We start from the raw sequence: 140,920 nt of genomic DNA on the forward strand, positions 1-140,920 counted from the left end.
TTTTGAGATTCCAGTCCAATATCTATGCGTGAAACTATGAGTGCCTCCTCGTCGCTACGCTCCTGCGGGGGCAAAAATAGTTGAAGGTAATATCATGACTTTATCTGGCATCAAGTGACTTTCCCCTGATGTGTGAGAGCATTGGTTTCCAAAACCTAGACAACACATACCTGACCATTATTCCCTAATTGAATCACTATGTGGCACTATCCGACGGAATTGGATTTCCAAAATGGCAATGCTTTTTTTGCATTCAATGCTTTCCAATTACTAATTGGTGTTTTTCTTTCAGGATAAAAAGATGTTAAGAATTTTAACTTTTTTCCTTTGTCTACAAAATGTGGCTTCATTTTATGTTCCTGGAGTTGCACCACATGAATTTGCCGAAGGAGAAGAAATTTACCCAAAGGTAACTATTAAAGGGCAAAACCACCTACTTTCTTAACCAACTTCTTTTTGAAACGAAAACTTATTAAAACAGACTGAAATCTAATTTAGTAATTTTTAGTTTATTAAACTTTCAAGAATCTTCTGTATTCTAATTAGGGTTTGGCGCTTTTTGAAGGACAGCGAGGTATCGGGTAGAGGCACTCTTTTTCAAATTTGATTTCTTGGGTGTGTTGCTTTTTAGAATGTGACATTAAAGATGAAAAACATTGAACTATTTCATAGGATTTCTATACAAAACATTGTTAGTGATAATGTTTTATAATCCATGAGAAACCACAACAAAATGATTTAATGCATTTTTAGGCTGTCAAGATGACCAGTATCAAAACACAGCTTCCTTATGATTATTACACACTTGCTTTCTGTGAGCCAACAAAAAAACATTATGTACCTGAAAATTTAGGTAAGTTAGTATTAATCTTTACTCAAATGTTTAACCTATATCCAGCCTATGCTCATAGAGGTTTTGAAAAGGTTGTTGGAATTACAAGGCTCTATAAATTAACCTCAGTCAGTCAGTCAGTCAGTCCTTGAATGTGAATGTTTAGGCGTGAAATTTTGGTTACTAGACGTGTTTTTACAAAGTCAATATTTTTTTATAAGCACATTACCTATTACTTAGTTATTACATAGCTTTTCTTGAGATTGGCTTATTCATTCTTTATAATATTTTGAACAAAGGTGCGTAACTATAAACCTGACGTAGGCCAATTTTCGAAAAAAGAATTTTGGGGGCAAATTCCAGCCAAAAAAACGTTAAAAAAGGGTTTTTTGGACTTTGTTAAAAACTGGATTATTAATTTTTCCTATTTTTTTGCATGAAATTAGGTACCATCATTGGTAAAAGATAGCCAGATAGCTGAAGCAAATTTTTACAAAAAAAATTTTTAGCCTAAAAAATTGATTATTTATCCATAAGAATCAATATTTATAAGCTTAGATCAATATTTTCCTAACCAAATTACTCAAATTTTATTAGATGAGATAGATATTCTCTCCCTCCCAACCCCCTTGCTTAATACCACCCCAACGGGCACGGCCCCGACAATCAATGATGAAAACGAACGACAAAATTTAATTTGTCACTATTTGTGTTCTGAATGATTGTTTAACGGTTACGCTCACATAGATATCAATTATATGTGTTAATAAATGCATAAGCAGGTAGGCCTATAAAAGTATCATTTGCTTTATTATATAATCAGATATAATTTCAAACTTCTTACACTAGGTTTTGAATTACAATATTCATCTCATAATTATTTTGTTGTATAATTTTCATCTTCTTGCACTAGGTGAGATTTTGAGAGGTGATCGAATTGTAAATACACCATACAAGGTAAGGTGGATGTTCCTTTCTCTGGTGTGACCCGATTTAAATTTTAAGATAAATTTGATTTGCTAATATCTACGACAAATTATTTTATAAATTTTTAATCTTTTATCTTTAGGCCAAAAAAAAAAGTAGTCTTGTTTCCGGAAATCGGCCGGGTGAACTTTTTTTTGGAAAAAATATATCTCACCCGGCCGCAAATAGAAAAAAACAGCGAGCTCGTCGCAATAAAAAAGATACATAAAGAGTTTATTTTCCATTTTACGATTTTACGATCCATTTAACGATTGTATTCAAAGATTTATAAAGAGTTTATTTTCCATTTTACGATTTTACGATCCATTTAACGATTGTATTCAAAGATTTACGTATGTCACTTGTGTTTTGAAAAAGAAAATCTTCTGTCACAAATGTTTTCTACTTTCCTGTTTTATGTTGTTGTATAGAATTACCTTAGAGTACAGCTTCTTCTTAAAATTTCGTTTTTTCAAGTAAAGAGACATCGAACCTGGATTATTTTTTCGTACACGTCAATTAGAGTTTTTCTAGGTAAATTGAAAAAAAAAAATATTTTCCGGCCGCCCGGGTGAGATTTTTTTTCCTCACCCGCATTTCCGGAAACAAAACTACTTTTTTTTTTGGCCTTAGCTTGAAGCAGGGAAACCACTACCATGCACATTTCTATGTCCTTCCAAGAAGCTTTCAGGATCTCAATCAAAAGCTTTCATGGAGAGAATCAAAGAAGACTATTCAATCCACATGTGAGTTTGCTCTTCAACATTCATTCTATGTAATTAAGTTTAATGTGATATTACCTAATCAACCTAGGCTTTTAGAGGCGGTTTAAAACTAGGGGGGGGGCTTTTCCTGTACCACCCCTTAACTTTTGATCTAGTGGGTCTTTTTGGATGAAATTTGGTACACAAGATCCTTGTTACATAAAGTAACTTTTGACAAAACATTTTTTTTGATGACGTTACTCATCATGTCCAAAGTGAGCAAAAACCTTAAATTTCCTTTGTTCTCATAAATAGCTATTGTATTCTAACAAAGGCTTTAGAAAAAAGTTGCCTGAGTTTAAAATGCTTATTTTATCCTAAATATTCAATAAATTATGATTTAAACGATAATATATTTGACATAAAAAATAAATTTGTATTGGAAGAGTGTCAATTTGACACCTTGCTGTCAGAAATATCATCATGCTCAAGGTGTGAAAATTTTTAGGTGTCAAATTTTTTTTATTTTGAAGATAAATAAAAGTTAGGAATTACAGAAAATTTCATGGCAAAAGCTCTATTATTTTTGGAGCTATTCCCAATAACTTGACCTCGGAACAGAAACAGCCCCCCCCTATTTATAAACTTTTTTTTGTTTTTAGGATCATTGATAATCTGCCTGCAGCTGACTTGAGGGAAGGAATCAAGGTATGAGGTGCAAAAAGATTGTAAACAGACATTTCATATCTTTAGATTGTATTTCACCAAACTAACCAACTCTTCCCTTTAAGGACCGTGTATGGTGTTTGCATGAAAAACTACAACAATTCCTCTTTACTTAACTCTTTTTTCAGCCACAACATGGATACAAACTTGGTTTTTATACAACAGATAATGTAAGCTTTGATATCATATTTTGATTTTTGAATTCAGCCCTCACCTTTGCGATCATAAGCTTTTTGTTCATTTGTTGTTCACTTATGATTGAATCTTTAACTTTCAGATTTTTTGTACAAAGCCATAAACCATCAAATCTGAAATCTGATGGAGCTTGATCTTCAAATAATAAAAAATGAGAAATTTCAACCAAGAATTAGCTTTAAAAAGTTTTTTATTATATTTGTTTCTGTCACATCTTAATGACTGTATATTTTTATAAATATTTTTGTTTCCGGTCTAGGCTGCCATTATAGTTTTTTTTCGTTTTTTGACACTTTATTTTGAGTGCTTTCAGAAAATCAAAAGAAATCCATGTGACCTTAGCTGCAACTTAAAATATTTTCTGTCAAAGACTTTCAGACTTGGCAAAAATAGCCAAAACTTCAACCAGCCCTCAAGCTGCCATTATGGGTTTTTGGGACCCAAAAATTTGGGATTCAGAGTTTTTAACTATTGTCTACCAAATATCCAAAAATGAAGGCAAACTAGATTAACATACATACTAACAAGATTTCCAAAACTGCCTGGTTCTTAAAGAATACAGCTCTTAATGGGTTCGTGGACTCGTTTATATGTTCTATGTTTAGTGTTCTGTAGATTAATCAGACAAGTCAATAAATTATCCCACCTTTTATAAACTAAACTTTTTTTGGTTATAACTATATTATAGAAAGCTATATTGAACAATCACCTTCGAATGACTATCAAATATAACAATGACACTGAGAAGTAAGTATTTGTTTTCTTTCATACAAAAATGTTAAAGTATCAGCACCCCAATGAGTTTTCAAGTTTTCCTTGTTCAAAACCTCTCAAATTACCTAAGAAAAGTAGACTAGGATGAGGTATTTTCTTACAGTTCTTCAAAAGTAATGTTTTCTTCTTTGTAGGAGTGTATTTCGAGTGGTTGGTTTCCAGGTCGAAGCATCAAGGTAAGCATGTTTTTTTTAATCACTTCAAGGTGTAGTGAGTTTGATTTATTCACTTTTGATGAAATATTTCTTATATCTCGAAAATATCTTATTTGCAGTATCTCAAATATAAAGAAAGCTAAAGCCAACACGTGTGCATTCCCAAGCAATGCAGAAAGTAAACCACTCATCATCAACCAAGGTAATACTGAAGATTCTACTTTGGTTGAGAACTCTTCTATTTATTTTGATTTTAGAATTTAAACTTTGCTGTTAAATATATTTTGATTCTTTTAGAAAGATGGTCTTTGTAAGTTGAAATACTCTGGCACAAAATATAGTCCGGGAGCCAAATCCTATATCTCCTTAAATAAGCACTTTTGCTTATTGGCAATTTTACCCCCCTGGTTTGTCCAACTGCACCCTGTATGTGAGAGTTTCAAGTCAGCATTTTAATTTTCTAGTGTATATTACACAAAGATCAAGTTAAAACTATTCTCGAAGATATTTTAAGCGAGATAAGTATTGAAAATTGCACAAATTATGCAAAAATTCAATAAAATGGGCATTTTTACCCCCTCAAGCGTCGAAAATAATACTAAATACAGTTACAATAATACTAAATAATGTTTCTGGTGTATCGCATCAAATTATAACATAACACAAAGTTTGTGCCTCATTAAAAGTTGTTTTGGTAGGTCCCAGTCTTATAAAGTGTCAAAATTCAGTGAAAATACCCAAACTTTCCCTATTTTCCCCCAGGTAAACCCCCAACAATAATTTTTCGGAAAACCTTTTTGCCAATGATGATCACCAATCTATCTTGAAACTTTTGGCAAAGTTTCAAAGCAATTGGTCAATTTATTCATGAGATTAGCAAATTATATCAAACATGGAAAGATATTTTCCTTAAGAAATCCTTACAAAGGGTAAAAAGTACCCACTAAACTCGGGCACAGTATGAAAAATTGACCAGGAGTTAGCTTTGGGGACCGACCATTTCATAAACTTGGATAGTTAAGGATTCCAAAAATGTATAGTTTATCCTGTAGAATCTTGGGTTAAGCAAAATGCCATTTTTCAGGTTTTGCTCCCGGACTAATAACATACCAAAATCATGCTCCTGGGGTATTAGTACTAGTAATCGTATGGTTTGGAGTGCAATTAACGATTAATCACGAGTAACAAAGGAGAAAATAGTAATTTGCACGAGTCCGAAGGACGAGTGCAAATTACGGTATTTTCTCCTTTTTTACGAGTGATTAATCGTTAATTGCACGACAAAACATACGATTCCGAGGTAATCGTCAGTAAATAGTTTTAAAAAGAATCTTTTTCTAACTTTTATATTTTTGTAAACATTCGAAAACCTCCTTTTTTTCTTTTGTTTAAAAAGAAAACATTGCAGTGTAATTTTTCTTTGTTTTCAATTAAAAGAAGCTATTGTAACGTAAAATTTCTTTGTTCTTTTTTATATTGAAGAAAAAAAATGTCTTTGTTTTTTATTATATAGTAAAAAAAAGTCTCTGACACAGGACTTGGGAGAGAAAAGAATAAGGGGACAAAAGTGTCCCCCCGCCGAATAGTGCAAAAAGTGGTAATAGTGCAATTCATGATATGCACCATTGCAATGTCTTCCGTTCCACCCAGTAGCTGATTGGTTGAAAGTGACGTATAGTCAGTTATTACGTCACTTTCAACCAATGAGCTACTGGGTGGAACGGAAGACATTGCAATGGTGCATATCATGAATTAACGATTAATCGCACTCCTCTAAACCAATCAGATTCGAGTAATTTTGCACGGCTGACGATTATATTAATAATGACTATCGTTTTACTTTTTTTCAGGTGAAAATGAAGTGCAATTCTCATATGAAGTACATTGGGAAGTAAGTGATTTATTGAAAAAAGCAGTTTTACATTTTTGTCTTGTGAAAGTTCTGATAAAATGGCAGTTTTCCTGGGGTAGAAACATTTTGCGAAAAGTAGTGGTAGTCATTAAGGGGCAGACTTATTATTCTCCTTTTGCTTTTTCAGGAAAGTGAGATTCGTTGGTCAACACGATGGGACACTTACCTTCAGATGAGCAATGTACAAGTTCATTGGTTTGCTATCATTAACTCTATTGTCATCGTTCTTTTCTTAACTGGTATGTCGTAAGGCTCATTCATCTTTTCTAATATATTTATTTTCATTGTTTCTTGAAAGTCAATTTTATATGTTTGTATTTATATTTTGTTTACTCAGGTCTTTTGGCTATGATCATCATTCGAACGTTACGGAGGGATATCGCAAACTATAACAAAGACGATGATTTAGTAAGCATCTAACTTCCTAAGTATTCATTCCTATTTTTTGAAGTTTTGAATTTCAATTTACTTTCATTTTAAATTTTGCTCACAATAAGAGACGTGTGTTATTTTAATTTTACTTCTCTTTTGTAGGAAGAGGCCTTGGAAGAGACTGGATGGAAATTAGTCCACGGTGATGTCTTCCGTCCACCACGCTATCCCATGATTTTATCAGCTCTCATTGGTTCTGGTGTTCAAGTCTTTTGCATGGTCCTTATCACTATTGGTATATTTCTTTTCTTTCTCCAAAAAAGCAACATCTTTAGAAGAACTGTTTAGCTTTTACTCATAGTTTTTACAATGATTATTGATCAAATACTATCCCTCAATATAAATCTTCTGAATTCGTTCTTGGCTGTCTGTGTATTGAACTTGATTTTGTAGTAAATTTATTGATTATCGGAATAATACATAACAGTCTCTTAAACTGGAACCTATATGACTCGAATGTCTCCTTAACTGGGACAAGTTTTATCGTCCCATCAGTTAGCCCTTAACACCCTATAAACCTTGCTCTATATCACAAATTTGTTTTCCCCGTGTGTGCTCGAGTTATGGAGTCTTCACTGTACTTTGTATTTCTAACACTATTTTTTTGTTACTTTAGTATTTGCCATGTTGGGTATGTTATCACCAGCGAGTCGTGGAAGCCTGGCGACTGCCATCATCTTCCTCTACGTCTTCATGGGGTAAGTGGTCCATAACTTAACCCAAGGGAAACTGATGCATAAATGGTGCCGGGTGGATGCAACCAATAATGGTTCTTTTCCAAACTTTTTAAATATCCTCAAAGTCACAAAAGTTCATCTTGTCATTGTAAGGGCTCAAAAATCTCGAGAGTAGTAATTCAATGCAATTTCTTGAATATGGACGAACATTTGAAATTCAATGATACAAACATTCTTTTTGTTCTTCACTTTAGAACTTTTGCTGGATATTATTCTGCACGTTTGTATAAAACATTGAAGGGACTTCACTGGAAACGCGCTGCTTTTACTGTGAGTATTTTATTTTGAACTCCCCTTTATCATCATATGTCGATGGAAGTTCTCCTATACACATGGACCTTTATTGGTTTTGAAACTGTTTATTATTTACTGTGTGTGTCATTGGTACAATACAGCAATAGAAGTGTACAGCAATCTAAAGACACTCGTACTGATTAACCGATCTTTTCCACCTATAGACTGGTTTATTGTTCCCTGGAATCGTCTTCTCCATCGCGTTCTTCCTGAACTTCTTCTTATGGGGAAAACAATCATCGGGTGCTGTAAGTTCACTATAACTCCTCAAAGCAAAGAATGCAAAAACATATTGAGTGCGTTTTATATATTTTTCTTTCACTATACACCTTTTAACTGAGTTTTCAGTGGGGACTTTTCATGTGAATCTCAAATCAGTCTCAAGTCTACTATGAAAATAATATTAAACGGTTATTCAAAAAAAGAATGAAAGTCGTCACTTTTCTTGGCCATTCAATGGATAATGTGTAACCCCTTTCTATTCCACGGTTGACTAATGATTTATTTTGTTCTTTCAGATACCATTTACCACGATGATTGCTTTATTTTGCTTGTGGTTCGGCATTTCCATCCCTCTTGTTTATCTTGGCTACTTCTTTGGATACAGAAAAGCTGTAAGTTCGCCCAGAAAGAAGACTTTTGATAAATTTCTTTCTCTTGTAATAGTAGCTCGATCTTGATTGTTGGATGATTTTATCTTTTTCAGCCATACACACATTCCGTACGAACCAATCAAATTCCAAGACAAGTGCCCGATCAAGTTTGGTACATGCACCCTTTTATTGGGTAAGTTGAATCCTATGTTCTTGAAGACGAATTTTCGTGCGCTTCGGTTACCTTGTTTGGACCAAAGATTAGCACTTACTCTGTAAACAACAACAAATTTACTGCCTTCACTGCAACACATAATTAATATTATTTAATTGTTGCTTTTCCTTTCTTCTCCGTAGAGTTCTGATGGCTGGCATTTTACCGTTCGGAGCTGTCTTCATTGAACTGTTCTTTATTTTAACGGTAAGTTTTTTTTTGGACCTACCCCGGTGGGGTGGGGGTCCTATAAATTAACCTTTGTCCGTTCGTCCGTTCGTTCGTTCGTTCGTTCGTTCGTTCGTTCGTTCGTTCGTTCGTTCGTTCGTTCGTTCGTTCGTTCGTTCGTTCGTTCGTTCGTTCGTTCGTTCGTTCGTTCGTTCGTTCGTTCGTTCGTTCGTTCGTTCGTTCGTTCGTTCGTTATTAGCTTTCCTCGTGATTGGCTCATTAGTTTTTCTGATTTTTTGCACAAAGATGTGTAACTATAAACCCTCGAATGTGACGGAGCCCGATTTTCGGAAAAAAAAATTTTGGATAAATTTGGGCCAAAAAACGGCTAAAAACGGGTTTTTTGGACTTTGTGAAAAATTGGATCATTAATTTTTTCTGATTTTTTGAATAAAAGTAGGGTACCATCATAGATAAAAGATGGCTCAAGCAGATTTTTTCAAAAAAATTTTGTTGGCTTAAAAAACGCATGTTTATCTATAAGAATCACTATTAAGAAGCATACATCAATGTTCTTAGTTAAATTACTCAATTTTTTTATGAGATAGATGTTTTATTTGCTCATGACGGCTTACTTTTGAAGAATGTGTGTGTTTAGACATGATTTTGGTTGCTTGGCGTGTTTTTATAGAATAAGTTGCCAAATTCGATATTTTTTATAAGCACATTATCAATTACTTAGGTATTAGCTTTTCTCGAGATTAGCTCTTTGATTCTTTATGATTTTTTGCACAAAGATGCATAACTATAAACCCTCGAATGTGACGGAGCCCGTTTTTCGAAAAAAAAAATTTTAGGCAAATTTTGGGCTAAAAAACGGCTAAAAAACGGGTTTTTGGACTTTGTGAAAAATTGGATCATTAACTTTTTCGGATTTTTTTCATGAAAGTAGGGTACCATTATAGGTAAAAGATGGCTCAAGCAGATTTTTTCAAAAAAATTTTGTTGGCTCAAAAAACGCATGTTTATCTATAAGAATCACTATTAATAAGCATACATCAATGTTCTTAGGCAAATTACTCAATTTTTTGATGAGATAGATGTTTTTTTTTGCTCACGAAGTCTTTTTTTGCTCACGAAGTCTTGAATATGAAAGAATATTTCAAGAGCATGAAATTTTGGTTTCTAAACGTTTTTTTTATAAGAAACAAACGACTAATTTTAATAGATCGTCACTATTTGTGTTCTGAATGATTGTTTAATGGTCACGCTCACGTAGATATCAATTATATATGTGTTAAATGCATAACCAGGTAGGTCCATAAAAGTATCACTTGTTTTCCATTTTAACCAGTTATTTCTTATGTGTTTCATTGTTTCAATGTTCATTGATTAGTTTGATAACCAGGTAGGTCCATAAAAGTATCACTTGTTCCTTTTTAAATGACCAATGTTCATCAGATTTTCTGTTTAGGGGTTAATTACTTTAAGAGAAGATTTTTCTTCCCGCCAAAATTAGTTTTATCTTTCATCCGCCAAAAATGAATACTCGTCAGATTTCTCCATTCGCCAATTGGGATTTGGAGGGTGAAAGCGACGAGTTTGAGAGAAACTTATTTAACCTTATAACATTGACGATGAGGTGTAAAAAAAATTCTTCCATTATTGAAGTATTGGTATAATGGTATCAATTTTTCTCGTTTTAGGCGATTTGGGAGAATCAATTTTATTATTTGTTTGGTTTCTTGTTTTTGGTATTTGTCATTCTTGGAATCTGTTGCTCAGAAATTGCCATCGTCATGGTGTACTTCCAACTCTGTGGTGAGGTAAGTGATCTTTTCTTTGGTTTGGAAAGATTCTTAGCTGGTCTTTTTCTTTAAAAAATATGCCTTCTTTTTGAGAGAAATGGACGAGATACAATAAAAGAAATTGAAAAAGAAAAGGCCAGGGAATATTTTATTGAACATAAGCCGTAAAGGACTTTTACCCTCTAGGTGTGAAAGTTAATGACTGCTTTCTTTTGAGAAATTTTCATGTGTGAAACCTCTTAAACTACATCAATAAAATAGCTCTGTCCTTTACACACAGGATTACCACTGGTGGTGGAGATCGTTCATGATGTCTGGCGCATGTGCTGTTTATGTTTTCTTATACGCCATCTTCTATTTCGTCACCAAGGTAAACTTTATTCTATTCCTCAATGTAGAAAACATGGAATTATCGAATTATTTCCTTGATAACCTCGGGCTCGTTAAACTTCGATTTATACATTGATTTCCCAAAAAGCAAATATAAATGAAAGATATGGCCACAATCTTATGTTTCACAACGATACCTCATCTCGATTCAATGGGTAGATTATCTTTTGAAATTTATTTAAGAACGAGGCTGAAATAATGTGAGGTTTTTCTTTAAAAGCAGATGCTGCTATAATGATTTTGTTTTACTCTTTCTTTTTTCAGTTGGAGATAGTGAGCGTTGTATCAGGTTTGATATATTTCGGTTATTCCGCCATCATGGTGTTCGCCTTCTGGATCATCACTGGAACGATCGGCTTCTTCGCTACTTATGCTTTCGTTCGAACAATCTACTCTGCTGTCAAAATCGATTGAGCCCGATTCAATGATATTTTCATCAATTACTGACATAGTCATCTTATTTTTTAAATTAACTTCTATTTTTTCACCATATCTGACATGTTATGTTTATAAATGAATTTCTCCAATAAGTAGATCAAAATAATCACAGTCGACTTTTCCAAAGCTCGAACGGTGGCTCCTGGGAAAACCGTCTTTTGTGGTTCTCTTTAACAATTAAGATTACTGGTTTGCTCTTAACCTGACTCGTGCACTTGCGAGTCTAATAATGGACGAGACAACAGAAATTGTGGTGTGAACATCGGCTTTTTCCCTTTGTTCCTAATTTTGAATAGGAAATGGCAATATGTTAAACATAGGAAGAATATCTTCCAGTTTTTACAAAGTTGGACCCAATACTGACCTTCAAAAAGAGTGGTGCTGAAGCTTGGTTTCGTTAAGGCTCTTTTTGCTGTTGTTGTGTTTCTGAGTGAATGATGTTTGTGAGGAGATTTATGGTAAAAGAATATTTTCAATAACAATGACTTTTTATTAGGGTGTAGGAATTTTTCATACTATTTTAGCCGCATTGTTTTTTGTAGAAGTATATACTGTAGGTTTTACTCTGTAATTTATTATATTTATGCACAACCCGTTTAACAACACAGAGAAAAGAAACCTAAAACAATGTCCCAAACATTTATTTTGGAAATTCTCATCCCTGAATATAGTTTTAACAAGCTACATGCTGAATGGATCTACCTGCAGGCTAATGTAATAAGAAAACAGAAAAGTAAAATGGCAACAATAGTGAGAAAAAAGCAAAATAATAACAAATCAGAAAAAAACACCAAGCCAATGGCGAGAATTGCTCATTTTCCCTAAAACTGACAAAAGAGAACTTCCCGAACAAGAAATCCGATTTTTACTGCCAAAAATAAAAAACAGCGTCAGCCACTTTTTAAGGCTACAAAAACGTCAAAAAGTTTTCGCTCATGTCGCGCGAAAGTGGAGACCAAAATGTGACGGAGCCGGATTTTTGAGAAGACAATTTTCGGCAAATCTGGGCCCAAAACTGCCTAAAAATAGGGTTTTTTGGCACGAGTTGCGACGAATGTCATTTTTGTCGTAGCTCGGGCTTTCCGACCCTTTCTAAAGGCCGGTCTCCACTTTCGCGCGACATAAGACTTAAAACTTTTTGACGTTTTTATCAAGTTAAATGAAGTTTCCGACGGACGAAGGGAGTTGGAAACGGATTTCCTTACGGTTTGGGAACGAGTTTGTCATGTGTAGCGTGTGTCAATAAAAATGGTAGCATTTTTCATTATCGCCCTCGGCTCACTTGAACATCTGTGCAGTTTTCATCATCAAAAAGGCATCATCTATCACAACAAAATGTCTATTACAGAACAGATTAATACAGCGATCAAAGATGCATTGGCTCAATCTTTAGGGACGATCGTTGAAGAAACTACGAAAGAAGTCAAAAGATCCATGCAAGACGATGTAACAGATACAATCGTCAAAAAAGTAAGACAAGAACAAGTGCCGACTTTCAAGAAAAAATTTAACTCTGATCAGTACAAGCATACTAAAGTCATGGAAAAGATTATGTCAAGAATCAACAGCAATTTAGAAGCAAACGACATTACAAAGGCCAAAGAGAGCACCTCAGAAGGTATGAAAGAAATTTATAAAAGACAAAAGTTGATACAAATAGCAGATAGGGAAGAGGATGGCTGGGAGGTTATTAAATGCTATCAGTCAGATAATTTAGCATCTGATTCTGAGGATGAAAAGAGACTAAATAAATCGAGAAGACAAGCCAAACAAAACAAAAAGGAAGCAAGAAGTAGGAGGCTCAATTACAGAAAAAAGTTTGATCAAAATGGCTCAAGAGATTCCTCAAGAGATTACACGTCAAACTCATTTTATTCTACTAGATACCCACCCAAAGACAGATCATGTTATTACTGTGGGAAGGAAGGACACTTTCAGTACAACTGCCCAGTCAAAAGATCAGACCTCAATAAAGGACACTAGGGATTACGATTTTAAAGAAAAATGTAACGAAATTTCAGTATTTGGTCGTCTAAAGACATGTTCAATTTTTTGGAAAAATAATTTACACGTTTCAAATTTTATTCAAAAGATTATCGACGAAGGCTATTTGATTCCATTTAAGAGTGTTCCACCTGCATTTTTTGCCAAAAATAACAAGTCCAGTCTCGATAATTCAAATTTCGTCCAAGACGCAATCAAATCGCTATTGTCAAAAGGATGTATTTCTGAAGTTTCCGATATCCCCAAGTGTTGTAATCCATTAACAGTTGCAGAAAGAGATTCCAAGTTACGTTTGGTACTAGACTTGCGTCACGTTAACCAATTTGTTGATAACCAAAAATTCAAATACGAAGATCTGAAAACTTTTGCAGAGCTTTTCGATCAAGACGATTTCTTTATCACTTTCGACTTAACCTCTGGATACCACCACGTTGATATTCATCCTGAACATAAAAAAATATTTAGGTTTTCACTGGCTCTTTCCTGACGGACAAACTAAGTATTTCATATTTAATGTTTTGCCATTCGGACTAAGCTCGGCATGCTACATTTTTACAAAAATATTGAGACCGTTTATTAAAAAATGGAGATCAGAAGGGATTAAAAGTATAATTTTTATAGACGATGGTATTTGTGGGGGAAGAGGTTTGCAGTTCGTTGAATCCATAGCCCTTAGAATTTTAGAAGACTTAAAGAACGGGGGATGGCTTGTCAACTTCGAAAAAAGTTCATTGATTCCAACGCAAATAGGAAAGTGGCTAGGGACTATCATAAATACAAGAACTATGACCTTTCACGTACCAAAAGAAAAAATCGATAAACTTTTGAGAAGGATTAAACTAGTTCTAAAACAAACCTTTTGCTCAGCCAAGCAACTTTCACGAATTGCAGGTCAACTAGCAGCGATGCATCTTGCTCTCGGTCCAATCGTAAGGCTTTTTACTCGATACATTTATCAACTGATCGAATCACGCGTATCATGGTATCATCCAATTTCACTGTCTCAAGGTGCCCTCAACGAATTAAAATTTTGGCTCAAAAACATTGATTCCAAAAACGGTTTCTCTTTCAAGCCACATCCAACCACATCAAAAATGGTCTTCACAGATGCAAGCAATTTCGGCTATGGAGGTTTTATCGCTGAGCGTCTAAACAAAGTCATCTGTGTAGGAAAGTTCAGCAAATTCGAAAAAGCAACCAGTTCCACAGCCAGAGAACTTTCAGCGGTAGATTACGTCTTGAAAAGTTTCGGTCCAAAACTTGCAAACGAAAGTATCCAAATTAACATTGATAATCAAAACGCGTGTCACATCCTTTCTGTTGGAAGTACCAAACCACACTTACAATCTTTAGCTCTTGAAATCTTTTACCACTGTATGAAATTCAACATTTCTATGCAACCTACATGGGTCCCTAGAGAGAAAAAAATAAAATTGCAGATCACTATAGTAAATACAATGATACAGACGATTGGTCAATAGACAATAAGAGTTTTATTACCGTTTCAAAAAGATATGGACCTTTCACAGTTGATCGATTTGCTGACAATTGTAACAGAAAAACAAAGAGATTTAATTCAAAATTCTATTGTCCTGAAACTGAATCAGTGAATTGTTTTACAAACGATTGGAATGGTGAAAATAATTATCTTTGTCCACCAACCAACCTGATTGGCTCAACGATAAGACATCTTAAAGTTTGTAATGCTTCTGGGACTCTTATCGTACCAGTTTGGCCATCAGCTTACTACTGGCCAATCATTTTTCCACGACAAATCATCGCAAGTTTCGTAAAAGACATTTTTATTTTTGAACCTTTTTATACTTCAATCTGTAAGGACTCTGTATTTAATGGCTATGCAAAATTTAAGACAATGGCTTTAAAGATCAAATTTTAAGAAGGAAAGAACGTCAAATTTAATTTCTATTTTATCTTCAAGTTTTTCAGTATGTTTAAACAGGTAAAAAGTAACTTAACATTTCATTTGAGATGCATACAGGCATTTTATTTATCTAATAAGTAGACACCCCTGAACGGAGGGCTTTCTTAGCCGACAAAGTAGACACTCCAGGACGGAGGGCTTTTTAAGCCAACAAAGTAGACACTCCTGTACCCTGTACGGAGGGCTTTTTTAGCCAGTAAAGTAGATACTTCTGTGAAGGAAGGGCTTATCTAGCCGATAAAGTGGATACTCCTAAAGGGAGGGCTTTCAGCCAGAAGATCATTTTTATTTTTCTTCGATTGAAATTCCTTTTCAGTAATTAAGGAAAATCGAAAATATTTTAGAACCAAAGTAACCAGTCTTCTGCGTTTGGTTTTCTCCAGCAAATTAATATTTTAGGCTCAATATGGTCAACCGTTGCAAACGTGAAAGACGACAGTATTAGAGAGCTCGCTGTATCTCTTCCCGACGTAGTTATTGCAGCAAGAGCAAAGTCAACCACATCGAAATACCAACGAGCATGGTCAAACTGGTTGGATTGGTGTAAAGATAAAGAAGAAATCATGCCATTTCCAGCAAACCCCTTTTACGTAGCAATCTACCTGAACTTCGTATTGAAAACTTCGAAGAAGAGTGGTACATTAACAACAGCCTTCTACGGCATCAGATGGGGTCATCACGTCAACGGACTATACTCTCCTACCGACCACCCATTCGTGAGTATGACATACGAAGGTACGTTACGACTTTGTGAAAAGAAGCCGAAGAATCCTAAAGAACCTATAACGCCAGAAATCCTCAAACACTTAATTAAGACTTTCGATTCAGAATCATTAATGAGCTTACGTTTTCTTTTGATTTGCTCCTTGGGCTTTTTTGGCTTCTGCAGAATAGATGAACTATTAACCGTACAGTTGAAGGACGTAACAATAAAATCAGCCCACCTCGAAATTTTTCTAGAAATCTCCAAAAGTGATCAGCATCGTGATGGTAATACAATTTACGTTTCAAGAAATGAGAACACCAAATTTTGCCCCGTGAACTTAGCAGAAAGATTTTTATCGCTTTCAAACGTATCCTTAACATCCAACCCTGAATGTTTTTTAGTTCCAAGATTGATTAAAATCAAACAAGGTCACAAGATCCATTTATCCGAAGGAATTTCTTACACGAGAGCAAGGGAAATATTTAAAGAGAAAATGGAGGAGGCTGAAATTAAAGGCAATTTTGGTTTACATAGTCTTAGATCAGGTGGTGCATCTGCTGCCGCTCAAAACAACGTCAACGAAAGACTGATTTCAAAACATGGTCGTTGGGCGTCCGACAGGGCTAGAAATTCATACATAAAAGACTCTATCGAGTACAGGTTAACAATTAGTCGCCAATTGGGAATCTAATTAACTTTGAAGTATCTTTAAATTATCATCGCGTCGATATGTGATTAAAAATTTTTTTTTTTTCTATATCTATTTTTCTTCGACAATCAACTTTCTTTTTAACCCTCGAGATACACTGTTCACGCCAGCCAAAGACCAAATGCTCAGAGAAAACAAATATGTGTATTTCAATGTGTTTTGAACCCTTTGAGTAAGATAAGTAGGAGTGGAAAATAGGAAGGAAATGAAGTTTCCGACGGACGAAGGGAGTTGGAAACGGATTTCCTTACGGTTTGGGAACGAGTTTGTCATGTGTAGCGTGTGTCAATAAAAATGGTAGCATTTTTCATTATCGCCCTCGGCTCACTTGAACATCTGTGCAGTTTTCATCATCAAAAAAAAAAAAAAAAAAATTTAATCTAATGCAAGCTTTAAACATTATTTTTCCGGTATCACTGGTCAATCGAGACTTCAAAAGAAGAAAGAACGATGGTTAGAGCGTGTCAATCGGGTCGAACGGAAAGTTTAGTGGCGCTAAGGAAAAGACAACAAACAAACGACAAAGATAAACGTTTTTGAATTGTATTAATATTTTTAGTTTATTGCTGGCTTTCGGATAAACGGTAGCTCAAAGGTTCTCCCTGTCAAAATACTCATACTTGGTATGTACTTCCGTAGTTCGGGAAGAGACTGAGGGTTTAGTCCATGAGGAATTGGGGCCCATCTAGCCTTCGGGGCCCCTATTCAGCCCTATCCGAAAGTTAGTCTGATTCGTCAACCTTGAGAACACGACAAAGAGAAGTACGTCTCACAATGTTGCAACCAGGCTAACACCTAGGTAGGAAGTAAGATATGTAATATACTGTACACTGTTCACGCCAGCCAAAGACCAAATGCTCAGAGAAAACAAATATGTGTATTTCAATGTGTTTTGAACCCTTTGAGTAAGATAAGTAGGAGTGGAAAATAGGAAGGAAATCCAAAGCGTTTCTGGCATCATATGAGATGTTGAGGTCTGAGTCGGGGAAAGCCGTGATCCATGCCGCCCTGTTTGTTCACCTAGTCCTAGTAAAAAATGGGAGGGAAAATCCTTTAGTACCTGATCAGCTCTTTTACGCTTGTCTTTATCAAAGATGGTGTTTTTTTTTGACACTGCGGCCACTGATTTCAAAGCACCAGGGAAAAATCTATGAGGTAAACTAGATCCTTAGAAGCATCTCCATCGTTTCAATTTTTCGAAAATTTTTGTCAAGGCTAAATGAAGTCAGGTAAATGTTAATTTAGCGTCAAACATCTCCCCTCCCGATAAAGCATTCGAAACTCCAGATTACATGAACAAATGGATGGGGCGGCGGAAGTAAGCATTTAAATTAATTTTGAAGTTTGTATTTCTTGAGCATAAAATTAAAATGCATGTACAAAAACTTTCTATACATTTTGATTTCTAACAACATCTAAAAATTGAGTTTCAGGGACCTCCATCAATGAGACCTTGAAACGTTGTACGTGTGGAAATTCGACTGAAATGTTTGTCTTCGAAGACTTTCTTAAAAAATTGAATTAAAAGCCATGAAATAAAAATTTCTCTACTAATGTAATATTACATCTAAAAAATTGACAAAAAATTTATGATACAATACGCGCATTTACACAAAAACATCAAAATAGATTTCTCTACTGAGTATAATTTAACTTAAATATTTTCAATTTTCTCCCCTTTATTTTCTGTTAAAATCATTTTAAGTCAAGACCCTAACTCTGGTTGAAAAAGACTAAATTCGAAGTAAAATGTCGCAGATAAAGACTTTACAAAAATGTTTCAAAGAAAACTAAGAATCTTACGAAGAATCGTCAATTTTAAGGTTCTGACAATAAAGGGTGGACTTAATATTCTCGTACTCATTGACTTTTCGGAAGAAGTTTTCCGTTTCATTTCAATAAGTGCATTATAATAGATTGTTTGTCATTATTTCAACAGCCCTATTTGATTGACAGTCCATGGATTGCATCCAGTGTACTTTTACTGACAGAGGCGTGACTTTGCGTGTAACTTGACATGGTTAGACCTGACGTTGCCTGCGTTGAAGAGGGCTTTTTGCCGGCCACTCGTTGAACCTTCGGAGAAGAATATTGTCCTGGTCTCTGGTGCGCCACCTAATGAAAACAAAAAAGTTATTCAGATCGAAAAGTTTCACACTCGAATGAGTAAATCCATACTGACTGTTAGAGCCTTATACCATGGAAAACTGACTTGCAAGAATTATGAAAAGAGGCTTTGAGGAGTTTGATGAATCCATTAAACAAAAGGATGGCAAATTGTTCTGGTCTTTCCTTTACACATAAGTGTCAGCCGTCATAAAACATTGTCGATGACATGGGGAGGATGGGTGAATTGGAACAAGGGTTGTGAAAGGGAAGGAATTACAAAAAATGTCTTACTTTGGAGGTACTGGTAATCTGTAAATTGTTATCTGGGCGCGTCAGGATATTATTATTAGCTTTTCTATCATACTGTGATGAGATAGGACGAGAACGCATGTTGGAAGGGCTGGATTTGTAAGTCTACAAAAGGAAAAGAGAGAAGGGTCAATTTTATTAGAAATGTGTGTGGACGGAAAAGGTGGAATGTATGAGGTTGTGAACAGTAATCATGTATGGATGTCTGATGGTGATGGATCATTAAATGTTGAAAGTGCATTGAATTCAAGGTTTTAGAGGAAGACCATAAATACCTGTTGATCGGCCGGTGTACGTGCATTCTTTGTTGGTGCAGATTTGGTGGTTCGAACAGCTTTATGACTCGGCGAGGAGGACGAAGCTTTAGCAAGAGCGGCTTGTGAGCGGACCGCACCAACCTTTGGTGAACCCACCCCGCCTGAAGCTGAGGCAGGTTTTTCTTCACTTTCCAGCGTTCGTCGCTGCCTTCGAATGTCCAACTTCTTTTGCATGATGCTCTGAAAATAGACAAGAGTTGTGTGAATTATTTACTTTATGGAGATTCGAAACTTGCTCAAACTCAACTCATCTTTTCTAAAAGCAAAATCGAAATCATCAAAAAGCCAAGATGAATAGAATTAAGTTTCTTGTCTTCACTTTTATTAGTAAATTATTCTGGCAAACTCAAAATTTCTCATAGTTTTAGAAACAACATAATCATACATACATCGTATAGTTTGGTTCGATATTCAGCGACAGACAGTTGAACATCGTCATCAACTGGTGGGACTACGTCATACGTCAGACTATGCTCTTCTGCAGGGTTATGGAATTTCGCTAGGTACGGATGTGCTAAAGCTTCTTCCGCTGTCATTCGTTTGTCCGGATTAAATTGTAAAAGTGATTGAACCATATCAAGTGCATCATTGGGTGCATCCGGGAAAAGGTCCGGTAGATTTTTACGCGATCTCATGGTTGCTTTGTCGAGTAGTGAGGTGCTGTATGATGATTTGATACTATCGATGTCTAAAGGGAGATAAATGTTGCATTATAATCTCTATTAAAAACTATTGATCAATGGAATTGAGAGTATTTCAGTCTTTGAGCTCAGTGCTACATACACTATACAACATGTAAACTTTCTAAGTTTATAAACTACCAGATACAAATGATATCAAAGGAAATACCAACCTTGTCTACTTGGGGTTGGTATAACGGCCATAATTCGTTCGATTTGGTTGAGAGTTGAGGATCCAGGGAAGAGGGGTTTCCCGAGCAACATTTCACCCAGGATACACCCCATCGACCACATGTCCACTCCTTTCGTATATCTAGACGATAATAAGAGAAATTATAATATTTTGGTGATATTTGATTGCTCTTCCCAACTATCATGGTGGGCCCTTTCAATATCAGCAATTTTTACCTATTTCTGCTGATTTCTGCAACCTTCTAAACACATTTTGAAGCAAACTCATCAGTCTTATTAGTTCAAAACAATTGCATTTTTACAACATTTTATACATAAATATTTCCAAAAAGGGTCTTGTTAGTTAGTTAGTTAACCTCATAGGTTTCAGTCAAGATAGTAAACTAATGACTTTGGGTGAAATAGATCCCCTTACTTTGGTGAAGCTAGGAGGATTTCGGGTGCTCGGTACCAACGTGTTGCAACGTAATCTGTCAAACTTGGATCCCCATGTTCCAGGGTTAAACATTGTACAGAACGCGCAAGTCCAAAGTCGCATACCTTTAACAGAATAAAATGTTAATAAAGTGTGTAGGAAAGGATGTGCGAGTTTCAATCACTTAAATAGACAAGGCGAAGAACCTAGGCAGCCTAAAACTTGGGGTGAAGCGTGAGAAACCTAGGGGCATTTTTGTTGTGCTAAGTATAGCACTAATCGGAAGGGGGTCACGCCCCAATGTTATTTTCATTTTTAAAGAAATGGAAACGTTTCAGATATTTCTTCCGAAAAGAATTTCAAGGAACTTTAGGGAAATCCGTCACAAAAAGTGTAATTCTTACACTCTTGTTTTTAAGAAATATTTACAGATCATGGAATTTTTGCAGAAGTTTGCAACAAGGAAGAGTTGGGTTTGAATTGAATGGAATAAAAAAATTTGCTCTTACTTTAATAAAACATTCTCTATCCAGTAAAACGTTGCTTGGCTGAAAGTAAATAAATAAATAAACAGTACGGTTTATTTCCACTCAATCGACTATTCAGTACATTTTTGTATGTGAGAAAAATACTTGCAAAATTGATCAATTGACGTCATATTTTATTGATAGTTTGTTGAATCAGATAAATAATTGAAAAATCATTTTTTTATTATACACATTTAAAAGAAACCGACAGGAAAAATGCGAAAAGACCTTAGAAAAAAGTATACCTTCAGATCCCTGTGGATTACATTGCCAGAGTGAATGAAATTGATTGCTTTCATTAGCTAGAAAAAATGAGCATAAAACATGAACATAAACATGAACATAAACCCATCATTTTGAAACATGACTTGTATAAGATTGAGATCCCATTAATAACATGTCCTTCCCTTATATTTTGGAAACGTTCAGATGAGATTTACATACCTGATACATAATGTACCGTTTGTGCACATCTTTCAGAATGTTGCCTTTCTTGATAACATTATGCAAGTCAGTGTCTGAGAAATGAAAAATTAAAAATATCAAAAACCAAATTTCATACAGGGCCAAATTTATCAAAACAAAAAATATACATGGTCGATTGATAAAATTATTGATAATCAATGAAAGCACTTACCCATAAATTCGAACACCAAGTAAATGTCTTTATCATTGTCAGCTTTTATCACATTCAACAGTTTAATAACATTGTCATGACTTCCAAATTCCTAAACAGAACAACAATGTTTTAATATTGAGTAGCAATATCGAGCAAATCTTCTAGACATCCAAGTAAATGTAATGTAATGTAATGCATGTAATGAAGTTTGATATATACCACAATTCGATCGTAATGATGGTTTTGAAAAAAGATTCAACAACAAATTAAAAATACTACTAACTACATATGTTTCAAAATGCAGAAAAGCTACTAATTATGAAATAGAAATAGAAATTAACTTACCTGCAAGAAGCATATCTCTCTAAATGTTCTCTGTGAAAAGAAAACAATGACAGAACTGTGAAATAGGATTGAAACAAAATAAAGCTGGTGCCAATTACTTGGATACCTTCAGAATTAACAGCCTAATAAAATACAGAATATGCAGAAGATGAAAAGTAAAACGAACCTGTGCATCCGTTTGATTTCGAAAAGCATCAAAAATCTTTTTTAATGCAACTATTTCACCAGTTTTTCTGTCAATACCTTTCCAAACAATACCATACGCCTGAAAAAGAATTGTAACAAATTGGTGAACATCAACGACCAGACAGACTGAGATTACCAGGAAGGATTGAGATTGAATGCCTGAAGTAGTTGTATGGATTTTCTTACAGATATAGACATTTGACGTCATACCTTCCTGGTAAATTCTAAACAAGTTCTTTATGGGGTTATTTGTGTATACAAGTTAATGTGCTTTGAATGTAAAAAATACATTATTACAAACAAAATAAAAAATGCTATCAGTCAACAAACAAGATAAAGGTAATTTCAGGAAATTATTAGATTTATCAAAAAATGAATCCAATACTATCAGGTCCGCTGGAGGATTTAAAAAAATGTGAAAACATGATGGCCATTTTTTCACAACTTAAAGTTTAAAATTTTGCCAATAATCTTAGTGGTTTCAAGAGAGGAAACATACAGTGAATTCCCCCTTTCAAATCAAAGGGATACAAAATTGTTTGGGTACATCAAGATGTGTAATTTTACATTATTATATGGCTGAGGTAATTTTTTTTTTAATTTTGAGACTCGGATATTATGCCATGCAGAAGACAAGACAGAAAATTTTTTAATGAGGCGCACTAATTTGCTAAATATATTTGACACTATGACAGGAATTAGAGAATTTATTGTTGCAGCTAAATAAAGCTCAGTTTTACTTTTGCCAAATATCCAAGGTTTATTGCTAAGAAATTAAAAATTGCAATGTTTATTAAGCATTTGCTTACATGACTTAATTGTACTAGCAGCTGTGAGGATAGGCTGAACAACCTGCTGTAAATCAACCAAATATATGAGATAGATGCGAATAAATATCAATTACAATTGTTACCTTTGTTCTATTTGCAAAACATTGACAAAATTGGAAATCAACACAAGTGTCCTTAGTATGTTCACGATTTGTTCAAAGTTCATAGCTTTTAACGTTAAAGGGAAATCCACCCAGATGGCTCTTTTGTTTTCTTAGTTAGCAGCTAAAAAACTCTGTGAATGGGCATTTTAAAATTGTGAATAGCATTTTAGATGTCCAATTTAATTTGGTATTTCTGTATTAAAACCTTATTGTTATCATATTATTTGTTTAATCTGTGTACTCTTTACTTGAGAAATTGATTGACAGATTAAAATTTGTCAACCTTTAAGGCTGTTTGCTGGTGTTTTTGTGGGTGTGGCTTTATTTAATGGGATCAATCCTGGAACAGCGCATACCGGGTGCGCCACAAAAAAGTTTCTCTCTTTAAAACTAATTTTCTCAAAATCTAAAACTTTCAAAAGAGCCATTCCTATTTCATTGGAAAGAAGAAAGATAGACTTAAACTTTCATGGGTCATTTATTAAATTTGATTCATTAGATCAAAAGTTATGCTCAATTGGATAAGAAAATGTTAAAAATCGACCTATCAATTTTTTATTTTAAATCTGGCAATCGCAATAGCCTTTACATGATTAAGAGCATTTCTCAGTAAATAAACACATAAATTTTGAAACTGAAGGGTCGAAAGGGTTTAAAACTGTTTAAAATCTTCATCAAAATCAATTTAATTTACTTTTACCGAAATTTTCCTCAGATTTTTGGTTCTCGACTGGATGAAGTCTAAGTAAGACTGGATCTACCTTAAAACCAGGGGGGGTGAAGCAGTTAGTACAAGACATCATGCCAATTAGTACCGTGGTGGTGTGCCATATGAATTGGATAAAATCACTTAGTACTCAGATGTACTAACTGCAAAAAAGGGTGGTCCCCTGCTAAAAATTTGCCAAATTTTGGTACTAACTGTGTAAAAAATAGGATTTTGTGAGAAAATTAAAAAAAAAGACCATATTTTACCAAAAAAATTTTTTGGGAAGTAGATTTTTTTTTCAAATTTTCGAAATATTTTTTTAAAATCTTAAAAACAATTTGCTGGTTGCAATAGAAATTTGATTTTCTAAAATGTTGTTTTTTCCTATTGAAAGCTATGGAAAATTGAATCATTTTTAAGATATTTTATTTTATTAGATTTTATTGAATTTATGAAGGTCAAAAGCCTTTTTCAAGGCTAAATTCAGTTAGTACTAACTGTACTAAGTGTACCAAGGTGGTGGTGTTACTAACTTCTTCCGAGAAAGCAGTTAGTAGGCATGATGTCTTGTACTAACTGCTTCACCCCCCCCCCCCCCTGTCGAAACCCATATTTGATGTATTTTTATGAATTTTACCAGATTTTTTGGCCTTTTTTGACAAATGTTCTTCCTTTCATTGAAATTCAACCTTCCTTTATATAACAAAAGGTCATTTAGACAGCTTATTATCATTTTTAATGACTGAAACGAAAGTACTGATGTATCATGTAATTATGCTTCTGTTTAATTTGATAAGTCGATTTTCAACGTTTTTGAGCACATCCCGAAAGTAAGTTTTTCATTCAATTGAGCATAACTTTTGATCTAGTGAATCGAATTTAATAAATGACCCATCAAAATTTATGTTTATCTTTCTTCTTTCCAATGAAATAGGAATGGCTCTTTTAAAATTTTTAGATTTCTTGAAAATTAGTTTCAAAGAGAGAAAATTTTTTGTGGCGCACCTGGTATGTTTGTTAAATGGTAGCATTTTGATTTAGCTACAACAGATAATCTTTATGGAATTTGTTTGAATGTTTACAAGATTCTTGACAGAAAATCTTCTGTTCGATTATCAAATAATGACAGTTCCTTTATTAAATTTTGTACCATCTGTCATCAATTGATGTTTGAGAGTGCACATTACAGTTTTCATTACTATAGTTAATATTTATAGAAGATCCGCATTCTGGTTTTCTATTACCGTCAACTGCTCTAACTTGGGACTATCTGACAAAACATGGGATGGCAATTCAGCCACCATTTCACTGAACCTCCAAAGTCATTTGATTTGAGTTAATGAACCGCGTATTAAAAAATACACGATTTCTCTTCCGCACCGAGTAGGCTTTTAAATTGAAATATGAAATAAATTCTATAGTTAAACACGCGCCAGTGTACACGCGCTCACTCGCGCTCTACAACACAGATATCTGCATCTAAAATCTAGCGTCGTATTTTCAGATCTGTTAGCTTTACACGGGGGTGATTTCTGTGCGATTATTGAGCGATTCAAGTTTACCATAGCTTAACTTTGTACCATCCCCGCCTGAAGTAAATAGCCGCTGGTCATTCTGAAGCTTACCGTAAGTTGGTCTAATGTTGACATCCCTCTTCTAATTTTGTCACCCTTCTTTAGAGATAGGAATGATAGGATGGTCCGAAATCGCTGATTAAACTAATTTTCTTTGCTTAGCAATCAGTTGAGGAGTCATCATTGATCCCAACTTTTCTATCATTCCTATCTCTAAAAAAGGATGTTGAAATTAGACTAACTTACGGTACTTTTAACTTGGTCAGGGTAAAACTTGAAGGCTATACCAACTTGCATCAGTGGAGGCTAACATGTTACCCGACTTCACGGTAGGCTTTATAGGCTTTTTAAGTATTTTTACATTTCTTTAGTTGTTTTTCATTAAATCAAAACAGGTGTTTAGCAAAGTTTAGGGTCATTTCAGACTCCAAAATTTTGTAAGAGAGCGCTGCGCTGGGCCCTGAACTCCCACTTGTTAGGCCTTAAAATTCCCCCAAACCTCCTGCTCAAAGTCATTCTTGCACTACGCTCACAAAATTACTGGTCTACAATGTAGTTAGAGTTATTTTTTTAACCAGCTTACTCAGAAGGTCTTACTGATAAACATTTAAAGGACCAGATATTGTCTGGAAATCACCTTACTGTCAAAAGTAACACAACAAAAATATACCGTAACTTGGTCTAATGTCGACACCCCTCCTCTAATTCTGACACCCTATTTATCAGCTGAAATTGATTGAAAGGTTGAAACTGTTTTTCCTTGCTTAGTGGGTCAGAGAGGAATAATCCTTTTTCAATCAGCAATGCAGTGATTCAAGCTTTCATATAATTCCTGTCTCTAAACTAAAGAAGGGTGTCGGAATTAGACGAGGGATGTCGATATTAGACCAACTTACGGTAATGATCAGTCAGAAAGAAAAAGAAATAACTTAGTGAAAACAAACGAGAAAAAAGTTTGGTGTCCTAAAATTCAATACAAGATCAAAGATAAACAAAGCTAGAAAAAAAAGGTAAATATGAAGGCTTCAGCAGAGAAAAACGTACCCCTTTTCCAAGTCTTTTCTTTATTTCATACCTCACCAAAATGTGTTGATCGATATCTGTGTTCATCTCTGTGTTATCTTCACTTGCAATTAGACTGTGATTTCTCCATTACCATCAAATCATTACAAATTGCGAGATTTTATGACATCTTGTCTGTCTAATATTTTGCAAAGTGATGTCAGACATTTTGAATCAAGCACAAATCAAAACATGCGCGTGCGCAGTAGAGATTTAGAATATCGGGAATGTAAATAAATGCCCCGTTGTCATGACAGTGAAATATTAATTTCGTTTCAGTGTAGTAGTTCAAGCCATTGAGTTTCAAGCCCGAAGGGCTAGAGGTCAATCTCTAACCTTTCTCAGGGAAGAAAAATTGAAGCCTTAAAATATGCGCCGTATTTTTGATGACGGATTGAATCTAGCAATTCCTTTGTCTTCGAGTGATATATTTTTCGAAATTAAGCGGTAAATTTTAGTTTCAATCTGTCATTTGTGTAAAAACCAGGCGGGTCGCTCAAGGCCGCGCAACTTTGGTAGGATTTGTTGGCTTCAAATCCTACCAAAGAGATTGACCTCTAGCCCTTCGGGCTTGAAACTCAATGGTTCAAGCTCGACTAAATTTTGAGAAAAGAACAGGATTAAAAATTAAAATTAATTCATATGATTCAAATTCAGCATAATTAAATATTTCCTCTATAAATAAAAAGGCTGAGGAACACTCCATGACTTGAGGACCCTTCTTGAGCGCTTTAAAAACGGCGGGGGGGCTGATGAGAAATACAGGAAATACATGTTTCTTTATATAAGCATAACGACGATAACGAGTATTATGCTAAACAACCTGAGAGTTGAGGGAGGGTATTTATTATCTTTTTATTTCATTGGTCAAATTATGGAAAATTTCGATCCCCCCCCCCATATTTTTTTTTTCTTTTTTTTTTTCCTTCTCTTTAATCACCAGTAAACCGGTATATCTAAAAAACACGTTACAACTTTTGTTTTGATGAAATATATTATAATGAACATAAAAAAAAAAAAAAAACTAGTTTTCTCTGGAAAATAGGTAAGCGGAGAAGAATTACGTAGGGCTTGCTCAAATGGGTTACAAGAAATACGATGATTCCCCGGGGCAGACTGTGTTTCCGCTACGGGGCCTATCCGTATGGAAAAGTAGTCTGACCAAGGGAATGATCGCTCCTCCCAATAACCCGCGACTGCAAAGATGGAATCGCCTTCGAGGGGATGAACTCGTGGTGAAAAAACCTATCTAGAGAACTTGAAAGTGGCGATTCCCTGAGTTAAGAAAAGATCTCAGGTAAGTTATGGCATGTCTCAAAAACCTGAAAATTACCATAATTTTTGAAGGCCATTAGCCGGCAGAAAATGAGGAAACCAATGATTTACAACGAAGGATACCATGATGAAGTTTCGCTGTAGGGTTGTTACCTAATTGTTTACGCCCTTATTTTCGCGAAAAACCGCAAAAACCAAAAAGTGCTGACGTCAGCAAAACTGAATAACTCCAGTTTGGCCAAAGATAGAAACATGAAACTTTGACTGAAGTTAGACATCATTTAAAGGATCATTTGGCAAAATAAAAATTTTGAAAATTTGCTGACATCAGCACTTCATTGCAAAATTTCGTATTTTGCTGATTTCTGCTGACGATAGCAAAATTTCGAATTTTTTTTTTTTGCAAAATGACCCTTTTAATAATATTCAACGTTGGTCCAAATTTCATGTTTCTACCATTAGCCAAACTGGAGATATTTAAAAAACAAGTTTTGCTGACGTCAGCAGTTTTCTTTTTTTCTTTTTTCAACGATCAGAAAGCAAGCCAATCAAAGATATTGCGCGAGAAAGACATGCCTATCAAATTGCGTATATGTACGGCATTCGGGATGTCTCAAGGACGTATATGTACGGCATTCGGGTTCAAAAGGTTAAGGCTTAATATTTTCAGTTTCAGTTAAGCTTTTTTTCTAAAATTTTCACAGTTTATTCCATACATGAATGGAACTATTTTCAAAAGAGATTTGTTTTCAAAAACTTGATTAAGACGTTGTTAAATCAAAATGGTCATTTTGTAACTACACCTCCGTTTTGGGGGCCCCAAACCTGTATTTTGACAACCAGGGGTATACCGTAAAAATTTTATCAAACAAATTTATGGTGAGCATTGTTATCAATAATGTTTTTGTGTGAAAAAGATCGAAATAGAATGAGAATTCCGGTTATTTCAACGTTTTTCAAGATTTTAAGTTCTGGCGAGAAAGTCGATTTTGAGCTATCTCTTTAACTTAATCGAATATTTCAATTTGGGAGGGGTTGGCAGACTTGCAGGCTATATTCTGAGCCTTATTGGACTATTTTCTGAGATCCTAAGGTCGTAAGTCTTAATTCTAGTGTTAACACTCAGAGTTAAAACTCTACCCTTAAAACCTACTTTAGAGCACTTACAAATCGATTGCGGTTTCAAAACTTCCCAGTGGATTTCCCTTTTTTCTCAAATATTACGACCATGATTGTGTACAAGGAAAAAAATGTAATGAAAATCTGCGAAAACGGCGATTTCTGGCATTTTCGACCAGAAAATATTTTTTCTCAAAAATCAGACTCGGCCAAGTTTTGCTTTCTGCAAAAAATCAGAAAAAACTAATGATGAAATCTTGAGAAAATGCCAAAAATTCGGTTTTCCGGCATTTTCGGCCGGAAAAGAATTTTTTTCGAAAATCGGGCTCCGTCACATTTGAGGGTTTATAGTTACACATCTTTGTGCAAAAAATCAGAAAAAACTAATGAGCCAATCTCGAGAAAAGTTGGTAACGAACGAACGAACAGAGGTTAATTTATATGACCTCCACCGGGGTAGGTCCAGAAAAACGAAAGTAAATGGTAGACAAAAAGTAATGAGTGAAGGCAAAACGAGATTAGCGTACCACTATGAAAGAAACCGCCTCCGGAGGTCGAAAAGGGCAATTTTTGGTAGATTTGTGAACTATAGGCACTACAATAAATGTAAACGAAAGTTTGTTTGTTTTCCATTTTTTCTTCATTTTAATTTATAATTCAAAACTAAAATGTGTGTCTTTACCAGTCAACCTCTTGTAAACCGCAGCAAATGTATCGAGCTAAAACAAAAAGACATAGCATGTTTTTAACATATTCACACTGACAAATTCATTTGGTTCCGAAAATGTGGATTTAATGACTCAGAACGATTGCCTGTCACCATAAAATGTAAGACTGGGGCGGCAATACGATTCATCATCGGGCAAAGACTGCAAGAATTATCTCGCAAAACCAACCCCTCCCCTGGTTGAAGAACAAAGCATAAGACTCAGAGCGATTGCCTGTCACCATAAAATGTAAGACTGGGGCGGCAATACAATTCATCATCGGGCAAAGACTGCAAGAAGTTTCTCGTAAGACCCCTCCCTAGTTAAAAACAAAGCAAAGGACTCAGAACGATTGCCTGTCACCATAAAATGTAAGACTGGGGCGGCAATACGATTCATCATCGGGCAAAGACTACAAGAAGTTTCTTGTAAGACCCCTCCCTAGTTAAAAACAAAGCAAAGACTCAGAGCGATTGCCTGTCACCATAAAATGTAAGACTGGGGCGGCAATACGATTCATCATCGGGCAAAGACTGCAAGAATTATCTCGCAAAACCAACCCCTCCCCTGGTTGAAGAACAAAGCAAAAGACTCAGAGCGATTGCCTGTCACCATAAAATGTAAGACTGGGGCGGCAATACAATTCATCATCGGGCAAAGACTACAAGAAGTTTCTTGTAAGACCCCTCCCTAGTTAAAAACAAAGCAAAGGACTCAGAACGATTGCCTGTCACCATAAAATGTAAGACTGGGGCGGCAATACGATTCATCATCGGGCAAAGACTGCAAGAATTATCTCGCAAAACCAACCCCTCCCCTGGTTGAAGAACAAAGCAAAAGACTCAGAGCGATTGCCTGTCACCATAAAATGTAAGACTGGGGCGGCAATACGATTCATCATCGGGCAAAGACTGCAAGAATTATCTCGCAAAACCAACCCCTCCCCTGGTTGAAGAACAAAGCAAAAGACTCAGAGCGATTGCCTGTCACCATAAAATGTAAGACTGGGGCGGCAATACAATTCATCATCGGGCAAAGACTACAAGAAGTTTCTTGTAAGACCCCTCCCTAGTTAAAAACAAAGCAAAGGACTCAGAACGATTGCCTGTCACCATAAAATGTAAGACTGGGGCGACAATACAATTCATCATCGGGCAAAGACTGCAAGAAGTTTCTCGTAAGACCCCTCCCTAGTTAAAAACAAAGCAAAGGACTCAGAACGATTGCCTGTCACCATAAAATGTAAGACTGGGGCGGCAATACAATTCATCATCGGGCAAAGACTACAAGAAGTTTCTTGTAAGACCCCTCCCTAGTTAAAAACAAAGCAAAGGACTCAGAACGATTGCCTGTCACCATAAATAAAGTCTGGGTGGCAATAGAATTTATCATAGCAAGAAAAAAGATCTTGCAATGAAATCTGATTCATTGTATCAACCTTGCAATTGTCAGAACGATTGCCTGTCACCATAAAATGTAAGACTGGGGCGGCAAAAGAATTCATCATTATTGAAAGGCATGACAAGATTTTAGTGTTTTACAATTTCCTCTCTTTTACCTGATTTTTGACGTAATCTTTGTTCGTAATTTATAAGAACAGAAATCTTGTCTGTAGTCTAAAGTTCTGTATTTAAACAACTTTTGATAAGAACATTTTAATTCAAACTTCTAATTTCGATGATTTTTCCAGTTCATAACTATGTAAATATTTCAGTTTTCTATGAAGATGTTGGAGTAAGCTTTCATTGACAAAATGTTGGGAAAAAGATGTTTTAACGACTTTAAATGCTCTTGCACATCTCTGACTTACTTAAAATTTTCTTATAAAAATGCCAGCTGCACAGAAAGAGGAGTTAATCTTGTTTACTTGAAAGAACATAGAAAACATATCACACAAGCTACGATATAAATTTTGAAAAAGAGGGCTTTTTTAAATGGCCATAGAAAGTGATTGAAAAAAATCTCTTGAAGTGAGATAGCTCATTTTAATCTCCCTGGAATAATTTTTCCAAAAATTAAAAAAAAAACAATACCTAAAATCAGACCAGACGTCCCCTTTAAATGTCCAAAATGTTTTCAGCTGTAAAATAGAGAAGTCTTTTTTTGCCCTAGGTAACCTCATTTTAATATATTGCAGTGTATTGTTCTAACCCTAAGTTTTTATTATCTGGCACCCCACAGTATTGTGTACTTCAGAATTTATTGCCTCTCACCACAAGTTTAAAGCTATCTGACTGGGGCGGCAATATAATTCATCACCAGTAACACCTGAGCAATACCGGAGACGAATTGTTGGGCAGCTTCATCTACAGCACTTTGACTTAATTATTTAAGAAGTTACCACCCAAATCTAAAACATTTCTATCACATATTTACCTTGTGTTCAACATTAGTTTGTTGGGCTTTTTCTAAAACAACTTTGACCAATCTGGAGGCATCCAACTTGACACGTACGCTTTTACCGACAATTTCTGATGGGTAAACTAAATCTTCAAGGATTGAATCATGTACCGCAGTCAAAGTGCGACTAAATGCAAGAAAGTGAATTTTATGCTATATCAATAGCAAGGAAAAATGAACCAGTAAACTTTCAATTTATAATTCAATCCCTGATTCTTTTGTTGACAATTTAGACGAGACCAAGTTAATCTATTCCCCAACAACACCTGTTTTTTTCCAAAATCGGAAAAAACTAATTTTGAAATTGCAAAGCTGAAGAACGGACTTGAAGTTTTTTGCAGATATTTAAAAAAAGTTAGAAAAGTGAACAAATTTATGGAAATGACTCACTCAATGATAAAGACGAAAAAACAAAATGTCAAATCGTTTAGGTCGTGACCCATATTTTTCTGAAGGTCTTCCCATAGAACAAATTAAATTTGTCATGAAAGTTTTTTTCAATCCAATTTCAGCTAAATTCTGTACACTAATATACAAACTAAATTTTTCTAAAACAGTACTAAACACGAAGATTTATCTTTACCTTCTTGGCCTCATTTGTTTCTGAGATCTGGTTTTTCTTGTTGGTTTTGGAAGAATACGTCTCTAAAAAAGAAATAATTGAATGCATTAAGTGTTACCACATGTAACAATTTCAACTTATTTATTAAGGTTAAGAAAGGAATTAAATTTTGCTTGCATGACTCAAGATTTGATTTGTCCTTTCTTCCTTGCTTAAAGCAAAAATCCCACTCTTTGAGTAGAAATCATATCAAAAATAGAACTTCAGCTCTAGTTTTACTATTCTTAGTGGGGGATAACTAATTTCAACCTTTAGGAGAGCTTTTAGATCACAAGTCAAGAGTAAAACCTAAAGCTGTATATCGTGTAGACAAAAAAGCCTAAATTAGTGCCTGAAAAGTTGCAGATAATCAAATTGTTTTAATTTTTATGAAAACTTACTTGAGCAACAACTACAACATGTTTTCCAGAGAATTTCTTTTCCAATTCACGGACTAATCGAACCTATAATAGAACAATGGAAAACTTAATAAAACATTGCCTGATAATAATTAGCAGTGTTGTAACCAAAAGCTGGACATGACTTTGAGCTGAAACTTACAAAACACTTCCAGAGAAAAGATAATGTAACAACACGCTTATAGAATTTGTAATATGATGTACAAAATCATAGGCAGTTGAACAATTTATGTTGCATGCTACTTATTCTGAGGAGAAATACCGAAGCTTCTCAACAGCGATTAAAACATGCTTTAAAAAAATATTTTGCCTAAGATAAGATTATGTTTAGTAGTTATTACAAAGTTTCTAGAGTGTTCAAGACTCCCTTTTATGAAAATATGACATTTGAATTTGCAACGTGACCTGTCAACAATCTAGAGAACACTGTTGTAACCGGGACAAATTCTCTTACAGAGTCATGGCCTCTTTTAAATCTCATTTACAGTAAAATCTCAAAGACACCTCCAATTAATGAACAGTTCTATTTTCCCCTGCCATTTTTAGTCAAATCCTCATAAAAAAGTTCAAATGCAGAAACTCAATTAGTAAACAGTCTTGCACGAAATGACCAAAAACCTAGTTTTTCCTCCCTAATTAGCGGACATTGATGGTCAAACTGGCTAGAGACTTAAGAAAATTAGACAAGACTGGACAAGATTGATTTTTCCAAACTATTTCTCAAACACTTCAAATCTTCATTTGACAAATTGCTTATAGACGTTGGAGTGCTCCCTTTATCCAGTCGATAATTTTGATTTTGTCATAAAACGATAAAAGAACTTCAGACCAAAATTTTTACTTACTTAACCCTTTTAATAGTACTTAGTAGTAAAAAAAATGATAGTCTGAAAATCAATATTTTCACTAAATCTCTGTGGTGTCACACTATTCAACACCTACCCAGATCATATCTGCAGAATGATGTTAGTTATTAATGTACAATTGACTCCTAATGGTGAATCAACAATTTTTTTAAATTTTGGCTAGAACTTATTTTAGCGCAAATATGTTCTATTTAGACTTACTTGAAGCTTTTTTGTGAACTCAAGAAGTTATTTACGCGTGCGTTTGGTTTGGGAACGCGAAAATTTGCAAAGACAAAATAAATCTGGAGCACCAAAAATGCTTTTTTAAACACTTTTTTCCACCGAAAAACAAATAACTTTTACAGACTTACCTTCCCCAAACATTGAAGAAGCCTCTACTAATTAAAGTAAATGAGATAAGATAAGATAAAACCTTAAAATCAACCAGAATTTACAACCTTTCGGGTGTTTTCATCCTGTTATGGACGTGGAGCATGCAGGTCTGGAGTGCTATTTCTGGCTATTGATACCTTGCTCAACCCCGACTAAGCAGTGTTTTAGATTGAGAATTATTTTTGGTTCCAGTTCCCATGGTCTTTTTTTCATCCAATCAGATTGCGTGATTTCACTTTCGCTTTCTCTAGTCCAATAAGACTGCGGTATTTTGAGTCATGTGACATCTCTATTGAAAAACCCGCGCAGAATAAAATAGAAATACAGGGGGTCACACTACTGGCTACAGGAACTGAAAGTAAGCAATTAAGGCCAATATTTTTGGTTTTTCTGAAGGACAAAAGGTATAGGAAGCTTCACTGAAGGAGGGATAAGGCTGGGACTATCTATTCAAAAGATATGGACAAAAAAGGCACTTTTTTGGGTGATAATTAAGATTTTACTTAGAAACTTTAATTCTCTTACCGCGGCTCGGCCCCCCCTGATATTAGCAAGGGAACTATGTTGGCCACCCCTACTGAAAATTTCAGATCAAAACAAACAAGGAATTAATTCCTGTAACTCGAAGAAAATTGGAAAAAGCTGGTTTTTGACTGTTTCTTATCCTAAAGTTCTATTTTTGTTAAAAACTATGCAATTTATGCTTGGATTTCTAGAAAGCTTACCCATTCATTGTCAATATATTTTTTATTTGAAAGTAATCTCCTCATGGAATAAAAAGATATAGTCAAATCTTGTAGGGTCATTTTTCAAAAAAAATTTGCCAATATTGATTTTCGCATTTCGCAATTTTACCCTACGCAAACGCACGTGTTTAGGCAAAATACTAAAATTTTTAATTTTAGTGAGAAACTTATTTTGGTGAATGACCTAAAAAATTAATTATGATGGGAACTAAATTTGGCAAATTTTGAATTCACTCGTCAATTTCGCCAGAATAAGTTCCCTCAAGGTGACATCTGTAGGACTCAGCTAAAAGACGTGAATGAATTTCATTGCCATCATCTAACAAGCAAGATGTAAAACGAGCAACCAATGATACTTCTCCTTCAAAATATTGAGCTGTAACTCCAAAGTAAAGATAGCACTGGATAGCATAGGTTAGGCGATGGGAATTTGATGTTCTGTTTACCGTCGACCGCTCGCATGCTCTTGAGCCGCTGCTGAAAAAAGTTCATCATTTCTTAAAAACTCATTATTTTTTCTTTTCCTGTGCTAAGCTATCCAAAACACTCAAAGTGAATCAAAAATAACATCTTCGCTAACAAAATGTGCGCCTCGAGTAAAAAACATGGTTCCAATCACGTCCGCGAATGGGGCAGGCATTTTTTTAAGCAGTGGACGGCGTCATGGGGGTTTTAGAAATTTGCATTTTAGATGCGTCTTGAACGGGTTTCAGTTTTCGCGCATGTCATTTTGATTCCGAAAGTGAAAGCAGCTCTATTTCATGGTGGAATTCAACTTCGTTGGAGATTGGAAGCACCAGGTAGGAATAATGAAGTTTTGCCGCATCAAATATTTTTTGAAACTAGACGGTAAACAGAAGATCAAATTCCCCTCGCCTTAGCAAACAGTTTTCAGATCAATATCTTTTCTGTTTCCAACACAAATTGAACAAAATACCCTGAGATCGGGTAACTTGCATTAGAGGAGGCTAACATGCACAGTCCTCAAATGAATGAACTGGCTGGTCATTAAAATACAAAGTTAAATCAAAACAAAAATGGTAGAGTCGTAGATCATTTGTTTTGAATTTTGCTGCTTTGATTGGTCAGTTATTAACCTGAAATCAGATTGTGATTGTTTTCTGCACACCACGCTGAAGCTCTAAAGGGATGTGTGAAAACATAACAATCTGACAAATATTCAATCTCAAAATCATAAGGACTATGTTTTTCTAAAAGACTAAATGACATCAAAGTTGCGTGATTATGCTTGTGAATAGGGCACTGTATTAGTATTTGACTTTTTAATGCACAACAAGATTTATCTATTTTCCTCAGATATATAATTTTCAAGCGCCTTCAGAGCTTTACAGGACCCTGCCGACGCACACCGGACCGCAAAAGTCCGGTGTAAAATGAGAATTTTTTTACCACTAGACAATCTCTACAGCGGACTTAAGGAAGTCGGATGTCCGGTGTCGATAAGGCGGCAATCACAAATGTCTTCATTTCGCGTCCTCGTTGGGTCTAAAAAGTGAGTCGGTCGGTCGGTCGTAAAAAATTTCGGGTTTCCATTTTTCCATCCATTTTTGGAGTCCTGTAGGAAACTGCCAGCCGGCCAGCATCCAAAACAACCGCGTGTAATGGGTGGTTTAAAATTATGACCTTTGAACACTGTGACCTCCGACCCCAAAATGGCGCATGTAGTGATAAACAAAGTCAAAATGCTGCGAATGCGCTAGAAATCGCTCGCAAAAAATCGGCAATAATAAAATTTTTGAACGAAGGAAAGGTCATTGACAGAAAAAGTCAGACACATTTACCGACTCGCCGACTCAATTCTACTCAATTTTTGAGAGTCGGTCGGGCGACGCGAAAGGAAGATATTTGTGATTGCCACCTAAAGGATATTTTTTTCCACCGGACAATCAAAACACTGGACATGACCAGTCCGGTGCGTCCAGTGTTTCTTAATTTTTTGTTTAATAAATGTCCGGCGTCCAAAATTCCCTGTATGCAACACCGGACTGACACCAGAATTCATCCAGAATTATCAACAAAACAACCAAAACTTCCAAATCAGTACCTGGATCTTTTGAAATTGCTTCAGTAATGGAACAGGTACAAAGATGATGAGACATTTCTTTTTGTCCCCAACGTCCAATTCTTTGGCACCAGTAATATATAACTCTCGGAGTTGTGTTTTGAGGTCAGAATTGACCTCCAAGTCAAGAAGAGCTTCTCCAATGGATTTCTCTAACTCATCTGGTGTACCATTGTTTGGTTTCACGACTTTGCCGAACATGACTGGGTCTAAAACGAGCGAAATAGCGGGACTTTAGTAAATTTTACCAACAAATTACTCTGTCGTATTCTAGCAAAATGAGTAAAACACTGATGGCATCTTCTTTTAATCTTTGAAAATCTGGTAATTCAATATTTTAGGAAAGTTAGTTGAACCATTGATTTGCGAAATACGGCCAAGAATAAGTGATAAATGGCTTCCAAAAAGTTGTACCTTGGCAATAAGCCTTCCACTTAGTATCGACTTTAAAAAGACATTTTGAATGTCCTTGTAGAAAGTTGAGCGAGTCTGGTTTGTCTCGATTACAGCTTTTTAGGTAGGTTCGAAAGTTTGGCAAAGCGAGACAAAAACAATAATAAATATGGCTACCATGCTCCTCACGCGTGTCTATATCGTATCAAAAAAAATTATTTTTCAATTCTCTTATGAATCGAACCTTCTTCAATAAGATTTTCGACCTTCTTTGTTCTTCCTTTATGGCTCGTAGTAAAGGAGGTGGATTTTATGCTGTTAAGCGTGGCAGGAATATTGGAATTTACATGACATGGTAAGGAATTTTCTATTGGTTATCCTACTACAGTCTTAGATTAAGAAGGAGGTAGGCTACGTCCATATCTTCCTTCGTTTTTTCAAAAACTCCTACTCTTTGAGAGTAAGGCCTAAAAGCCTGGAGCTGTCTATTGTGTAGAATAAGAAGGAGGGAGATCAGAGATAAATAAGTGTTTGGTTAATACCGTGAGATCGGGTAACTTGCATCAGTGGAGGAGGCTAACATGCATAGGGCCATTCCAGAATTTGTCTATAACAGAGGGCGGCGAACGACACAGGATTTCCGAGGGCAAAAGTTTTCACCAAAATTCAAAATTTCTAAGGCGAGAGAAGAAAATGTATGAATTTCCTAGGCAATTGAATTAGAAAAGGCAAAAAAGAGTGGAATTTCCGATGCATTTTGCAAAAGTATATGGATTTTTATCGGAATTTCTGACCACCACTGGAAAAGAAAAGTTATTTCCAAGGCTAGAAAAAATTTAAAAATGCACGTCGTCCGACGGGGGGTAACAAAAATTTTCTGGAATGGCCCATAATAGCCCTCAAATGAATGACCTGTCTGTTCATTAAAATACAAAAGTTAACATCAAAACAAAAATATTAGAGCAGAGCCGCGAGCGGAGCTGCGTACCGTAAGTTGGTCTAATGTCGACATCCGTCTTCTAATAGGATGATAGGAACAATAGAAACTGAGGAAGGTCGGAATAGCTGATTGACTTTTTTGACTAGCGAGCGCGATGAGAGGAAAAATCTTTAGTCTATCAGTGATTTCGACCTTCTTATTATTCCTATCTATAAAGAAGGATGTCGAAATTAGAAGACGGATGTCGACATTAGACCAACTTACGGTAGTTCATTTGTTTTAAAATTTTGCTGCTTTGATTGGTCAGTCATTTGATCCGGCTATGCATGTTTCTCTCCACTGATTCAAGTTACCTTACTTCACGGTAAGATTGTCTGATTTTGTATGTGAAGTTTGGCTATTCAATATATTTTTCAACCATAACAGGTATATACCGTAAGTTGGTCTAATATCGACATCCCTCGTCTAATTTCGACACCATTCTTTAGAGACAGGAATAATATGAAAGCTTGAATCACTGATTGAAAAAGGATTATTCCTCCCTGACTACTAAGCAAAGAAAAACAGTTTCAACCTTTCTATCAATTTCAGCTGATAAAAAGGGTGTCAGAATTAGAGGAGGGGTGTCGACATTAGACCAAGTTACGGTAGCCTATTGACCTTACTTTTTCTCATCAATAACCCTCTGGAGATTAAGAACAGTCAGGGAACTCCCTCAATTGCGGTATACTTCAATTACAGTATACTGCAATAATTGCAGTAGTTTTCATTTGTGGTTAGCCTACAAAGGCTTAGGCAGCCATCGAAAAATTGTTCTGCTCCCGCGCGCGTCATCGTATTGGTTGTAAAAAATACATGTGGGCGGGCAGGCGGTTGGTCAGAAAGATTTCAGGGTTTTTGAAAAACTTCTTCTGATCAGTCTTTTTTGTGTGATTTCTTCCTACTTCTCTGCATTGGAAAGTCAATGGAAAATATGATGCAGGTCGGTTGACATGAACACTCGGGTAACTTAATGCATGTCCCAGAATTGCATTAATTTTTCCGCCCCAGTTCCAGTCCCTAAACCATAACAAACTATACATTTTCGCAAGCGTATTTGGATGTAGAATACCGTATTCGGTGTAACTTAAATTCCTTCTCAGTATAATTAGAGATATGTTAAAAAAACCTGATTATGACGTCATGATTAATGACGTCATAAATACAAAAAGTTGAATATCTCGAGAAATATAAATCAAAACTTTATGAAATTTGGACCAGTGATAAAGTACATTGAGATGTTTCAAAAACTTTTAAAAGTATTTCCCAAAATTAATGACGTCAGCAAAAATTGCAAGAATTCGAATTTTTGCGATAAAATGCTGACATCAGCAAATTTTCAAATTTTTTAAAAATAATTCTCCTCCTCTTGATGAGTTCTATCATTGGTCAAAATTTCATAAAGCTTTGAGTATTAGTTCTTGAGATATTCAATTTTTAAAAATTATGACGTCATAAATAGTGACGTCATAATCATGTTTTCTTAAAAAAACTCAAATTCTGTTGAGAAAGAATTTAAGTTACACCAAATACGGTATTCTACATCCAAATACGCTTCCAAAAATGTATAGTTTGTTATGGTTTAGGGACTGGAACTGGGGCGGAAAAATTAATGCAATTCTGGGACATGCATTAAGTTACCCGAGCAGAAAAATATTTTAATGGCCGCCTTATGACGGGTACATATAGTGCTGAGTCGACAAAGATAAACAAAGATCAACTGTAAAAAAACTTATAAGAAGAAAGCTTGTCTTTTTAAAAAGAATCTGATCTGAGTACTTGCTACAAAAAATAAGAGGGTGATGGAAGCAATAAAATTATAAAAAAATAAGAAATACAGAGGCCCCATAGTGCCATTCAAATTCACATTCATTATTCTAAAAATAGGAAACCAACAAATTGACTATGAAATTAAAAAAGGCAAGCCAGGTTTTCGGAGGCAAAAATCCAAAATTTTGTGGCTTGAACTTAGCTCGATCATCAATGTTGGGCTAAGATAATGTTTTGCTATTTCCAGACGGTACTAATCGATAAATTCGATTATCGAAGTAATCGAACGACCACTTATCGATTAACAATCAAATGTCAAGTACCAAAATTTCAAAAAAATTGTGAGTATTCGATCAATTTCTTAACAACCCTTCGAACACTCGATAACCGTTTGAAGACTTTATATGTTATTGATTACTTTCGATAACTTTGACAACTTTGATAACCAATTACTATGATATATCTTTAAGAAAAACCAAAAAAAATGACCTAAATTTTCGCCCTGGGTTTCCTCAAGTAACTCATATTGCGCGTTCTGATTGGTCGGAGAAAACGAAAGTGGTTTTCGCGCATGAATCGAGTGTTTTAATTAGCCGAAATAAACTTGGTTTCAGATTATTATGACACGGTGCTACTGGAAACATATTTGATAAAATCGAAGGCTGGAAGGTACTCAATACAATCGAAGGTATTCAATATGATTGAAGGTTATCAAAAAGTAATCGAAATGATTGAACAAATCGAAAAATGGTCGAAGAAAATGCCATAACCTGGAGTCGAGTGAGTATTCGATCACCGATAAAATCGATAGGTGGTCACTGACTACCTTCGATTATTATCGATCATTATTGATTACTTCGATCACAATCGAACGTTCGATTAGTACCGTCTGTTTATTTTGGCCCAAACATGACCCCGAAATGTTCAGGGTATGTTTGGGCAAAATTGTAGGTTGTGAGTCATCTTATATTATTTTTTGAACTTTTGATTATTTTTCCTATTTCTATAAATTAATCCAAAGGCTACATATGTACATTTTCCTAGATACTAAAAAATAAAATAAAAAATAGCACTAGCCGGTACCAGGCGTTGCACGCCGGTTAAGCTGTAGCTGAACGCACTAAAAGTCCTTTGGGTGTTGAAGCTGGCTTAAAAAAACGATCAAATAAAAAATAGAAATCTCTAGAACATTTAACTCTAACCTTCCCCGCGTGTCTTATCTTTTAACCATATTTGGATCGTGTCCCCCGTGACATAATTTTTTGTTTAGGTCAAAAGTTATCAGAAAGAGCATCGTTTACTGTACCAGTGTCGTTTGAAACGACTCAGCAGGTAGTTATTTTTCTCGCTTCGCTCGCGTTAAATATGCCGTCCAGTTTAAATGACAATTTTTCAGGAAAAAGTGGGAAGGTCAGAAAGAATATTGCAACTCTTTGTTTTTATCAGATCGAAAAAAAAGAAGACAATTCTAAGTTGCTTTTTTAAACCCTTGTCATAACTTTTCGAATTTAAACATAAAAAATGACGTACACACTTTTTAACAGTAACAACGACTTGAATATTTTTATAAGAAGAAAGAAGTTAACTAATTTTTTCTTATGCTTTATATCACCCTTTGAAGTTTTGAATGCTGTTGTTGTCCACAAACTTTTTGATTTTTGGCCCAGCTAGCTTTAGCGTACTGGGCCTTTCATTAGCATTCTGCCCGGTGTCAGTGTGTAACAATTTACTAGGCGATACGCGTTTTCATATATGGCGTTTTCAAGCACAGGCTAATTCAGATTGTGAAGGATTTGATTGGCTGTTAGAACATGATTGACAGAATAAAAAACAATTGAAATCGTCTTTATTGGTTAAAAACATAAAAGGAGAAAATTTAATTAACTATTAAAACTATAAGAACATAACAGATGTAGTGTGTTTTAAGAAAAACAATGTAACAAACCGTAACAAACCTTCTTCTCTTTAGGAAGATGTTCTTTTAAAAAGTTGTTTTTACATTTCTCTATCATGTGAACAGTTCAGTTGTTCACGTGTTAGGAAAAAAACATCTCTGTATATAAGATTTAAATATTATGAATTATTTCTTATTGTTGTAAATAAGAGATAGCCGAATGGTTTAAGGCGTCTATGGCTTGTATTAGCGACTCCAGGTTCAACTCCCCTCTGCTACTCAAGTCTTGTTCAGTTCATACTTTTATTCGCTGGGCCTTCATGCCCTCTGGGCTTCTTGTTATGTTTTGATTTACTTTTGAAATATTCTTTTCTATGAAATGAAATTGTTTTGTTTTGGAAAGAATTCGAATGACATTAATAAATACGATCGTTAAATACATTCGAAAACATTTAAAACAAAAGAAGAGAGAAAAAGGCAAGTCTTGGCACAAATTGAAATTACTAAATGTAGATGGGCCTTAAATTTCAAAACAAAGGCTGTATAAAGTCTAAACCAAGCTCTATCCGATCTTTTGCAAATGGCGCGAATCCAAAAGAACAAATTTGTGGAGCAAGGGACTAAAAGTCATAATTTTAAAACACAAACAAAGCGAAAACGAAAGTGGTGACACACAGACACACAAAGCACCGCTATTAATATATAGAATCTAAAAACACTGATAAAAAACAACATAACTAATTATATATATTTTAAGATTATCCAGAGACATCTTGGACAATCTTGCCTGAGGGTAACACCAATGATTCATGTTCACATACTTGACTGACTTTAGGCTCAAAATATTTGTATATTGCTGTTTGGATGACATCAGGTAGAATGGCTACCTGATGTCATCCAAACAGCAATATACAAATATTTTGAGATTCGTTGTTGTAGCATTTTTTTTTCTTTCACTGTCAATTTTTTGTTTTGCCATTGAAATAAGGAGGATTTGAAAAATTATCAAAGATGCTTATGAATGCTGAGAAAGCACTTTATCGTTTATTTCACTCTCAGGCAAAAGAATGCGCTCCAAAACTTCTAAAGGGATTTATGAAAAAATATGAAAAACTGGTGCTTTTTAATGAAATTTAAACATATATATTCGAAAACTATGAAAAATTACCTAAATTTTGAGCCATAGATGAAAAAATTTGACCTGACCCAACCTGAACCAACCTTGAAAACTAATTTGAAGAACAGCTTCCAAAGAAAAAGATCAATGAGAGAACACCCATTTATATGTGTGGGAATTTTTTTTACTTTACGTGTAATTAAAGCCTAACAAATCAAAGCGCTATCTTGGGAATCAAAATGACAAATTTTGGTTGGTTGATTTTGGCTGCTGCACAAATATTTTGTTTCAAGCTTTCAAGTTTTAATTATATATAACTGTCTTTGGAACTTGATTGAGGTAACTCTCTTCTTTGATGCTGCAAATAAATCCTGTAGATGACTGATGTTGTTTTTATTGATAGCTTGATTTCCTAGTTTGACTAACTGACAAGTAGTCATTATCTTTTGTTGGCAAAGGAAGGTCGACGTTTGAAAATACTTTATCATGCAGACTGAAGACACTTCTCCTATGGACAAAAAACATGTTGTAAGAGACATTGTAAGGCTACATATCGGTGTCAGACACAAAGAACTTACTTAAAAATAATAGAGATGCTCAAAATTGAGACACAGGTAAATTCCAAAAGAAATAACCATCATTGCTCTGAAAATGATCATAAAATAAATTGGGGGTTGAAAAAAATTAAAAGATGTTAAATCTCTCTAATGTAGCTAAACATAAATCTTGCAATCCAAGCCACAATAATCTTCCAACGTGAATATCACTGAGTCAATAAACACAACAATTTATTTAGATATTATATGAACTTTTTAAAACACTTTAAACTTTAGAGTTAAGGAAAAATCACCTACAATTAAAATAATTCTTTCCTTTTTTAGGGCAGAATGTGAAAGTCAAGTAAAGGGTTTTCATGGCGCAAGGTACAAAAAGTTTGGCTCAGAACAAGAAGCACAAAGTTTCATAGATGAGGTGACGAATTAAACTAAAACCTCTTTTTATCAGGGAGGCTCTTGATATTTTTTAAATTATAACTGACTACTTGATAATTGAGTTGCTATTAGTGGGGTTACAGGTTTTGAACTTGTTTTGAAGGTTGTGGAGAGGAACAAGGGGTTATTTAAAGCTCAAAGGAATTCTTTATTTTAAATAGATTTAAAAAGATATGTCATATTAAATTACTCCTTTTCAAAGGTTTCATCCAGCAATTCTTCACTTGGTGTTAGAAGAACACAGACTTTTAAAGCAAAGTCACAAAACACTGGTAAGAATTTTCTCCTCCATACATCTGTTGATAGTTCTGTTGGTATGCTCAAGAGAAACATTGTAGCAAAGGTTTGGCATGCTATCTTCTCAAAAATATTAGAAAGTTATATCTTGATGGGTTAAAATCAACCTTCTTCCCAAATATAATTTTCGCTGTCGAAGAATTCTTATTCAGTTGCTCTTCATAACTTTCTGTTTACGATAGCGGCTTCCTGTCACTTTCAAAACTTTTCAAAGTCTTCCAAAGTCACACTCGAATGTCCAGCCACGATGGCCAGCCACGATGGCTAAATAGATCTTATTTATAATTCTTCTAAGCCATTTACTTAATTGTGGTTAAAAATTGCAATACAATGTTATCTTCTTTCTCCTTTCTTTCATAGAATGAAAATCGTATCATTATTTCGGCAGCTATCTTTTTTCCTTTAGAGTTTTTTATATGTATAGTGATTCGCTGGATTGGGACATGCAGCGTGCAACACTGCGCATACGGCTATAGATAATGCTTCTTTCAAATTCAATTTGTGTTCTACACCATTATATGTAATGTCTTTACAATAGTACATAATATTATGAATTGAAAGAAAAATAATCACAATCAAATTTTATTTTTTAGCCTTTCCAGGATCTGTTACAGCTCTATCTAAAAGAACCAAATGTAGGTACTCAAAAAATTTGCATTCCCTATAAGGATACCCTTATTAAGCTCGACCAATATATATAAAAATAAAAATTAGAAAATATTTAGATGTTGGAATATTTGAATATTTAGTTGGGATTTCTTCGTTCATGACTATACAATAAGTAGCTAATTTTAAAGCTATTTTCTCCTTTCAGTGATAGAAGCTAGAAGTTTGTCAACACAAGCCTCGTCCAGCTCCACATCCTCCAAGCCCGTTGTTTATACAGATGGTTGCTGCCGTGGTAACGGTAGAAGTGGAGCCATCGGTGGAATCGGTGTTTATTGGGGACCAGATCATCCTAGGTACGCAATAATGTGATAATATTTTGGTTGAATGTATCCAGGAGTTGATTCTTTGCGTTTGTTTTGTTACCATATCGTGTTTTGTGTTGACATTTAAAAATAAACTATTTCCTTTTCTTAGGGGTTTCCTTTTTTGATTTTTTTCAGGAATATAAGTGAACCGTTACTAGTAGACGAGCCAACTAACCAGAAAGCTGAACTGGAGGTTAGATGAGTACTGACATTATTTAATTCACGAATAGACCTTGTTCTCCACGTCAATGTGTAGAAATCATTATTTCAATGGATATGGCGATGTCAATATTTTTTATAGGGGTCAGTAGCGTAGACAGGCGTGAAGGAACAATTGCTTAGGAGAGCAGATTTTTACGACGAAGCACTTACCTACCACTTACTTGTGGTATAAAAACATAGTTACTGTGCTGTTTAAATCTCCTCTCCTAAACAAATATTCCTTCATCCCTGTCTACGCTACTAGGGGTAATTAATTGTTTGATTGCATGATAAATTGCGTGGTGGATTTTAATCGTAGCTGTTTAGAACATGCGGATCTTCACACTCCCCTGTATGTATGAGAAAGGAGTTGTCAGCCCAAGTCCGCCATAACTTTTCAGGCTTTAAGCTTTTAGGGGGTTAACAAAGTTTAAGTTAAAACATGTAGTATATCTGATATTGGTTACAGAATGTGGTATCTTCTAACATAAATGTCAATGCAATGAGTCGGGGGTTTTTATAGGGAGATTAGGGAGGCTTTTCACACTATGGCTGTTATATAATATTCCATTACTTTGTATCCTTCTTTTGCAATATCCAGGCCGCCATCAGAGCGATTGATTGTGCGATAGGAATGGGTCTGGATGATCTTGAATTACGAACAGATAGTACATACACCATCAAATGTAAGAAAATCTCATCATATTTATGACAGTGAAAGTCCTTATGAATTGCTTCAAACTCATCAAAACTCAATCTCAAATTGTTGCTGCTAAATTGTACCACGTTGATCTCGACATCATAAGGTAGTATGAAACACCTTAAGATATTGATAATTTGATAAGCTGTAGACCTTTGGTTTAACAAATGGTATAGACTTCTTCAAAAGTACAAAGGTTTTGTATCTCTTCTTTCCAGCAATGACGGAATGGATTCCACGTTGGGAGCGGAACGGATGGAAAACTTCCAAAGGAACTGATGTTCTGAACAAAGAACAAATGATCCGGTTGAACGATTTATGTAAACGGATTGATATAAAATGGGTGAGGAGTTTTGCATAAAAACAATTATTCTACAAAAATTCAAAATTCCAAAGGGGTTTAAACCTGCATTTCCAGCCACACAGGGATGGACCTCATCAACAGGGGGTATACGGTTTTTTTCTGGAAAAGCCCAAGTTGAAAAATTGAAAGAACCAGGACTCTTGGCATGATGCTTGGGTTCAGTTGCACACCCTTTCGATTTCCTTTTTTTTAATCAAAAAGCCCTGACCAGGACTTATTAGGACCTCCTATTAGCTAACTTTGAAGCAGATTCACACTATTTTTATGGTTCGTTTGCTGACTTTAATACACCGTTCATTTAGACGCACGTTCGCGGACACAAAGGTATCCATGGCAACGAAGAAGCAGATCGATTGGCCAATGAAGGAGCAATGAAAACTTGAAAACGAAGCGTGGTTGTAAAACGGCGACTAACGAACGTGGGATTTTCCTTAGTGTCACTCATGGTGTAATGTTGGAAATTCTGTCAAATTCCAAATAAATAAATGAAGAAGGACTCGCCTACTTTCAGTTATGTTACCTGACAGCTTCAAATGACAATGTTAAAGACAATTTAAACAGTATTACTTGTAAAAGGACATTACAGTGTGCCCGAAAGAAAATGGGACGGATTTTATAAATTTAGTATCTTTATTTATTTAAATTTTGTTCGACTTACCTACCTAGAAACACTGTAGTTTTTGTTAATGTTTACCATTTGCAATACGGTGTTTTGTCCTCGTTGTGGACAATTGTATATCATCCACAAATGCTCTGCTGAGAAAGAAAAACTTTTAAATAACAATAATATAGGAACTTTAGCATCATCGTTTCATACTCATGAAATTTTCCATCATTAGAGAATTTTTTTATCCCTTTTTGGTAATTTTAAAGTTTTTGCCTCGTTTTGGTGAAAAACTCGTCCCCAGGCCCCAAAGATCTAAATTTTACAGATAGAAATTATACCCTCAAAAAACTTTAAATTTGGCAGGGATTTAGCCTATTTAATGTGACGAATGGTCGATTTTAAAACTTTTTTGGTGATTTTTGAAATTCTGCAAATTCTGCAAATTGACCAAATTTAATCCCCGTTGAAATTAATCGTAGCTTTCACTAAATGCCCCCACAGAAAGGTCATCTCATGCACTTATAAAGCTTTTAATGCTTTAAAAATTAAAGCATAAAAAATACACTCATTTTGTTTTATAAGCATAACGTTTATAAGCATACTAAAGCTCAAATTTCCAGAAAAATTAAGCATATGCTAAGCATACCTTGAGGCTCAGCCAAAGAAATTTTTAGAATTATAATTTCCAAAACTTCAGAAAATAACAGAAGAAATCATATGGTAAACATTCGAAAACAATGTAAAATGTCTTCATTTCTCTCAAGATTAAAGATAGGGGAAAATGCGCGAAAATTTTTACCACCCTTCATAATTTTTTTACCAAGCATAGGGTTAAGCATAGTCGAGGCTCAAAATTGAGCTTTACTTAAGCATAGTGAGCTTCAGCCGAAATTTACCGTATGCTTATAAAACAAAATGAGTGTAATCAGGAATAATTGATTGATTTAATTATTTATTGATTGATTGAAAAAAAAATTATATTCCATTAACAAAATACTTGAAGAATTCATGCAGCTTAACAATTAAATAAAATTCAAAGAAAAGCTGGAAAAGCTTCTCAAAAACATATTTCGAAAATCATGGTATCATTATCTTACTGACTTTCACATCTCCTTGTTTGTTTGTTTTTTCTTACAACAATATATGTCATGATCATTCACTAAATAGACCTTTTCCGATAATGCTGCAGACATCTTAGATTGTAGGCAAAATATATAGCGGTGAATAAATCAACAAGGTAACCAATCAGAATTAGCTTGTTTATTTTTCATTGGCTGCTATATATTTCAACAATTCTCTATTGCTACTTTGCCTAATAAACAATAGTAAGATGATAAGATGATACTGCGTATAAAATTTATCAAAAAGTTCTGCGCCATCTGAAATAGACCAATCCTAGTTAAGGCCCGGGCTCCACTTGCTTACGCTGTGATTGCAGGCAAAAGAAAAATAAAGGAATGTCATTGTGGTCCATTCAGACGTACCAGTCAAAAAGTTGAAATTTGCCTAATTTTTTTTCAAGTGCATAGTACTTTTTCATGATGCGATCTTTTCTCCAAGCTGAAAGGATTGAAGCCATTAAGATATGATTGCAGCGCAGACAATGAAGAGACGGGCCTTCAGGAAACTAGACTTTTTGAGCTTTTAGCTATATACTCTCACTTTATGGTGTTCCTGTATGACTGTCTGTGTGCCTAGTCTAACCACCGTTAAATGCCTTAACTTGGAAAGTTAGAATTGGAGCTATTTCACCAAACCCTAGAGCGTAAGTTATTTAGGCTATGGGGCCATCCATATAGTACGTACGCAGTGAAGGGGGAGAGGGGGGTTTAGCAAAAGCTTACATCTATTGTTTAAATGACATCATTTCTATTGTTCTCTGCGTACAAGGGGGGCGGGGGTATCAAATTTTTGGAAAATCTTTGCGTACGTACTATATGGACGGCCCCTATCACAACTGCATGAAAAAGTGGAACGTGCGCATGCAAAGTTAAACGAATGTAAACAAACTTTTTTCAGGTTTTTAAAATAGATTTACCACACTGAACAAACAGTGAAAACACTCTAAGTGAGGTAAATCTATTTTGAAGACCAAAAAAAAAAATCATTGATTGACATTCAACACATTCAACCACTTTTGGATTCAACTTTACTTATGTGTACATTCAACTTTTTTGTACTTTGCTGGTATCTTGCTTTACCAAGTTAAGAAGGACTTTCTCGAGTTACGACCATATGATGGTCTTTAAAGTTCAAGAAGCTCTATAAACAATAAAGCTAGTTATTAATATAATAACAGAGAAAGATAAATTACAGTTTGAACAAAAATATCAAATGTACATTTGAAAACTTGAGCAAACTTCTTTAAAGATTCCAGAAAAAGAATTGAAATCATTGCTGAAATGAACTTCTGACTAAATTACAGTATTTAGTATTCAGTTTCAAAGACAAGAAACAAAATTTGACATACAAAACACTTTTTCCAGTCAATGAATCAGCTCATCATCATAACCAGTCTGCCATTTTGTTTGTTTTGATGATTTGCACGCAAGTAATATTGTAATTCGTGTTATATCATACACGGTTATAATTTGCATTTATAACACTCGCTTCAGCTTTTCAAAGCTAAATCAAAACTAATAGATTGTAATATGTAATAATGGTAATAGCATATAACGTAATATGAAAATATGCAAAACCGAACATTTACGGAAGAGACTAACTACGGGGATGCTTGCGCGACAAAACACAAAAAAACAACAAAATTTCGAGATTCCAGTCCAATATCTATGCGTGAAACTATGAGTGCCTCCTCGTCGCTACGCTCCTGCGGGGGCAATAACCGTATAGTATAAATAGAAACAAGCTAGATGTTGAATGGACCTACCTGATGATGAAATTTAAATAGCAATAAGGAGAAAAATGAGAAAACAATCAGTCAGAAAATATAGCGTTTAGCAAAAATGCATAACGCATTAAAAATTTCATCATTGATTGTTGATAGGGGGAGGGGAGGGGAGTAGGGGAAAAAATAGGAAGTTTCGGCTTCAAATATCAGTTTCATTGACAATTGAATCATGCTTGATGGTGGGCATTGCTATTAATAATGTTTTTGTTTGTAAAACAAAGAAATATAAAGAAAAAGTCCAATGAAAACCTGCAAATAGGCGATTTCCGGCATATTTCCGTCATTTTCGGTCGGAAATTTACGTTTATTCAAAATCGCGCCATGTCACATGGTAACTGGCAAGAGAAAATATAAAGAACAGCTCGAGAATTTCAAGAAAAATCGTTTTTCCGGCGATTCTCGGCTGTTCCAGCGAGTTTTAGAACATTACGGCTTCAAAAATCAGTTTTTTTGACAATTGAATCATGCTTGACGATGGTGGGCATTGTTATCAATAATGTTTTTGTGTCAAAAAACAAAGAAATATTAGGGGAAAGTTCTCAAAATTCGGACTCGGCCATGTTTTGAACATTGCTAATACGCATCTTTGTGCAAGAAATTAAAAAAAAACTAATGATGAAATCTCGAGAAAATGCCAAAAAAAAGTTTTTCAAGCATATTTCCGGTATTTTCGGCCGGAAAAATCGGGCTCCGTCCTATTTTGGGCATCACCATTTAGCATCTTTGTGCCAAAATCGGAAAAAACTAATGAGCCAATCTTGAGAAAAGCTTGTAACAGACGAACGGACAAAGGTTAATTTATAGGACCTCTACCCCACTGTGGTAGGTCCAAAAATTAAAAAAATCAAATTTATAAGAATAAAAAGAAGCAACAAGATAATTTCGAATACTGTATTACCACTAACGACATTTATTTTCCAGTTTTATCATTATTCAAGTATATACAAAATTAACTGAAGGGAAAAAGTTAAAAATTTGACGACAAACATAGAATTATATTACAGTAAACAATATTTATAAATGTACCCAATAAATTAATATCATATTTGCACCGTGAAAAGAATCTCTACAATTTTCTACAAGTCACTAGAATCTGATCTACATGTTGATTGATCTACATGTTGTGAACATATTGTTTTGAGAATTGAGCCCAGCTCATGTTGTTGTTATTTAGACGTTACCCAAACGAGAAGGCTTGGTTTCCAGACGTTCCACACCATAAGGAAAGAAAGCGTAAGACGTCTTGACAATCTGCACTGTGTGACACCTGGAATTTGAAATTGATCAAATTGAGAAGTTCTTAGAGATCATACTTTTTGAGAAGTTCTTAGAGTCTATGGCTTTGAGTGTGCTTTTTTGGCTGCCATGAGGAAATGTAGGAAAACCATGTTTGTTTGCGTGATAGACAAATCTCCTACAGAGTGGTTTCCAGAAAGAGTAAAAGCGAATGAACATTAGGAGGAAGTCATGAATGATGATAGACATACTTTCATCGAATCAAAAATATTCCTCAAGTCTAAGTTTCGTAAAAGTTGGGAATGAAGACCCCTTTCACCCACTCCTCTCGCTAAGATCAACCTTCTCAATGGTTTTTCCAGAAAAAATGATAGATGAAGGAGAATCTTCCATACAATTCCCTCTATAATATCATTTATTAATAAACTATATTTACCTTGGTTGCCATGGCAAACTTGTTCCAGTCCTCTTTGTTGGCAGCTTTGCCCGTTTTGTTGAATTCCATTTTATTTCGAAGAACGGGATAACCTGAATAGTCAGATTAGAAAATGGAAATGTTTAAGGCGTTATATGACTTTTCAAACTCCCTACTGAATTACATAAACCAAGATTTCTTCTCTTTCGGGCTGTAAAGTATCTTGGTTGTTATTTTCCAAGTTTAGACGTACAAAAAAAATCCATCTAAAACCCATTATAAAATACGATTGAAAACGATGTGTGACAATAAAATTCTCATCGATCAAAGTTGCATCTAGTCTGATAACAGATCGCCCACTCTGCAAATACCACGCTCTGCTCTAAACCCTTGGCGAATGTGACGATCTGATCTGGTTGTTTAGCCAAAAAAAAACCGCGTAACCGAAAACGACTGGGTTCTAGTGTTAATGTTTTTAATTTGCGCTTGATTTTGGTGCCATTGTTTCATTTAATATTCATCCGAAATCTGGATGAAAAAGATCAAAGCGGTGCGCCAATCTCGGCAGATTATTTTACGGAACCTTGGCCTTTAGTGTGAATACGTGCTATTCACGGAGTATCATAATTTGCTCGGAGATTAAGTTACATCATTTTAAGATGTTCGGAGAAACGTTAACACTGACACAAACTGAATGAAAGAGAAACCTTACCTGTGACAACGCATGGCAAACAGACCACGTCACTCTCCGGTGAAGTTAAAGAAGCTTCGTATACATTTCGTTCGTCAAAACTTAAAGTTTGCTCTACACGTTGATCCATGGAAACAGCCAACACCCATTCTTTGACCTCTTCTCGTTGCTCCTCCTGTTATATTATAGATCAGAATTTTCTGTATGAATAATTTCAATCTTTTCACCCGTCATCCTTTAACAAATTCGAAGATTAGTCTTCTTTCGGCGCACAAGCTCATTAAGCATTTTTTATCACTTTATTGGTCTGTAACATTGATTTACAGGCTTTATTTTACATTGAAATACAGTTCCTGAAAATATTTCTGTGAAAAGTCTTGAAATCAAAAGTGACAATAATCTCCCTCATTTCTGAGTGGGTAAAAGGTTACAGACGAAACGGTGCTGAAAAATACCCCGTTTGGCACAGGCTAAAAATGTCAGAGTGAGATATCTTAAAGGGGCTTTATTATCTAGATTTTTGGAAGCGTTAATTGGAAAGGGTTCACGTTTATGTCGCTTGTAAAATGAAAATATTGCAAAAATAAAGAACGTACATTGAGATATTGTGTTTCAGGGAGAGGAACCTCTAACGGAATATCTGTGTCCATGATATCTGTGTTGTCAATCGCATCAAGGTTACCATCTTCGATGCCCTGTGGAGAAAATAACGTTAGACATTAAGTAAAAAAGTTCATGCTTATTTGTTAGACCTAAGTTTTGCTTCGGTTTTTACTTCACTCTTGAAGATAATTTGGTAGAAAGGAGTCTCTTATGCTACCAAAGCAGCATCAAAAGAATTTATAAAGATTTGTGCTCACTCAGCGCGGAAAGGAGAGTTTGTCAATATTGGTTAGACAGAAGGAAAGAATTTTTTTTGTTTATTCAGCACGAAATCGAGCACAAAATAACAATAGCAGACACCGGCCTGATATGAAACATGTGTCTGATATGAAACGGGAACACTCATGAAAAACCAAAACCTTTTTTCGCAGCGCTGCTTTGTCCTATGTATATGACCTATAACAAATCAAGTGATCAAATACGGCGCCAGTGGAATTTGGAGGGCTAGGCCAAACTAATCTTTCTTCTTTCATTTTCTCCTATTATCACAGTCTAGCATGCTATGTTTAGAGACTGTTTTTGTTTAAAAATACCGCAAGTTTATAAACATTTAAAGATATTTCACTGAAGTTTCTTGGTAAATAACATTTGAAGTACCTCACTCAAGTCCAGATATCTGTTGAGGAAGACGAAAGCCATGTTTTCCCATCCAACACCCTAAAATATGTTAAAAGAAAAAAATGCTATGGGGTGGACATAAGTAAATTTGTTGTTAAAGCTTCCATATAAACCATCAAAGTCAATTTTTTTCACCTTTTGGTATTTTAGGGCCAAAAAACAACAAATAAAATTGTTCTTGCACCTAAAGATAACAAACAGAAGGACGACTGGGTATACTAATTTGATTATAGATCCCCAAAACACAAAAGGTAAGTGGGTAGACTGTCTTTTCAGAGGAAAGCAAATCCCAAAAATCGAAAACAAGAAAAACTGTCTTGCTGTGTGTACAAGTCACATGGAAACAAAAGTGAAACAAATCCAATGTTATTAATTATTCATATCCACAGGTAGGGTAGTATAAAGAAGAGGGCAATTGCAAGTTTTGGTAAAAAAAGCACAGAAGGTTGAAGACACCATAAGGTATACGAAGCAGGGTGAGAACAGAAGTCGTTGTTATCCAATCACAACGTTGAGGATTTGGAAATTAAGTTCAGCATAAGGTCATCAAGTATCTCCTCTTCATTCATAATCATGTAAGTCATTCATTATTCGTTGAGTGGCTTCGAAAGCTTTGATGATTCCATAAGAAGTAATTAAGGTGTTAAGTTTTCCAAAAATAGCTCAACATTCTATCCAAAGGTAATTCCAAGGGAACTTTCACTAATTATTTAATAACTGACTCATCGTAGCCTACACGCATGATTATTTGGTACAGTCGGTATGAACTGGCTGCTTTTTTCATCTTTCACCACTTTTTCACATTATTTCTAAATTTAGTAAATTAAGTGTTTCTTTTTCTTTCATATTTTATGGCAACATTATTGTAAAATGATCGTTGAAATTTTAGATTCTTCAAAGCAACAGTGAACAACGAGTGGATAGGAGGAGAGATGTCATTGGTCATCCAAGGCACGTGTTTCTTACTCAACATCATGGCCTTCATTTTGCTCATCCTCATTTGCGTCATCATACACAAAGCCGGTCTCCGTGACAACCAGTACTACTTGATCCGCTTCCTCACCATCGCTGATACATTGTTCTCGTTGAATGTTATCTTATTTGTGATACTGGTCTTCGTAATGAAGATAGAGGTCGAAATTCTCACCAAATTGTTGGGAGGTACAGGCTACTGGGTCCATTGGTTCTCCCTAACTATCACTATCTTCCTCACACTTGATCGCCTGATAGCCGTCAAACACGCTATCTATTACCAAACCTATGTTACTAAAAGAAGGATCAACAAATTGCTACTGCTTTCCGCCTTTCTCTTAGCAGCTACAGTGTCAAGCATTTATATTTTTGATGATTCGAAACGAGAAATAAACACTGTGTGGCATTCCAAATATAATGTTGTTATCTGTACCACGTGTATTCGTCTCTTGACCGGTGTTTGTATCATCGTTTTCGGTAAGATCACACGAGACGTGCGTAATAGAAATGAAGCTAGACTAGCAGCAAGATATAGCTCAGTAATGAAGAGAGAGGAGTTGCAGAAATCAAAAAAGTTGAGACGTAGCATCAAGGATATCATCCATTTGAACTTTTGGACATGCATGTTCATCATACCTTCTTCCATCAGCTCCATATTGATGTTGATGGACATCGGAGAACATAAAGAATTATGGATTTTCTCCATTTTTGCTTTCACAGCGTTATCTGTATCGAATCCCATTATATACATTTTCAGCTTCAACAAGATCAGAAAATTCATCTTCAAACGAAGACGAACAAACACTTCACAATGAACGAACAATTCCTTTCAACATCGTTTTAGATTCAATTTCTTTTCATTGTAAATATCTTATTTATGTTGGTCAATAGTTTGTTACATACATTGTAAACTAATACAATTTCTGATTTATTGAAGAGCCCCCCCCCCCCTCACCCTAAGGCCAATCTCACCCATTAAAATCCAGAAAAAAACTTAAAATGAGAAATCGCATTTGACATACCTTGCAGTGAATGCCAGCTTCATAAAAAGCTTTATCGCACGGTATAAGATCACAATATCTCAATAAGGAAACTGAAATCTTGGCATGTAGAACCTCCTGAAAATGAAAAAAAAGTGGAAAAATTATTTCTGAAGATTTAACCAAGTATAACTGATTGAAATAGTATAGGAATGCTAGTATCCTTAGAATGATGATTTTAATTTCGGTAGAATCAGGTTTTATGATGATGTTAATTTTCGGTACAAAATCCTTCAAACATAACTTTAAAATGTTTTTGAAAAAAAGTCGTCCCTTTCATCTAAAAATTTATGGAAATGGAGTCGTTTTTGAAATTCAGTCAAATCAAGACGTCATCTGCTACCTTGTAAGATTTTGCCGATTTTCGATGGCTAGATCATGAGATATTCAGGTTTTATAATCAATGATGCACAATGAGTCGCCACATTTTACTTCATTCTTTCTGAGTCAGCAAAATTTTAAAACTTGAGTTTTGAACTGAAAATGACGTCATCATAAAATGCCCCAAAAAGGGTCCGAAATTTTTCGAATTGATTGCAGGTTAAATTTTGGTTTTGAGACCCATAAGGAACATTTCTTCAGAATCTCAGCAATATATATATTTTTTTTCAAAGTTAGGGCCTTTTTAGACTATGCTATAGTCTAAGACGAGTTTCATCTAAGAGGAACAAACGTGAAGACGGGAATTTTTTACGGGAGTAGCTGTTGTCTTAAACACAGACTCTATCCGCCGCGAAACATATTACGTTTTATAGTATACAAACTATGTTATATCATAATATTATATTGTACGGACGATAGCATCGTCTAGGCCTTTTTAAGCTCATTCTACTATAAGTAGAAAATATCACGATAAAAAGTTTCAATTACGGAGGATAATTCCAATTTCTTTTCTATTTACGATCAAATTTGATTTACGTGACTGTAGTTTGATGTATTTGATTCAAAACATACGATTCTAATAGGAATGCTAATTCAAATAAAAGAATTCTCCTTAAGATTTAAGCCTAAATTCGTGCAGGATGGATTACAAACCAATTGGCTGTTTTTGGTGATAGCAGACCGGATGGCGTAATAGTGAGCCACGAGAAGCATCCTGTTGAAGATATCCATGACTGCAGGGTTGGTCGGCTTCTTGTTGAACCCATCACACTGTTATTGAATGAAAAAAGGAAAATACGTGGTGATATGTAAATAGTACCTATTTTTACGATTGATCTATTTGAGAGAACAACCCACTCTCTTGTTGAAACGTCCGGATATTACAAGAAAAGGGAAGGAAAGTAAACAGGACGATAATGAAAATGTATTCATAAGAAGTGATAACAAGAAAGGAAACATTTGCAAATATTCCCAAGAAAGTGAAAACGTTCCTTTGTCGCAAGTCCCACAAGTAAATCCTTTTGTCACCAAAGATGCTACTTTTGGATTAAGGCGAAAACTCCATCCCGTGAAGGGAAAATTTTTCATCATAGCTATAGCGTTGAAAAGTAATTTTTTTGCTGTTTAAGGGTAAAAAACTCTTCTCGCTTCTAAAATACTTTCTACGTAAAATGCTTTAAGAGGTTTCACAGGAACCAAAGGCTATCGCGCTGCATGAATGAACTTGTAGAACTCCTTATAGGGGCATATCTTTGGTAACGAAGCACTTACCAGATCATAAAGCATTGTTCTGAGATCTGCCCATACTTTATATGCATTCTCACCACTTAATCCTTGCTTGGCGAATAAATCTTCAACTAAACGTTTGTAGATGTTGAAATTCTAAAAGAGAAACAATGATTATTGACGTGAGAAAAAATTCATCGTTTTCAATTAAAGCTTTATGAATCTCCAATGGAGAATAGCAGTAGGGGGCCATTCTTTAGGGCCCGTGACAACAATTTCCGGAGTGTAATTTTTTTTGATCATTCGAAAGAAGAATGTATTTATAAAACTTTTTTGAGAGGGAGTAAATTAATTAGGTCCAGCATTTTTTTATGGGGAAAAGACTGACGTCACAAGCAAAAACCCTTGGGACCCGAAATTTGACGAAACCAATTATACCATTGGAAAGCTCTCGAAAAACGACATAGAGGACATGGTCAATTTTGTGTTTTAGCGACTTTGAAACTTCGTTCAAAAAATTTCAAAAAAAATTCCATTCCGGAAATTGTTGTCACGGGCCCTAAAGAATGGCCCCCTACTATACATCATATTTTCATTACTTTCTTGACGTAGACAAACCTGTGGATTGGCAGGTGCGCCATGTTCGACGAACAAACGCAAGGCTTTCACTTGATCACCATCTTTGATCAAATTCGCTGCATACAAAGCCACATACTTTGATAAAACTTCGAAACTCTGAAGAAAAATAAACATTGGGAAAAGTTGAGTAAAAAACATCATTGATATGATATTCCTATTCCTTGCGTTTTTAACCAAATAATCAAATCACAGTATTATGTTTAAAGGTCGGACAGGGTTAGGAAGCAAAACAAAAGCTCCTGGTTCTACTAGGGTAAAACTCGCCACACTTTACAGCTAGCCAGATGAAGAAGAAACAATAATACTTGGAATAGGGTAGATCGTCAACTACCATTTTTAGCATGATGTCAAAAAATTCAAAGTGTAATATTTTTTGTGAAAATTTAATCTATTGTAAGACATTTTGCGCAATTTTTAACCTCCTAGGTCAAAAATCCAGCATTCCCCAGGGGGGTCTTTGATTCGCACTAAAGCGAAAAATGAGTAAAATGGCACTTTTTGCCCATTTATAAGACTATGAAAGCCCAGTAAAGGGTCAAAATGGTTTCTAAATGGTGTCTTGTACTAATATTCAACATAAAAAGACAAAATAACCCCAGCGAGATTGCTCAATGTTTCAATTTCAAGCTGAAAAGGCTGATTTTCTCCGATTCTGGGTAGCAAAATACATGAAAGCAGCATTTTTGAGGACCCACAACTTTTAAACTTTTTAAGGTACACACTTGAAATTTTCAGTAATTAAACACTTCAGAGAAAGCTCCAGGAAAAATCAAACTTAAGTTTTCAAAAACTTCCTATAAATCCATAATGGCGCCCTAGAAATTGAGTTTTCATGCTAAATGCCAATATTTCAAGCTAAAACTTGGTTTTCTTGGGTTAAAATCTCAAAAATGGTTTCAAATGGTGTCCTGAAATCTTTGGGTGTTGAAAGTATTCTGGAAAAACTCTGGGAGAATCAAAATGGTTTAGGTTAGAAATCTACCAAAGTCCGCCATTATGGAATTGCTTTTCCACTTAAAACGCGATATTTAGAGTTGAAAGTCTAATTTTCTCAGGCTAAAATCTCAAAAATGGTTTCAAATGGTGTCCTGAAATTTTTTGGTGTTGAAAGTATTCTGAAAATACTCTGGGAGAAACAAAATGTTTTGGGTCAGAAATTTGCCCAAGTCTGCCATTATGGTATTGCATTTCCCACTAAAACGCGATATTTAGAGTTAAAGTCTGATTTTCTCAGGCTAAAATCTCAAAAATGGTTTCAAATAGGGTCCTGAAATTTTTTGGTGTTGAAAGTATTCTGGATATACTCTGGGAAAACCAAAATGGTTTGGGTCAGAAATTTGCCAAAGTCTGCCAATATGGTATTGCTTTTCCTACTAAAACGTGATATTTATTGTTAAAGTCTAATTTTCTCAGGCTTAAATCTAAAAAATGGTTTCAAATAGGGTCCTGAAATCTTTAGGTGTCGAAAGTATTCTTGGAACAATCAAGGAAAATCACAGTGGTTTACAATGGACATATATATGCCAGTCTGCCATTATGAATTTTATTTCTTTAGGAAGAACACTCAAGCTTACTCAAAACATTGTGTTTTAGAATGAAATACAATTCCATAATAGCAGACTTTGGCAAATTTCTGACCCAAACCATTTTGGTTTTCCCAGAGTATTTCCAGAATACTTTCAACACCAAAAGATTTCAGGACACCATTGGAAACCATTTTTGAGATTTTAGCCTGAGAAAATTAGACTAACTCTAAATATCCCGTTTTAGTTGGAAATGCAATGCCATAGTGGCAGACTAGGGCAAATTTCTGACCCAAACCATTTAGATTCTCCCAGAGTATTTTCAGAATACTTTCAACACCAAAAAATTTCAGGACACCATTTGAAACCATTTTTGAGATTTTAGCCTGAGAAAATTAGACTTTAACTCTAAATATCGCGTTTTAGTTGGAAATGCAATGCCATAATGGCAGACTAGGGCAAATTTCTGACCCAAACCATTTAGATTCTCCCAGAGTATTTTCAGAATACTTTCAACACCAAAAAATTTCAGGACACCATTTGAAACCATTTTTGAGATTTTAGCCTGAGAAAATTAGACTTTCAACTCTAAATATCGCGTTTTAAGTGGAAAAGCAATTCCATAATGGCGGATTTGGTAGATTTCTAACCCAAACCATTTTGATTCTCCAAGAGTTTTTCCAGAATACTTTCAACACCCAAAGATTTCAGGACACCATTTGAAACCATTTTTGAGATTTTAGCCCAAGAAAACCAAGTTTTAGCTTGAAATATTGGCATTTAGCATGAAAACTCAATTTCTAGGGCGCCATTATGGATTTATAGGAAGTTTTTGAAAACTTAAGTTTGATTTTTCCTGGAGCTTTCTCCGAAGTGTTTAATTACTGAAAATTTCAAGTGTGTACCTTAAAAAGTTTAAAAGTTGTGGGTCCTCAAAAATGCTGCTTTCATGTATTTTGCTACCCAGAATCGGAGAAAATCAGCCTTTTTAGCTTGAAATTGAAACATTGAGCAATCTCGCTGGGGTTATTTTGTCTTTTTATGTTGAATATTAGTACAAGACACCATTTAGAAACCATTTTGACCCTTTACTGGGCTTTCATAGTCTTATAAATGGGCAAAAAGTGCCATTTTACTCATTTTTCGCTTTAGTGCGAATCAAAGACCACCCTGGGGAATGCTGGATTTTTGACCTAGGAGGTTAAAAATTGCGCAAAATGTCTTACAATAGATTAAATTTTCACAAAAAAATATTACACTTTGAATTTTTTGACTTTGCCATTTGACGATCTACCCTACTTGGAAAATCGAACATCATTGTAATGGTAAGATGAGTAGGGGTAATACCTGTTGCTCAGCTTCTTGGATACATTTATCCCACAAGCCTTGCTCCACATACATGTCAAGTGCTGCGATCACATCCACGTTGATCAGCTACAGAAAAAAAGAGGGGAAAAGAAATTTTAAAAAAGGGAGGCAAGAGAAGTCATACGCAAAACATATCAATAATGTGCTATCTTTTGGAATTTTTTTTTCACGATATCAAATTATATTTGGTCTTTGATGAAATCGTTTTTCTGGCAACCATGATATTGAATATTATGATGTAACAGATGGTGACAATTGCATAACATGTTAAAAGATATGAAGTGAAGAGACCTCGTCAGTCTTATTCTTCTTCTTGAGATATTTCACATATTCTTCTTCTACGTGTTCTTCGTACCTTTTGAAAAGAAGAGGAAATTGTTCAAATGAAAATCTTATGAAAGACAAAACGAATAAAAAAATTTACAATTTATTCATGATATGTTACCCATTTTACGAAATATTCATCTCAAAGCAAGGTGTGTCATTCAAATATCTCAAAAGTGATAAATCGAGAACATTTTACCAGTGATTAAGCGAAGGGGACGTTGGCAGATTTGGAAAAGAATTTCTTCAGTTTTAAAAGTTCTATTTTGAGCGATTTCGCCTGTACGAACAAAATAGTTTTTACTTTGGAGCGTAATCCCTTGCGATGCTTCTTGCTTGCGTCCATAAATCTCCTTTAACACATGCACTTATTGCTTCACGGTATAATTTGACTGCTTGATACAAATCTGATGCCTGGGTGAAAAAAATTGGAAAAAAAATTCATAATTGTAGAGGTGGAAAAGACGTTATTTCAATCCTATCATCGATATACTCATCGAGAATAATTTTCATAACCCTATCTAAGCTATAGAAGATAGCTATTTCTCAAGAAAGAATTACGAATGTTTTTTTTTTTCCATTCGAGAAGAGAAAATGAAAAAAAACATCGCAAAACTCACAGTTTCGTAAGCTTGCATTTCCAATAAGCGTTTACAGACTTCGTGGGCAACACTGAGCGCGCGATCTTTTGAGAATTTGATGGCCAGTTCAAGAGCTTTGGTATAGACTTCTTCAATGACTGCACTATTCCCTGCCATGTCTTGTGTAATGCGCATGTACAGATCGATTGCACGGTTATACTCGGCCCTAGTCTCCCAATCACGAGCTTGTGCGATGATACCTTCTGCACCTCTGAAATGAGAAAGGGAATCATTTTATTTTAAAGGTTTGAAAATCGAGCAGAGCAGGTTGCGTAATAAATAATTCTTTATTTGACCATTTCATACAAAGTGTTTCTATCTGTACCACGGTGGAGCTCTCAATCATTTGAATCTCTTTAACTCTATTGACTCTCTTTCCAACAACCATCGCTCGGAAATGAATTAACGTGTACTTACTTATCACCACCACTCTGAGTAGCAATGCGATCGTATTCGTCTTGTAAGGCTGCCAACTACGAAAAGTAAAGGATCGTTTATTATTGATTGATACAACAGGCATAGACTACGTATTTTACAAAGAAATCTGTTACTGTAATCTTTGAATGCATTTGAGTATACCTGGTGTGGAACATATTCTTTTGCTATACGAAGTACATCAGGCCAGCGTTGACACTCCTGAAAATAAAATAGTCAAATTTATGAGATGCGTTTGCCGAATGAAAGAAATGCTTAACAGATGGCTTAAAATGATTAAGTTTAAACATCATCAGTTCATTGCTTACCTTGTAAAATTTGATGGCTAATTCTGGACGTTGTGCTCTCAACAAGAAGCTTTCACCTTCCGTATAATCTTTCTTTTCGAAAGACAAACGGGCTTGACCAATCAGGACGTCGACAAGACTTTCTGGGTCGTAACTCTCTGCCACTCTTCTTGCTTCGTCCCAATCTGATTGGTGGATATACCTAATCAACAAAGATTTCAAATCATCGTTTATTTTCTACTAAGATAATGATTTGCAATCATAAAATTAGAAAACTCACTCAATGCAATGACTTCCCGATTAAAAAAACACGAGCTTTTTACAAATTCATCCCGGTTTTCGCTCGCGTTTTGCTTTAGACTGTTTAGAGGTTTAATGTCCATGTCGATTCCAATCTATATATTTTGTTCCCTTCAAAGATACAAGACCTACATAAGAACAGCTTCTTTTGGTTTTTCAGCTTTGATGAATTCGTCTTCGGCATCATTGAAGCGACCTTCATCTTCCAAAAACATGGCTTTCTTTAAGTGGATTTCCATCACCTTCTCCCGCTTAAGCGTTCGCGCGAGATCAAAAGCAAAGTCGAACGATCTAAGGTGGAAGAGATTTGAAAATTAGTTCAAATGATCCTCTTAGCAGCTATCGAGATAAATAACTTACACTAATGACACAACTATCCTTAATTAAAAGGCTCTAAAGAAGTTGATTTAGTACAAGTTTTACCAGGTGGCACGACGTCAAAAAAATGTCGTCGCATCGGTCCATAATTAGGAATTTGACGTCATTCTATTCAACTAAACTGTGTTTCTCTGGAGCTGGGTTTTATAGGACCATTGATCTTATGGAACATATACTCACGTTGTGTCAATAGCATAATCAATACATGCTTCCAACAAACCAAGTTTTTGCAACAACTTGATGGCAGAATCGCCACCAAGACTTTTCGCCCATAAATAAGCCACTTGTTTGCCCGAGCCTGGTGTACCACTTTGTTTGGCGATCTGAAAATATGCGAAGTATTCAAGTCCAAATAATTTCTAGAAGAGCAATTCAAATGCCATTGACTTCTGTTTTGGGGGCCAGGACGCCACGAGATAGTAAGATAAAGATGAACTAGTAAGATTGATTAGCACTTTGGAAATGTTAGTCAACCGAAACGGACGACTTATTGTTGTTGGCATTTGTTAACCAAATAACCCTTCAATCTTGACTAATGGATGACGATAGCGGGCAATCAAACTTGATACTAATAAAGATGAAATATTACCCTGTACGCATCTTCCCATAATTCATTGCTTCGATACATGTTGACACAGGCTTTCCAATCGCCCACTTCCAAATAGTGATGTTCGGCTGTACTCAATTGCCCTTCTGATTCCAATTCCTGGAACGCGAAATTGATGATATAATGAAATATACGCAATGAAATCTCCAGTCGAGTTTTATCCTTTCACGATCTTATTTTAAATACTTCAAGGGAATCGTGAGATGTATGAAATGCAAAATTGTTTGATTATGACTGATTATGATCTTCATTTAAAAGCAGATGTTACGGAAATTCCAATTACAGATTCAATCCATTTGACTTAAGAACTTTTGTGACATAGAAGGGATAATGAAGACAATTACGGTGGAGTTTATTGAGATTCCACTGAATACGCGCGAAGAACACAAATTTGTTCGAGTTAAGAAAATTTTGAGCTATAGAGGTTTAAGTTAAAGAATCCACTCTAGTACGGTTTCTACTACGAATCTGAGTGTGTTTATTTTACCTTAGCAAGGTGTAGATGAGTATCTGTGATCAAGTCTCCGTGGTATTCTTTCACCAGTTTAATCATTTGGTCGTACTGAAAATAAAAAGCGAATTATATTAGTTTCTATTGGGAAGCACAAATACTTCAATCAATAACCAGCCAGACAACTATTACGGAGTCACAAATGAGGCTTTTAAGATAATTAATAAGATTAAACTTTGCCATTTTTCTACATTTTCGGTCCGATATATAAGCAACGTTTAAGTCAATGCCTATATCATCCAAAAAAGTCTTTAAAATGTCTGCTCTTACCATCTTTGCTCGTTTATACATATTGATAGCAAGGTCACCTTCTTCGATCATGATATATAACCTGTGTAAAAAATAATGATACTTTCTTTTGAATATTTCGAATCAGTTAGAAGAATACAAAAGAAGCCTCAAGCCAATCAGATTATAGATTCCTTGTATATTTTATCAGTGTAAAGGAAGCACAAATTACTTGGAGTTATGAATACTTCGAGTTATAGAGGTTAGAGTTATGGAGACTCAACTGTAGATTCGAAGATTCGAATAGATTGATTTCGTTTAGAATTGCGTTGTTGTATAGCCCTAAAATCTTCTGTTTTAATGCATGACTTTGAACTCATAAATTAACAAGATCGTTATTCTTGTATCTTTGTCAATCAAGTCTTTAATACAACCAAAAGTATGTGGAAACAGTTGACTTACTTTTCAGCTTCTTTGAATCTCCCTTGTGCTTCTAACTGTTCAGCCTGTGCAATGTATAGTTTGGAGACGTCATCGGAATCCATGCAACGTACTGCGAGCTGTGAAAGTAAAAGAGATTTACAAGAAGGTTAGGCGTGGCTTGATGAGTATTGTACTGGGGTGTACTCTGGCAAAAGTAGGTGACAATTTTTTTACCTTACCAAGTCTCTTTGAATAAATTTGTCGTCGTTTATTGTCGTTTGTCGTGTTTGTTATCGTTATTTGTCGTTCTTTCTCGTTTTTAATAGTCTCTACACAGTGGTCTCCAATTGGAGCTTACACTGTTAACATTAAAATGATGGCAACATTATACCTTGTAAGCGGCTTCGTATTTATTGACTTTGGTGTACATTTCCACAGCTGTACGTGGCATGTTACCTCGAACATAAAATCGTTCGGCCATCTAAAAATATTCACAGGGAAAAATATTATACTTTCGCGGGCAAAAACTTTCGCGGGCAGAAACTTTCGCGTTTTTTGCGATTTTGATCATTTTTCGCGGAAGTTTCTGCCAGGTAAGAATTTGAACCTGAAAAACACGAAAGTTTTTTTCGAGAAAAATAAACTTTCCTACTCAGTTTTGCACTGTTTGCTAAATTTTTGCGTGTTTTATGAGTTTTTGTTACCAAAAAAGGTAAATTTTATATGGATTCGCGAAAGTAATATCTGTGAAATTTCGGCTAAAACCAAAATTCGCGAAACTTCCTGCCCGCGAAACTTTCTGCCCTTAAAGTAACTAGTATGGGACTTTGCAGGAAATTCTCCCTTGTGAGAGGAAATGTTTTGGTTTTTGAATAATTATGAATAACCATAGGGCCATTTCAAGAAATTGTCAACCATGATTGGAGACCGATTAGGAACCGCCCTCAATGGGTGTTATCAAATGTTGCATGAGTCGTAATGGCGGTATCCATTCAAAAATTATCGTGACTTAACTATCCCTTACTTTGAAATGGCCGCCTATCACTTTTCGTGGAAAATCTTACATAAACTCGTAGAAAATGATTTCTCATACAGCACAAGTGAGTAAAAAAGAAAAGTTAGTAAGAAAGAAAAGTTAGTAAGGCAGAAAACTTTCCAGGAAAGAGCCTGACCATTTACCTGGTATTCACCAACTTGAGCATAATGTTCTGCCAAGATTTTGTAATATCTGCAAAAAATAGAAGCAAATGAGATTTCGGTTATGTAAAAATTTTATCGGTTCTTATTCGTAGGCTACCTTTTAGAAAAGACCTTTTTGCGTGGCTTGAATAAAGCTACCGATCCTCCTACGGAACTAAAGATACACATTGTCCGAAGGCATTCTAACACAAAAAATGGGTGGCAGATAAGATGTCTTACTTTTCAACAACATCTTCATCTTGCAACTCGACGATTTGAACAGCTTTGTTCCATTGTCGTGCTTGGATGGCAGCGTCGATGGCTTTTTGTGAAGAACTGAAAAGAGAGAAGATGGAATATTGCGTATTAGCGTATTGCATGTTCGGGTTTAAACCTTGGTGAGGGTCTCACCTACGCACGTGAAAAAATATTTCGTTATTTATGCAAATAGAGCCGTTCGATGCTACCTGCATGAGACATGTAAAGAGGTTCTCTCACCCAGCTTCAATGAAATGGTTGATAGCAGCGTCCAATTGTTTATGGAGCACTAAATGGTTTCCCCATTCTTCTTCAAGTTTGACAACTTCTCGTGGGAAGGAGGAGCGTGCTAACTCCACCGCTCGTCGATATGCTTTCCCTTTACGATACGCATCTAGTGCACGCTGGTCGGAACCGACTCTTTGGAACAGTTCGCCAGCCTGTAAAAAACATACTTGAATATTATAGAACTGAACGTAACTTGTTTATGGGTTACGAAGGCGTGAACAAAGGAGTCTTATGATTGAGACTTCTCAAAGGGGAAATCCTTCCGGAGAAAAAGACATTCAATTATTTGTAGAAATAAGAGGGTTCCTTTTCTTGAGATCTATGGTTTTGATGATTTAGCATTTTATTTTGACTTCAAAGAATAAAATTAAAGCAGCTTTTTAATAGAACATAACCAAAATCATTTCATGTCAATTAATAACATTAAACCATTAAAAATGAATTCCTTCATGACACACAGCACACAGCAAGCAATTTCTAAGAAAATCATGCGAAAACACATGATCATCAAGAAAATAATAATACTTTATATTTTACCTTTTCATAAAAGGATCCTTTCAGTAGAGCAGCAGCTATTCGTTCCAGAAGACCTTGGTCATTGGCAAGACTCTACAATCAAAGGTAAGAAGTTAATAATTTTAAACCTACAATCACCTTCGAAATATATTGAGATTTTAGTGTATTTTAACGTTTTTCAGAATTTAAAGTTCGGGCGAGAATTGCTATTTTAGCACTTCCACTTTCTTCCATTGAATATTTCGATTTTAGAGGGGTTTGGTGGCTTCTAAGCTATATTCCAAGCCTCATTCGAGCAAATTTGATCTTTTAAATCCTGAGATCCTAAGGTCGTAAGTCTTAAGTCTCACGTTAAAACTTAGAGTTAAAACTTTTTATTTTCAACTGTAGTTTAAGGCGCTTAAAAATCAATTGTGGTGTTCAAAATTACACCGGGAACTCCCCTTTGTCTCAAATATTTAGTGGATGATTCTAAGTTTGATCATCAAGATCCGGCTATCTATCTCTTTCATTTTATTGAACATTTGTTTATTAGTGAGAATTATGACAAGTTTGACTGAAATAGATTATTTGAGTGGTTAACAAGAATCTTGCGTTTGAAAAGGATTACCTGTACTCTGAGCGCCAGTCTTGCAGCACGTACGGGAAGGTTGGCTTTCATATACATATTGATGGCTTCCATGTATTCTCCATTGTTCTCTTTGACCTGCATTCAACAAAAGAAAAGATCGCCATTAAAAATAATATAAACAAAGAGAAACAGAGAGGATATATGTTTGTTAGACTTATAAAAAGAAAAAGTCATAAACTTTTGACTATATGACATTTTTCCAACCAATCATTTAAAAGATCCGCTCTGTTAACTAAATTTAAGGTTTTAACCTCTCCAGCTTTTTCTTCTTGGCCTGACTTCATCAAATATTGCAAGTAATAGCTTCTAAGGTTCTCTAGTTCTGGATGTCTTTTGGCTTCGGCGATGGCCAAAGATTCATCCCACTTGTGAACTTCTTGGTACATCTCCATCGCTTCATCAACTTGTCCTTGTTCCAAGTAAATACTTTCTGCAAGTTTGAATTGTTTCTCAAAAATGGCCAGTTTGGCGCGAATAGTCGGATGATACATAGGATCTCCATAACTTGGGTTCAGTTCATCGATCAAGTCGTTGATTCCACGTAAATAGCGAGCTTTAGAAACATCTCCTAGTGCAGCAAAACACCTACAAAGCAAAAATATATTTTGAAAAGTTTAAGAACCCCATTACAGAATCCTCTTAAAAGAGCCTTTGTAGAAAAAATGTTTCGGACTATGCATTGAATCATGATTGTTGGATCATATTTATGTCTTACCTTTCGGCGATGAAAAGCTCTTTATTCTCCATGGCAACCTTGCTGAGAGTCTTCCACATAGCTTCTGTTTCAGGTGACATCTCCAATCCTTCCAGAAACGAAACAGCCCTGAACAAAATACAATTTTATATCAGATTTCTGAGCAAAAAAAAGTAATACAACGAAGAAAAGACGACAGGTAAAATCTCTCAGTTGAAGCATTTTGAGAAGAAAATCTCAATAAAAAATAACCCTTATCTTAATAAGTTTGTTTATGTTAAAAAATTTGCTGCAGCATTAGAAGATCAATGTCTTAAAATCTAATTAAAATAACCAATAAGACAAACCTAGCATAATCACCATCTTCCATAGCAGTTCCAAACTCGATTAGCCCTTCGTCTAATGTGTAATTGATCGATTGTACACCTTCTTGTACGATCACGTTTGTTTTACCCTCGATCTTCTCAAGGTCTGTGATGTCACCCTAAACATGCAAGGAAAGTTTAACTTAACATTCCAAACCAGTGTCTTTTCAACTTTGATTTGAAATTCGAATAACAAATCCAGAATAAGGGTGCCTCGATCGTAGGCTAAACCGTGTAAAACAAGGGTCACAAAGTCAATTAATGTAATTTTTTATCATGAGAAAATAATATAAAATCGATTTGCCAAGTCTTCATATTTGATTGAAGCTTTCATTGATCAAGGGTCTGGAATTGCAAATTTGTGAGTTGCTCCCAGATTTCTTGTTTCGTGTAACCCCACAAAAAGAAATCACACACTGTAAGCTCAGGCGAACTTAGGGGTCACTCAACATCTCCTCGATTGTTGACCACCTTTCTTGGAAACTGGCCACGAAGAGGACGAAGAGACTTCGATCGTTAATAAATTGATAAAAGAAAGATTTCTTTATGATATCTTTATGATGATTTAATACCCTCATTTTTCGCCATTTTTTTTACTTTTTTGAAAAGTAATATTTTAGCATTTAGGCCATAGCTTTTTACCTAGTTGACCAAATTTAACAAACGACCCCTCAAATTACAAGTCATTATTACAAGTCATTAGAAAGAATCAAAAGACATAAAAAATAGTTTTTAAATAGTTTATTTTTGATCGCCGTTAAGCCTTTGAGAGGAAATGAACAAAATGGTCTCTTACTTTGATGGGAACGATAGTCACTCGTTCAGGTGATTCAATATTGTACCAAACACAAAGATCGCTTCTGCTTTGAGCTACCACAACATCACTCAAAGGCACCCATTGCACATAAGAGCAATATGTAGAAATAGTGGTTTTTGTTTCACTTTGAATATCTGCCAATAATAACTAAAAGTTGAGAGGTAAGTGTACTATAATTAGAAGTTGAAACCAGAAATCACTTCACACTTTAAAACAACTGTCCTAATTTGAGGAAGAGTATCGGAAATTATCTAAATTACTTACCCTCAGTTTTTTGTCTCGGAATAAGAGCTTCTTTCCAGTCTCATTCATCTATAAACAGAGAAAATTCAAGATTTGTCAACCACTCAAACTCTTGAGATTTGCATCTAAATATAAATATATTATCTTGGAAATTCATAACTTAGAGACAATAAGAGATGAGAGTGGAGTACCTCTAACCAGTCAATTTTGACATCATGTGAAATATTGGCTACAACCATCCCTGACATCAAGTCCACTGAAAATTAAAGAAATTTAAAGTAAAAAAAAACTAAAATCCTAAGGCTAATTTACAACTGAGCTTAGCATAATAGCCCAAATATTTCAAATCTGTATTCACCCGATAGAAATGAGAAATGCTGCTAATAATGCCAAAATAGTCGATTTTTTACAAAACGTTTACTTACTGACACATATAGTTTTCAGGTCAATCAAATAACCCAATTTTTTATTGTCTTCTTGATCTTTCAGCTTTCTTTCATTCAAACGTACGCTGAAAAAGTTAAGTCAAGAAATACTGCTATTGAGAATCATACTGACTAGCGTCCAGTCTAGTTCTTACAGAGGGATGGCTGGTAAGAAAGAATGGAGTTTCAATTCTTTCCGGTAAAAATACCAAGGCAGGAATGTGAGGCAGCAGGGTAAATTATTCTGAAATATCTAAAGAAATTTGTTTAATGGAATAGACTATTCAAAAATCAATTCTAAATATCATAACCCTAGAATACATTTCACAATCGTTTCATATCTGCATTTGAAAAATCATTACCTTATAAGATGAGGGTTCATGAATTCTGTTCTGACTGTAGCTAACACTTCATTTTGACCATACTCGATCAAAGATAATTCTCCTGCATTGAATACCATACAAACCTAATTGATTAAAACAATAACAAAGTAACACATAGAAGTCCTGAAACTCGTAATGCTAACAAGGTATGATTTTAGCAGTGGCAAGCTAAGGAACCTTTGAAAGATTTAAAATTGTTTTGAAGTAATCTACTTTCTTTGTTTTACTTTTTCCAAAAGAAAAATGTATTGAATTTTAAACAAACTTACTGTTTCGTTTTCAAAGAAGAACTTCTCATTTCCACCTGAATTATGCCATGGAAGCTGAATCATAAAAACAAAACAGTATAATTATCAAAATCAAGTTCTGTTATTTTTTATGTTCCATAATGTCACTTGAAAGATCTTATGATATTAATTTCAAAAATAGTTCTTGAGGAAGGAACTTACCTCACTAAGCTTGTTTTCGTTTAGATCTCCCACAAGCAATGTTTCTGAAGTGTGTCCAACAAGAAATCTGTCCTTCCCCATTATTTTCACTTCATCAATCTAAAAACATCAGCAAGGGATAATAATGGGCCAAGAAATATAACTTTAAAATATGATATTACAGATTCTTGAGAAAAAGTTGATTAGGCAGAAATATTGATGATAGATTTTCTACTTATAAAAATTATTTATATACAAACCTCGTATCCATAATGTGATTTTAAAACAACTCTGGCTCCTGATGCCAAATTTTTGACAATAACCTAGAAATCAACAGTTAGCATTAATAATAACAAAGTTTCTTTGTATTTGTAATGTTAGTGAAAATAACTAAATATTTTTTTATAATTGTGCATTTCATTCAAAAAAGGCCATTCCTTATGGCCAGGGCCTGCGCTTGAATCGCATCTGTTCAGAACATTTCTTTTTTTGACCTCAATTGCGACCAGCTAGCACTGTGGCTAAAAAAAAACAAGGATAGTGACCAACTAGTCAGTCGAGAAATTCTGAAGGCTAGAGAACCGAAACGAGATGATTTGCTCTTTAGAGAGCAGAACGTAAGCTTTCCTTTGCTAACATTAAGAATGTCTCCTCACAGCGGCGAATGAAGAACATTAAATTCATTTTTATGTTGAAAAAGGCCAGTTGGCAGAAATTTTCATAAGAAAGATGATGTGTTATTTTCAACTATGTTATATGTTCCACACTCTCGCACAGACAGAGAAAATTGGTTTTCCTCTGGACAATTTTTTAGATATTTTTTACAAAATACAGATTCTTATTTAATTTTTTCTTAACCTTTCCAGCGCGCAACATTTTTTCCAAATTTTCAAATTGGCATAAAAGGTTTTAACTTGAGAGTTAGGCAATGGTTTTTGTACCATTGAAAAGATATTTTTGTACTCTTTCTAACAGCATCCGGTGTATGCCCTTTTAAATCAAGTGGTCAGGACTTGGTATTTTGGCAGATTTAAATCGTGTGTACCGGGTCTGAAAGGGTTGAAGGGTTAATATCTTCAAAAGTATAACAAAAAATCCTTCATTTTACCTGGCTCAACCCAACATAAGTCATTTCAAATTTATTCTTGAAAATAGATCTTCTCAAACAGCAATCAAACAGTTCAACTCCACCACAGAGTGTGCCCTGAAGTCAGAAATAATATTATTCAGTAAGATGTAGCTACTGTATTATGATATATTTGTAAATACCATTTAAAAAAATTCTTTATATTTGCATGTAGAATAGTAATTGAAACTTTTCATCCATATGTAAGTCAAACTGTCTTTATGTATTAAAACCTATATTCCAGCAGGATAAAAAATAAGAGGGAATTATCTAACTTACAGCACAAAGCCTTGAACCATCTCTTTTCCAAGAAAGTGAGCTGATGGTGTATAAATTATTGATCTCTTTTGGTTTAGATTCTTCCCAGGCTCCTCTTCGGGGACTCCAATTGAAAACACGTAATCTATCATAACTTCCAACCACCACTGACTGACCACTTGGACTTGCTATTGCAACTGTGAACTCTTTTTCCTCATCATCTTTTGAATAGTCGAAGTTTTGTAATACCCGCCCTAAAGAGAGTTTAGGGAAATGAAATATTAGGATTAATCATTTGTTAAATAAAAATGATTTTCTCGTGAAACATAAGCTCAAAAAACAAAACCTTCTTTTCCATATGCAACAATTCTTTTATCACATCCTGCTGCAATGATTGATGAGCCCCAACACAAGGCATACGGTGGACAACCATGTTTCACAACTTGCCCCTATGGAAAAAATCGAACCAATCTTGAGATTTGAATATTAGGATAGCATATAATTCTTTGTATTATTCTTTGTGTAATGCACTTCAAAAAAAAAGAAATTTGCAAATTATTCTTTGGAATGATTGTTTGTCTGAAGTGCAATTGACTCTTCTAGTAACAGTCGGACTTCTCAAAAAGAAATATACCTAATATTAGTTTAGTTTGTCTACTTTAAATGTTTTAACATTTAATATGTAAAATACCTGGGTCAAACCTGTCCCAGTATCTTCAAACATATATCTGACAATGGCTCCATCTGCATGCCCTGACAAAACACCTTTCCCATCAGGACTAAAAAGAGAACAGATGGCAAAGATAATTTAACCTGAAACAGTTATTGGATTTGTCCAGTCAAGAAAATTTTTATATTAAATGAAACTTTTTCAAAAAAATTTTTAGTTTATTATCTGTTGTGAAAATGCTTAAATATGAATTGTTAAAGTAGTTTCTTGAAAGCTGTACTCAATTATGTCTTCATTTACAAGCTTCAAAGACTTAACATAATAGTAAATTGCTTTCATTTTATAGTTTGAAAATCATTTATGTAATTAAAACAGAATGCCAACCTGACACACAAAGATATACAATGGATACCAGTTCCATAGACAGTTTGTGATTTGTTGGTTTTTAGACTTGCCATCCTGACCTAAAAAAAAATGGAAATTTTAAAACATTACAGAAAGATGAAGAAAATAATCATTCTCAAACTCAATCATTTGAAGTGTGATCTAAAATTTTAGGTGTTTGTATGCTTTATATCGTCAATATATATTTCCAGGTTAAAAAGTAGATCTCCCTTTCCTAACAATACCATCTCTTAAATGTAACCATCTTGAAAGCTGAGACTTTTAGGACCACCTTTTGATATTTAAAATTCACGAGTATAGTAAAATTAATTATATGTTTTCAAAAAAATAAATTAACTGTTCAGCTAAGAAATGGCCACTTATGGGGTGACATTAGGCTGGTTTTAAAAACACTTTTTTTGCAATTCATTTTGTCAGCCCTATAGATTTAGGAGGTATGGTCAAACAGACAACTATTTTACTTCATCAATTTATAAAATTTGAATCCTAAAAGAGATATCATCCATCATTATATCATGATATAATAAAAGTCAAAATGTCATAAGTCACAAACCTTTCCATCAGCAAGACCAAAAATAATATATTGATTTTCTGGGGGCCAAACCAAACATGTAACAGCACTCTAATGTAAAAATTGATTCTCATTAAATTATATTATTATAGCAGATGTGTAAAGTAAAATCATTCATTTAACACAGTATAGGATAATACAATACTGTGGTATCAAATGTTAAAAAATTTTCTCTTGTAATGAAATAATAATCAATTTAAAAAGATACTTTACCTGTTGGAGAAACTTGTTGCATATAACTTTTCTTTCGCCCCTAAAATAAAATCAAAAATTAATTAATATATATAAATAACATTTTCATATTATGTTCGATCTTCAAATATAAGTAAATAATATCTGACTGTAGATGTTTCAGTTTTTAGAAAGATCAATGTTCTTAGTCTTACCATTCGTCACCAATCTTGTATACAAAAACAATGTTATCTGTTTGTCCAACAGCTATCTTGGTGGAATCAGGAGAAAATGCTAGTCCTTTTACTTGGTAACCTTTCTTCCCAGTCTAAAAGAACAATCATTTAGAAAGGTAACTTTGGTGTGGATAGTAAGAAAGATTTGAAATCAATAAATGAAGAAGATTCATTATTTCATCCAAGGCTTATGCTTATGTGACTACTAAAATAATTTAATCTTTTCATCAACATGAAAAATATGAGCAATCTGATTGGCTGATAGAGCAGCAAATCATCCGAAGAGTTATACAAAAGAATGTTTTTAACATTTTAATGACCTTTGGATTTTTTATAAATGTTTTGGTGTTAATTTCATCAAAATAGAGGAAGAACAAAATGCATGAAGAGAAAAAAAAACATAGAAAAAGACACAAATGGAGAGAGAAAAGTTTGGTCGTATTTTTCAAGTTAATGCTAAACCAATTATCAAACTTACTCGCACAATATTGGATATATTTTTCTTGTTCAAAGTTTTTGATAGTTTCCTGGCATACGGGCTCAAAAATATGAGGAAAAAGTTTAACTTAATATAATACATCCCATATTGTAATCGATATCATGTGATAACTTTTATTTGTTCTATCACAAAGGGATTTTTTGACTTAGATAGAGCTTACTTTAGCATCACCAGGTTTTGTTCCAAATTTGTCCCTTTTTTCTCCATGTTCATCAAAAAGAACAACTACACGATCAGTTGATACTATTGCCATTTTGGTATTGTTAGGAGCCCATGCCATTGCTGTGATCTTAGCAGCTCCATCCTTCATAAAAATTACAATTTAAAGGTATAACAATAAATCATACTAGAAAGGATTAAACAGTCTTGCCTCTGGGTGAAATGAAAAAGATAAAGTTCAGCAATGGTTATATTTTGAGTTCTTTAATATTTCATTCCTAAATAGTTTTTTATATGAAGAGAAAAGTTACAACACTGTAAAAAAGAAAGTTTTCATACCTGGGGAGCCAGTGTAGTTTTTAAGTGTTTAAGCTGCATATTGTTTTTTATTTTTTATGTCTAAATAAAATAAATACAAATGATAAAAGAATCAGCTGCTTGGACAGCGTGATACAATTAGTAAATTTAGTATAATCAGAATGTATGGGAACATCACTTCTCTCTTTTAGGCTGACCCTTAAAATATTTTTGTTTCTGGACGAAAAAAATAAACACCCGGTCGGCTGCAAAAACTTTTTTTGCTAAATTTTTCAAAACTCAAATTTTGGAAGCACTCAAGGGAGCACTCAAAGTTTCTTAAAGTTACGAAGAAAGCGAGTGGATAAATTGAGTTTCAGAAACGTTCGCAAAAGTAACAAAAAAGCGAGTGGATAAACTGAGGTTTAGAGACGTTTGTTAAAGTGACGAAAAAAGTGAGTGGATAAACTGAGGTTTAAAGATGTTTGTTAAAGTTACAAAAAACCAAGTGGATAAACTGAGTTTTAAGAGTCTAGGTAATTTTCTAGTTGGTGAGTTGGTGAGTTGGGGAGTTGGGTAGTTGTAAGTTTCGAATTGGGGAGTTGGTATAAAATTACGGTAACCAAGAATTTTCAAGTTAAATTTATGTAGCTCAAAAATACAAACTTCAAATAAGGAAGTACCAAACATATTATTGACTTTTAAGATCCTGAAAATAGTAAGGTGCTGGCTAGCCAAGCGAAAATAATTAGTACTTCTATATGTCATTGTCATAATGCTGACATGACATGTCAAAATTTTTAAATATGATGATTATCAGAAAAATTCTCCCAAAAATAATAATCATACTGCAAGTCTGCCGTGATCTGACAAAAGGAAGTAACTGCATTCTTCTTACTTTGAGATAATTGCATAAATGAGTTGACCTTATTCAAGATTAATGGTATCGTTTTAAGATCAAAACGTTTGCTGATTGTGAAAGAACAAACCCTAGAATAGTAAAATATTTAAAAGGAAGGAGTTATAAAAGTAGTTTAACGCATCTTGATTTTGGAAAAATCTACACAAGTTTTACTCTACTCAACCCCTTTCAAGTCAGAAAATAAAATGAAACTTTATAAAAAAAATTGATGAAAAGAAGTCTTTTACTAGAAATCAACTACTGGAAAACACAAGCTGGACTCTTTAGGAGTTAAATTTTGCAAAAATATGAATTTTCAAAAATTGATGGTTACTTCTTTTTGTCAGATCACGGCAGAAGTGATGCTGTAGAAAAGGTTACAAAAGTTAGCAGTTATTTAGCTTTACAAAATAAGTAGAGATAGCATATAGAGCTAGAAAAACAATGACACTTTCTTTTGTCATTTTATCATTGCAATTGAAACTTTTTGATAAAGACTTGGACAGTCTAGACTTAAACTCTTAAATCAAGATTACGGGATTTGGAGTGCGAGCCAATTCACTTTTTTGCACCTATTCTTCTCTTGCATTAAATTTCCACTTTCTTCTGAGAATTGAAGATGAGAAATAGTCTACACCTCAGGATCACGGATTGTGAAACAAATAAAAGAGGTGATATGAAGGGTGAGATTTTACAAATTGTTAGCGGGATTCGCCAAGGCGTATGTTTGTAACGATCTTTTTCGAATACGTTCAAACTAGAAATTGAAAATACAATCTAGTTTAAAAATTGAAATTTGAAATCTATAAAATTTGATGAAAATTTTGACTAAATTGAATTGAAGTGGCACACTGAAATGACGCTTGAAAAATGCTGAAAATCGTTAGAAATGGGGACTGAAAATGTGCATACATTTGGTCTGTAAGACTATATTGAGAACTATGAATCTAAGAAAAGCCTGGAATGTATGCACAGAGGAACACCAGAAGTAGAAAAAATATGAAAATTTGATTTGAAAAATCAAATTGGTGCGAAAGAGAAATTGTGTATTTTTTTAATACGCCGTTCATTAACTCAAATCAAATGACTTTGGAGGTTCGGTGAAATGGTGGCCGAATTGCCGTCCCATGTTTTGTCAGATACAGTAGTCCCAAGTTAGAGCAGTTGACAGTATTCAACCAAGTTGTTTTACTTACCCTTGATTATGGCCAAAACTTCTAGCGCAGCAAATGATATTCTAAATGGTAGAGTAGAGCAACGAGTGAGCAGAACATTTATTTGGAAATTTTGCTGCTTTGGTTGGTCAGGCATTTTGTTGATGGCTATGCCATCATAGCATAGTTTCCCTCCCTCCCTCCCTCCACTGATATGCAAGTTACCCGATCTCATTAGATGAGATTAGTTAGGTGAGTATTTTTTTTTCTTTTTTGAAGCTCTTCTAGAATTACTAGATATATACAAGATGAACTACAGTAGCTAGGTTTGATATTGCCCATCATCAGAATACCTTAAGGGAACTTATTTTGGCGGGAACTTATTTTAGCGAGCAGCAAAAATCCTAAAAAAATTTAATTTTGACGAGAACTAATTTTGGCGAATGACAGCGTAAATCTGTTCTATTTTGCCTTATTTTGAGCAACTTTGATGAAATTCAGGGGTTATTTAGGTAAGAAGTCAAAAAATTTAATTTTGGCGAGTGAGCAAAATATTTAATTTTGGCCGGAACTAATTTTGGTGAATTTTCGCCAAGGCGATGGGAATTTGATGTTCTGTTTACCGTCGACCGCCCGCATGCTCTTGAGCCGCCGCTCAAAAAAGTTCATTATTTCTTAAAAACTCATTATTTTCTTCTTTTCCTGTGCCAAGCTATCCAAAACACTCAAAGTGAATCAAAAATAACATCTTCGCTAACAAAATGTGCGCCTCGAGTAAAAAACATGGTTCCAATCACGTCCGCGAATGGGGCCCGCGGGCATTTTTTTAAGCAGTGGGCGGCATCAAGGGCGTTTTAGAAATTCGCGTTTCAGACGCGTCTCGAACGCGTTTGAATTTTCGCGCATGTCATTTTGATTCGGAAAGTGAAAGCAGCTCGATTTCACGGTGGAACTCAACTTTGTTGGAGATTGGAAGCACCAGGTGGAATAATGAATAATGAATAATGAAATTTTGCCGCATCAAAAATTTTTTGAAACGCGACGGTAAACAGAACATCAAATTCCCATCGCCCAAATTCGTCAAAATTAGTTCCCGCCATCCAAAAAAGTTCCCTTAAGGTAGTTTCAATTTTGACCAGCTGGGAATGGCTACTACTCACGGTAGCGGTTACGAAAAGAAATGTTTGACCACCTCCCTTTTCTTGAATCCTCTTGATTCATAATGATTGATGATCAAAAAGGAAAGACTTATTAGACTTATTTGTCAAAGAAATCGGTACACTGTCACCAACTTCATCACCTGGACCTGATGGTTTTCCAGCTATTCTTCTGCTAAAAACTAAAGATAACATTGATCTACCACTTTCAATCATCTGGAGGAACATACTTAACAAAGGAATCACTCCAAAACTTTTAAAAACTGCACTGGACATCCGTCATCCCCAGTCTTAGTGGTATTTTTCCCTCTACTCTCAAAATATCTAAAGTTGTGCCTGTCTTCAAACACAAAGGTTCTCCCCTTGAAGTCTCTAATTATAGGCCAATTTCACTTTTATCTAACATTGAAAGTTTTTTTGAGAAAGTGATGTATTCACGTCTCTCTGACTTTCTTGAAAACCAATCAAATCCTACTCTCGACAATTTGATTTTCGTAAGGCTCACTACGACCCTGCCTATGCCCCGGACAGTCCGGGGTTTTTTTGATGCGTGCCCGGGGTCCGTATTATTTGTTTTTGAGAGACTACCCCGGACTATCGCTGACCGCACGGGCTTTTATCTAATTCATTGAAAAAAAAAAAAGACCTGGATAAAATGTCCGGGGGTTTAAAGTGTGCTCGGCGATATACGTCCGGGGTAAATTTATGGCGCAAAAATTGGAGCGGGGAAAAAGTTATTTTTTTCAGACCCCAGACATTTGCCCCGGACTGTCCGGGGCATAGGCAGGGTCGTGGCTAGCCTGGGAATCCATGCTATGATTTCTTCTTTGATAAACTGATGGCGAAATGTATAGCATGGTATGGGTTGAGAGTTTGAATTTCTCAGATCCTAATAACGGTTGAAAACATAGCCAATCAAATTTTGTTATTCTTTTACTGGTCACACTTTCTTAGAGAAAGCGCCACTTTCGAAATTTGGTTTTTATTTTAGTAAGTGAGGACAGCGCTAAATTCGAATTTCCCACTGTAAAAAATGTGAGTCCAATAGAGTACCCTGCCCAGTTGGCGACCGAAATTTTTGGATTCAAATTTTTCACTTACTTTTAACTTTTTTGAAAATCCTTTTCAACCAACGGTTAGACAACTTTTAACATGTTCTTCGTGTTTGTTTTGATTTTTTATTTGAGGCGATCTTCTTAGAATAAAAAACTTTCGAAGCGAGCGGTACTAGTGCCCAGTCTGCGACCGATCGTTAAAAAGAGAAAATCAGTGCTCTACTTACAGGTAAGGTCATATTAATTGATCAGGATGATAAAAAAACTCATAAGCTTTCCCGTATTAAATTTATTTACACTCGTTCTTTTGTTTTAAAATAGCTCACTTACATTTCCCTCCGGCATGTTTTTTCAGAATTTTTCTTCAAGTCGCCAAGTTTGTTTTTGTTTTGTTTTGAAAGTGGCGGTCTATGGAGAGTCTTCATTTGATAAAAACGCGGGAATTTTTTATGCCTGTTTTTTTCTCTTCGCGTCTGGAATTTTTTGATCGCAATGTAGCTAGAGTCTTCTTTTTCATTTTTTGAGTTTGGTCGGTCGCAGACTGGACGTCAAATTTCGAAGCTGATTGCATCAACTTTTTTATCAATATTTCACACGAAGGAAACTGTATCGAGCTGATTTTTACAGAAATGCTTTCTAACATACTCATTGTTTTGGACAAGTATTTTTTGGCGTGGGAGTTGAAGCGTTTTTTCTTACGAAGCTTTTTTGTCCACATGTAGCCATTTTTTATTTTTTTAGAAAAATCCGGCTTTTTCGTGTGCTTCCGTGCAAAGTTGGATCTTTCGGATTCTACTCGTTTTTTTCTAAAACCTTTTTTACACAGTACGGGAAATAGGTCAAGGCAGATAACTACCAAAAGAAATTCTCCAGAGGTTTGTTTTTGTATGACATTTCTGGGTTTAAAGACGTTCGGTCGCCAACTAGACCGGTCGCCAACTGGGCAGGGGACTCTATTGGACTTACAGCTCGAACCCATCTTGTGTACATCAAATTATAAAAAAACACACGACGGGTCTCCTGTCTAGGTCGTGGCTCACTCTACTGAGCATACACTCATTAATATTGTCGAATGTATCCCAAACTATCTTGACGATGGTGGGTTTTCCTGTGGTGTATTTGTCGATCTACAAAAGGCTTTCGACACACACACACCACACAGTTGATCACAAAATTTTACTTGAAAAACTCGATCACTACGGTGTCTCTGACTCCAACAGCCTCAAGTAAATGTCGAAGCATCGGACTCAAGGAGTTGGATGAGCTGTTCACAGAAGCCAAAAAGAGGTACATAAAAGAATTATTGAAAGAAAACAAAAATATACCATCTAACACTCTAACATTCCTCTTTTGTAAAAAAATATGTGATTTCTCATGGATAATGATAAGGCTTCTAGTCTAGACTATAAAAAAGTTCGGCTTTCACTCTGGTTACCGTGGTCCGCGCTAGATCCTTCTAAACAACATTGTGTAGCAAACACACGAAAGCTATGACGTCATAGAATGAATTCCCTATCTACATGTAAATTAATTTTCTGAGAAATTCATAACTTTTTCCATTCCTTGAGTAATTTAGCGTCTTGCAGAGGAAAATTTGATGAAATTATTGGAAAATTAGAGTTTTTTTCAGATCTCAACCAGTAAAAAGATAACTTAATAAGTTGAGAATTAAATGTTGAGGGAGCTTCATTAAGTGTAAAACGAGCTTTAAGTTGTTTGTCAAATTCGGGGATGCCCAAATTCGACTGAGTCAGCAAAGCAAAATGCTAAAATCTGCAGCATTTTAACAGTCGGGTCAAACTTTCTCTTATTACTAAAAAGATTTACCGATATGTCAAAAAAGTATTACGAGATAACATGGCTACAAAGGTTGTTTAGTTTGTTATGGAATGATATTATACAAGTCATAATATCATACTGAGCCTTCATACTTTCAGTCAAAGCCGACGGTTCAAATGGCTGCCGACCCTGCAAGAAGCGTGGTGGTGGTGGTGGTTGGTCTCTCATTCTATTATTATTTTGTTCCCTGCATCCCTCTATTAGATCGGTGTTAATTACTTGCTTCAGGTCAAATCTTGGTGAGATAATCCTTAATATATTTTTTAGCATGCTGTCACATAGAATCCCCTGCCCAGTTGACTGGCAACCAAATTTTTTAATTCAAAATTTTTTTACTTGTTATGTTGTCAGTCTAAACTTAAACTCCTATATCAGGATAAGAAACTAGGCTAGTCTTACCTCTTTTATCTTCCCCTTTACAACAATACAATAATGACAAGTTGACACAACACATTGACAAGTAATCCCTGACTGAGAGAAGTTTATATCGAAATTCTGCCAGTTCCATCATGCAATATGCCAACCAGTCTGGAATTCATGCACATGCACAGTACGCCAAATATATTCAGCGTGAGAATGTCCTCAATTGGGTGTAACCTTCTTGATCCTCAAAATATCTTCGGCGTGGCTTTTGCATGGATTCCAGCAGTCAGGACCTCATTTCACTTTATCGATATTACGCAAACGGCAGTTTGCGCTAAATTATTTTGGTTTCACTTTCGATTTCAAGCAAAGGTCTTAGCAACAAGGCGCGCGTACATAGTAACGGGGCTGGGTAGAAAAATCTAAACATAGAATTCAAAAAAAATACCGATCATCGTATAGAGCACTAAAAAATACCCCCTTTCTATGTTTAGTTTGTTCTACCTTGGATTATAACTGAAAAAATCTTCAAATAACCTTTGCCCGCTATCAGCCCGCACGGTAATCTTTGCCCGCTCCAATTCTTAGATAATGAATAAGAGAGGTGCGCTTAGCTAAGCCGTGCTCGCGGGCGATAAATTTATGTTTACTTTTCTTGTATATTTAGTGGTATTTATCCAATGAAAAGGATGTTGACATATACTGCACGACACTGACAAAATATGCACGGCATTGATTATGACATCATTAAATATGTCAATATCGATTCAACGCCCGTTAAAGAAAATTAATTTGTAAATAGTTCTTTTATCGTAAATTTAGAAATACGACAAAAGAGTCAAATTAATATTTTTCCTATCTCGATTATATAGCGTTAGAATACGGTAAATTTCACGAAAAATATTTCGCGATGACGGTACGCCCAATCGCGCCCACGGGAAAGTTCCAATTTTTAATTATCGGGAAATCGGGGAAACCGGTTCACCACGTGGATAAAAAACGTACGGAATGAAACCTGATAGCAGGTTTTCAACCAGATTTATTCAGATAAAGCTATAAGCGGTTCATTACTTGTGGATTTTAAAACCTACATAAGCAAAAACGAAAGTTGTTGTGAAGGAAAGAGTAAACGCAAGACAGAAGGTTTGGTTGTGTTGATCAGGTATGTTTTTATTCTATCCGAACTAATGTTAGAAAAGACCAAAGAGGTCCTGACTGGATTCCAGCCACACTGGTATGCCAAAAACATTTTGTTCAACCACCTTCACTTCAAGATAGGCCACCATAGAATGAACTTCCTATTATAGGATGAACCATATAAATGTGGCTTTCAGCCTTGCACTCCATCGCAGAGGCTAATCAATTTTAATGACTTTTTTGACTAATGACCAAGTTAAAAAATTTTAATTTTTTTATATTTGAGTATTAAAAAGGCATGCATTCAAATAATAAAGGTTTAAAATTTTTCTCTGGGCTAGTTAGTAAAATATCTCAAATAGGCTCTGTGATGGAGTGCAAGGCAGTGAGGCTGAAACTTTTCAATTTTTGAGGATTACGATTTTACCAGTTTTTTAAGTGATTTTTGCCTCGCTAACCCAAATCTCGCAACATTAGATATCAAAATTAGAGTTTTTCAGCGTTCCGAAAAAAACTCATGTAGCAGAAATTTTTTCATCTTCACAGGATCGATTCTGAACAACAATACATTTTTTGGTCTTTGGGTTTGTTTCTGACGTTTTTCCTTCAAAGAATCACTTTCCTTTTCCCCTTGAGTGCGCGAGAAAAAAATGATTAGCTCGCATTTTCGCGCAGGCAAATAAAGATGAGGCGGCAATCTTGCACCGAGGGTGCTACTTAGTTTCCATCCTATTTTGCGCCCACAATAGAATGGTCCAAACATGTATTCCAACTACTACTGGTACTGTATTCCAAATGATAAACTATGTCATTCTGTAAGTGTTTATTTTCTGAGAGATACAAATAGTATATTGAATATATTATTAACTTATTTTATTAAGTAGTTAATTGAGCGCAAATTTTAATATATGGTTGAATAAAAAACAAATGAACAGTTCTGTTTATTCTATAACCCCCAGGAAAAGGTTTTTTTGCCGACTTAGCTATTTTACAAATCTCGGAAAAGAACTCCCATAGGAATTCCGATACCTAACCCGATTGGTTAATTTCGGAACGGTTTCAAGAAAGTTATAATGGCAGATAATTTTAGTTTCTGAGGAAATGTGTGTAATTTATCGATGTTGATGGCTTGTTGATTCTTTAAAGAAAAAAGATAACAGGTATAGCTTTTTCTAATCCTGGAATATCGAGGTTCCAGCTACACTGCAAGGCTGAAAGCCACATGAATATGGTTCATCCTATAAAAGGAAGTTCATTCTATGGTGGCCTATCTTGAAGTGAAGGTGGTTGAACAAAATGTTTTTGGCATATTGATGGAACTGTCTTCTACTGATTGCTCCCTGGTGCTCCTTCGCAGCTGTTTATAAAATTTCCACCAATGAGGTTGCTTCATTTCAAATGGCCCTTCTTTCTGGCACCCGTGGCCTCTCAGTGCCTTGCACAACGGGCGGCTGTAAAATCCCACCCTTCAAATATTTTTTTCAATCTGTGATTCTAAGGTTTTTTCTCATCTTCACTTTACTGAAGAAAGCAGGAATTTGATGCGAGAGTTAGATTGTCAGCGAAGTGCCGTAAAAAATCATTGAATAAAAGAAGAATTTTAAATCTTTGATATTTTCATTTTGAAGAATTGGTGCAAAAAAGTGAAACATGGAAAAGTTTCATTTTTTATTGGTTTAATTGAAATAGGGGGTTTGGAAAACTTCCTATGTTTGGTTTTCTTCACAATTCCCTGTAACTATGGGCAAGCACCCGGTTCCCAAGATGTTGGCTTGAAATCGAAAGTGAAACATTTCCTCAGAAACTTTTAAAATGACTTTCTTGAAACCGTTCCGAAATTAACCAATCAGGTTAGGTATCGGAATTCCTATGGGAGTTCTTTTTCGATATTTGTAAAATAGCTAAGTCAGCAAAAAAACTTTTCTTGGGGGTTTGAGGAATAAACAGAACTGTTATCATTTGTTTTTTATTTAACCATATATTTAAATTTGCGCTCAAAAATACTTAAATAAATAAGTTGATAATATTCAATATACTATTTGTATCTCTCAGAAAATAAACACTTACAAAACGACATAGTTTATCATTTAGAATACCCCCTTGTTTGGACCGTTCTATCATAGGCACAAAATAGGGCGGAAACTAAGTAGCACCCTCAGTGCAAGATTGCCGCCTCATCTTTATTCGCCCGCGCAAAAACGCGAGCTAATCATTTTTTTCTCGCGCGCTAATCATTTTTTTCTCGCGCGCTCAAGGGGAAAAGGAAAGTGATCGATATTCCTTGAAGGAAAAACGTCAGAAACAAACCCAAAGACCAAAAGATGTATTTTGTTGTTCAGAATCGATCCTGTGAAGATGAAAAAATTTCTGCTATGCATTTTTTTCGGAACGGTGAAAAACTCTTATTTCAATCTTCTTTATAAGGTGAAGAGGTTGCGAGATTTGGGTTAGCGAGGCAAAAATCGCTAAAAAACTGGTAAAATCGTAATCCTTAAAAATCAAAGTTCAAGCCTCACTGATGCTGGTTGTTGTTATGTTTGACTTTTTTATAGACAACTTTGAACACATGCTCTTCGTGTTTGTTTTGATTGTTGTTTGATGAAATCCTCTTAAAACCTTTAAAAAACAAGCAACACTAGTGCCCAGTTCCCTGACAGAGACGTCAATATTAGCGAAAATCAGTGTGAATATCCTCTCTCCTTAATTCAATTAAATTGCCTGCTTAACTCATACACATTGACAGAAGTATTCCCCATGCAATGATTTTTAAACTACAATCTGCAATAAAAACGAAAGTGGTTTCTTCTTCTCAGTGGCTTCTGTAATTTGCTCCATTGGAAAGTCTTTTTTAAATTTCAGCCAATTTCAACCACAATGAGATTGCCGCGTATCTATTATGATGAAGGTTAGAGTAACGACCAGTCCTAATTTTTGGACCAAAGTGCTTATGGCTTTTCGGTGATTTCAGTGTTTTTTTGTTACAAACCTTTTTTGTCCACATGTACCTTAAGTTGGTCTAATGTCGACATTCCTCTTCTAATTTCGACATCCTACTTTAGAGATAGGAGTAATAGGATTGTCGGAATTGCTGATGGACTCATCAACTGATTGCTAAGCAGAGAAAATTAGTTTCAAGCAGCAATTCCGACCTTCTAGCACCTCCTGTAGAGGGCTTCAAACTTTGCGTAATCCGGGTTTGGAAGCACTTTTAGCTGTCTGCTGATGGTCCTTGTGACTTTTTTGAAGCAAACTTTTGACCTGGAGTGGTTTACTGGTGGGTGTTGGCCACAAAAATAACATTTTCAGGATTTCCATCTTTGCGTAACCGTCGAAATTGGCCAAAAGAATTGCTATTTTGGCAGATCTGGAGCAAAATTCAAGATGGCGTATCTTTTTGCGGCAACAACAAATTTTTTTGAAACTTTCAGCAAGGCTTCCTTAGTATGTCTAGTTGATAGCCTCAAAAAATCTCAGTGGGTTTTTGAAGTCTCTTAAAAATATGATCGATTGAAAATTTGCTTAACTTTGTTGTTTTTTCCCTCTTAAAATATGCTAAATCAGGCCCACTTAAGGGCTCTAAAGGATAATTTTTGTCAAAATATTGGTTGATCTTCTCTAGCCAACTAATCATTGGCATTAGGGGAACAACTGAAAAAGAATTCAGGTCATTTCCATCAACAGATGACATTTTATGACAGTTTCTTTATTTTTAAGTACAGAATATGGAAAAAATATCTTGAGATATCAAGGTGAAATTTTCAGGGTCTTTTTTTCTTGTGTGATAGATCATTTGGTACAAATTTCAGCAAAATCAAAAAATTTGCTATCTCAAGGTGTGAGGTATCACACCCTGAAGACTATTTTAAAAAATGGCTCTTAAGTGCTTTCATTCAATCAGACAGAATTCCTGACAATCTAACTCTGCGTTCATCTTAGAACTAAAGATTAAAAAAAGTCTGCCACTTTAGAATCACATTGATTGAAAAAAAATAAAGATGGTATTAGGGCCACATATCAGCTAAGTCTAAAACTCCTATATCAGGATTAAAGACTAGGCTACCTCTTTACCTTTTTTTCTTATTCCCTTTAGGGGTTACATTTTTATCCCTTTTGCCAGGAGGAAATGTCAATTTGAAGCTCAAATCTTTACCCTGACCTCTTCCAAGAACATCTTCAAGTACGTGGCAACCAAAAATTAACCTCGATTACCTCTGTAAATTCCATCACCTACCATCTTTACTTCCACCATGGATCGCACATTGTATTGTTCTATGGAAGAATTCAATTCAAAAATATGACCGAGATAACGTCAAAATAGAAAGATGGCCTTCATAATCTGTTGTCTCTAAATGGTCATCAACAATCAACAAAGGCTAATAAACAATGAAACATAATGACAGAAATCTTGTCAGTCTTTCAAAAGCAATTTCATTGGTTGACTGTCTCGGGTACTGTGTCTTTTAAGCAAATGGACAAACAACAGTCAGTCTCACTAATGTAGTCTTATCCACAGTAAGGACACAATACCTTAAAAATTAAATTCTGTTTACATAACATATAGTATATTTCTTGAATTTTTATTAAAAGATCAGAAAGATGTTTATATTAAGACTTAGTTGTTTGTTATATTTCATCAAATTGTCTGTTTTTTTACTGTATCCTTAACTTTTTATCCACCAATGAGTTAGTAAGATTATCATCAGAACGCCTTTTTTGAGTGAAGTAAAACTAAGCTTGAACTTTCCATCTACCCATCAATTCTGGTTTACAAAACAGAGTTAGAAGTCTTAAAGTTTGCGATGACTTGAGAAATTTTTTTTTTGGCAAAAACCCCATAGAAATCATATGAAAGAGGTTTGAAGTTTCAAAATTGTTGATTGTTTTGATTTTTCAGAAAAGGTCATTCAGGCAACACTTTAGAAAGGCAGGGTAGCGGTTATTGGTGGTCAAAAGGGCACTTTTGTAGTATTTTTTTACTAAAAAGGCTGTTTTTACCAAAATTTTAGTGACAGGCAGAGTCCAATAATCGTCCACTAAAAGGGCATGAAAAATAGCCTGTCATTGATTCTTGAAAAGAAATAAAAGATTACAGTTCAGATTTTCCAGCCAAAATAAAGGGAAAATCCTTTAGCTTCCTAGATCTGGCAACATTTTTTCCTCAAACAGCCCCATGATTGACTGTTTGACTGGTCATTGACTAAAATAATGAAAGATAAAGCCTCAGATGGTTAGAATTAGAAAAAAATAATGAAAAAAAGAAAGATTTAGTTCTGAGCCTGACAATTTTCAAGTACCACATCTCTTGGTATCCTGGTTACTATTGAAAACTCTGGTTTACCATCTTACAGCAAGTATCATGAAAGGCTAGACTCTTTTATTGCTACATTTAAATTTTAACCTCACCCTTGAATAGTTTTATTTTTGCAAAGAAATGTAAGAGAAAAATTGTGCCACAAAGGCTGGAGAGAGTTGTGGCTCAGGAGTTTATATAAATCAATCAGGGAATAGATCTGCCTTTATTTCTAAACTATGTGTTAACATTTCCTTCTTTTTTAGGCAAAATAAAAATTTGAACAATGAAATGAATATATCAAATACTTGCTTTCAAGGGCACAGAAATTGTGTCCTTATTTCTGATCACTTAGATTTCATTTCTATCAATACTGTATCTGATTGGAGAAGAATTTTATTATATCTTGGCATTGAACAAAATATAATCAACAGAGTCGAAGAAGATGGTAATTTGCGGAATTATGACTCGCGTGAAGTGGCTTATCAAGGATATTTGAAATGGAAAAACATCGATCCCTACAAAGCATGCTTCTGTATTATTCAACAAGCTTTATCCAGAGCACAAAGAAATGATGTCACAAAATCACTGAAAGAAAAATACAACTTTCATGGTAAGAATATAGCAAGGCTTTTTGGTCAGTATTTATTTTGTTCAGTTACATTACTGTGTTTATGATTAGAGAATCAAATAATCGAAAGGTTCTCAATAGCACTCCGTACCTGAAATGTATACCTTTTATTTAACAACACCTTTAACCTTTAACAAATTTGATGCCAATATTGTGGTGTTTCTAATCAGATTCTTTTATTTGTTCCAACAAGAATTTTCTTTTTTCTTTAAAGTTACCTAAAATTGAAAAAATTATTTAACCCTTTGTGTATAGTGCTTTTTGCCCTCCCCCCTCCCAAAAAAAAATACAGATTTTGATAACATTTGAAATATTTATCTAATTGACTTAAGAAATTTGAATTGGCACTTGGGTGAAAATTTTGGCATCATTGATGACATGTATTTTTTGGGCATAGGATAAATTTTTGCCACCGGTTGCTATCGTGTATTTTTTAGACCAGCCATAATTGCCCTTTTTTGCCTAAATCAACCCTATGATACTGTATCTAGTGATTGGAAAATGCTATTGACTTGGAATTTCGACAAGTGTGGGTATTGATAAAGCTTGCAACCAAAACTTCAGCAAAATGGGACAAGCAGTTATACTGAATGTGAGCTTTCTGTATAAAATACAGGCCAGTCTGTTAAATACCAGCCGGTCAAGTGAAGAAACTGCAATTTTGCACACTGTCTTCGATGAATAATAAATATCACTGGTGAAAATATCATAAGTCAAAAGCTCCAATAGTTCCTAATCTCTGACAGTTGGTTAACATGCATTTTACACACCAGTCTGCAAAGTACCAAATACTCAAGGGAAAAAATTCTTTTCTGTTACTAATCTTTTATTTGACAAATCAGCCCTCAGGAACAAATTGCAGTCAAATCGAGCGAGTGAATTAGTCAATCATGATTTGATTAAGTTTGATCAATTTTGTAAATCATTTCCAGTTATTCATATCTACCTTACACTTGTTGATCTTGAGATTATAAGGAGTGCCTCCGGCACCCTCCCCCCCCCCAAGATCCCCTAGTAAAAAAAAGGAAGATGCTCAAAAGTTTAAAAGCAAAATATCTTTATTGACTTGGGAATATTAAGGCAAGCAGGGTTTTACCAGGTTTCTTTGCAATTAAGCTTTCTTAGTTTTTTTGCTTCTAAGACCCTACATTTGTCTACATTTTGTGCTGATTTTTTTCTTCTATTTAGCGAGAAGAAGCATTCGCCACAATAGCTTCACATTTCCTATCGAAAATTTTGTTGGTAGAGAGAAGGAGGTGGAGCAGATTATGCGATTTATTGATGATTCCAATGCCAAAAAGAAATTAATGGTTTTGTGTGGTATGCCATGTGTTGGAAAGTCTGCCTTGGTCCACCATGCAGTAAATAAGCTAGTCCAAAATCAACCTGATGTTGATGTCATTCGTCCTCTTTTTATTTCTAAGAAAGGGGAAACAAGTTGGGGTCTTGAAGATATTGCAGTCAATATATTGGAGGAGATACATCCTGATCAAGAGTACATCAGTTACAGAGTAGCTGCTTTGCATAAAATATTGATAAGCTTGGAGAAACCAATGCTTTTGGTTCTTGAGCTGTGCGGTGTGGAGATCAAGAAGAACACAGTGACAGGATTCTCATTATTTTTATCCAGCTTATTGCATGCCTCTAACCAACATTTGAAAATCATTCTGACAGCTTACAAGGCAGCAGATATTTTGAATCCACGACATGAGATATCATATGAAGAAATGCAACTCCAGGGTCTTTCACAACCAGAAGCTTTAAAAGTCCTACGTGCTATAAATCCTCGAATGACTAACATGAATTGCAAACGGCTCTATGATAAATGTGGAGGTCATCCATATATTTTGAGAAAAATTGGTGCTCATGTCAAGAATTTCCATTCCAATGAAAAAGAATTGGAATCTTTTCTCAAAGAGCTGGGTAGCCCAAAACATCTTGATGTCTTGCACCCTATGATCGCACCACCAACAATCAAACACGATATGAAACTTGTATTTGATGAATTGGAAGATGTGGAAAAGAAAACATTGGTGCAGCTGTGCGGCTTTCCTGAAATCATCCCTGTCGATGCACTTGAACACATTTTTACATCTTCTGTCTATCATACATGCAACCACTTATGCATTAATCATTGCATTATTGAAAAGTCTAGCTCCGGAACATACTTCAAAATGAATCTTTTAACAAGATCATGTATCAAAGACTTCGCACAATCTGATCCAGCCTTAAATCAAGTCCTCACAGAAGCCAAAATAGAGATTAACAAATACTATTTGAATCTCATCAAATCCTTGGATGAGATTTTCATATTTCCCTGTAAACTCGAAAAGAAAAGCAATTGTTTTAATTTGGTCTCTGATTATCAAGAAAAATGCACATTCTGCCCTAAGGACTGCTCCTGTCCGACAATCAAAATTGTAAAGTATCTTTTTCGTATCAGAAAAACTCTGATCATGCGAGCCATTCAACAAGGCTTATCTAGTGACATTCAATTCCATGAAACAGTGGAAATTGCATTGAAAGTCGTACACTTTTTACGATTTGTAATGAGTAAAGGAGATTTGCTGGAAATGTATGATGAAATTTTCAATATTTGTAAAAAAAGAGGAGAGAAGTTGTTGATGGCAATGGCTGTTGCGAATCTTGTATTTGTGAAAGCTTATTATCATGTGAGGGAAGGAGTGGAAGAAAACATCCATTACCTCACCAAAGCCATCAATGTGTTAGATGGTAGTCAGATGTATTTATATGGTGTTACTTACACCCTTATTTATTGCTACATGAAACGTGGTCACTTATATACATTTACTTCTTGTAACCAAAAAGAGTGTCTGACAGACTTCAATCGAGCTGAGATGTTGATCAATAAGTTTTTATCAGAAAAAGAACGACAACTCTTTCTCATGGTTTTGAGCGGTTACTGTTCAGGTAAGAAAACTGCCGTGAACTTTCTTTATCTCGTTGTTTTAATTCATTTCTCACAGTGCGTTAGTTACAGGGGGTAGGCTTTTACCCCAACGACTTTTAGAGGTGGTTTTTTTCCTAGAGATAAAAATTCAGCTTTTAAAGATCCTAATTCAAATAATTTTAGTCTTTGAGTCCCTTGAGCTCTAAAACCTCTCACGAGCCCTCGTGACTTGTGTGCTTCTAGCTTCCTGATGTTTTTAGGCTCTTCTGCTTTTTTCTTTCTAGCGTTTCATTACAGTACGAAAGATTTCCATAAAAGCATCGAAGTGCGGAAAACTCAATTGATTGGCTATCAAAAGCATTTTGGTGTCCACACACATTGTGCAAGAGCTCTACACTACCAAAGTCATGCTTGCGGTAAGGTGGCTGATTATGGGAGCGCTATCAAGTGTGCACGAGTGGCTTATGGTATTTACCACAAACTGTATGGAGATGGAGTTGAAACTATGAAGGTGCTGTCAACCCTTGGGAAAATGTACATCAAAAATGGCCAAATCGAGAAAGGTTTTCAAAAGTTAGACCATGCTAAAAATGTTGCTGAAAATGCACTTGGGGAGCATGAAAAGGTTGCACGATGTTATGAACAGCTTGCTGTCGTCAAGAAAAGTCATGGCTTCTCCCTAGAAGCTGACGAATTAGAGCTCAGAGCAAAAGCCATCCGTACAAACTTTGAAAGAAAATCAAGCATTAACATGAAGAAATATAGTTTGCAGTTGTCAAAGGATCATTTGGGTCATGACATTTATGCACTGAGCTCAGATGAAGTGCCAAAGAAGGATCATTATACACAGGTGGTGTTTTTGACCATGTTTATTGCCATCATATGGCGTTGCTTTGAAATTTATTACACCTGTAATTGTGATCGGTTTTCATTTTAATGTCTTTTTATTGAACTTTATGTACGTGTACTTGCATACCCGGGGATGGGGCACTTAGGCAAAATTGGGTACGGGACGTGCCGCTGGTCAGGGTCCCTTTTTTAGGCTCTGAAGATATCTGACAGGGTCCCAAATCTACTAAATTTCAATATGTGTATCTGAAATTTTACAATTTTTCGTCTACTTTTCTACGTCTACGTCATTTTTGCCACTTGTTAGGGTGGAGATTGGAAAAACTTTCAATTTTTCGTTCTGACAAGGTCACCATTTTACCAAAAATTCATACCTGACAGGGTCAACTTTTTAAACTCAAGCGGCACGTCCCCGTCGGCCGTCAAGGCCAGTGCCCTCCCCGGGCTCGCATAAGACATCTCAATGTCAAAAATGACCATGTAGGATAAAACAACATTTTCTTCCAACATTGAGAGATGGAGTCCAGGGTCAGTAAGTTAACATTTAAAAAAGAGATGCTACGGTCTAGATTGTATTTATGATTGTCTACTACATCTAGCTTTTAAACATTCCGATAGCCTTTACTTTTAAAGTATTTCAAGTTTACCATGATTGACAATTAATGCTCAATTTCAGTATTTAATTTTTTGTTTCGATTATTTGTGTAGTTTGAATTTATTGCAATTAGATTTTATATACCAGTACATAAATTATAAAATTAATTATTTTGGACATTTTAGGTTTACAATCATAATGATTTTTATATAAAATTCAAATATTTTGATATATTTTTATAGATTCTTGTACTTGTTGTAAATTAGATTTTGATAATTTTCTACGTTTGGGTTGAGGAGTTAACTCAAGCGGGATGCTGCTTTATTTTATTTGTTAATCACGCACGCCTATGTTTATTTCAACTTGTAACTATTTTATAAGCTCTTTAGGCTAAAGACATTCATTGACACTTTTCTTCCATTCTCTTTCGGTTCAATCGTGATCAAAATGAACACTGAGAATTTTGACTTCATTATCATGGTGTACTGGAGAAAACAATGCAATGCTTGAGACAACATTCCTAATCTTTTATTTTTATTTTTAGAAAAGGAAAACTTTATTTAAAATAAGAAATAAACAAATAATTCAACATGGCGGATACTGCGGAAGATTTCAAAATGACGGATGATGTAAGTTGCCAAATATTTGAAATCGATGCTAATTACTAGTAACTAAATCACATTTATTAAATCTGATATTAAGACATCCAGTGTTTTTCAATTTAAAGCAGTTAACTAGAAAATGCCATTACTTATCAATTTTAGGAAGCTCGTCGGATCAAACAAGCACTTAAAGACAAAGAATTCATGGACTTGCTGGTAGAATATGCAAAAGAAATTTCTGATCCCGAAAATAAGAAGGTGGCATAACAAATACATTGCTCTTACTTCTTCTTCTTCGCGCTAAAACCTTTCTTCGAACGTTTGGGCACGATAGAGAAGGAATTTCATCTTGTTCAACCTTTGAAAATTTGATGGCACTGTATTCTTCATGTATTTGAATGACTACGTTTCTTTGTCTGTTTTTTCAGAAATACGAGGAAGAGATCGTTGCGATGGAGCGACAAAGAGGTCAAGATGTTCGGCTGCTCAAACCACAGGTATCATAAAACATTCATGGGGCATCAATGAATTTATCCTCATTCTTCTTTTGTTTTATGTCTACTCAAGTTGGTGAATCTTTTATAGAAAGAAACCTAAGAAATTCAAAAATGTTTTAATATATGATTTTTTTTCATTTATATACAAAACTATTTTCTATCAAATTCCACCTTTTTTATTTAGTCTGGTTTTGTGATAAAGACAGTACGATTATCAGACAATATGAAAGTCTTTTTGAACATTTGCAGCAGCCCTGAAGTGAAGGAGTATGAATTGCAGCATGTGAAAGGAGGCGCCAACCTCTCCTTACCGCATTCTGTGTCTCCTGTACGTGAAGACATCGACAAAGGTGACTAAAAAGTTTCATCACTTTGTATTGTTGATAATTATTTAGTTTGGCAAAACCAAAGGACATTAAAGTATCACAGGATTAGTGCAAAGATTTGTTTTGGTGTATTGTGTTAGTTTGAACTCTTGATTGTAATTATTTTCCCTGTTTATTTCTAGGTGGAAAGGCGTGTATTGTTTATGATGTTTGTTTCAATCCCAAATCATACGATAAAGGAATGAAGGTCAGGCTTACTTATTTCAAGATATTAACACCAGATTATGCTAAGTTTCTATCGTTAGAGCTTGAAACATGAATGCGACGGTTTCTTAAAGATAGATTCCAATAAGGTATAAAGAATTGTTGAAGTAAAGAAGACTCGTTTTGTCTCTAGGAATCGAATTTCCGCCAGTCGATGGTGGACTCAGCGTTCGATACAATTGAGCGTCAGATGAACATCAAACTCGATCGTAAAAGTAAGTCATTGTTACTATCTCTCTCCTTTCTCATTTAGATCTTTAAAGGTTTTGTTTTGATTGAAAGGTCTGATGATGCTGATGTAGTAAAAACAAGTGCGACAAGACTAGAAAATACATTGAATAAAAAACCATTCCTCAAACAAAGGGACTTTTACTGATACTCTTTCGAATGTTTTATGTTTATAATAAATAGAACGTTTTCTATCTTATAATCAAAACATTCGATTGTAAATCAACTTTGCTATTTTTTGTTTACAAAAGCAATAGAATGTGAGGTCACATATCGAAACAACTTCGATCTTTCACTTGTTTGCAGGATATCGTTGCGTAAAAAAGTAGCTTTTATTTATCTGACTCAGCATGAAGACACTGCCTAAAATAAGCTCCTTTTATTCCCGTAGAAAACCTTTAAGTGAGGCATTTTCAAAGGCTTGCTTGAAAAAACTAGGAATGATGTTTGAGAAGAATTCTAACTCTTGATCTTAATTAAGAAACTTTTGTTAGACGGTTGTATAACAAAACATTGAATGCTTTCTCGCATCCATTTAGACAAGAAGTTTCCGAAATTGAAGTACAAAGGACAAGCCCGACCACTGATCATTCGACCGGAACAGGTTAGCACTCGAAAATATTTTGATAGACCTCTTTTGAGATCGACAATTCATCCTCCTGGAAAAACTTTCTGTCTGTACGAGATACTAATAAATTTGTTGGAAAGTCTCAATCATGTGTATTATATTTAATCTCTCTCTCTATAAAGCAATCACAGCAAAAGACTTCTCCAAAGGATGACAAAAACTCTAAGACTGAAAAAGACAGCCCTTTGGATTTTCGATATCCCGATATTCAAAAGGAAAATAAGGCCACGGAAGAAAAAACTGGAAAGGATAAAGAATCGGAAAAATGCACGAAAAGGACGGTTATTGACGAAGGGAAGCCGGTAGTTCCGAAGTACAAAATCGTCCACAGAGGTTTCTTTGAAATGACTGATTACACTGGGGGAAGGTACTTCAATCAAAACTTTTTCATTTTTATTTTAAGTGATCTCTCCTTGCAAGACTAGAGTTTTTTCGGCCATCTTTATCATGTCTTAAACAAATTAAGTTTTGCTGTTGATGATCTGATGTATTTATGTTTATTGATGATTTTTATTTTTTACAGTTTATCCTCGACTACACCAAAAGAGCTGGTTGTGGAAATTGAGCTTCCCTTAGCTGTGAGTATACTTTTGAGGAGCTTTTGTTTCTTTTTTTTTATTTCATGCCATCAAATTTCTGTCAAATAATTGCGAAGTCCGTCCCGTTAAGGACAAATCCTCCTAAAATGCTTTCTATAATTCGAATATCTCTGAAATTCGAATAAATAAGATTTCCCGCTCGAGTTCAAATTGGCGAGAGTGAACTGTACCTTCTTCAATTCCTTGAACCTCCTTGCTGTCCAATTCTACTGTTTATTAAAATCTCTCATGATCGCTCATGTTTTTTATTTTGAATTTCCAGCAAGAGTCTTTTCTTTTGGAGGCTAATATTAGAAAAAGAGTAATCGTAAAATTTCTCGAATGTTATTTTAGAAATCAGCAAATGGTTTGGATTTGGACATCTTTGCACAACAATTGATTTTAGACTCAGAGAAACCGTCTTATCACTTGGATGTATCTTTTTCAATATTCTTCATAAAAAGTTAGAAGTTTCCCTCTATCAAGAAATAAGTGATTTCTCTAAAGCACCCTTGTAGCTCAATGTAAAGTTTTCTTTTTGATATAAAAAGTGTTAAAAATTCTCTCTCTCCTCTTCTTTTCAACTAATGACATCTAAAAGAGGTTTTCCTTGACGCAGATGTTTTACAGATTTCTCTGCCGCATAAAGTTGACGAGGACCGCGGAAAAGCTCAATTCGATAAATCCAAAAAAGTGTTGATCGTCACGCTACCCATTTTGAAAGCTGAACCCGTTACCATGGTACCCAATCCTCCATCGCGATTGGTTGAAGAATGCGTGGATGAGAAAGATGTGATTCATAATGGCGGTCATTCACCGGATAGCGGTATTGATGAGATGTGTAACCATCATCAAAATGACGAAGAAGATGCAGAAGTTGTGGAGGATGCAGATGAATGTGTTTTTCAACCAAGTGATCTCGACAACGCTGTCTTTGAAACCAAAAACTTCGAAAGTAAGAAGCATTTAAACTGTAAGAACAGAGGAAGTGAGAATTCATTGCTCTAATAAGGTTATACCCTTCACTCTTTATGTAGTACCGTATTCATCTTAGTTCATCATTAGTTCCATGTCTTTCATTTTTGTTTTAACTTTTTCTACATTTCTAACTGAAAAAAGCGCAAGGCTGAAAAGACTAGTTTTTTCTTGAAACTGGTGTTCCCTACAAAGCCTTCAAATGAATACGCTTCTTCCTTTCCCAGGTATGCCAATGAATGCACAACTGCCACAATATTCGTTCGACCAGACAATAGAGAGTGTTGTTGTCGCAGTGAAAGTACCCAATGTTAAAGTGGAAAACATCTCTCGGTATCACACACCAACAGGTTAGTAGAAAGTCAATTTTTATTAATTTAACTAGGCTTCTATCAACACCGAAGTAGTTTGTGTGTGAGTGAACAGGGTCAATGATGTCAGAATGTCTCTTTCTCTGATCGCTAAAATGTAACTACTTCTGTTTTGCATTACCCACGGTCCTTTTTAACTGGGATCTGACCCCGTTGCATGTAGCTTAAAGTGGTGAATTGTTAATTCTCTTTCAAGGTTTAGAGATGGAACGCTTACAAAGTCACTCAAACCTTGCTGACCAAACTGAGAGTAATACTAGTTCCTAGTTCATTTAGGTCTTAAAAATATACTAGGATTAGAGATTTTATTTTCAACCTAAAACCTGATAAGCTTGGATAAGGCAATTTGTAATAAATTCCAACATTAGGTTATGTAACTTTAGCTTGGCTTCGGAGCCACTCCCTTAAATTGAAGTTATCAGTCAAACTTAGTATATTTGACCTAGCTTAAATGGCTTGCCGTTAAAAAAACTTGTCCCTTAATCTCTGAGATAAGGTTATCAAATTTTTGGCTTTCATTTTTGGTTCTTTCCTGTTCTTTCTTCGTCATTAGTCAATGGAAGTTTTTAACCGCACAATATATCCAACCCAAATTTTCAAACTTTATTACGTAATCTAACATTTCCTTATTTTCATTTAGGTCTGTCTGAGTTTGCCACAAGACGCTTCTGACATCAACTCGCCAGATTGGAGCTTAGTCATTCGTTTGGATGACCGATATTATCTCGAAAAAGACGATTGCGGTTTCGATATTTTACCTGACCGAATGGAATTGAATTTGAAAAAGAAGAAAAGTGAATTGTGGGATCGCATGTTCATTGGGGTTTCTGAATCTTCTTTGAAAGTATGTCTTCTTTGCTTGTTTGTTGAAATTACTGAACCGTTTCTCTGAACTCTTTTGTTTGTTAGCTAGAGAAGCACGGTATGGCTTCTAAACCGTTCAATAACTATTATAATTATTTTTTCTATGAAAGTGCTGTAGCAGATTTAAACTATGGCTAATTTGTTTCAATATCTGAACGTGTTTGTTAGTCAAAAAGATGAGGTCAGCTTGCCTTGATATGTTTCCATGCTTAATGTTCACCTTTTTCTTGAGAATTTTAAGATTTAAAGGATGAATTAAGAAATAAGTTTTTGTTGTCTATTTAATTTAGATGGAGGTGTTTTTGGTGGACGCCACAACTTCAGGCATCGTTGAACAATTGAAAGCTTTGAATGTGGATAAGGTGAAATTCTTATTTGTTCTATTCCGTATTATTGGCTATCGCCGCCTTATCCTGAACTAACGCCTCAGTATAAAAAGATAACTCAGTAGTTGAAAACTGTTTTAGTTTTCACTGCATACTTTTCCCTGTTTCACTGCATATTTTCCCCTGCCTTACTGCATACTTGCCCTGTTTCACTGCATACTTGCCCTGTTTCACTGCATACTTGCCCTGCCTTACTGCATACTTGCCCTGTTTCACTGCATACTTGCCCTGCCTTACTGCATACTTGCCCTGTTTCACTGCATACTTGCCCTGTTTCACTGCATACTTGCCCTGCCTTACTGCATACTTGCCCTGTTTCACTGCATACTTGCCCTGTTTCACTGCATACTTGCCCTGCCTTACTGCATACTTGCCCTGTTTCACTGAATACTTGCCCTTCTTTGCTTAGCTTCCACGAGCAGAGGTCGGTGATGTAGAAGAACGCAAAGTGGCGGATATGGAAAGACGTTTGGAACAACTGCTAAATGAAGAAGAAAAGAGTAAAATTGTAAGGATCAATCTACGCTAAGTATAGGTTTTGCCTAGAAAAAAAAGAAAATACCTCAGGTGGATTAATTTTGACGTGGATTTAATCTGGCGATTGGCAAAAATATTTTTGACGGGGATTCAATTTGGCGATTGATCAATATTTTGTAAAAATTGGCAAGGATTTAATTTGACGAATTAGGAATTTGTAGACACTAAAATGGATGAAAGTTACTATAAAATATACTAAAAAGGTTTGATTACTCACATAATATTCTTTCCGTTAAATTTAGCGGGGATTTAATTTGGCAAATGACCTATTTTAGAAATTTGGCGGGGATTTAATTTGACGAATTTTGTCAAAATTCGCCAAATTCGCCTAATTTAATCTCCGCCAAAATTAATCCACTTAAGGTACAAGACACAGACCTCAAATCATTCGAAAGTCTTTTGATAAGAATTAGGCTTTGTAGCAAATACGAAAAGGTTTAGAAACAAACGGTGTGATAAGAACTTGATATCAATGTTGTTTTTCCTTCAAAGGACGAAGAGACGTATGAGAGATGTTCAAATCGAGATGTTGCACGTCTGAAAACAGGTCAGTAGTACAGTTTCAATTTAAACAAATTCTTCCCTTTGATGAAAACCTTAATCAAATGTTTAACTTTTATCGTAAGAAAAATAAAATGCAGAGAGACATTTTTCAATCCACTAAAATCCTCAAAAACCGTTTCTTTGTAGAGAGTTTTTCGGAAGGCAGCGATCTTGATTACCGACATGTCGACCTGATGGAACTCGCTGATGACGTCATCGACGAAAACTCGCCGTTAATCTCACCCACCTCCAATACATTGAACAAACATCATGAGTTTGCGGCGCGCACCAATCGGACGCTTGAACGTTCTATGAGTCACGACGCATACCATCCTCGACTGCGTTCTATCTTGAAACGTTCGAAAAGCGACGGTGCTGCAAACACTACGGATACTGATGATGACGTCATACCTCATCGAGCGCGCGCTACTACTTACTCAGACGGTCATACTTACTTATCGGATGTCGAGAACGACTTTTCACGACGTCGGAATAAATCGGTGAGTTTTCAAGACGAGCCGATTGTTTTTGAGTTTACCAAAATGACGAAATGGCAGTGGAAGCGACAAGAATTAAAGAAAGCAAAGAAAAAGAAATCGAAAGCAAAGAACGGAACGAGTTCCGATCAAACGGCATCCTCGGCGGATGAAGAAGAATCTTCAGCTGTTACCTCTCAAGAAGAAGAAAAACTTGACAAACCGAGCGAAGAAAAACCGCCCCAAAAACACGGCCGAAAATGGAAGAAAGCGCAAAAGAAACGAAATCGGAACAACTCGGAAAGCCGGTCAACCGAAGAAGAAACTGAGCAGACGAACAACGGACAGAAGAAAGACAAACGGAAAAAGAAGAATAAGAAGAACAAAAACCAAGTTGAAGATGATTCTTCAAATGAAAGCAAACTGACTCTCAGCAATCCCTTGATTTTCCAATTAGATTGATTTTTGCATGACATTTATGACATCGCGTTTTAGGCGAATATTTTCAATTGTTTTTCGTTTAATTGTTTTTTATAAAGATTGATTTTGTGTAAATAATGTGTATATATGGTAGACAACGTCGAGGAGCCCAAAGAATTGCTGACATATGCATATTCAAGGGGCTTCTACGACACAACGGGTTCTGTTAGTCCAGTGTGCTGTGAACTTACGAAAGTTTCTTTTAATTTAAATAAAACCTTTGAGTACGTTTGACTTGAAACTACGGGGCTATAACTTCAGTGAGCAACATTCGCATTCACATTAGTTCCAGAAGGTTCACAATGTTTATGGGTACTTGGACTAACATTTTTTAGAGTTTTATTTTTTATTTGATACACCATGGACAAGCTATATAACTAAAAGCCATGCCTCGAAATACACAGGTTTGTATCGAGAGCATCTAGAGAAATGATCAATTTTTGTTTTGTGTAGTGTTTGATAATGTGCAAAATATTAATCGTGCATTGTAAAGAGGTTGAAAATCTCGTTTTGTCGTTAGAAATATCACCGAAATTCAAATATTGTACCGAAATATAATATCGCTTCTACTTTATTCTCATAGGCTTTTTACCCGATATCCCAATTTTGCATTTTCAAAATTGCTAGACGCTAGACCTGTAGACAGTTCTCAAAAAATCCACTTGAAAAATTTCACTCTGGGACTCCTCCAGACTATTCGATTAAAATTTGTTACATCCTTCGGATCTGCTTAAGTGCTTATCTCTAATATGAAAAAGATACAACCTCGTTCCCAGGGCCTGATTCTCACTTTTTTATAATTTTGATGGTCGTTTCGAATCGCCCTGGCAAAAAAGGATTGAGATTCGCTGACGTCAGCGAAAAAAAAGTTGAATTTCAACTATTTTTTCGCAAGCTTTCATTTTCTGGAAGATAATTTTTTCCTGCTGTTGCCGTGGTTGCATTGACGTCACAGCTACTAAGAACCAATCACATACCTTAATCGATCAAAACATTAGCTCATCGATGGAAAACGTGTATAAGTTTCTGTTCATGCATTTTTGACCCTTCTCTAAAAAGTTGAAAAAATAGCTCTTGATGATGCCAATGGTAATGGAAAGATTGATAAGCCAGGCATTGGCACAGGCTGATAGAAATGGGAAGAAGGAAGCATACAGATGATAGATGGTTTATATAAGAAGGTAAATGCTTCTTTTAAAAAGGGATCCATTCATATATACTTGAAGTCAACACTTTTCATTTTCCATATCGAAGGTGGTGAAACCAGAACTTTTGTACAAAGAAAAAAAGAACAAGAGTTGGAGACTGTTAATTTGTTCCTCTAAAAACTTGGAGATTTCGTGTGAAAGCCATGTGATTTTTATTTTTGAGGAAATTGTTTAAAATTCTGAACTTTCTTGCAACTGACAAAGGCTATGATATCTATAAAAGGTAAAATTTTGGGAATTCCCAGTATTTATCCTGTAGGTTTATTTTTATACAAAAATTTTCACATTGAATTTGTTGTGATCTTTAAGGTGGCAGAAAAACTCTGAGATCTGGAAATTTGGTTCAAAACTGTGAGCCTCACAAGAAGTTTAGATTTAATTAGATTAAGAAAAATGAACAAGAGATTATATACTCGTAAAGTTTTTGGGAGCTGATTCCTGATTTTTTACGTCTTTAAATGTTTCACTTTTATCTCAATTCAAATTGTTTTGACTTGGGAATATGGAAGATTTTTATTGCCGAAAACTGATAGTTTGATATCTCTGATAATACAGTAATCCATTCTTGGTTTTCTTGTAACTACATTGCTTGACCAAATCTGCGTGTATTTCTTCTGAAATCAAGAAAAAGTACCAGAGTTTGTTTGGCAATTGTTTATTTCAATTTATCTGAAAATTATCAAGACAAGGTGAAGCGTGATGCTACAGATCAAATCTGTGTTTAGACTGGACTCACCAACCTTTATGATAGACGTTAGGTGATCAGGATGGTCCATTGAATAACTAATTACTACAGCATAAATTACAGCCTAAAGGTCTATCATAAGGGTACAGTCTGTTTATTCAGTTATTGAAAATCTATTTTGATCCAAAAGACGCATCAACGTGTAAGTGTATTTTTCAAAGAGGCTTACAAATTTTGTGTCTTGACACTTAATTGTGTTGTTAATTCTAGTGACAGAAAGAAATAATTTTCAAAATATTCTTGATACGGGGTTTAATCTTTTTTCACTTTTCATCCTACATTATATTACAAAAGGATATGATGTTCGTAATTGGGCATATAAATTCTTTCTGGTGCTATAAAGGGCCTTTTAGAAAAAAATCAGGCAGGTTATTTTGGAATATTTTTTATTCAAATTATTTCTACAGTAGGAGAGAACTTAGCAAATCAAGCACATACATATGTCAACAAGCTCTTTTCTGATCTTTGAAATATCTTATTCCACTATTTTCATTCAGAAAAATCTTTTTACTTCTCCAATTCTCAGAATTCCAGGAAATTATAACACACTATAAACTAAAAGAGCCCATATATTATGGATGAATAAATCACTCTGATCAAGAACAAGTTTAATAGCAATATTTTTCGCAGGAACTAATTTCTGTGGAACTAATGCGTTTTTGGGTGTCTACTCTTGTGTTTAATTGTAGGGGTGGCGTGGTTTTGGGGTGATTTTCCCAAAAACCCCTAGGAGAATGAAGGTTTTGGTTTGGGACTTTTTCAGAAAAATTTCATAAAATTGGGGTTCATTATAAAATGATTTTGGGGGGATTTTTTTCCCGAAAAATTGCAAAGTGACCCCCTTTAAAGCTAAGGCTACACTGATAGTTTTTTCAGGCGGCTGCAATGCAATTAGCGTTGCGTTGCAAGCGCGCGAGAAATTGCAAAATGTAGCATGTCAATTTTTTCTGCAATTGCTCTGCAACGCAATAAAACTATTGCAGAACAAATTGCAAGTGTCTGCAACAAAATCAGTTTGAACTGATTTTGTTGCAGAAGAATCTGCAATTTTTTTGACGATGTATCTGACATTCCAATCTTATTACGTCATTCGAACGTCGGACCTTCGAAAATCGAATGTTTTTGATAAAATCGAATGTTTTTGATAAAATCGAATGTTTTTTAGTTCGAATGTTTTGTAGTTCGAATGTTTTGTAATTCGAATGTTTTCTAATTCGAATGTTTTTTGACGTTTTTCCTGGTTCCCTTTTTTTATATGGCTAGACAGCAACAATTTTCAGGCGGCTGCAATGCAACAATTGCATTGCAGCCGCCTGAAAAAACTATCAGTGTAGCCTTAGCTTAAGCGCAAAAGAGTACTGCAAAAATTAGTTCCATGGAATACAATCTTTATACTAAAAATCCTCAAAAAAAAGCCTCTAGGAATATGAAAGGGTTTGAGCAAAATATGGGTGGCAACCGTGAAAATCATTTCCGCAAAATGTGCCAAGTAAAACCTCAAAGTGTTTTTGTGTAACAATATTCCGAAATTGAGGTATCAGAATTTGAAATCTTTTTAAATGGGTTATTACAGGACAATAGAAGGATCCCACATGCCAAATATTACAAACCATCTGATTATCCCTTTAGTAGTACACTTATTATGGAAAAGACTCTTCCAAATAGGCTAGAATTTTGTCTGCAAAGTAGTTTTTTTTTCTGACAAAGAGCAATTGCTGGTTTCAATTTTCATGCAATGCTTTAAAATAAGCTGACTTAAAAAAATAATACTTGTGAGCAGATTTTTTTTAAATGCACACACTTGTTATGCTCTTATCAAAGAATTATTGCAATACAGACTGTATCTTTATAAAGTTAATCATAAAGACTGGTGCGTCCAGCCAAACACAGATTCGATCTGTAGCTCTCACTGCACCATATTAAAATTATCCACACCACATTGTTAGCTTTTTGAATTATATAATATTAGTGAAAGGGGGACTCGGTCAGAAGGCTGTTTATGCAAACATAATTTGCAGAGACCCCCTTTATACCCATCCATCCCCCTTTCTGTGATGGAATTTTATCTCCCCCTCCCTTTCTTACAGAGCATCCGTTTTGAAGGAAACTTGCTCTATGCACCACCAAAATTATTTAAAGAGTACAAAGTATATGCAGCCATTACAATGAAACTTTGCTAGTTTTATCAACCTACACTTTAGCCATCAATCACATTTATTTTTTTAAAGGGACATAAAAGTAGTAAAATGTAAACATTGCGCGAACCATGTGTCATTAAAGAGAACAATTAAAATCACGTGTCCAAAACAAACTTGTAAAACAATTGAACAATCAAAATTAGCCATATTTGGTTTGATTTTTTATTTTGACATGTGACATTTGTTTTGATTTTGTATCCGCTGCATACAGTTTGTTTACAAATTTCGCAAGTCCTGTAAGTCCCTATAAACAAACTGACCATATTTCTATATAATCAGATTGGCCAAAATTTTCAAACCCCCTTTATTATTTATTTCCCTAAATTCTCACCCACCCCAGTTTTTTTTGGCAAATCCTGGTACTGTGCCCCCTAGAAAGACCCCAGAAAAGTTGGCATCCTCTTTTAATAGGGGGTAAAAGGGGGGGGGGGTGCAAACTACAGAAAAATTTGAAAATGCAAAGCCCAAGAATGTTCAATTGAGATTTATTGTCATCCCACATCCCCCCCTCATCAACCTTTTTGTTGCTTTCCAAACATGTTGGATTATGTCCTTACAAAAGTACAGTCCCACACCAACACAACAACCAAAAATTCAGTTGCAATTTTAATGAAAATGCTGGGCAGGGGATACACAATAAAATTGTATAGTGGCAGTGGTAAAATGTAAAAGTGGTACAAGGCTAGTCTCCTTCCAACCTATCTGCCTACTTATATATCCGTAAAATTACTTCTTACTTACTTATGAAGCTTTTCCACATCAAACATTATATAAAGAAAAAGACCCATCCAGTCTTTAGTACAAAAATAACATTTTTGACTGAAAGTTTGACTTCGAAAACTGTTTTGTTTTTTAGCAGGCAGACAGTTTGCACTTCACATCGATTTACATATAGACGCCCGCACGAAAAAAATGCTGACTCTGTCATAATTTCCCGTGTCGGCGAATAACAACAGATCAAAGGGAATACTAATGTTGTTTGCCAGGGCGATTTGCTACATCCTATATAAAAAGCAAATCGTCATGGGGACGAGGTTGAAAAAGATATTGGCAGTGATTAACCTCCCAATATGCATTTTTGTCCCCCGAACAAATATCATCCTACCCCATTTTAAGAAGTTTTTACTACAGGGGGCAAAAGCTTCTGAAAAATTATGGTGTTGCATTTCTGCAAAATCATTCTCTAAGTTCTGAAATAATGAGCAAAGTGTCGGTTTAATCAATCAATTTTTATTTTTGTTTGAAATTTTTTTCAGATTTTCAAATTATTGAACAATGAATTGTAAAATATTAGATTACAAAAAATATATAGTTGATGGTTAAGAATTGCAAAATAATTGATGATGCTTACACGATAATCACTGATTGTTTCTTCTCTTCGCCCTTCGTAGAGGAAAAGCAATTTTGGAAGGTTTCAAATACCGTCTCACCGATCTCCAAGGATAAGGACCAATGAAAAGCTCGAATGCAAATTTCTCAACATTCTTGGTAAAATCTTTCTCGTAAAAAGCTAAATGTTTATACTGTGGTAAATCCAACAGTCCGGGATCCACTATAAGATTCTTTCCATCCTTGAAAGCCTGTTTGACAGCTGCGTCCAGATCAACTGAATACTGTAACGTGTTGCGGACATCTTGAATGGTGCCGTCTGGTGGGGAATCGAGAAGTGGGCCGTGACTGAAAACTACACGGTCGAATGGAAGTTGAACAATCTTGTGGTAGGTAGAAATTGCTTCTTGCATGTTGGAATCAGGAATGGATGCGAAGAGGACACGGTTAGGCGTGACCAGATCAGCGATGTAAGCCACGTTGTCTTTGGGTGAACCGTTGGGTGGTTTGTAGACGAAGACCGTCATTCCGTACCCGTGATTGATTCCGTAATAGTTGAGATCAACTCTCGCTTCACCTAAAACAAATTAAGTGCAATCATGAATACTCAAAATTTAACTACAATCGTTGAAAATTAAATATGCTTTAACCTTTCCAACCCGAATGCCGTACATATACGTCTTTGATACGTTCCGAATGCCTTACATTTACGCAATTTGATAAACACGTCTTTCTCAAGCCATATATTTTATTGGCTTGCTTCGTAATCGTTCAAAAAAAAAGAAAAAGAAAGTGTAGAGTCTAAGCTTTCCGTTGATATATAGTGATGTAATGTTATGATCACGTAGTGAGTCAACACTTTTCGAAGAAAAACACTGATTCAAAATGGCGGACGGAAAAACACTGATTTCTGAGAAAAGTGACTGATGTTTGGAAAGCCATTGTGAGCAGTAGAATGATTTTTGTATGCTAATTTTTGGTATATGGCTTTAGGAGTAAATATATAATGATTAAATACTAAAGAAAGATTTAATAATTAAACTTCCCCCACTTTTTTTTGCATAGGAAGTGAAAAATACCAAAAAAGTGACATTACCGAAAAATGAGGAAAAAAACTTTGGTAAATGTTGAGCTACCATTTTAGTTAGAGTATTTTATTTTGATTGGTACCCAACCTAAAAGCTGCAGAATTTAATTAGTTTTTCAGGGATAGCAAATTTTTTATCAAAAGATTTCTAGTTCTTGAGTTATGACAAAATAACCAAACATGTCCATTTTGTCAAAAAATGTTGCGTGGGGACAGCGTGAAAATATACAAAACAGCGTGGTAGAAAGGTTAACATTTTAGATATAAGGTAAACGTCTAACTCAAGGTAATAACCACAGTAGTAAAATAAAACCGATTTGCTTCTGCGGTCAAAATCCCACATGTACAATATTATTCGTGGAAACAGGGGATGGATCTCGTCGGCTTTATACCATAAGTCTCGCCTAGTTTTTAGTAAATATGTATTGTTAGAAACGGTGGTTTTTATTTGTTGTTATTAACTAATAAATGAGTTAGTCCCATTCAAAGGAGCAATTTTACATTTAATATATTTGATACGAGATACGGGTACGTTTCATTGTATATAGAATACTCACCAAGACACAGAGTCTGCTTTCTGCCCCTCCACGTTCGATCAGGAAGGTAGAGATCGTCGGAAGGGTGTTCCTCCATCCAATCAACAGCTTCTTGATGAGCAATCACTGTCGCTCCTTCATCACTAAACACCTTCCCACCTCTGGCATGGTCCCAATGATTGTGTGAAATCAAAAGATATTTGATGGGCTTTGGAGTGATCGTTCGGATGGCTTTGATCAATTTTCTTGCATGTATCGAATTAAAAGGTTCGATGACGATTACACCTTTGGATGTGACGATGAACATCGAATTGAGGACGAGTCCTTGAATGTTTTTGAATGCGTACACATTCTTTCCAACTTGTTTAACGACACCGTTGTCAACAGGTGCTGGCGTGACCAAGCTTGCCATTGAGATGATCGATAACAGCTGCAGAACCAGTTGAATTTTCCTCATTTTGGATGCCTGTTAAACAATTTTAAGAGAAGCTTAGATTACATTTAAGACATTTTTGAATCGAGAACAAAAGAAAACGATAGTGTGAAAAATAATATATGCTCAAAACTTGAATTCAAATATATTTTCAAATCTGGGTAACATGTTATAAAATGCAATGAAAAAACAACAAACCTTTCTTCGAAAACCCTTTCTATTGTCGTCAATTTTTCCAGAATTGCTCCCGTTTAGTGATGCTTGATTGTGAGGGTGAAGGTCATTTTATACCCACTGGAGCGGAAGTGAGCACCGTTTAGTCCAATCATCATTTATCATTTACTAACTCGAAAATGATAAGATCTGCAAATTAAAGCTGAAACAATATTACTGAGATAATTAATTGCGGCGGATATTGTAAACAATTTATCATTATTACCTCCGTGTGCAAAATATGATCACTGCACGTTTTTGTTTACTTGTAACTAAAATTCAAAAGATGTTCATTAGACTGGTCAAGAGTCTGGAGAATCTCGAAACTCCTTCAAAAAATCTTTTATTTACTGGGTTTGACGGGTATGTCCGAGCCATAGTTCGAAAATTGACCTTTAGAAAGACCGAATTTCGAAAATTTTGTCCATTTATTGAGGTTTTGCCACCCTTAGAGAGACTACATGTTTTTTTTTAATAAGCAAGTGTCTGTCCCTATGTCAGGCTCGCATTATGCTTAGCATTCTATTGTTCTCAAACAATAGAGCCATTGTTTAGGTACCAAAAACTGAGCCTGCATATGCTTATAAACATTATGCTTATAAAAGAAAAAACATGTATTTCCCTAAAATTTCAGCCAAAACTTTAAAATTTTAAGCCAAATTTCAAGAATCTGTGTCTCTTTGAGGGAGTCGATTTTTTATTTTCGTAATTTTGGAACCCTCAATTATTTATAATGGTTTTTGTACCCGTTTTGTACACAAGTATCGTAATAGCTCAAAATAGCAATCCTGCAAAATATATAACGTGAGAAAAAGGTGTTCTGCAAAAGACATCAATCAGTCAAAGCAAACACTTCGTCCCTTGTTTCAAAATACTTACAAAAGACAAGCTGTAAATCATCGACACAAGTGGTTCCTTGTCCTTTGACAAAGCCACATAACAAAATAAGAAAATGTCAGGAAGTAAAGGCTTGGGGGCACGAGAAGTTTTTTTCGCGTTGGTGCAATGCAACATGCTCCATCCCACCAGCACAAGAGAAAAATTTCGTGTCCCATGGTTTCTTTTTTTGTTTCATGGGACAAAAAGTAAAATGATGTTAGAGGCATAGCGTGTAGCATGAATGGAATACCATAAAGGTCAGCGAAAATGAACTTTCATGTAGATGGAATCACACTGTGCGATCTCTTAAGGTAAATCATCTGATCCCGAAAAAAACGTCCAGGGGAATTTTGAGAGAATGATTGACTCAAGAGTCATGCTTCGCAGCATACTTCTTGATATCAAATATCAGGAATTGCAAAAGTATTGCAAAATCGCTTTCAGATTATGTAGACAAATGTGGGAAAAAGATAATTCCTTTGACACTCTTCTGTAAGTCCAATGGACGCTCAATTCAAACAGGTTTGAATTGTCTCAAAAATACCCCTCCTCAATCAATTTTTGTCGAAAAAAGAATGCAAAGTTGGCAAGCTCCTAACCACTTAAAGATGAAATGACGTTTTGATTACTTTTCGACGTTTGCAACGATTGATGGAAAATTACTTTTTTGGGAAATGATGGAAGTAGCCATTGTAAATAAAATTGAAGGTTTCCTGTTTCGGTGTAAATAACTTTTCCTTTCCGAAAAGTACATCAAAAAGACTATCTTAAAACTTTTTAAAACTTCCACAAATGCCAAATTGATCATTTTTTGTATCAGATCCCCTTTTAAGTAAAATCAAATAGTTTAGCATGGAGGCCATTGGGATTTTTTGAAACTAAAGCAGCCAACCCGATAGGTCAACAGAAGAGTCAGAAGTTGTCCTTCCCTTAGGACGGATTACGCATTTTTCTAGGATCACCGTAAATCCCGTCAACACTGACAGCAAACATTGCAAAAATTCTTATGTTGTTACCACCTGACATTCCACCGATGCGCCATCATTATTTTCTTTCGAACACCGAAATACGGAAAGAAAAGGGCTTATACCGTCACATACTGTCTAAGCTTCTGTTATTATCGAAGACGATGGTCTTGAACCTTTGAAAAGCTACGTAATCCTACGTAATAATAGATTTTTTGAGCTGTTTGAGAGTAATAATTTTTGCAAATTTGAGAATTTCGAAAGTCATAAAAGTAGATCCTTGTCGTGAAAAATAGAAACGAAAGTGAAAGCGGACACAATTTCTAAGTTACATAATCAAACGCTCCTGTAATAAGTACAATGAGGTGTAATACCTCAAAAGACAGATATATTCAACCCTCTTAATTATAACACTTGATTAATTTAACCACCTTGGTGAAAAGGTCTTGAAACGGTTTATCTGGCACCAGTTGTGGAAAATTTGCTACAACACGCTATTTTGAAAGGTCGGGCAGATTTGAACAAATTTGTAAATTTTGATATATTGGCCAACTCCTTTAGAGCTTTAGCGTGGGTGGCCGCCAATACGCCATCGGAATATTAGATTATGAAAAGGTATGAAATAAATCCAATTAAGGTACATTTAATCATAAAACCTCCTCCATGTGATTTAACTCAATCTTACTTTCAGTGCGACTTCCAAAAACATTGATCGATTTAAAAGATGTTCTAGTAGAAGCGATTTGCAATGCCAAATGTGGCCTGGGAGTCCATCTACATTTAGGTGGGGTTGGGCACATCAATCATTTCGAGCTAGCACCTGGTACTGAATTTATGTATTTGTGGGAAGAAAGGGTAAAAATTGATCAATTTTTGTCAAATCAGAATGGAAATGTCAATTTCCGGCAACATTTCCAAAACAAGCAGATTTCATTTAACGGAAAAAATATTTTCATATTTTCTAATTGTAAAATGGTCGCAAAGAACGTTTCAGATATTGAGCTCTTCCACATTTTGGTGAGGTGATATTGACTGCTACTCTCGGGTACCTAATAGCCGTCCCCCCCCCCGCTAATTAATTTTTCGGAAATTTTCCACCTAGGACATTCTTATTCCAACCCCCCGCTTATTGATTTTTGGGAAAATATTTTTGAAAGTTCCCTCTTTGTACTAATTCTGCTGTATTAGCCTCATTTTCAAAAGTTTTCCACCCAGGACATTTTTATTCCAAGCCCCCCCCCGCTTATTAAGTTTTGAGATTTTTTCAACCCCCCGGCTATTAGGTACCCGAGAGTAGGTATTGCAAAGTATTTTCCAGGGTTATGTAGCCATACCCTTGGTAGCCAGCTTCTAAAGAGGGAATGGGGATCTCTTTTTTTCCTCAAAAAAGTTAGAACCAGGAGGTGGTGGTACCTAAGACAAATTTTTCTGAAAATCAGGGTTAGTACCCTGCGGCTGCACCCCCTGTGAATTTAACGAAATAAATCAAGAATTAAATGAACGAAATATCGGGATTGAACCAAATATGAGGATTGCATTGAGCTGAGCATTGACCATTGAGGATTGGCGGATCGAACTAAATATTCAAAAGATTGAATAGACGAATAGATATGAATTGAATTCATTTTCTAATTTTGAAATCTTTTGAAATGGATTTCTGGAACACTGTCCTTCAAATATTTTTCGTTTGAATTTGATTCAAAAACGATAAAATTGGTGGAGATTTAGCAATATTCTCAGAGGATTGTTTGGAAATATCTCAAAAACTAAGAATATCATTGGTGTAAAAACGAAGCTGATGCAAGATGTTTCACATTCAGAACGCCATGGGCTGATCAAAGAGAATAAAGGGTAGTAACTTTAAAAAAAATGAATTTTGGCAGGGAGGGGCTGGGATTGAAATCCCAAGCAAGGGATCTTTATTTGGCACCAAGGAGTGTAGAAGAAAGTCGTATTATCAGAGGAATACTTGTATTATTGATTATCTATTTATTTTGTTTAATAAATATTCGGAATACAATAAATCTGGACTATAATATATTATAGTTATATAACAAAAAAATTGATCAACGTATAATAAAGGCTGAAAAAAAGTCAAGCCAGCAAACTAGTTTTACACCAACGTGTCCAAAATTTCTCTATAAACTAATACTAACTTTTCTTAAGTTATAAATAAAATAAACTCTTTCAAATAAAAATATTTTAAAGTAGCAAAAATTTGCAAAAATTTACAAAAATATATAGAAATTTCATATTTAAATAGCAATATAGTAGAAACTAGCCTGAGAAGCTAGCTCCTTGTCATCTATGTTTGTCAAGTTTTAGTTTTTCATATAATACTGTAAAATAAATTAAATTTTAAATAATGTTCTAAATGTTTTTGCAGAGGCAGGATGATTACCTCTGTTTTCCTTTGATGATTTTTTGAAACTTTTCCCCAAGCTTTCTTTGCTTGTTGCTTTCAAATGTCTTCTTATAGAAAGAACACTTTGTGCGGCATTGGTTTCTATAGTTACGAAAACATAAGAATAATTCTGATCCCACGGCTTTCTTGTTGCATCCTTTGAAGCCGGCTTTGCAAGTTTGCATACATTGATGTCTCAAAGCCTGTTGTGAAAGCTCTTCTCTAGAGAAAGCAAGGTGTCTTGGATGCAAAGTCCGTTTTCGGCGAACGACACAAGACGTACGGCATCGGTTCACTTTCTCCGAACAATTACGAATGTCGGGTAATAAGGTGGCACTATGGATACAAGTGTCGTGGTCTGTGAAACACTTTTGTAAACAGTCAATTGATGAAGCTGTTGTTGATTGTGTTATGGCGAAAAGTACGAAGAAGATTTGAGTGAAGCTGATGAATGTCGTCATGTTGATGTTTCGAAGGTTTTCCTTTCGTGTCCTGTAAGGAAAACAAAAGTAAAAAGTTTTTAAGAACGGTTACCAAGACAACAGTTTTAAGACCAAAAGAGAATGACGGCTGGTGAAGGTGGAGAAGAAACATTTAGGGATTGGTCAAATTGTTGGTAGTCTTATCAGTAACCTCATGACAACATAACACAAAATTTCATATACTACAGATTGAAATGCTGAAACAGGAACTTACCGAGAAAAAAAATGCCACAACAAAATGTACCGATTGGTTTCTAGTGAAGTACTCGATTGAATGAAAATTACTTGACAGAGTACGGCTTTTATACCCTTTCCTCTGATCCTTGTAAACTCATCTGATTGGCTGAGAAAAAAGTACTTTCTTTGTTTGTTTTCTCATTCATCAAAATCTGTAAGCACGCGTGCCGCGTCATGCTGCAAAAATCTCCTTGAAATGAAAACTGTCCGTTTTTGAAATCCCCATGCGAGCAAAATGATGGGTCGCTGGCCACACTGGAATATTTTCACGTAGCAAGTTGAGATAAATTGCAAAGGAGGTCAGATATGCTCGATTATTCAATTCACAGATAGGGCACATCGACCTATGCAAAAGAAATTCAATTTAAAATCGCACATGCATACTGCTTTAAGAGGAGAGAAAATCATTCTAAGCTTACAAGTGCGTAGTGACGTAATTATATGTAGGCTCTTTTTACATCACTAAGCGTGAAAAATATTCTATCCTCTTCAAAGTAGAGAATGACTTATGAGAGTTTTGGCAAAAACATGAAAAATGGCAGCCAAAACATCCGAGAGCGTCGCATCAAGGTTTGAATAGGCTAAAGGGTTTCGTCACCTTCGAATGGTAGGAGATATGTTTTACTTTCGTATTTCCAACGTAACCCAATAACTTTATTAAGATATCAATTTAAAGGGACAACTATTCAATTTATGTAATATTCCCCTTTCCTAAGACTGCAATTTGTAAAAATAAGAATGATAGAAAAATCTGTAATATCAAACGGCCAGTTACATAAGGTGAAGATTTCCTCACAGCCCGTTTCCACGAGGTCAATGGATTAGACAAAAAAATAAAGACGTAATGATTTAGTCAGGCAATTTTTTTACGAAAAACAGACGGTATAGTCGGGTGCAAAGTAGTAAAACTCAGTCATGGAAAGATAGTTTTCCAGATAACCTATTGATATTCTCATACGTACGGTGAATGGTGCTAGTTACAGAATGTATAGTATGAGAAGCTGTAGTACACTGTCTGACCCATCAAAATTTTCTGCACCTATGAAAGAAATGGAAAGAATATCTAATTAATTTGATCAGTAGTAAAAGTACAGCGTACGAGGTATTACATCAGCTTTGCAAACTTAAATGTAAAAGAAAATCTATTTATGTCGCACACATACTGAGATATGGTTATGAGCTAACTGTTCTCTTCGAAAAGGTCTAATTTGTTGGGAAGTAGGGAGCAGCGGTGTTGACGTCAAGTCGCATTCTCATATCTCCTCCCTACCTTCTTACGTTGTCTAGACTTAAATTTCATGAAAAATACGAAAACAAGATAAAATTTGATTACTTTGTTGATGTTTTTATGGTTGCTTATTTTTGTTTTTGATATGTTTGTTTGTGGCATATCATGTTGTTGTTTAGAAAACATCAAAACACGATAGCTAATAACCGAGTTATCCTATTTTTCCCTAAAAGAAAGAAGCTGATAAAATCGTATTCAAAACAATGCAGTTAAAGTGTCTCTGTTTGAACTTTCCCAACCCAAGACACTTATTTGAAATTCTTTGACGTCTAAAAATCTAAGGATTCATCTAGAAGAAATTTTAATGTGAATATTTCTTGAGACAGACAACAAAAAGGCAAAGAGGACGCCCAAGTCGGCCATCAGATGATGAAGTATTAATCCAGATTGTTTATTCTTAGGCTTAACACTGTTTGTGATGCAATCCAAAGAAAAACTAAAGCGTTTCACAGTTGCGATCACAGGCACATTCTTCGCAAAGAGAATTCGTAAGATGTCAAAGTGCAACAATATTGTTATCTCATCAAATCCATTGTCAAAAAGAAAAAAGCATGGCGATTCATTTGATCTCTGGTTTACTATCTTCTTAATCTTCATCATTGTTCAATTTTCACAGAATTTGTATCCTAATTTATCTAAATAAACAACTGGGTAAAATCACAACTTCATAAAATAAGGCCAAATATCATTAAAAAATAATAAATACTAAAGTTGATCAGATAAAATAGTGATGCCATAACCATAAATTCGTCGGTTGGAAAACGAACATATTTACGAGAATGTGACGATGGGAGAAACGACTCATAAGGGGACAACAGAGATCAACAATAGTATCCACTCTTTAGTACTGAAGGTGAACAAGAAGAAAAGCTCTCGAACACACTCATTGAAAGATAGGACAAACTCGTGACAAACATTCTGCAAGGAAAATGGGATAAGTAGTCCCCTAAACGTCCTCAATCTCTAATCTTTATTTAAGCGGCTTGAATATTTGACACTTAAGTCTACTTCATTCATAACGCTTAATCCAAATACAAGCGAGGGCGAAACAATTGAGGTTTAACATTTTTAAGATTTTGTGAATGGTTAAACTTATAGATAGATTTCTTGCAGATTAAATATATTACCAAACTCGCCCATGCAATTCTCCGACTTGACCTGTAGCGCTGTTGAAAGCAGCAGATTTGAGATATTGCAACATTGTGCAGTGTAGATAAAATGTAAAATCCAAACACATCAAGAAATCGTGCATGAAAAACGATTGAGAAATGTAGTAATGGCATGACATGGTCTGATAAGTAACTGAACTGTCCAAATTGTCCATAAATTATTAGAATCATTTTAAAAGTTTTGTGGGTTTACTTTCTTCAAAATTGCACTCGCCAAGTCAATTAGAACCTTAACGAGAGAACATTTATTGTGTAGTGGATATAAAAATCCTCTCCATCTATTCTCTACATATCTTTATTCCCACTCAGTAGTACCAGGAGGTTTGGAGGTCAGGTCGTATAAAACACGTGATATTCCAGGTACCGTTTTGATGCTGTTCACCATTTTGTGTACAACCTGCAATAAAAAGAAAAGTGAGGTGGCTGAAAGAAAGTCTGATCGCGATTACGTTTAGAATATACTGAGTGTTTACCATTCAAATACCACACGATGAAATTACCTTCTAAGCGGGGGAATAGATCGTTAAAATTTAAAAGAATTATATTCGAGAGATATCTATTAATTACGATCCCCTCTCCTACGGATGTCCTAAAAGGATGTATCTTCTAAAAAAGTTCATAGGGTATTAGAAGAGGAAACAAGACGACTTAAAGTCGAAAATTTCGCCTAGAATTTAAACTACATAGGAAAAACAAGAAGTAGAGATTGAAGCCAATTTGAAATCTACTTTACATCGAGCCTTGATAAAAAATTTTACAAGAACAACGAGGCTTAAAATCGCTAAAAAAAAGAGACCAATTTAAGAACAACTGTTGTTTAATTTTTAAGAACTAATAAACAAAGGTAATATCACCGTCTATCAAGAGTTATTGATTTGATTCTTATAAAGCAAATGCTTATATAAGAAAAATGAATATGCTCATATTGTGCACCATCTCTTGTTTATTTTGTAAGAGCTAATTACTGAAAGGTATATTACCGTCTATCAAGAGTTATTGATTTGATTCTTATAAAGTAAATGCTTATAAGAATAATAAATATGCTCATAATGTGCGCCGTCCCTTGATTACTTTGTAAAAACTAATTACCGAAAGGTATATCACCGTCTATCGAGAGTTATTGATTTGATTCTTATAAAGTAAATGCTTATAAGAAAAATAAAAACTTCATATTGTGCGCCATCCCTTGTTTACTTTGTAAGAACTAATTACCGAAAGGTATATTACCGTCTATCAAGAGTTATTGATTTGATTCTTATAAAGTATATGCTTATAAGAAAAATAAATAAGGTCATATTGTGCGCCATCCCTTGTTTACTTTGTAAGAACTAATTACCGAAAGGTATATCACCGTCTATCTAGAGTTGTTATTGATTTGATTCTTATAAAGTAAATGCTTATAAGAAAAATAAATGAGCTCATATTGTGCGCCGTTCCTTGTCTACTTTGGAACAACTAATTACCGAAAGGTATATCACCGTCTATCAAGAGTTATTGATTGGATTCTAATAAAGTATATGCTTATGAGAAAAATAAATATGCTCATATTGTGCGCCATACTTTGTTTACTGTGTAAGAACTAATTACCGAAAGGTATATTACCGTCTATCAAGAGTTATTGATTTGATTCTTATAAAGTATATGCTTATAAGAAAATAAAGAAAAAATCAAAACTGTGGAGCTAAAGACACAAAGATATATGACGTAATCCAAAGAAAACCCGCGAAAATCGTCCGTGGTTATACGAGCGTGTAATTTGTAAATTAAATTTAGTGAGTTCGTCCCCCGTATCAAGCACTTTCGTTTTCTAATTTTTTTTCCGATGACACCGCCGCCGCCGCCGCAGAAAGGCTATCGTAATACTTTCGCTAAGCGAAATTAATAATGACTATGCATCTAAGAAGTAAATGGAATGATATTTTCATATCTGGACTGTCGACCAACAAATGTATTCACTCAACTAACAGGGGGAATTCCAAATAGGAGAAAACAAATAGGAGAAAACAAATAGCGACGAAAACATCATCCCACATCATCATCATCAATAATGTTGCGAAGGATTTGATGCAAGGTAAACATGAAAGTGTTGATTTTTTTTCTTTCTTCGTAGAATCGATTATACATTGATCAGATTCAAGTGATGAACAAACAATCGCTTAAAGGATTTATTACATGGATATTCCGCTGATACCGCATAATTTAAAGAATCGTCTGGAAAATACGAATATTCTCACCTCTAGAGGGACATCCTTGCCCGGTTGTGCCGCTACTCCAGTCATAAAATCGTTGGTCAAGAAAGGACGTAGAACTACGGAACGTTGACAGACCGGATCCCTGGATACCGGGTCGATATCAAAATGTACGGGAATTAGAACGACTGGCATCTGAGTGATTTGTTTGACAGCTCCTGAAAATATTCGAGCATACCAAATCACGAGGAATGCTAAGTAAATTGTTTGTTTACTTCTAAAAATGCTGAGACGTTGAATAATCCGGAAATGTAAATAAAGTGTGATTACTGTAAAGTCAAATGGAAAATATTCTCTTCGATAAAGAGGAAAGTTGAATTAATGTGAATTAGTTTGACAAGTGATCAAGTAATGAAAATACCTGTTTCTGAGAGCACTTTATTGGCAAGGAAATCCACTTGTCGAAGTGTTTTGAGAACGTTCACAGTGAGCGTGGTTCGAGTGATCTCTTGAACTGGATGTTTCACTGACCCACCAAACACATAAGTTACTCTAAACCAGACAAAAGAAGTGTGTGTTATTCTCAAGGGGCATTGAATTTTTTTTCGCAACCGTATTTTGATTCTTTCACTGAATAATTTTTAAAAGTTTTCTTGCTTCTATTGCCTTAAGTCTTAACGTTTTACCAGGATAAAAAGTAGCCCAAGAAATATTTTCGCAAGAAATTTCGAAGAAATACAAAAGCGCAAGGATTGAAGTGATTTGTAGGTTACGTAACGTTTGACTATTTTCAACAGCATTGTGTGAAATGATAGTGCGTGTGAAAAACGTAGAAAAAATTTCTTCTAGGTCACTACTACGGCAGTTATTTTAGGAGACAATGTGAACACAAAAACTGTCACTGTTTGTCAAACTAAATGACAATACCCTAGCTATCAAGTTTATATTTGGACATCGTTTGTACTTCTTTTAGCAAAAACTTGTAACCTAAATGCTATCAATTGCTATCAACAGTGTCGAGAAAATTACCTAAAGGCACTTGTAATAAGTTACTTAGTGTCAAGAGGTTAGCAGAGATTTGATGTCAAGAGGAAGTCCTTACAAAAACCTTTCAGTTTAATCCGCTTGTGGTTCCTATCCAGCTTGAAGGAAAGTCCTGACGGGCCGTTACCATGGGAATAGAAAAACTAACAAATAATTTACCTGTTAACGGGACATAATTTAGGGATGATTTTAGCGAATTGCATAAGTGATTCCCAGCAGGGTTCATCGTCCGATGAAAGAGCTGCGACGTAGCTGTATGTCCGACAGTCACCCTATGGAAAGAAAATAATTCTTATCAACTGAGAAAGCATCGATGATAACAATACAATATATATTCAATAGTGTTAAACTAATCTTTCTTATTTCGAAAAAGATATTTAAATTTATTTGAGCTAGCTATGTATGAGGTAATACACTTAACTTAAACTTAACTTATTTAGTGCCACTGGCCTCATATGAGATCACTCAATTTTTTTGGTTATGTACGGTACGTCTGGACTTAGAAGTACCGTAACCCGTGCCGACCTGTTTTTAACCCGTCCTAATTAAAGTCCAATTGGCACTTTAATGAAACGAAAATGGGAAGTACTCACTTGAACACCAACTGTCTTGATCGGTAGTAGTGTTGAGGTGTATTTTTGTTTGGAGGTGATCGAACGAAGAATCTCTGAATCGGTTGTCGAAAGAGTTTGTTGAATCTTATTCATCAGAGGGTGAGGCTAAAAAATCATATAAGAACAAAATTATTTTCAAAATTGTTTTTGAGCATACAACATATGTGACTTTATAGATTGAGGAGACATCACTTGTTCAGCTATGGTTATACCTATCTACGATCCCCGCCATAATGATTGCACAAAAGGAGAATTCCCTCAAAACTTTAAAACTGCAAGTGATTTTTAAGTGCTTTGAAGTACGGTTGGAAAGTAGAGTTTTAACTCTGAGTTTTAACATTAGACTTAAGACTTTAGGATCTCAGGATCTAAAAGCTAAAAAATGTTCCAATACGGCCGAGAATATAGCCTGGAAGCCGCTTTACCCCCTCCCAAATCGAAAAATCTAATGAAACAAAGTGGAAGTACTGAAATTCCCATTCTCGCCCGAGCTTTAAATTCTGAAAAATGTCAAAATACCCAAAATTGGCAATATATTTCGGCGCTAATTGTAGAAACGATTCAATGAAGTAAAAAAGTGCTTCGTCGTACATCGAGCTACCTAAAACCACCAATATTTTAGAAAAATAACAAATAGAAATACTTACTTTACTAAGAGCTTGTGCAAAGTTGACGATAAAATTGAGAGTATTGCTAATATCTGAGAAGTCTTTACAACAGAACTTTTCTTCAGCACATAGCAAACGAACAGCTAACCCTGGACCAGGAAATGGGTGACGCTCAACTAATTGTTCAGGAAGACCCAAGTCCCTTCCGATTTGTCGAACTTCATCCTTGTGGAAATCTTTCAGTGGTTCAATTACGCGACCCTGTCGATGGTGAAAAAGTGCATGATAATCACTACTGATAATATTTAAGGTTAGAAATATTTCGTTTTCACGTCTTCCGGTCAAAACCGCGATGGATGTGATTCTTTTCATACCGGTTTATTAGATGGAGGACCCTCATACTCGTTTTGCTTTGTATAAAATTGTGAAATTTTATTAATAAAGCAACTTTAGGAATCATTTTATCTGATTTTATTACTTTTAGAGGCCTCAGAATATTAGATTTTGTGAATGAAATAAAATAGAGTTGACTCTCTCAAGGGGAATAAGATTTTTTTCATCGAATAAGGGAGCGTATTGAACAGTAGAGCGTCGAATTAGAGAGCTTCAGCTTTATGTCATAATCAGTGAAAATCTGAGGCGCAAAAATATTTGGCTGTCTAGAAAGCATGGCCAAAAATCACATGAAAATAAGATCGTATTTGGGTAAGGTGTTACCTTTTCACGAAGTTGCCTGACGAGTTCTGTGTCGTTATGATGTGTTTTGATGGTGTCTGCATTGGAACTCGCGAGATGGGAAGCGCTTTCAATGAGATCAGGTCGTAAGGTCCCTATGAAGAAGAAGAAGAAAAAAGGAAATTATTAACGACTTTCAATCTGTAATAGATCAGTCGGTGTTTACCTTTAATTATGAGAAAAAGCAGAGGCGTGTATTAAAATTTTTAAATTTAAATAAGAGTGACATCATTTGCTTACTCATCAACTTTAATTTACAAGATTTTTGATACTGAATTGACACGGATGTGGAGCAAGGTTGGTTAGAAAGAGGAAAAGAAAACAACTTTTATGCTTATATCAGCACAGTGTAACAATAGGCAGACACTGTCCTGATGTGAAACATGTGTCTGATATGAACGGGAACACTTATGTAAAAATAAAACCTTTAGCAAGCTAGAAGAATAGTTTTTATTTCCTTGGGTGAGCACAGCTCGGTGAAAATTTAGTTATGTAAAGGCTTATCTTGGTCAACTTTGAAAAAAGCGGAAACCTATCGATTTCAGGTATATGATAAAATGGAATACATAAGTCAAAATTTACCTTGTGCCAGTAGGGTCGTTTCTACATCCAATTTCAGTATCGATAAAACGTCTTCAAAGACCTGGAATATAATCATAATTTGAATTTTCAGTTCAGCCTTTATAATAATCATAGGTACTAAGCAAATACCCTTTGCTTGCTAGATTCATGCAGAGATGGTCAATATTTTAGCAAGCAAACAAAGACTGTTAAGTTAACACAATTGTGTATAGTTAACAATGAGCCCGTGTTATCAAATCTGGTCAAGATATAAAGCGATATGTCACCTTGATAAAAGTGTCACCAATGATCTTTCGTTTTTCTTCGGGTGCAGTGACGATATTGAGAGGTCCGATTTCTACGTTGACTGTGTTTTGCCCATGTCTGACAGGTGTTCTCGTGGTGGCGTGGTAGAAACGATGGCTCTCATTCACCACTATAATTAAGAATTGGTAAAAGGTCAAATGAATCTTGGTAAAGTCTTTCGTTGCAGACGAAAATTGAGTTTACACCTTGTTTAAATAATTTCAGAAATAAGGTTTTCAGAGGAATCAGCGGGAAGAAGCGAAGACAACGTAATGTTAATCAAAAATTAATACGGGACGAGGTTGTCTTTTAAAATTGCATGATTCCCTTAGATTCATACCGTGTAATTTGAGGTCGATATTTTCCAGAGATTCTTTGACTGTTTCACTTTCGTTTTTACGTAAGAAACCATTATCGATATGTACAGCCACCACCCTCTCCACACCGATAGCTTTGTGGAGGAGAGCACAACATACGGATGAGTCCACTCCACCGCTCACAAGGCACTACAAAAAGAATTATGTAAATAATTCAATTTTTGTCAAGGGCCAAACATGAATACATTTTCAACATTTTAACGGGAAAATTTCAAAATACTGCTTTGAAAATGGTGAAATTCAGCGGATATAACTTTCGTGAATTTTAGAATGTTATTTTATTTTGTAGGCAAAAAAAATGAACAAAAACTGAAAACTAAGTATAAAGAGAAAGTTTCTACCCTTAACGTAGTTGATTTCAGGACTGTCCTGGCCAGGGATAAGAATCGTAATCGTTATCACTATCTATCTTTATCTATCTATCTAAAATGAAGAACCGTTCAAGGGTCATTGAATATTGTGGAATGATAAAGATGCATACCAAGACTTTGTTGGTTGCACCACATTTTGCTTGGATTTCTGCGATGCATTCTGTTTCACGTGATCCAAGGTCGAAATTCTGTTGACAACCTGCGATCTAGAGAAAATCAAAACAATCGTTGCCATCGTTGCCAAATTGGCAATAATGTAAATTGAACAGAATTGGAACAATTCTCAAAACAAAACCTTTAAGAAATGCTCTTCAGAAATCAAACGTTTGAAAGGTAAAGATTATGAAGAATCATCGACCGATTGATCTCTCAAAAAGTGTAGGACCGACGACTAGTTTTGCAGAGATTGTATATGGAATTTGCAATGAAGACACTACAGCATGAAGACTTCACCACTTACATTGAGGAGGAAGTTCTTGAACAGGTCAATTCCTTTGGGAGACAAATCAACCTCAGGGTGGAATTGTACACCGTACAACTTCTTCTCCCTATTCTCAACACCTGAAAACGAAAATGCCTCGGTTATTTCGGTTATTGCAAGTAGAGATATTTCCCCTCATTTCCATCACATAGCATGTCACATGGCAAAGTTTAAAAACATTTTTAAAAATTAGAATTATACAATGATTTGCCTAAAGACTGCATCTCAATATAAATGAAGCGCTGTTATAATAACAAATATAATCTATTTCCTAAATGTCTTGATTGTTCTTGAGATTGGTGAAATCCATTTAAAGAGTTCTTACCAACGATGGTTTCACCAACTTTAGCATTGATTTGAACACCATCACCAACTTGTAAGCACACATCCGCATGTGTAAGTAGAAAATCCTCCTCTTTATTTAATCCACTACAAAAAGTAGTAAAGTAAACAGAAATTTGACCCTTTTTCATTCACGATACGTTGATTCCCTGTGGGACTCCCAAATCTGGTCAGCTCAGTGGTTGAAGACAGGTTTTTCGAGACGGAAAATGAATCTTAAATTAGCACGTATACTTATGAAATTTGGTGAATTATACAAATTTTTTTATAAACTTCACTGAGACGGAAATGTGTATGCGACGGAAGAACTTTTAACACACGTTACCTGTAAAGAGGGGATGATAATTCAAGTTGGACTTTGAACTGTCCATCTTCTCTACTCATGCCTGATGTTACACAGCCTTTGCTGTCACGATTCATCAGCTGTAAAGATTTATAAAATATTTTAGGCTAGGTACAAATAAGCTGCTGATTTAGGCGGAGGACAACAATATTTTGATTAAAGTGATAACGGGACTTATCGGCGATCCAAAAAATATCTGCAATCTGATTGGTTAAGAAGAGTACAATATATCTTGTATTTTACATGTACAAAATATAAATTGACGAAAAGATGCTGTTGCATTGTAGCGGTAGAAGCAATCTAACGTCACTTTGCTACGAAAGTGCCCTGCGTTTTTTTCCAACTCAAAAAGTGCATTTTTTGGGTCACCGATAAACCAGTTATCAGACATTTTCTCGTACAATATGAGAAATATTTCACTCGTTCCGGATTTTCCGTATATTTTCCTCGGAAAATATTGTACGGAAAAATCTCGGAACTCGTAAAATATTTCTCATATTGTACTCGCAACTGTCCGATAACTATTACATAACTGAACATTAACTTAATCGAACAGTTTTAAAGAAAATACTATGCAGGATATTATACACGCATAAACAGAGAGAAAAGAACAAAATAATCGATAATAAATAATATATCAATCACGCGAGACTAAACGGTTGTTCATAGCTTTAGATTTTTATATTGATTTTCAAATATTATATAATATTTAAAAAACAATTGGGTTCAATTAGACTGTACTTACTTGCATGCCATAACAGATACCAAAGATGGGTAGTCCAGAATGCATGAGCTCTGGATGCCAATTAGGTGAATCCTTTTCGTAGACACTTCCTGGCCCACCGGAAACAATGACAGCCCTAAAGTAAAGATTTATAGTTAGTCAGAAAAAAACAGTAAATCTGGGTAAGGGTTAGGGTAAGCATATAAAAGCAACTTTGTTATAAACTATAGAATGGGTTAATTATTCAACCAATTTTTATTTGTAATTTGCCTGCCATCTATTTCCAATGAGAAAACTCCTGAAGAAAAGGAACATTTTCCCTAAACAGCATTTTCATTAGTCAAGATGCTCCATGTCAGACAAAAAAGTCGAAATTGCATATATTCACATAGTAAAAGTAATATCTTAGTAATGTCTTACAAAACATTTCATACAATTCCCCATGGTTCAGCCCGGATCCCCACTGATGGTAGAGCTTGATACGATATCACATCAAAAGTTTTACTTACTGTTTCATACAATATAAGGGTGGATTATTCTTATTCTTGCAAAAACATGCCAATTTTGACCGAGGCTCTAATGTTCCAATTTTTTGTGATTTTCAGGTTTAGAATGTTCTATTATGCATACTCTTACTCTTATTTACTTATAAGGGGCTTAAAAGCGGCAATCTTAACCTTTCTGTCAAGATTGAGCCTCATGTTCTTATAAAATTGTTCTTAATTAAAGGTTTTGTTTTTAAATAAGAGTGATATCGTTTGCTTACTCATCAATTTTAATTCAAAAGCTTTTTCACATTGGATTGACACAGATGTGGAGCAAGATTGGTCAGAAAGAGGAAACGAAAAACAATTTATTGCTTATATCAGCTCAATATAACAAGACACTGTCCTGATATGGAATATGTGTCTGATATGAAACGGGAATACTTATGTAAAAATAAAACCTTTAAAAGAAGTTTAGTACCTGACATTTTTGGAACGGAGAACATCAGGTGAAGTATCCAAAGGGAGCATTATCGTTTCGATGGAAAGCTCCCGAACTCTTCGATCAATAACCTGCAAAACAATACAATACCAAAGCAAGAATGAATGCATGAACTCTAATCTAACCTCGTAAAAAATAATTTTCGAGATAAATATTGGAGACAACATTATAAAAAAACCTTGGAAAAATTGGAAAAACCTGTGTTGAAAGCTCTTGAAAACACATTCTTTAATAAAAAAATTTTTAATTGTGAACAATTCTTGAAATAAAGTTGAAAAAAATTGCTTTATACTAACCTTTCCATATTGAGCACCAGCATCTAAAATAGCAACTTTTTCGTTGCCACTTGCATCTGTCATTTCAACGTCTCCATTCATAGTGATGTATTTTTATTAATGATAAGATTCTAAAATAGTTGTTTCAAAATGAAGCTATTCAGTACTATTTAATACAGTACAAAATAAATAAAGAATTTGCAATTTATTCTGACTTTCTAGGCTTCTGCGTTGTTCATTTGTACAGGATAAACAACAATATCCTACAAATTGAGTGATGATCCAAAAATATTAGAAAATTGTATTATCTATTACTTCCTGTTGTCTGAGGGATCAAACAAAAACTACTTTGTGTTTGCTTGTTACATTATTGGTGGTCTAATTGAGACAATGTATGGCATTTTAATACATTGTATTAGACGAGATTAGAACCTAATAGTCTCAGAGCAATAATTCACTTCATGAAAGGAACCAACAAGATAATTGAGCAAACATCAAAATTGGCTCAGCCTAAAGAAAATTCTTTTAAACCAATCCTAACCCACTGAAACCAATACCCGCCAAAATGATCAGCAAGCGCAAATACTGTGCTCAATGAGTACTGGCAGTGAGGAACAGTCCAAAAATACAAAAAGACACTGTAAAAGAATAGGACATTATTCAAAAAATTGCATCAAACTAAAAATTGAAAACCACACATACACCTTTGATCAAAAGGGAGCCATCAAATCTAATGAGCTTCTAGTGAGACATATAAATAAGACACCTGACCAAGCAAATGTTAATAAAACACAGCAAATTCTACACACTTTGCCCTCAACCAATTCACAGAGCGAAAACAAGGTTCATTGCATACAAAAGATAACCTTCAAAGTGAAAGGACGTTTAATTAATATTATAGTGGCCATGGCATGCAAGTAGAGCATTAGGCTATTGTGTACAAGGTTGTAGGTTCAAACTGCAGCTGAGTCATACCATTTATCCCAAAATGGTAATTGATGCTCTCTAGCTCAGTAGCTAAAGAGAAGGGTCAAGGGTGAGCCAAGAAATCAAGGGAAAAATCTTGATCTGTCAATAATTTTCTCTAGTAGAGAATACACAGAGAGATTAGAGCCGTGAAGCTAGTGCGGCAGATCTGTGTTTAGTATTCAATTACGTTTTCAAAAGTGATTTGTGAAAAAATTCTTAAAAATTTGGGTAAAAAACGACTTGTATTTTGCAGCACTGAGAACTTTTTTCACTTCCATGAATCAACAAAATGATTCAATGCGAGGAGTAATAAGAGATTACCATGTGTGAATGTGCTTTGCTTCTTTGTACTTGTTGTTTACACGGGCGCTGAGAAAAACACTGATAAACAAGCAACGAAAAAGTCTGTTTGTTTGGGAAGTTTTTGGGCATTACAAGATTAATAAGTACATAGCTCATGGATAATTAAAGATGAAGAAAAAAATCTATGTGCTTAAGAAGTTAAACTAGGCTATTAAAGATCCAATATAAACAGTGTTGAACATACAAGCAACTTATTAGATGAGTCAATTAAGAGTTTGTTTATAATTTCGGACTGATTAATTTTAAAAGTTTCTGAGGAAATGCCTATCAAGTCACAGATTGTTGATATATAAGAAATGTCAAGTGTTATTACTTATCTGCTTATGTTTGAAAAGAAAACTTTAACGATCACTAAAAAACTAATTAGCATGCTTTCAACGAAGATATCAAAATCAAAACAACATTTTGCACACAAGGAATTCTTTAGTAGACCTTTTTTTTAGACCGGTTTCCTTTTGAATTTAATGTGACCGCCATACTGGCCATCACGGCGTGCGACTTAATAGCGCCTAGAGAGTGTGTTTTTGATAAATAAAGAAGGGGAAACCAGGCAGACTAAACGTGCAAATTATTTTTATCACGTGACTGCCATTATGACTTTCTTGAAGCCGTTCCGAAATTAACCAATCGGGTTATGTATCGGAATTCCTATGGGAGTTCTTTTCCAAGATTTGTAAAATAGCTAAGTTGGCAAAAAAACTTTTCCTGGGGGTTTGAGGAATAAACAGAACTGCTATCATTTGTTTTTTATCAAACCATAGATATCTAAATTTGTGCTCAAAAAAACTTAAATTAATAAGTTAATAATATTTAATATACTACTTGTATCTCTCAGAAAATAAACACTTACAGAACTACATAGTTTATCATTTGGAACCCCCGTGTTTGGACCATTCTATCGTGGGTGCAAAATAGGGCGGAAACTAAGTAGCTCCCTCAGTGCAAGATTGCCACCTCATTTTCATTCGCCCGCACGAGAACGCGAGCTAATCATTTTTTCTCACGCGCTCAATGGGAAAAGGAAAGCGATCAATATTCTTTGAAGGAAAAACGTCAGAAACAAACCCAAAGACCAAAAGATGTATTTTGTTGTTGAGAATTGATCCTGTGAAGATGAAAAAATTTCTGCTATGCGTTTTTTTTGGAAAACTCTAATTTCGATCTTCCTTAAAGGTAAAGAGGTTGAGAGATTTGGGTTAGCAAGGCAAAAATCGCTAAAAAGCTGGTAGAATCGTATTCCTCTAAAATTGAAGTCCCAGCTTCACTGGCTTGAAGTGTAATAAAGTTGTAAAATTTTAATGATGGGTACGAGAAAGTTTGCATGCGTTTCATGTTTCATATATGTTGTGTAAAATAATTGCTTATAATTTGGTTGCTTTTTTAATTGAAAGAATTGCAATGTTTACTGTTACTGACAGTTAGTCACACTAGCGTCCCGCCAAAATGCATATCAAAGATTAATGCTGTGAAAGCGCTATATCGTTTACTTGACTCGCAAGCAAATCGTTTACTTGACTCGCAAGCAAACAAATGCGCCACAAAACTTCTAAAGGGATTCATGAAAAAATAACACGGCGCTTTTTCATGAAATTAATATTTTCAAAAACTATGAGAAGTTGCCTAAAATTTGAGCCATAGTAGAAAAGATTTGAGCCAAGCCAACCTTGAAAACTAATTTGAAGATCAACTTCCCAAGAAAAAGATCTACGGGGGAGACGGGACCCACCTAGATCCGCGCACCACCGGATAGGCTATTTCCCGGAAATTTAGCCGGACCTCAAACACTGACCCATTTACATGTGCGGAATTATTTTTACTTTAGCGTATAAACAAGGCCTTAGAAATCGAAACGCTGTCTCGGGAATTGAATGACAAAATTTGGTTGGTTGATATTCTGGCTGCTGCACGTTCGCAAGTTTCATTTTAAGTTTTCAAGTTTCAATTAATTGTATTGGGAACTTAAACTTGATTCAGGTAACTCTCATCCTTGTTGTTGCAAATACATCCTGCAGATGACTGATTTTGTTTTTTTCTGAAAGCTTAATTTCCTAGTGTGACTAACTGACTGAACTTCTAGTTTGATGGATGAACTTGTTTGATAAGAATGATACCAAGAATTTCATTCAAGGTTTGTTTTGATTATTTTACAGATCCGGTGTCGACTTTAAAGGAGGGGGTGTCGATATTAGACGATTCTACGGTAGGGTGGACAGGCCAAAATTTTTCCCTCAATTTTTAGAAACCAAACTAATTTTATTTGAAAGTCCTTACCTTTGTGAGAAAAATGAGGGGTCATTTTTAGAATTGGTTAAGGTAAGTAACGACCCACGGCATGGTCCTGAAATTACACGCGCGATCGTAGCAAGTTTTCGAAAATCTGGCCCGAAACTGCGCGAACATGTTCGGGCCTCTTGATTAATACTTTTTTTTAAATGGCCCGCGCGTGGCCCGCACAGTTTCGGGCCAGATTTTCGAAAACTTGCTACGATCACGCGTGTAATTTCAGGACCCAATATTTATATTTTAAATTCCTTATTTTAGCAAACAAATTTAAAAATCTTCATCTTTATTCAAATATATATTGTTCAAATATAAAAGTTAATCATCTATTTGGTCAGCCCCGGTGACCCTTCAAATCTCTTTCACGATTTTTTTCTTCGTTTAAGACTCAACTTATAATTCCGTTTCCGGATTATTTTCGGAAAACAAGCTATAGGGAAAACTTTGGCGCGAAAAATATTTTTTCTTGGAAGAGAAAAGAAACACATAACTTCATTAAAAGATTTGCGCATAATAATAAAAGAACGCTATAATTAAAAAGAAGAAAGTTGTGAAAAATGATTTTTTTTGTTTATTCAATAAATTGAAAGAAGCTACAGTATTGCATTGTAAATAAATAGAGAGTGTAAAAGAAAGTTTTTTATGATTGGTTTTGAGGCTTTCTTGTCTGGAGAGTTTTTGTGTGTAAGGAAAGGAATGTCAAAGTGTGGCGTAACATAAACTTAGAATCGTCATAACTTTTGATTGAGTTATCGAAACTGGACGGAATTTCCTAAGCAGCTCCCTCAATATAAAATGCCCTATTCATTCACATTATACTAGGTTTAACACGCCATTTAAATCAATTTGAATCAATTGACTATTCTTTTCAAGTGATTACTAGACAGCTAACCGTGCCCCGGGGGAGGCACTTAGGCAAAATTGGGTACGGGACGTGCCGCTTGTCAGGGTCCCTTTTTTAGGCTCTGAAGATATCTGACAGGTTCCCAAATTTACTAATCTTTAAGATGTGTATCTGACAGGGTCGATTTTTTATTATTTTGGACAATATTCAGGGTGGAAAACAGAAAATCTTTCAAATTTTCGTCTACTTTTATTTTCAGGGCGAAATTGGGAAAAATTTTCAATTTTTTGTTCTGACAGGGTCCTAATTTTGCCAAAAATTCATATCTGACAGGGTCCACTTTTCAAACTCCAGCGGCACGTCCCCGTCGGCCGTCAAGGTCAATGCCCCCCCGGGAACCGTGCACACTCAACTATAAACGAGGGGCGGCCTTGACTGGAGAAAAAATAAATAAATCAACATAAAAATGCCAAAAATGAACAAAAGTGATGAAAGCCGCAGTGAACATTTTATAAAGCGGCCGCCTCGGATACTTTCTCAGAGAATAAAGAACAGGTTTAAGACATTAAGAAATAATCTATCACATCTCTCAGATCTCTGTCTGCTTTGGACAAATTCAACTTTGTGTTAAACTTTTTTTGTCAGAAGTTCAACCAAAATGAGCTTTCCAACCTCTTTGGCTTTAACATCGAATTAGGTTTTTTGTTTGTACTTCCTTCTAATCGTTTTAAGCTTATTGGGCTGACCTTCCAGCGCAGCTGGTTTATTTCCAATTAAGTTAGGAAAATTATTAAAAAGAATGATTTGAATCTTACATAATATGGTCTTCTTTTCATTCTTTATCCCGTTCCCTTTTCTCGTGGTCTTCTCCTATTCAAAGCAGAATTTTTCTGGATCGTTTTTTGTACTGTTATACAACTTTGTGAATCAAACTGGTATTTGGAACTTTGAATTTGTCTAATGAAAGTATTTAACAATGGATGATGATAAACCAGGAAAGGTAGATAAAATTAAATTCTACTATTCCTATGTAACTATAAATTGTAAATACATGGACGAACATGGTCCGAACAAAACGTTCGGGCCGATTCAATAATACTTTTTTGTGGCCCGAGCATGGTCCGAACAGGCCCGAACATGTTCGGGCCATGACGTGGGTCGTGGTAAGTATTCCCAAAGTTAATTCCATTTTCAAAACACAAAATCACCTTTTCAAAGAATACACCGTTTAGGAGTGTCGACTGCGCACGCGTCAATCCAATTTTCCATTGTTTTGATTTTAGCGATCACGGAAAATTCACTCTCCTCCGCAAAAAAACGGTAGGTAACACCTGGTTCTCATAAGGAAACATAGCAGAAAAACGGTAGGTAAAGAACTCCTTTTAATCATAACTTCTTTTCCTCTTGATGAATTTTTGTGAAATTTTCAGGAGAGACTTATAAGATTATCATTGATATCATGTTCAAATATCTAAATCATTCTCTTTAAAGGAGAGAAAAAAATTCACAATGTTTACATTCCTCTAACCTTTCACAGTACTAAAGTGCGCATTTTTACCTACCATGCCATTTTTACCGGGCCTCTGCAATGGAGTACCGTGAAATAGCGAGACTCCTAAACGGTGTATTGCCTCCTTAACTCGATTGGCATAAATCCGTCATTATGGATTTTCAGACCAAAATATTATGGGATTTTACCCCCGGGGGGGGGGGTACTAGGACTAGGTTTGTGAGGTGACGGGTATGTCCGAGCCAAAAATTGAAAATAGACTCTTTGAGAGACAAAATTTTGGTGATTTTGGGACCCTTTGAGAGACTTTTTTCTAAATTTTGGTCCATTTTTTCCAAATTTTGGTTTGATTTTCACCAAATTTTGGTCAAAATTCTTGGAAATCGTGACCCTTTGAGAGAGAAATTTTTGATTTTTGTGATTTTGGGACCCTTTCAGAGACTAACTTTTGAATTTTTACCCCTTTGAGAGACTTTTGAGGAATGAGAAAAGGTACCCTTATGGCTCGCACATACCCGGCAACCATTTTGCCTAAGTACCCCCCCCCCCAGCCCAGGGGATTTTACTCAGTTCCATTGTACTTAAAAAACATATCAAAATTAAAGATGAAAAAAATCTAAGTTTCAAACTATTGGACATGCCCCGCTCTTAAAAAATCTGGCTCTTAAACCCTCGTTTTGACAGGTTTTGCCTTTAAGTTCTCGTCGTCCTTCTCTTGTCTGTCCTCGTGTGGTTCTTTTTTTCTTCTTGCCCAATGAAGGGATTTTAGAATAGTCGGATCTATTGGTAGTTTAATTGTTACATATTAAATAATCGTGTAACACGGGATGCTATGCTGACCGACTTTTACCCAGCTTGCAATGTTATCTCGTAATGGTAGAGAGTAATAAGATTTACGGATTTCAAAGTGTGATCTAGGTAAACCCGACTGAATTGCACAAATCGGACCACAACTGTGCTACCATTATGCGTATTTAAATTTTGCATCTGTCTGTCTATTTGTCTGTCTCGAGGGATTTTGTCTGTTTATCATCATATCAGCACGTCAGCAGGAGGCAGTATTTATTAGCTCCACAAATTGAAATTCTAGTCTAAATTAAACTATCCTATCCTCTAGAAAAAGTCACTAAACAGCGAGTAATTTAGAAGGTAGGATAAATTTGAAAACGGAGCGGAGGTGTGAATAATATTGTGCGTTGCGAAAATTAATTGAAGTTCTTATAGTTATGTGGAATAGTGCGTCGCGAGCGTTGCGAAAGTAGTAGCAGTACTCTTATAGGGGTTTACGGGATTTGACGAAAAAAAGACGGGAAAACGGTATTTTGAAATCAGACGGTGACGGTATCTGGCCTTATTTTTTGTCATTATGCTGGTATTTGAACCCGTACAAACCGGTGTGATCTCAATATCTCGAGTTAGGTACTGAAATCACCTATACCCGTCAAACCTAGTTTAGAGCGCTTCCAAATCAGTTGTAAGAGATTTCGTTTCCCTTTTTTCTCAAATATTATGACTTTGATTGTAGCGCAGTTAAAAAGTAAGTATTTCATGTGGAATAGTGCGTCGCGATCGTTGCAAAAGTAGCAGTACTTAGAGCAGTTAAGAAATAAGTATTACACGTGGGATAATTCGTTGCGAGCGTTGCGAACGTAGCAGTACTTACAGCAGTTAAAAAATAAGTATTTCACGTGGAATAGTGCGTCGCGAGCGTTGCGAAAGTAGTAGTACTGTGAAAATCGATTCACTCGAAAACTGCAGGAGATTCAAAGGGCAAATTTTTTTTGTCAATTCTACACCCTATTAGGAGCATAATATCAAAAATTTGCCCTGATCTAAGGGGTGCCCTACGAAAACCATTTTAAGGCCTTTTCTAAATCTCGGACGCGTTGGTCTACACTCAACGAACAAACAGCTCTACGGGAATACACCCACAATCCGTGAACGAAGAGATTAAAGATGATCTGATCTTTGGAACCGAAGACAAGGTCATCGTTCTGCTGGACATCCGAAAATCACGTACCTGGACGTTATCTACCGTGTGACACTGGCTTACTTCCAGAAGACTCAAAGATATTTATGATTGATAGAGATGGTTTCTTGCATACTTGAGAGTCAGAAGAGAGAAACGCTTTTGAAAGAAAACGAAGTTTACTGGTGTCAGAGGAATTGCAAAAATTCAGACATTTAGGCTGACTTGCGAGTGATATTATTAGTTTGTTTTAGATGTATGCTCTACATTTGTTGAATAGTACAGTAGTGAAGTCTCCATAACTCGAACATGTACGGAAAACACAAATTTGTTCGAGTTAAAGAAAAAGGGGTTTTGCTAGGTCTTCGCAAAACACTCCCCTCACAAAAAACTCTTTAATTACTTCAGTTTTTGAAATGGACAAGGTTTGGTTGCGTCGCATAAAAGATGTCACGGGTCCTAAGGGTTCCCCCCCTACTTTAATGCGTCATAAAATTCTTTCAGAGTCCTCACAGGTCGAATTTCAGAGAATCAAACAATGATCATTAGCCAAGTTCCTCTTCATCGTCGTTCTAAATTATGCTATTTGTTCACGGTGACGACTCCGATGATTGTCTCGCTCAGATAATGATGTGGTAACAGAAGACATCGAACGCGACTTGGAATATGTTGGCTTATTCCCTGTCGAATCAGTTTCCCACATTGGCTACTCATACTTCAAAAACTAAGTATATTCAACTTACTCCTTCTACAGCTGTTCAATTCCATTTTCCGTTTGCACACAAAATTAGCATTCAACCGAAAGATTTTATGGAAGATCACTCATAATTGATATTAATGGTCTACCCCACACATTTGGAAAGCTATGTATTGTCACTGACTCTCTCTTTCCAGGTGTGCAGTCGAACATCACTCTACGTCAAATCATCGTGGAAAATATTAACTCAATATAACGGACCTACACAATGCAATACCTGATCAAGCTAGATTCAGGATACTCAACAGAAAGTAGACATTACTTTTTGAAAAACAATAAAATTTCGCTGTAGAGTAAACACACAATGGCAAATGGTTTTTGATGAGATTTCTAAAGAAGTCGCTTATTGCTACCAACGCAATTCTTGATACAGAAATGGAATACAAATACATGAAAGCATCACTTGTCAATAAAATAACTTGAAATTTCATGCAAAAGTTTGTTCCAGTGGGGCAGGGGCATACCTTTTAAGTTTTCAATAAGGTTTTTTACCAAATTTAAAAAATGCATATAAGTACTCAAATGAAGGTCGCACCATTTTTCATAATGATTTTTTCGAAATAAATCCAGGCCGAGGAGGTCGAGATTAAGGAATCTACGGTCTAATTCATGATTGATGATATTGTTATTGAAACACAAAGTTTGTTTTTGTTTTTGTGTTCAACGTAACAAACATGAAAGGGTGGAGGTGTTAATAATGTTCTAAAATGCAATTAAAAACTTAAAAACTAAAATCCTCCAAGAAAATAAGTACAATTCACGCTTGTTCCAAATTTGGAAAGTAAAAAAGTATATCATGTTGACGTTTGTTTGATAGTGATAATAAAGTGTAGGATGAGAAAAGGAGAATAAACAAACTCATCGCCCAATGTTTACTTTCAATCTTTATGGCTGACAATCAACTGATGACATCATCAGATAAAGAAACGTCATTTTCAAAGTAAATCATGCGAGACAAGTCAAAAGAAGGGAGATGTAATAATCCTTAGGAGAAGAATAGAGATGGTCAAATGTCAATGAGTTGTCATCTAATGATCATTAGTGTATTGTCACTCAGTAAACAATCTTTTCTCTGCCAAATCCTTTATAAAGGACCAAGGCTATCAGTAGCAAATCAGATTCGACATTCATTGCGACAGCGTAGAAGTAAAGATCAAACATAAACAGCACAAATCACACCAATCGAAATTCACAGGTATGTAAGTTCATAAGTTTACGAACATTTATCTTACTTTTGTCAATGCTATTTTACTTTGATAAAAATACCAAAAATAAAGAGCCTCCATCTTGAATATTCAACTCAAACTTAAAAACTTTCCTCGAAGCAATCATATAAAAAGGTAAGCCTTTTACATCTGGAAAAGCAATAAAAACTTAATTTCTCTTTCATACAGGAAAAATGGCATCCAATCAAACACTGGTCATAATGCTTTTGATCGTTTGCACAATGATCTGCAATACTCATCAAATGCCAGCCAACGATAAACATACATGCTTGGGTATGTGTCAACACAACTTTCAACAATGTTTGATCAATTCACCAAATTTAGGAGATATCACAAATTGTAGAAACAAAGAAAAAACCTGTACTCAAAGTTGCGAGAGGACCAAAACACGAAGCAGAAGATCCGTTCGATGCAATAACACTTGTGTGGCTGTTATTGCAACCTGTTTCAAAGCTTCCACTGATGTCAGAGCTTGCATCAAAACAGTACATCCAACCTGTCTGGAGAGATGCCATTTTTAATTCATCCACCTATTGATATGGTAAAGATTAACTTATTTTGAAGGATATTTTATATTTTTTATATATTTCATTATTTATTTGTACAAAATTATATTTGTAAATTTATGAAGGAAGAAAAGAAGAAGACAAAATCGGGTCATTTCTGACTGAACATTTTTTGTTTTCTCTTCTAAATAACCATTGACTAAGCTCGAATGGCGATACGATAATCACCGTAGCATAGGTCTCTTTTTTTATTTACCATACCTTATTGGCTCATCTCTTTATAGAGATTTTTAAGTATAATCTTGTTTTTAATATTGTGCTAAATTAATTCCATACCGAAACTGTGGAAAGTCTTAAGTCAAAGTGAATATAAGATCTACCTTGCTACCCACAAAATACTTCTGTTTGATTAGATTAGGATCTGATAATCTTCCTTTTTCGGAGAAACTTCAATGTTATCAAACAAAAATTTACTTGAGGAAACTGAGTTGAAAGGCTTTTTATAGCTTCTCATTTGTTAAAATTTTCGAAAACTTCTGTGGCTGACTATCCGCAATTTGTATCTAAGCACAAGCAGTCCTGATTCCTAATGGTCAATACATGGAATTATATCAAGATGGATATTTCAGAGAAGAATTAGAATTAGCAAATAATGATCATAATTTAGCAGTCTTTTATTTACACGAATCACCAAAGTAATCAAACAGTTATGTACAATAAAATAAAAGTTTTTCAGCGAAAGCCTCAATCTGAAGAAGGTTCTGTAATTTCACCTGGTTCTCTGATGATTGGTTTGTTGGGGTTGTTTTCTGCTAACCAGTCAGACAACCAGATCTGGAAGCAGAAAAAAAATGTGCATGAAGTTATGAAATGAAGGGATTAAGAGGGTACGATGATGACAAAATGAAAACATTCGACCATAGAAGTGACGATACATTCTCATTTTTTTACAAACTGTTTATCAATTCCCACAGGGACAATGGAACCTGTCTTACATAACAGATATTTTAACATTGGTTTGTCTACTGGGAGAACGGACACAATGATAGTTTATCACTAAAATGATGTATAACAAGTAAGAGTGGCTATGAAGAAAATAGTGATGAAGACATTCAATTTTTTCTTCTGGTTATGATGTCATAGTTTTGACGAAAAAAGTTCTTTGAAAATAAATGAACATAAAAAAGTTATGTTTGCGTGCTAGAATCAGTTAGGACACTTTGGGTAACCGAAAACCATGTCACTACACTTTTCAATTTAATATTCGGGTCACTCAAAAGGTTTTCTTGCGCAAAATTTCGAGCCCACAATGGACAGCTATACTTTATTAATAGAACGTATCAAGCATGGCACAGTTGATAACAGCGTTCTATGCGACCGTTACTATTTTCCCGTGTTTGCATAAAAATTAGCATTTCTCCTTGACAAAGGAAACTTTTTTTTACATCTTAAGATTTAGGGTAACCGACGTCTCAAAGTCACTTTTCTAAAGTGTCTGCCATGGAATTGATAAAAACGCCCACAATTCAAAACCTACTTTCAACAATAACATACTCTCCATTCTCAACGAATAAGCGAGAATTTTTCGGACAGGTTAAATGGGATGAGCACGAAAATTAAGGAATAGGGAAAAAATGTACGCATGATCGAAAAAAGTTACTGTTCTGTTAGCTCTAGTTTAGACGGCTCACCTTTCGCCCTGCCTATTCTAATTGTAAGAGTAGGCACAAAGCGGGCACAAAGTGGGCGGTTAAATTCTTTGCTTCAAAAAGATTGAAAGAAGACATTGTATTGACGTCAAAAGAGGGCATTGACTTTAAACAGTCCACTTTATGCTCACCTTAATTCACAATTAGAATAGGCAGGGCAAAAAGTGGGCCGTCTAAATTAGAGCTTACTTCTCTATGACGTAGAATCCGGAAATTTCAAAACTCATTGTCGCTACATCATACACGAAGTACACACTATTACAGATTAGATAATTACCAAAGGGTCAGTAGGTTTTCTTTTGCATAGTTCAGTGAGTCCTTGCAATAAGGTTGGATTGACGTCACGTGTTAGGTAATCTTTTGCTTCTGTGCTCGTTGGTAAAGGCTCCAAGATAGCTAGAAGTATTTAAAAAGTGGATATATAGATATAAATTCTTGGCATCGAAGGATGAAACAGGAGAAGACAAACGGGGCCTTTTGCATTTTTATATAATTTCGAAGGCTTACAGTTAGACATGACACGTTTTTTCTCGTGTTTAAACATTATAAGATGAGTTCAAGTGCATTGACTCGATACCGTAAACTAAAGTTGGCGATGAAAGGAGAAATTTTGGCTCATTTTCAAAAAAAAAAAGATAACAAAATGAAAAATTCCTCAACACCTTAAGTCGAGTGGTTCGGTTGGATCAAAGGTTTCATTTTGATGAGAGCTGCTATTTTTATATTAGTTTCCTTTCGGGAAAAAGTTAAGACAAGAAAAACAGGCACGTTTATGTTTCTAAGGCTAATCAAGATGACCGAAAATCCAAATAAAAATGAGGTGTAGCAGAATCAAAGCATGGGATGTTTGGTTGATCGGAAAAGGGTTGACGTCATGATAAAGTGTGCCATACCATTAGATGATTTAATATCTCTAATCTTATGAGACTTAAGTACCCGGATTTGACGTAACATATCGTGTAGTATTGCGCGTGTGTTGGGCTTGGTGAAAATGTCTTGGGTGCTCATATATGGCTATAACGTATAAGGAAAGACGTGAAAAGTGTCTTCTTACCATTAGGGAAAAAGAAATGAATTTCCCTCAACGCAGAATCAGGACTATCACTACCATGGACAGCATTTCGTTGGTTGTCTGTTCCATATAAAGCTCTCAAACTGGAAGAAGAAATTGTAGCGTGCGAAATCAAAATTCAAAGTAATGTCTAGACATTGTGAACAAGACAAATATGATATCAACCTAGATCTTCTGCTAAATTTAATAATCATTCTTTCTTTTATGTTTAATGCTCAAATTGGTCAACAAACTGCCTACATTTCAGTTTTAAAATTATTCCGCTGTTCAAAATATAACATTTTCTTTTGAAAGAAGACCATTTAATAATTCGTTTCTATCCTAAAAATTAATTAGGTCAAGTTCTGCGTACGTGATGTTTTGGTATCTTCAACTTATCGCATTCAGATTTTTCACCTACACTCGTGTGATTATCAGTCTTACACTAGACTAAGTATAAGAGTGATTATTAGAAAAGATAACCACTATAATAGACCTTTCCCGAAACCTATCACGTGATAAATAATTTTATGACGTCATCTCAAAATTTAAACTTGGAATTTCAAAACGATTTTTTCTTTAACAAGTAGTTCATATAAAAGTGAGTATCTTGTGAAAATTTCAAATTAAAAGCATTTCTCATTGCTTCACAATAAAGGTTTAAATCATGTTTACATGAAAACGAGGCGGGGTATGGAAAATAATCGGACGCTTACAAAATAAGTGAAATTTTGTAGAAAACGAAAGTGAAATATCTTTTGATCTAGTGGACAAAATGAAACAAAATTTTCAGGGATTTCTCATTAGACCAAAAAAAGCTGAACTGTGCTGTTAGATTAATCATATATAATTTACATTTTACAGAAGTTAATTTTTAGGTGGCTTTCGGGAAAGGTCTATTATTGATTGTTATCGTTTTGAAAACAAATAGTTTTCTGGAATCTGCCCTAAGGTGGTTAAAATTACCAAGAGTCGACTC

General features: G+C 35.1%; 13 protein-coding genes and 1 long non-coding RNA gene across 15 annotated transcripts in view; 7 read left to right on the forward strand and 7 right to left on the reverse strand.

Moving 5' to 3' along the window:
• The first annotated feature begins 271 nt into the window (after window positions 1-271).
• Window positions 272-11,975, forward strand: LOC136805787 (transmembrane 9 superfamily member 4-like). Its single transcript, XM_067062347.1, has 22 exons — window positions 272-409; window positions 754-853; window positions 1,746-1,789; window positions 2,432-2,544; window positions 3,165-3,210; window positions 3,357-3,398; window positions 4,112-4,170; window positions 4,332-4,373; window positions 4,472-4,554; window positions 6,203-6,243; window positions 6,392-6,503; window positions 6,602-6,672; window positions 6,799-6,931; window positions 7,313-7,394; window positions 7,628-7,703; window positions 7,892-7,975; window positions 8,246-8,341; window positions 8,434-8,513; window positions 8,678-8,741; window positions 10,409-10,528; window positions 10,791-10,880; window positions 11,165-11,975. Exons 1-22 carry the CDS (start codon window positions 302-304, stop codon window positions 11,312-11,314), a joined length of 1,836 nt encoding a protein of 611 aa, XP_066918448.1. The 5' UTR covers window positions 272-301; the 3' UTR covers window positions 11,315-11,975.
• Window positions 11,976-12,505: 530 nt separating this feature from the next.
• On the forward strand, window positions 12,506-16,681 carry LOC136805838 (integrase/recombinase xerD homolog). Its single transcript, XM_067062404.1, has 2 exons — window positions 12,506-12,956; window positions 15,684-16,681. The coding sequence occupies exons 1-2, from the start codon at window positions 12,587-12,589 to the stop codon at window positions 16,679-16,681; spliced, it is 1,368 nt and encodes a 455-aa protein (XP_066918505.1). The 5' UTR covers window positions 12,506-12,586.
• LOC136805848 (uncharacterized) lies at window positions 13,759-14,905 on the forward strand (the record flags this gene model as incomplete). The annotated part of the gene is made up of 1 exon (XM_067062413.1): window positions 13,759-14,905. A coding segment is annotated over one exon (1,065 nt), but the record flags the coding sequence as incomplete, so codon positions are not given.
• A 1,349-nt stretch (window positions 16,682-18,030) lies between the features above and the next one.
• On the reverse strand, window positions 18,031-26,864 carry LOC136805791 (extracellular signal-regulated kinase 2-like). Of its 2 annotated transcripts, XM_067062350.1 has the most exons (13): window positions 26,660-26,859; window positions 22,379-22,477; window positions 22,213-22,242; window positions 21,886-21,976; window positions 21,693-21,766; window positions 21,494-21,550; window positions 21,231-21,269; window positions 20,722-20,846; window positions 20,288-20,427; window positions 19,824-20,122; window positions 19,393-19,614; window positions 19,100-19,222; window positions 18,031-18,814 (listed from the first exon to the last, which is right to left on the reverse strand). In XM_067062350.1, exons 1-13 carry the CDS (start codon window positions 26,723-26,725, stop codon window positions 18,641-18,643), a joined length of 1,539 nt encoding a protein of 512 aa, XP_066918451.1. In that variant the 5' UTR covers window positions 26,726-26,859; the 3' UTR covers window positions 18,031-18,640. The 2 variants fall into 2 exon arrangements, with proteins under 2 accessions (XP_066918451.1, XP_066918452.1); XM_067062351.1 differs by lacking the exon at window positions 19,100-19,222 and having other exon boundaries at window positions 26,660-26,864.
• A 2,824-nt stretch (window positions 26,865-29,688) lies between these two features.
• On the reverse strand, window positions 29,689-37,766 carry LOC136805811 (small ribosomal subunit protein eS7-like). Its single transcript, XM_067062371.1, has 6 exons — window positions 37,683-37,766; window positions 37,251-37,477; window positions 33,181-33,243; window positions 32,762-32,823; window positions 32,155-32,305; window positions 29,689-29,790 (listed from the first exon to the last, which is right to left on the reverse strand). The coding sequence occupies exons 2-6, from the start codon at window positions 37,467-37,469 to the stop codon at window positions 29,722-29,724; spliced, it is 564 nt and encodes a 187-aa protein (XP_066918472.1). The 5' UTR covers window positions 37,470-37,477; window positions 37,683-37,766; the 3' UTR covers window positions 29,689-29,721.
• Window positions 37,767-37,809: 43 nt separating this feature from the next.
• Window positions 37,810-47,736, forward strand: LOC136805805 (ribonuclease H1-like). The gene is made up of 9 exons (XM_067062366.1): window positions 37,810-38,016; window positions 44,303-44,393; window positions 44,616-44,685; window positions 45,304-45,345; window positions 45,525-45,672; window positions 45,820-45,877; window positions 46,487-46,571; window positions 46,804-46,928; window positions 47,252-47,736. The coding sequence occupies exons 1-9, from the start codon at window positions 37,895-37,897 to the stop codon at window positions 47,330-47,332; spliced, it is 822 nt and encodes a 273-aa protein (XP_066918467.1). The 5' UTR covers window positions 37,810-37,894; the 3' UTR covers window positions 47,333-47,736.
• Window positions 47,737-51,356: 3,620 nt separating this feature from the next.
• On the reverse strand, window positions 51,357-76,125 carry LOC136805779 (intraflagellar transport protein 172 homolog). The gene is made up of 49 exons (XM_067062337.1): window positions 76,033-76,125; window positions 75,695-75,838; window positions 75,015-75,127; window positions 74,842-74,881; window positions 74,611-74,679; window positions 74,037-74,116; window positions 73,674-73,761; window positions 73,329-73,431; window positions 73,004-73,236; window positions 72,707-72,802; window positions 71,859-71,921; window positions 71,620-71,718; window positions 71,440-71,493; window positions 71,150-71,253; window positions 70,788-70,873; window positions 70,554-70,618; window positions 70,384-70,431; window positions 70,099-70,266; window positions 69,285-69,421; window positions 68,959-69,066; window positions 68,495-68,828; window positions 68,223-68,318; window positions 67,634-67,705; window positions 67,049-67,248; window positions 66,791-66,886; window positions 66,551-66,599; window positions 65,763-65,852; window positions 65,411-65,508; window positions 64,991-65,051; window positions 64,697-64,771; window positions 64,192-64,308; window positions 63,783-63,925; window positions 63,357-63,515; window positions 62,946-63,126; window positions 62,782-62,838; window positions 62,620-62,675; window positions 62,182-62,413; window positions 61,866-61,975; window positions 61,529-61,592; window positions 61,217-61,303; window positions 58,326-58,442; window positions 57,753-57,863; window positions 57,135-57,251; window positions 56,082-56,177; window positions 54,067-54,126; window positions 53,403-53,501; window positions 52,828-52,981; window positions 52,137-52,228; window positions 51,357-51,731 (listed from the first exon to the last, which is right to left on the reverse strand). The coding sequence occupies exons 1-49, from the start codon at window positions 76,069-76,071 to the stop codon at window positions 51,642-51,644; spliced, it is 5,250 nt and encodes a 1,749-aa protein (XP_066918438.1). The 5' UTR covers window positions 76,072-76,125; the 3' UTR covers window positions 51,357-51,641.
• A 13,027-nt stretch (window positions 76,126-89,152) lies between these two features.
• Window positions 89,153-93,563, forward strand: LOC136805780 (uncharacterized). The gene is made up of 3 exons (XM_067062338.1): window positions 89,153-89,499; window positions 90,706-92,448; window positions 92,713-93,563. Exons 1-3 carry the CDS (start codon window positions 89,178-89,180, stop codon window positions 93,363-93,365), a joined length of 2,718 nt encoding a protein of 905 aa, XP_066918439.1. The 5' UTR covers window positions 89,153-89,177; the 3' UTR covers window positions 93,366-93,563.
• An 851-nt stretch (window positions 93,564-94,414) lies between these two features.
• LOC136805792 (protein kintoun-like) lies at window positions 94,415-102,167 on the forward strand. Its single transcript, XM_067062353.1, has 17 exons — window positions 94,415-94,501; window positions 94,637-94,732; window positions 94,903-94,971; window positions 95,156-95,321; window positions 95,480-95,544; window positions 95,695-95,776; window positions 96,329-96,393; window positions 96,540-96,784; window positions 96,941-96,995; window positions 97,350-97,430; window positions 97,626-97,950; window positions 98,198-98,320; window positions 98,982-99,185; window positions 99,496-99,567; window positions 100,001-100,099; window positions 100,621-100,675; window positions 100,819-102,167. The coding sequence occupies exons 1-13, from the start codon at window positions 94,463-94,465 to the stop codon at window positions 99,011-99,013; spliced, it is 1,443 nt and encodes a 480-aa protein (XP_066918454.1). The 5' UTR covers window positions 94,415-94,462; the 3' UTR covers window positions 99,014-99,185; window positions 99,496-99,567; window positions 100,001-100,099; window positions 100,621-100,675; window positions 100,819-102,167.
• Window positions 99,108-101,609, forward strand: LOC136805839 (DNA ligase 1-like). Its single transcript, XM_067062405.1, has 5 exons — window positions 99,108-99,185; window positions 99,496-99,567; window positions 100,001-100,099; window positions 100,621-100,675; window positions 100,819-101,609. The coding sequence occupies exons 1-5, from the start codon at window positions 99,108-99,110 to the stop codon at window positions 101,607-101,609; spliced, it is 1,095 nt and encodes a 364-aa protein (XP_066918506.1).
• A 4,821-nt stretch (window positions 102,168-106,988) lies between the features above and the next one.
• Window positions 106,989-109,221, reverse strand: LOC136805801 (2,4-dinitroanisole O-demethylase subunit alpha-like). Its single transcript, XM_067062361.1, has 2 exons — window positions 108,752-109,221; window positions 106,989-107,684 (listed from the first exon to the last, which is right to left on the reverse strand). The coding sequence occupies exons 1-2, from the start codon at window positions 109,185-109,187 to the stop codon at window positions 107,137-107,139; spliced, it is 984 nt and encodes a 327-aa protein (XP_066918462.1). The 5' UTR covers window positions 109,188-109,221; the 3' UTR covers window positions 106,989-107,136.
• A 3,965-nt stretch (window positions 109,222-113,186) lies between these two features.
• On the reverse strand, window positions 113,187-114,725 carry LOC136805818 (uncharacterized). The gene is made up of 2 exons (XR_010846452.1): window positions 114,321-114,725; window positions 113,187-114,116 (listed from the first exon to the last, which is right to left on the reverse strand). It is a non-coding gene; the product is annotated as an uncharacterized lncRNA (long non-coding RNA).
• A 1,464-nt stretch (window positions 114,726-116,189) lies between these two features.
• Window positions 116,190-126,907, reverse strand: LOC136805784 (GMP synthase [glutamine-hydrolyzing]-like). The gene is made up of 17 exons (XM_067062343.1): window positions 126,779-126,907; window positions 126,462-126,553; window positions 125,517-125,631; window positions 124,754-124,851; window positions 124,412-124,515; window positions 124,066-124,166; window positions 123,716-123,811; window positions 123,198-123,363; window positions 122,839-122,987; window positions 122,573-122,633; window positions 121,973-122,085; window positions 121,295-121,516; window positions 120,627-120,752; window positions 120,193-120,305; window positions 119,411-119,541; window positions 119,035-119,207; window positions 116,190-117,197 (listed from the first exon to the last, which is right to left on the reverse strand). The coding sequence occupies exons 1-17, from the start codon at window positions 126,857-126,859 to the stop codon at window positions 117,096-117,098; spliced, it is 2,043 nt and encodes a 680-aa protein (XP_066918444.1). The 5' UTR covers window positions 126,860-126,907; the 3' UTR covers window positions 116,190-117,095.
• Window positions 126,908-137,837: 10,930 nt separating this feature from the next.
• LOC136805808 (nucleoside diphosphate kinase homolog 5-like) overlaps window positions 137,838-140,920 on the reverse strand; it is a 3,985-nt gene continuing 902 nt past the window's right edge. The window contains exons 4-6 of the mRNA XM_067062369.1: window positions 139,945-140,045; window positions 139,168-139,286; window positions 137,838-138,015 (exon numbers count right to left, since the gene is read on the reverse strand). Of these exons, the coding sequence (XP_066918470.1) occupies window positions 137,926-138,015; window positions 139,168-139,286; window positions 139,945-140,045 (310 nt within the window). The 3' untranslated portion in view covers window positions 137,838-137,925. The remainder of the gene's footprint in view (window positions 138,016-139,167; window positions 139,287-139,944; window positions 140,046-140,920) is intronic.

This window comes from Clytia hemisphaerica, unplaced genomic scaffold (assembly GCF_902728285.1).
Source record: "Clytia hemisphaerica strain Z4C2 unplaced genomic scaffold, Clytia hemisphaerica genome assembly, whole genome shotgun sequence".
NCBI classification, from domain to species: Eukaryota; Metazoa; Cnidaria; class Hydrozoa; order Leptothecata; family Clytiidae; genus Clytia; species Clytia hemisphaerica.

Bases quoted from the DNA above. Each gene is read 5' to 3' on its own strand.
- LOC136805787 (XM_067062347.1), top strand. From the start codon at position 302: ATGTTAAGAATTTTAACTTTTTTCCTTTGTCTACAAAATGTGGCTTCA. The intron at 3,399-4,111 runs GTAAGCTTTGAT...ACTATATTATAG, and splicing joins GTTTTTATACAACAGATAAT to AAAGCTATATTGAACAATCA. The intron at 6,932-7,312 runs GTATATTTCTTT...TTGTTACTTTAG, and splicing joins CATGGTCCTTATCACTATTG to TATTTGCCATGTTGGGTATG.
- LOC136805838 (XM_067062404.1), top strand. From the start codon at position 12,587: ATGGTAGCATTTTTCATTATCGCCCTCGGCTCACTTGAACATCTGTGC. The intron at 12,957-15,683 runs GTATGAAAGAAA...TTAATATTTTAG, and splicing joins CAAAGAGAGCACCTCAGAAG to GCTCAATATGGTCAACCGTT.
- LOC136805791 (XM_067062350.1), bottom strand. From the start codon at position 26,725: ATGAACACAGATATCGATCAACACATTTTGGTGAGGTATGAAATAAAG. The intron at 21,977-22,212 runs GTAAGTTAATTT...TGTTCTGTTTAG, and splicing joins GAGAGATATGCTTCTTGCAG to GAATTTGGAAGTCATGACAA. The intron at 20,123-20,287 runs GTTGGTATTTCC...ATCTCCCTTTAG, and splicing joins ACCAACCCCAAGTAGACAAG to ACATCGATAGTATCAAATCA.
- LOC136805811 (XM_067062371.1), bottom strand. From the start codon at position 37,469: ATGTTCGGCAAAGTCGTGAAACCAAACAATGGTACACCAGATGAGTTA. The intron at 33,244-37,250 runs GTACTGATTTGG...GTTCTATTATAG, and splicing joins AGCAATTTCAAAAGATCCAG to GTTCGATTAGTCCGTGAATT. The intron at 32,306-32,761 runs GTAAAGATAAAT...TCTTGCATTTAG, and splicing joins AAACAAATGAGGCCAAGAAG to TCGCACTTTGACTGCGGTAC.
- LOC136805805 (XM_067062366.1), top strand. From the start codon at position 37,895: ATGAATCGAACCTTCTTCAATAAGATTTTCGACCTTCTTTGTTCTTCC. The intron at 38,017-44,302 runs GTAAGGAATTTT...TTCCTTTTTTAG, and splicing joins ATTGGAATTTACATGACATG to GGCAGAATGTGAAAGTCAAG. The intron at 46,929-47,251 runs GTGAGGAGTTTT...CCGTTCATTTAG, and splicing joins AACGGATTGATATAAAATGG to ACGCACGTTCGCGGACACAA.
- LOC136805779 (XM_067062337.1), bottom strand. From the start codon at position 76,071: ATGCAGCTTAAACACTTAAAAACTACACTGGCTCCCCAG. The intron at 63,516-63,782 runs GTGAGTATATGT...CTTCCACCTTAG, and splicing joins GATTATGCTATTGACACAAC to ATCGTTCGACTTTGCTTTTG. The intron at 62,839-62,945 runs GTAAGCAATGAA...TTTTATTTTCAG, and splicing joins TAGCCATCAAATTTTACAAG to GAGTGTCAACGCTGGCCTGA.
- LOC136805780 (XM_067062338.1), top strand. From the start codon at position 89,178: ATGAATATATCAAATACTTGCTTTCAAGGGCACAGAAATTGTGTCCTT. The intron at 89,500-90,705 runs GTAAGAATATAG...TCTTCTATTTAG, and splicing joins AGAAAAATACAACTTTCATG to CGAGAAGAAGCATTCGCCAC. The intron at 92,449-92,712 runs GTAAGAAAACTG...TTTTCTTTCTAG, and splicing joins TTTGAGCGGTTACTGTTCAG to CGTTTCATTACAGTACGAAA.
- LOC136805792 (XM_067062353.1), top strand. From the start codon at position 94,463: ATGGCGGATACTGCGGAAGATTTCAAAATGACGGATGAT. The intron at 95,545-95,694 runs GTCAGGCTTACT...TTTTGTCTCTAG, and splicing joins CATACGATAAAGGAATGAAG to GAATCGAATTTCCGCCAGTC. The intron at 96,996-97,349 runs GTGAGTATACTT...ATGTTATTTTAG, and splicing joins AAATTGAGCTTCCCTTAGCT to AAATCAGCAAATGGTTTGGA.
- LOC136805839 (XM_067062405.1), top strand. From the start codon at position 99,108: ATGGAATTGAATTTGAAAAAGAAGAAAAGTGAATTGTGGGATCGCATG. The intron at 99,186-99,495 runs GTATGTCTTCTT...TATTTAATTTAG, and splicing joins TTTCTGAATCTTCTTTGAAA to ATGGAGGTGTTTTTGGTGGA. The intron at 100,676-100,818 runs GTCAGTAGTACA...GTTTCTTTGTAG, and splicing joins TGTTGCACGTCTGAAAACAG to AGAGTTTTTCGGAAGGCAGC.
- LOC136805801 (XM_067062361.1), bottom strand. From the start codon at position 109,187: ATGAGGAAAATTCAACTGGTTCTGCAGCTGTTATCGATCATCTCAATG. The intron at 107,685-108,751 runs GTGAGTATTCTA...AATTTGTTTTAG, and splicing joins AAAGCAGACTCTGTGTCTTG to GTGAAGCGAGAGTTGATCTC.
- LOC136805784 (XM_067062343.1), bottom strand. From the start codon at position 126,859: ATGAATGGAGACGTTGAAATGACAGATGCAAGTGGCAACGAAAAAGTT. The intron at 122,086-122,572 runs GTAAATTTTGAC...TCTTCTTCATAG, and splicing joins AACGACCCTACTGGCACAAG to GGACCTTACGACCTGATCTC. The intron at 119,208-119,410 runs GTATTTTCATTA...GAATATTTTCAG, and splicing joins TAAAGTGCTCTCAGAAACAG to GAGCTGTCAAACAAATCACT.